The 144,179-nt window shown below is 38.7% G+C and overlaps 1 protein-coding gene across 1 annotated transcript; it reads right to left on the reverse strand.

Annotated features, from left to right (window-relative positions):
- Positions 1 to 60,781: 60,781 nt before the first annotated feature.
- Positions 60,782 to 102,873, reverse strand: LRIG3 (leucine rich repeats and immunoglobulin like domains 3; the record flags this gene model as incomplete). The annotated part of the gene is made up of 19 exons (XM_080635063.1): positions 60,782 to 61,026; positions 64,491 to 64,766; positions 64,855 to 64,998; positions 68,374 to 68,532; positions 68,746 to 69,198; positions 69,757 to 70,038; positions 70,608 to 70,928; positions 73,746 to 73,909; positions 74,853 to 74,924; positions 75,297 to 75,368; positions 76,035 to 76,115; positions 77,445 to 77,588; positions 78,026 to 78,169; positions 78,486 to 78,629; positions 80,957 to 81,100; positions 81,713 to 81,847; positions 94,922 to 94,996; positions 95,313 to 95,384; positions 102,698 to 102,873. 19 exons carry the CDS (start codon positions 102,871 to 102,873, stop codon positions 60,782 to 60,784), a joined length of 3,303 nt encoding a protein of 1,100 aa, XP_080491189.1.
- Between the last annotated feature and the right edge of the window lie 41,306 nt (positions 102,874 to 144,179).

The following is a 144,179-nucleotide window of genomic DNA, read 5'->3' on the forward strand; positions in this document are numbered from 1 at the left end:
AGCAGTGATAAAGGGGAAAAGGCAGGCAGAGTGACCTCTCTATTGTTTAACACCTACCAGCTCCAACTGTAGCAGCTTCAAACCAATACATTCCATTTTCCTCTGAGAAACTACCCAGGGTATATTACTACAGTGGCATTTCTTACATCAGTTTGGCTACTATGTGAAATGACAAATAGAAAGATACAAATCAGGTCACATCTCCAATCCAATGTTCAAATTGCAATAGTGTTGAAATGGTTGACCAGAATTTAGCTGATCAGAGCTTCTTGGAGGAGCTGCCTGCTGCCCTGGCCATCATGACTTCAGCCCTGTCCTAAATCCCTGTGTTACGAATGTAGCATATGTACATCTTCAAAAGCTTATAATTTCAGCAGAGAATAAAGATTTTAGAGCCTTGGCCAGAATGTCCCCCATGGAGGTCACTGCCCCCTTTGCTTTGCAACAAAAAAACCTTGAATATTCTGGTTGACTTAATGGAAGGTCAGATTTTTGAGAGGAGCTAGAAAGAGTGAGAATCTTGATACCTAGCACCACACACTAAGGGTCTCCTGCCTCCTTCTCTTTACTTTTTGATCACTCAGTTATTTCCAGTTTTGGGATGGCATCAGAGAGATGTTGACCCTTGGAGAGCCCAGTTCCAGACAGTGCAACATAGTGTGTGGTAAATTAAATGTGCATTCTCAATTTGTGTCCTTTCTGTGCTACAGTGTCCCAGCCTGCTGTGCTGTCCTTGAAATGCAATGTGAAATTAGCTCTCGATAGTGCAACATGGCAGAAATCAATAACAGAATTATGCCAGTGCGTAGGATGGGTTGCTAAACTCTGGCAGCCCCAGCAGGATCTCAATGCACACCATGACAAAGACTGAACTCTGGAAAAGAGAGGTGTCTCTTGTTAACTGCTGTGGTTATAGCTGATGTGTTCCCAGAATGGCTGAGATATTGGAAAAGTACTGAAATACATCATCTGGTGATGTCTAGCTTTTGTAAGTACATTTCCTGTCTATGTAAGCAGACTTTAACTCACTGAGAGTATAAGACTCTGCGTTATTACTACACTGAAAATGATCAGATAAAAGCTTCTTAAGATAAATATTTTGGAGTATGTTTGTGTGTACTTTCAAGGAAGCAGAATAATCTGTCACAGTAGATGAAACTTCAATTAGATTTGATGATTTTTACATCAATTTACTAAGTAATCTGATTAAAACCTCAAAGTGTTCTCACTGTGATGCTTACTGGCTTGCCCTGGGAAGAATGCAATACTGTCTAAAAAGATGTGATTAGGACTGCTGGTTCTTTCTGGCTTCAAAATCCTCAAGCTGCCTGAATAAATATGAATTTTAATGATATAGGTAGCAGAAAATAATGGTGAAATTATTTGATACTTTTGTTTTACTGTAGATACAGAGAGATACAAAACTTAGCAGAACAGGTTGTTTTCAGGGGAATGAACTCTATAAAAAAGAAATAAATGTTTTAATCATAATGCAGTGGGCTAAATTCTGTCCTGGCAGGATTATTTGAGCCTGACTCTTCTCCAGTAATTTTGTGCTATAAAAAAGGCACAAATCATTTTAACATGCCAAGGAGAATTTCAAGCTACTGCAGAGATTGCAAATTAGATTGCAATTTTTTAACAAAGTGTTCATTCACAGGAAAACACTAAGAAACTGAAGTCTAAACTGTTGGAGGGTAACGGTTGTTTTGGACAATTTCAGTATATTGTGTTATGTGACTTTAGATGTCGCACAACTTCAATTTATTTCTTGAGCTGGTCTTGTTTTCAAGGAGATGAAGGCAGGCACTTGCATTTTCTCCATTTCTGGTTTCATAAAATATTCCAGTTTGATATTCAGGACATTTATTTGTGGGTGATTATGTGTTTGAGGACCACCTTCAGAATGTAGTAAAAATAAAACCTGGGGTTGACTGCAGGAGCCTGATTTGTTAAAATGTTAAACAGCCATAGTAGGAAGACGAAAGGGGAGGATTTTTTCTCCTGTTTCCCAGTCTCTTCTCTACCCATTGTTCCTACACACAGTTCCATATTACTCCTTTGGCTGATTTTGCCCTACATTGTGACTCAGCTCACAGAAGAAAACACAAGAAAAGAAAAATATGCACCAGCAAATGTTCCCAGGCAGGCTAGAGGCCACCTCATCAACCTCACTTCTGCAGCTGCAAGGTTTTGAGGACTTCCTTGACTGACATGTCCTGTAAAAAAGCAAAAGATATAAGTACCTTTGTTGGGGTCAGGCAACAGTCAGGAAAAGTATTAGGCTACCTTTACTCCTTATTACAACATCAATTTTTTGATTGCCTCCTCTGAATCATGTCAGACTGAACTGAGTCCTGTAGTGCTATGATCAACTTTTCCAGTTTTCCTTCTTTCTTCCTGACCTAGTTGCCATGAAGCACCCTGAAATAGCTACCTGATGGGTCTCTATTCCCTACTGACTCTCTCCTGCCAAGTCAGTCAGCAGGGAAGAAGGAGTGGAAAGGAAGTGACATTTCCATGCCAGTAGCCCTACAGCTCTGATGCCAGTTATGGCAAGAGCTCTGCTAGCCTCTGAGACCTGCATTTCTGAACACACCTTCCCACAGAGCTGCCAGAATCCTTCAGGGCAGAGCCAACATCCCAGGGAGAAGGCAGGGATGCTCTAATTTATTTCCCCCAGAAAATATCCAAGAAGTTTAACTGAAGCAAATCTATTCTGACTACCACCAGTTAGATTTCAGATGGAAATTTGCTCAGCTTTCTGCCAGGCTATCCACCCAAGGCAACCCTGCCAGAAATTCCCATATCCTGGGAAGCCTACCAGGCACATGGCCAAAGAAGTCCCTTTGACCTGGCTTCCAGATTCTCCTGCTCTCCAATTCCCCAGACATTAAGGTTTCTGTGCTGCCCACCAGGAAAGCTTTTAGTGACACAAGAGATTCACAGCCCTGCTGGTGGGCTGCCGGGGAGATGAAGTTACTAAATTGCAATTTACACTGTTGCAAATTCCTTTTTTTTTTTTTTTCTTCTTCTTGGTTGAATTAAAATAAAATCGGAAATGCAAATTTCCCAGGGCTTGGAGATTCCATTTTTCAAAGATTAGGTTAAAAGTTTAGTTTATGGATGGCCCTTCAAGGTAGGCATTAGATTAGCTGCAGATTTGTTTGGCAGATGGAATAGTGCAAAATCCCCAACACTGAGATTTTCCAGGGGAAGGAAATGCTGTGGAAAGACTAGAGTGAGCCAAGAAAAACAGAGGACTAGAGACAGAAGGATGAGGAGTTAGAAGATAGATTTAAAATACAAGATAAGAGCAGGGCATAGTTTTTGAACAGTATTATGAACTATGAAAATTTTGCTTTTGGTTTTGTTGCTTGTTTATTTTCCTACTATTAAACTTGTTATTTTCTGAGAAAAAAAATCTGAAAAATAATCATAAATAGCTTTAAGACAAGTTTGAAAATTTTTTACTATATTGAAGCACTTTAATTGTTATCCCAGGATGAGTTTGAAGGAGTCAATAAAGTCTGAATAATAAAAATAAAAAAGCTAGAAGGTCGGCTGGTATTCAGAGACAATACAGGCCTCCTTTTGCTATCACTGGGAGAGATACGGTGGTAGATTCGTTTTATTCTAGCATGTTGGGTTTATATCCTGCCTCCTGCGTAATAATTGAGGAAAGAATCCTGCTTTTTTATAAAGTAATTCTGACTTTGCTTACATAAATGAATCAAAGGAAAGAAAAGGCTTTTAAACAGAGACTTTATTTGTGCTTGAAAATGAAGGTGTGAAAAATGAGGTTGTGCTTTAAAAACCAGTGTTTGTTCAGTCTTGAGGCCAAATTGCAAATTGATTTACATTCTCTCTTAACTTTGAGTCAGGAAATCACTTATAACTTGTGCAAGTCTTTTTTTCTCTCTGAACAGTTCCAAGTGCTGTCTCTGACGATGTCACCCCAATCCCAGATCTCCAACTGCAGAGTTACAGGCAGAAGGAAGGAGATTCAAAATAAATACAGAAAATAAAGTGCTTGGGCTTTCTTCATTCACTAAAAATCAAGCTAAAAAAGGCTGGAGGGGCCAGCGGATACAAGCATAAACTACCTCTTCTGTTTCTGAATGTCTTTTAAAGGTTTTATTAAATGTTTTCTGGTATATTCTGTCCAAACATTTTTTAAATGCGTAGTTCTCAGTACATAGCTAAGCGTTTAATTCCAAGTAGTGCTAAATAGGAAATTAATCCGTTCATTTTAAAGTACTTGCAGCATTTGGAAATGTGAAAGTTGGCCAAATCACGAGTTCAACTATTTAAAGGAGATTTCATTGATTTCAGCAGAACTGCACACATTTACACCAAATGAAGATTTGACCTATACTCCCTAATATGTTTTCTGAATAGCTCTGAAAAAAAATTTGGATTTTTCTAAGTAACTGTTCCCCCTTCTTGGCTTAATGTTGCACACATGTTTTCTCTCTTAAACTTTGCCTCATTTGGCTTTCGTTTTTTATGTAGCCTTTGAAACCATTTCTAATGGAAAAATGCAGCTGTTAGCAAGATTTCCTAAAATGTACATGGAACTAATTTTCCAGGCATTTTTCTCAAGGACTCTGGTGTATCTACAGAAGACATTTTGCCAAAAGGATTTTTGATGTAACTAAATAATGAAAAAAAAAAATAAAAAAAGAAAAAAAAGGAGTTGAGAGAAAACATCCACTTCTAAGGCTAACAAGAAGAAAAAACTTACTTTTAGTAGTTCACGTATACATACTTCATTTAAAGTAAATCTTGAAACTCTCTAACCAGAGAGGTTATGTTGCAAAAAAAATCAGTGAATTTTTAGAATTTTTAGTGTGACTTAAAACAGCAATAATGTGACATAATCTGGAATTGGATAGATATTATCACCATGGAATCTGATTTATATGCCGGCCCTTTGCACCATGTTTTTAAAGGCACAAATGACCAAGACTCAGCACATGGCTCACTAAGAGTAAGCGAGCACATCATAATGCGTCATCTTCTCAACAGTACAATGCAAGGGAAGTCAGGGAAGTCAGAGAAGTCAGTCCTGGGAGGAATAGGATTTTGAGAGAAGAGGAAGCAAGATTCAGCTCATGTGTCTTTCCTGTCATAGTCTCTTCTCTGAGACACCAGTGATGCAAACTTATCCATGTCCACCACTACACAAATCACAATATGAATGTCAAGTTATCACAGATGAAGTTAAATGACAAAATTTTTGGGGTAAAGAGACGTATTTTTAAACAATCCGATTGGAAAGAGACAGCCATGCAGTTAAATTACAAAACATCAATCTAGTCTTAACTCTGAACTAGCTCACTGCCACTTGGGCATGTGTCTTAAATTCTGAGAGACTGATTCTTTGTTGTCCTTATTCTTCATTGCAATTTATAGCTGTTAAAATCTCAAGCAACTAAACACGAGAGCTCATCTTTAGATAGTTAGAAGTTGTCCCATGAAGTACAAAATTATAGAGAATCATAACTTCATTTCTTTATTATTCCCAGCAGTAAAATATATTTAAGATACTGTCTGGCCCTGTAACTGATATATATAAAAACATAATTGATTTTAATATGCTTATCCTCATAACAACAAACAAAGAAAAGTGTTATTATTCCCGTTTTATTGATAAGTAATTAAAGACAGTTTCCTGTTAAATGAAAAATTTGACGCTAAGTTGCTGCCAAAAGGTGTGGTCATACTTTTCTTCCTGCACGAGCTCACCATTTTTGCTTTTTCTCTTATGCAAGTCTAAGACCCTTATGCATCTAAAGCTGCAGGAAGCTTAACAAGCAAGATAAGAAAACTGAAGAAATTCTCCTTTCAGCTTCATCTAGTCAGTAGATCGATCTAGTACCACCCTAAATGCACCTCACACAATGGTCAGAAACTATTTCAAAGTTAATGAACCTATTCCAGCTTGCCTCAAAATGAGTGGGACTTTCGTGACAGAGCAAAAAATTAAACCTGAGCTTTTCTAATGACTTGGTCCCTTGCTTTTGTTGTATCTACTTTTAGGGATGATGTGATGAGTTTAAGAAGAAGACAAAACATGACAATGAAAATCAGAGTTATGAAGGTTAATGCTTTTTGTTAGATGCAGGAACAATTCCACTTATCTCAGGAGCTAGATTGATATCATAGTTTCATGATACTGGCACTCAAATAAATGAGATCAGTTTATGGATTTCATGCCTCCTTCTTGCCTCTGATGGCCTCTATTCAATAGCTCTTTACTATTCTATTTGACTACTTCAACTGTTTGAGGGGTCAAGCAGCAAATGGAATCAATGAAATGATCCAGGTTAAAGAAAGACCTTTTTCTATTTTGGATGTCAGGAAAAGGTTACTTTTGAATTACCACATTTACTGCGTAGTCCACAGTCATCTGTGTCAAAATAACCTGGAGGCAGGAAGAATAGCAACACTGATCAGGTTAGGAGCTGAAAGGCAGTGGGATAGAAAATGTTTAAGTCATACTTCCATTAAAACCAGAATATTGTCAAATGGTGGCTTTATACTCTCAGAGGCAGAGGCGGCCAGAAGCATTTTCTTGGACTGTTTTGGATGACTGAAAACCTAAATATCAATGCAAATGTTCAATGCATGTTATGTGTGAGTGCATACAGTAATAAATCACAATTATTAGCAGTAATATTGGTTATTTTCAGAATATAAAAATAAAATGTAGGGAACAATTAAAAATTACATAATTAGCCAACCATGTAGACAGAGAAAAAAAATGTTTGCTGTTAGGTCGTGACTACATACTAATAGTGGCTTCTCAGTCACAACCTTACCATTCTCCATACAGTGTTTCTAAATTATAATATCTGGATGGTTCCCTAAATACAACAGAGAACAAGTCATATCATGCCACTTTCTTTGAAACATATATATAGTTCAGGTAGCTAAAGTATCAATTACTATTACATATGTTTAAAAAAAGTCTATACTAATTGCTTGTATGAATTAAAGATAACAGTTATTACAAAATACTGATCCAAGGTTATGGAAATACACCAAAATCAATTAAAATGTATTACAGCACAAACAATCATATTCATTGATAATTGATATGATTCTGACTGATCAGTACAAGATTTAAGAAATTCTTTATATTGACTGTTTGGCATATGCATTTATTACACTTAGCACAAACTTAAGCAGAAGAAAGCATTTGTTCAAGGACTCCTTCATTCCAGGAGGAATTAGAACAATGGGGATTAGAAACATTTCATGCCTGTATCAGCTCTATGAACATAGACTACCTCATGTTACCTCAAAAAGCAATATAGACTGTATGGCATAGCTGAGAACAAGTACTGGGTGTGGGAAGTAACATAAAACTTGTTATTGCCAGAAAGCAAATACTTCACTGATACTCACCCTGAAGTTCATTCCTTTACATTGAGAAAGCAGTAATAAAATGTCTCAGCATTTTGCCTCCATGAAATTTCTCATCCTGTTTTCAAATTCTCGTTAGTATCCTTGCCTATAAAAAACATATTTATTTTGAGGGTAAAGATTTAGCTTGTATTCACCAAGCAAAGAACTGCAGTTTTAAGATGTTATCACTGTCCAGTTGTTCATTACTGCTTCACTGGCTGATACTGAGCCACTGTTTTCTAAACAGTGAGAGGGAGAGTGTACCTCTGCTGCTGAAGTTAACGATCAGACACAAGGCTCATTTTTCTGTTCCTCTTCTACTTAAAACTTTATCCCGCCTCTTTGCATTATTATAAATGTTCTATTCACCAAACAGTAGAGCAGAGGGACATTTTAATGTTGAAAATGAAAACAAGAACATCTTGATTCTGAAATAAATTACTTGGAAACAAAAATTTTGCTTTGGTTACACTAAACAAAGGATCATTTATAAGATGGGCTTAGTCTATTTATGGCAGTTTTGAGAGGAGGCAGGCATTCAGATTAGGAAAGTATGTCATTTGGAAAAAGATCATTTTTTTTGTATATGTGTTCTCCTTGCTAGTGTGACTGTAGAGACAGAATTGCAGGACTCATGAACTGTTTAAAACTCACAGTTATGAGTGCTTTGTCCAATGGGAAATAAACCTTATGCTCTCTGATTATTTTTCACAAGGACTTTGAAACAGAGCTGGTTTCTAATTGCACAGTTTTCAACTGCTTACAGTGATGTAAAAGTAGATTAGTGAATGCTTTGCAAGAAAGCAAAGGCCTTTTTAGGGAGACAGAACAAACTAAAGAATTAGTTATTGACATGGGATCACTAAGTCAAGAATTAGTTATTGGCAAGACTTTGGTGATGTTGACAGGAGTGGGTATGGATCCTGCAAGCCTCCCTTATGTTTCAGGTAGTTTATCTGGCAAATATTTCCTCATGTCTATATAATCTCCAATTTTGTTATTTACTTTCCCCACGTCTTCTTTAGTTCTTAGGGGTTTTTTACCAGTGGTATAGTTCAGATAGTTGCATTATAAATGGCACGGATTTAGTCATTTGTGTTCTTTTTATAATGAGGGGAGATTAAATAGACTTTTTACATCAGATGAGTCATCTGACATGTATTTCAGCTATCCACTTTGAAATTAAATGCATCCCATGAGATGCAGGTGTCTGCCTTTGGGCAGATCAATCCTACTCACTGCCTCCAGGTGTTGACTTCAGCTTTCCTTATACATATAGCAAAGTAGTTTCTGAATTCAATTCAACATAAAGGGAAAGAAACAGAAGAAAACAATATAATGAGCAGATAAAAAAGTGAGTGAAAACATTAGTAAAGCTTTTAGGGAAAGACAGATACTAATGGAATTATATGCATTTTGAAACACAATAAAACACAAAATGCACAACATGAAATCCCAGCAGTTTGTGACCTCAAAAATTCAGAGCTAGCTGCAATAAAGAAATTTTTGCAGCTAGATGCCATAATGCTTACCTTGTAGGTTCCTATTCCCTAGATTTGAACTGAAGATATAGAGTAAGGTGATTAAAATCTAATACCTCTAGGCACTTATGCTCACTGTCATCCTGCATTGAATGGGAAGGATGCAGACAGTTTGAAAAAAGACCCTACAGTTGAACAAGAAAGTAGAAAATGCTGAACCGAGGAATGTACCTAAAACACCACATTTTCTTAAAAGCCCATATACATGGATAAGGTTGCAAGAAAGTTTCTTCATCCATTTTGAATCCAGACTTTTAGTCTTCTCCTCCTAGAAGGTGTCTGATTATTCTCACCTTATTAAGTCCTGTCTAATGATTTTAGAAAGTGCCTGAAGGAGAAAAAAAATATTCCTGGCATCCACAAAATGCACAAGGGCTTGATCTATCTTATTATGATTATTTCAGGTTTTTAACCAATGACTGTTGTATGTACAATGACAGAACATTGCTGGGAGCAGAGGCAAGAGCACAAGCCTCCTACTTCTTAGATTAAAGCCTCAATATATTGAACAACATACTAAGACTTCCTTCTTCAAACTCGCCTTTTCCATGTCTAAGTATAAAATCTCCTTCTATGCAGCGCAATAAAAGGAAGCGGACTGAACCTTCTGAGGAATTTACAAATCCTAGATGTCATTTTCTGGGTCAATGCTCCAACCACTAGATTATTAGCAAAAAGAAAAAACAAACCACCAACCAACCAACCAACCAAAAGGACAACCAAACAAAAGGACTCTATATTTGGAAGAAGTGTAACTATGTCTACATTTTACTTCATCCTTCATTCAGTTACTGAGTGTAATGAGCACATAAAAAAATCTAAACTCCAAAATTTTGTAGGATCCAAGAATGAGAGATTTGAAGATGGTAAAAATATGTGAACCTACATACAAAGGTATGGTTTCATCTTTTTAATTTACATTTAACTAAGTGACACAAGTTCTGACCCCAGTCTTACAGGCTCCTTTCCCTAGGCAGTTGAAAAAGACACAAGCTTTTTTTCACTAGATTGGAGTATTTATCTTTACAGATTAATGCTGCTAAATTTGGTGTCTTAGACACCAAATGCCTAAGTAAGGAAGATGAAGATTGGCCCACCCATATCTTAGCTTAGATGCCAAAATCCGTATTTTTAGATCACATTATTTTTTTTGGATCCAGCCCTGACATCTCAAAAGAAAACAAAAAAAGGTAGAAAGAATTAATTAAGAAGAACATCAGCCAACAAGGATTTCATCAGTTTACACATAGCAGCTCAGGTTCTCTACCAGCATATCCTGAAAACACATATTTATGTGTTATTGTCAGTTGTATCAGTAGAATCTGCTTCCCACAAAGCACATAAAATGGAAAATCTGGCCTAATGAAACACCATGTATACACTTCACAGAATCACAGAATCCCAAGGGTTGGAAGGGACCTCAAAAGATCATCTAGTCCAAGCCCCCTGCCAGAGCAGGGTAACCTAGAGTACATCACACAGGAACTTGTCCAGCTGGGCCTTGAATATCTCCAACGTAAGAGACTCCACAACCCCCCTGGGCAACCTGTTCCAGTTCTCTGTCACTCTCTTTTCCTGATGTTCACATGGAACCTCTGATGCTCCAGTTTGCACCCATTACCCCTTGTCCTATCACTGGACATCACTGAGAAAACCTAGCTCCATCATCCTGACACTCACCCTTTACATATTTGTAAACATTGATGAGGTCACCCCTCAGTCTCCTCTTCTCCAAGCTAAAGAGACCCAACTCCCTCAGCCTCTCCTCATAAGGGAGATGTTCCACTCCCTTCATCATCTTTGTGGCTCTGCGCTGGACTCTTTCAAGCAATTCCCTGTCCTTCTTGAACTGAGGGGCCCAGAACTGGACACAATATTCCAGATGCGGCCTCACCAAGGCAGAGTAGAGGGGGAGGAGAACCTCTCTTGACCTATTAACCATACCCTTCCTAATGCACCCTAGGATGCCAGTGGCCTACTTGGTTAAAGGATGAGTTTCACAGAAAAACAGTAGCTCCTTTATCAGGCATGATCTGAGATTAGAGGCATGACTGATTATGAAGATCAGTATGCCCAAATGCACCTTTTCTCCATAAACACTCCTTTGGACTATATCAATCACTGCTCCCAACCTCCATGGAAATTCTGTACAGATAGGTTTGCAGAGGGTTTTTTTCCCCTTGGTTTTGAAAGAAAGTCATTCTGTGAAATAAAGGTAGACCATGAAAAATAAGTTGTTCATAATTTCCAAACACTATTAAAATGTTACCTGAAAATCACTTTAAAACTTCGAGCACAGAAAGCTTGGAACTGGATGACAGCTCTGTTAGCTTTAAAATTAGCTTAATTCATACCATATCATCTCTGTGAATGACACACTTTTGCATATGTTTTAAGATGCCATCTACATTTTTCACTCAAATCTTCATTTTTCAATAATTTTCTGTCTTTATTTTTTTAAATGGCCTCCTGCTTTTTCCCACCATATCTCTCAGAATTGTCAGATTCTCCACCAATGCTTTAAATATATGTGTACTATAACCTTCCTGGTAGATAAGATCAGAAAGAACTTAACTTGGCGATTCAGAAAATTATGAAGGGCTGGGAAAACTAGACAACCTCCTGAATCCATCACAGACTTAGGTTTTTAGAACAGCAGCCTGTAGCCAAATATAAATCCATGACAGAATGGCATACCAGGCTTGAGCCTGACTGAATTTACACCCTCTGAATGAAAGATCTAGCCTTATGCAGAATGTCTCATTTGGCAATGTGAGGACTGGCTGCTGGTCTTTTGTTGATTAGGTCTCAGAGTTCTCTATTGGTTTGCATATATATACTGTAGTAATCCAGGGAACAAAGTCTGGAAGGAAATTTTATTTGGGCTTAGAGCTGACACATTCCAATTCAGTATACATAACAAATAATATATATTACACTCTTGTATCCTTTCTCCCCCCCCAAAAAAGGCACAGTGGAGACTTTACTTCAGGAAAGCTTCCGATGCACTTTTCTATACCTTCTTTATTTCTCCAAGGTATGATAGAGTGCTACCCATCCTCCTCAGGAATTGATAGCATATATTTATCTTTTCTTCTGTCCTTAAGACTTGCTATTTGCTACCCACACACAGTCTTTTAGGCAGGAGAGGGAATAGCAATTTGCTGTCAACACTTTTCTGTCCTCTCTGATGATATGACAAGTCCATATAGCGGAAGAAAACATTACCTTAATCTCCTTACAGATCTCTGCATATGACACTAATCTGAGCATAGTGTAGCCTATTACTGTTTGCAGGCACAAAAAGCCATGATCATTTAGGTCTTTGTATTTCATTTGTGCTTGCTTTATAAAGCTTACTACAAGGCTGTTCTCAGCTCTCCATCCGTGCACTGGAATCTCTTGAAGGAGACCTGTAAGGATCTCTCCCCCCTTTTTTTTTTATGCCTGTCTAGAATTAAAGCAAGTTGGTGAAAGTTTACTGTTTTATTTACATTTTAAATTTAAACTGAGTCATGGGTTAACCACATTTCCACACCTGGGATTTGTTTTTCTTGGATTTAGTTTATACCTTTAATAAGTGTTTGAGCAAATGTGCTAAGGAAATACTTTCCAGTTTCACTATTATTATGTTGTTACACTGAACTTAGTTTCAATTTTTGTTTTGAAGTCATTTTATTTTCTTAAGTTTCTTCGAAAGAAAAACTTTGATTTCAACGTTGGGTTCTTCTCCCCTTCCAGTTACCTCCTGCACCCACTTCTTTTAAGTCTGGTGTTAATGAATGAATTCGCACGCAGATGGGCACAAAAAGTTAGCAGGTCCCGTGGTTTATTTTTAATGTGGTTGGATTGGTGCTCCTTACACTCTCATCTTGCCAAGCTAAGAGTGAAAGTGTTGGGGTGATCTCATCCACAGAAAGGTGTGTCTACATGTCCCTTTCACAGGTGCAGCAATAGAAATCCTACCCACTTAGTAACTGAAAACTCATCGTGTTTGCTCAGTATATTGCAGTCCTGCTTCTGCTCTTTGGGCAAGTGTTGGAATTGGCTCAAAACCAATGTCAATTTATTATTGTTGTTTTTTAAGTTCAGATACAAACCCCAAATTTTGGGAACTTGATTCAAAGTTGCATTTAATATCTCCAGGAGGTTCCATGAGGATGACAAAATCTTTCTCTTCCCAGGGACAATCTAATTTCCAGTTTATTTTTATGCAATTTAATGCCATGTAGTCCATGTCTATGCCATTTCAGGCTTATTCATGACTGTATAGTCAAGAAACTGTATAATGTCCAGTGCAATATACATGCACCAAATACTTCCTCTGAGAGGTCCTTACAATTTACAGATGCTATTCAGATGAAAATTATATCTTCCTTACATTAATCTTATCACTTCTAGTTACAACTCTGCTAGTGATATTACACATAATTCTTGTTCACCATTGGTGTTTACACTTAGCAAATGCATATAGCCTTTTATCCAACCTATTAAGGTGTTACAGATGAAACAAATTAGCTCCCAGCTGTTAGGACTGGGTAAGTAACAGGGGAAATTTTTGAAATAATTATTTATAGGTCTGTTTGCATCCCATTTGCATAGCATATTTTGCAAGCATTAAGGCAAGCAAAGTTATATCTGCATAAATGTGAATGGCAATGGAAATTGCTTGGTTGCTTAGAGGTAAAAGCCATTTCAAGTGGTTTCAGAATTCAGGTAGTGACCATACTTACGGCTGGCCCAGCAAAGCAAGTGCAGAAGGAGAAGCAGAGAAGTCATAGACAGTGAATAGCAAATTGCATGCAGCATATAGTCTTCGAGAGAACCATATCTGTTTAAGTACGACTGGAAACAGTGAGAAGACACCAGCAGTGGAGCTCAAGTTAGTTACATTTAATATACATGGTGGTATAGCTTTGAGATTCAAAGTGAACCCATCCAGTTGATGGTCCACAGAACAATTGCATTGACTGTCATTCTCCCTGTGCTGTCGGGTCACTCAGCTGCCTCATCCGGTAGTGAGTAGTAGTCAAAGCGTGCCTGCTAATTGAGACCTGTCCCTGCAAGCAGTATGGACAGAATTGTCACAAGGCACCCATCCCATTGTGGGCTTGGGCATCAGCTATCAAAAGCAGCTAGGATTCACCACCCACTTTCACAAAAAGAATGTACATGTTAAAGCCCTCATCAGTATTGAACTTTGCCCAAATTGTTTTGACGATGCACATGGGCACACATGTAGCATTGGAATGGTTTACTTTCTAATTCATGTAGGCAGGATCCAGTATACATACTCTTCCTGTTCATCTAGGGAAAGCTGGTTGGAAAAAATTCTTTCCAGTTTTGCCTTCAGTCAAGCACAAATCTCCCCCCAGTATTTTTGGACAGGAGCCAGAAGCACAGTTAGAAAGAGCCAAGTGGAGTAGTCAGAATCAATACTCAGGAGAGGCACAAATCTCACAATCCAGAAAGTCAGATTTATATCTTTATAATAATGGCTTTGCTATGCTTGCTAGTGCCTTCTCTTTCTCTAATCTCCAGCAAAAGTTTTGCCATTGGACTCGCATTGGATGCCAAATCACTGTACCACCATAGAACTGTATCTGTGAGACACAGTACAGCACTTAACTAATACCACAGAGCCAAAAAGGTCAAAAGAAATTTGATATTAGCTTAATCTCAATTTTTATGCTTTTGCTTAAGGACAAAGGTAATATGATTTTGGCAGAGAGTCATTATCTTAAATCTACTAGCAAGCTGGAGGGGAATAAAACCCTCAATAAATACTGCATTTTAAAATGTGAAATAAATTTCTGTGCTCCCTGTTTACAGGAACAGGTAGGAGGGAATTAATCAAAGGATATTGTGATCAACTGCACTACAGTAAAACATCTACCATGTGAATGTATTGGCTGACCTGCCCACCCACCTCTTAACTGAAAGTTTGTATGCAGTGAAAGGAGGGAGAGGAGGAGTAGGGGGAGGAAATGGAAGCAGAAATTGCATGATGGAAAATTGTTTCTGCATGAAATGTGCAGACCAAAACACCTGCATGATGAGCAGATCATCACCCCAGCCCTACAGGGAGATTTATAAGACTTTTAAATACAACTTTGCTCCAGGCCCTTAATTAACACACAGATCAGTCTGAAAGTAGAACTAAAATCTAATTAAACTTCGCATTTAAAGTGAGTTTACATTAAAAGCACTGAGAACTGCAAGACCAATTTTATGTATTGCCTTTACAGCAAACACAAGTACACCCTAAAGTAAGGAATGCAGACTGTTTTCTTTGTGTAATGCTCACACATACAGAAGACCCATGTAGGTCCCTCAGTATGGTTGTATTCTTGAAATGGGGGAAGAACAGATTCATCTGATCTCTACGTTTCAAAAGTGCCCACCTACTGTTTTATAACACTTCTCTGCCACAATTTATTTTACTTAATTTGTCTAAAAGCTCACTGCGTAGCTTAGTTTTGTTTGTGTTCTCTTCGTAGCCAATGAAAAGAGGCACCTCCGTATGGCAATTCATCCCATGTACATCAGATACCTCTTTCGGGACAGCAGAAACCTTTGTGTGGATGTGCCAGTCTTCTATTCGGTGCACAGTATGTTTAACACAACCAGCTTAGATTAGATGGTGCCTTTGAGATGATTAGTTAGTTGAGTTGAATCCCCAGGCATGAATTAAGCACATTCATATTTCTATCTGTATGTTGGGATAATTTGAGAAGATACACTATAATGAACAGGTTTGGACATTTTTAAGGCTAGACATTTTAATCCAGAGGACATTACTCTGGAGATAGCTTGCTCCATACTCCAGAGTTTTTCACTTGAATCCAGAAAAATCTGTGCCAGTTATCACTAGGAGGAGGTGCTTGAATTGTGAAGATCTGACAAATAGCAGATCTGGGTAGCAGGGTGGATACAAACAAAGGGCTGCAGTTTGAGGTGCTGGAACAAAAGCTTCAAGTGGCAACAGTCTAGGAGGGAAGGAGTTGGAAAAACAAGTATTTCTGTATACAAATATATACCTGTGATTTTTGGTAGCACATAGGTTTGCATTACGTAGGATGATTCACGAGGGCAGGGAACAGCTTGATTTCTGCTGCCCAAAGATATCGAAGTCATAGCAATGTGGTGCAGCTTACTTTGGGATAATGAAAATGCACAGGGCACAGCAGAAGAGACAAGATGCAGCTGTTCACTTGGGCCTCCTGGACAGTTTTTTAAGTGACCTAAATATTCTCTGTTACCTGATTCTAACTTCTGTAAGTACTGGTCTGCATTTGCATCATAAAAAGGCTGCATACATATCATCTGCATAAGAGAAAACCAGATGTGTTTTGTCCTTATTTTATCCTTAGATGGCAAAATGAGAAAGGGCTAAGGGGAAGGCAAGCTCTCAACCGGTGTTGTTTTCATTTAAAGCAGCGATGAAGGAAGGGGAGATTTTTGGTCCTTGATGATACTTGTAAGAGCTGTTAGATCAGTTGTGTGTTTAAGAAGAGGTAAAAAGGAAATTTCAAAAGGAGATAACAATGGCCGTACTATTCTAATGATTGTAATATGAAATAATAATCCTCTAAAAACCTAGAATATATTTTTCAGAGTAAAACTGTACCCGGACCAATTTTAAAGCTCCTGTGGAATCATATAGAGGCATTAGCAAAGAAAATTATACATCCAAGGATAGTTTTACTTGTAATTGAGAAGTACTTCTCAGGATTAGCTATTTGCTTGCAGTAATGCACTTCCTGTAATAAAAAAAAAAAAAAAAAAAAAAAAACAAACCAAAAAAACCCCACCACAATTTCCAGCCAAGAAAAATACACTAAGTGTATGCAGTGATCACTGGGATGAGACTCATATTAGGACATATGAATTAATTTTGCCTGCATTTAGACACCTATAACATAAATGTCCAATTTAAGCTAGTTATTTAATCTCTCCCATTAATCCACTGGAGTTCTCTTACTCATCCTTTCTCCTTCTCTGTCCCTCTCTGTTGATTGTGGAAATACCTAATTAAAACAAGATATTTAAGTTATAGGCAGCTAAGGTACATGTAATATGTTTCTGGGTCTGTGTATTTCTCTAGCCAACTGCAGAAAAATTCACAGCCTTAGAAATATCATCAATAAATAATGCTAAGAACAAACACATTAGTGAATAATTGTTGTACTCCCTTCCTGACTTTGCAGCTTTCTTTTTCTTTGCATTTTTAAGTCCTCCTAAATTCTCTACAGAGAACACAGAGGTCAGTGTTTTATTATTTTTAATAATATCATTATTTAGAAGTGCCCATAAAAAAAAAGAACCTTGGGGTTTTTTTTATACATTTTAGGGTATCCCCTCACATTACATTGTACTTTAAAACAGAATCAAGAAACTTCAAGCACTTTCACAAAATATAACTGTCAAAATTGGTATTTTGTTTCTTTTTAAAAGCAGATGTTTCTCTTTGTTGTTTTCTAACTCTCTGGTGAAAAATTATTAGATAATTCTGCACTTCCAAAACTTAGAATGACAAGTTTCATTGAGAAACATACATCTCCCAAAATGTTTATGCTTTGTTAAAACAGCCATCCTTCATCAAGAGCACATTTCTATTCCAACCAGATCTTCCTATAAACAATTGGGCAGGAAATGTGCTTTATCTGAATAGAATTTGACAAGAAAAAGAGGGGGCTGTGGTTGAAGGCAAAAAATGAAGATATAGATGATTTTAATTAAGTTGCCAAAACTATCAGAGACTTGTAGATCCTTAGATGAGTCCCTAATTTAGATCCATAACTGTATAGTTGGTATTCTATGGAATAGCACAAAGTTCAAAATTTTTATTTAAAGTATCTTTAGTGATTTAAGTGCTTTTGTAAATGTTTGTAAAACAACAGGAAGGTGGGATGCTGTCACGTGCTAGCATCCTTTCCATTAGTTTAGACAGGCTAGCACTGGTTGCATTAACAGAGCACAGGCTTCAGCACACGGAAACCAGCAAGATACCTGCTCTGGCCCTGGATACTGTGTGCCCTGATTATGAGCTCATTTAAAAACCATATTATCCCAGCTTAACTCCTGTTGCTCTCTGACCTAATTAAATGAAGCTTTCACTAAATAGCAACACATCTTCCAGGTAAACATATCCCACACCTTCAGCCTTGGGGAAGCATTTCTTATCAATGCAGCTGTAAGCCTGGGTCCGTGGTGTGATGCAGTGAGCCTGGAAGTGCTGACAACTGGAGTTGAGGCTTTCAGCAAGGGCATGATAAGGGAAAATGTCTGGGATCTATAAACTGGAGGACATCATAGATAATACCTGACATTTCTCTTTCTCTCTCTCCCTTTTGGTTTAATGTTAATTCAGATTGCATTTTTCCATACTAATGCAAAAGCACAGGGCATGGTTTTAGTGAGATAGATAATATCTGTCTTCCTTCCTTTTCCTTCCCCAGTACACTATGCCTTCCTTCAGGCAGCACACGTCCTTTATTCACGGAAGGAAAAAATGATCATTAACAGCCTGGGTCCCAGTTCTCTGGCCAAGGGCCTAAAACCCATCTGGCCAGTGGCTTCACTCTGCAAGACAATGTTGTATGATTCCAATGGGTCTGGTTCTCTCCGGAGCATGGTAGCTGGGGCAGAAAGACTCCCAAGATGAGATCATGCATAGCAGGGAGGTAGCCAGCCAAACACAAGCTGATACATGGGTCTCAGGAAGCAGACCATATAATATTCTCTTTAGGGGGTGCTCATGTAAATCAGGAAATGGTAGCACCAGCCCGAATTGAGTAAAGTGTAAGAAACAGCTTTTATGATTTTGAGTAAATGTCTCTGTGCATTAGCTCATTTCCGAATATCAAGAATGTCTTTCATAGCCATTTACCTTTGGCTTACCACAGGGTCCGAATATTCACACAGGCAGTTACAGGGGCCATTTGATACCCGAACTTATCACACATGGTTACCTGTTCATTTGCCCTGTCTTTAGCATTACACCACTATGAAAATTTTTCTTGTTTCACATGTTTAATATTTATGTTGGATAGCTGCAAGATATAATGAAAATTCATTTTCACAGCTGGTTTGAACCTGCTTATTTCTGCTCTTCTGAAAGGCAAGAAGATAGAAAGATGGGATGTCTCACACAGGGAGGTAAAAAAGGAAAGAAACAGAGAGAAAATAATGGAAGTGTTCTGCAGATGAAAACAATATGAGAGAAAAGATTGATTTATTTTTTTTTTCTGAAATAAAACCTCCCAAAATACTTTCATTTATTTATGTAATAGTAGGGTAGGTCTTTGATACTTCTCCTTTATATGTCACCAGTGCACGTCCACAAGGATCTGTTAGCTTGATTAGAACCCATCAATTAGTTTCTACAGGCTTTGAATCAACCCCTGCACTGCTTACTGGCTCTATTTCTAGACCAGATCTGTGTAAAGAAGCCTCCTGCCAGCAGGGGGTGGGTCTGGTCTGGAAACAAGAACAAAAATGCATCTTAATGCACCAGACACCACCCTGTTTTAATCGTTATATTTATTTATAACAGTATAATAGGGAAAGCGCCAAGACATTATCTAATACACGGATGGTGCCTCAGCAGCTTTTCATCTTAGTCTGGGAACCATTAGGACTTCTTGCTTCATAAATAACACAGTGAATTAAGTCTTCTCATAGTATCAGCACCATATGTTAATAACAAACATATTTATAATGTTTATTTGAATAGCTTCAAAAGGAGATATTTTACAGATCAATTGAACTATAAACACTATTAAAACACTTTGTAAACTTTGTCACTAATCCCTCTTAGAGAAAAATACTGATGAGAAATTTCAGAAGTACTGGGGAAAACACAACATTTCTATATATGAACTTTTAATTTCTAACTATGTTTATTAGCTACATGAATTCACTGGTCTCGGTAACCTATGTGCTTACTATTCTCTCTTAGATGCATAACACCAAATGCTGGGCTGTGTTACTAGTATGTGGTCTTCCATCAGTATAAACTTCTTCTGTTACAGAGAGCTGCAGTGCTGACATTTCTAAGTTTCTGGGTGACGTATTAGAGTTACCATAAATACAGCTGATAGTAGCAGCTGCTGTGGCCACAAATTAGGCTAGTAAATCAAACCTAAGTACTCATATGTCTATTTTTGAGAGAAAGCCTCCAATTAGCCGATTATTCTATGCAAGTTCACATATCAGAAGAAAATACGACTTCTCCCCAAATGATACTCTAGTTTTTTCCATTCTCCTTGTTTGTTAATAGTACTGCCGTCAGCATTTTTTTCTCTTTTTCAAAGAGACTCACCATTTATTTCCAAAGGCAGTATCAAACAGCAGGTTTGCTGAATTTTTTCATGCACTGCTTCCTTTAAATGCATTCTTGAGTGAACCCTGTTAGCTGTTAAGACAGTGATGGGACTAGTCAGTGGGAAAGAATATTTAGCCTTCTGCAATACAGGGAGATGCTGATTTTTTGTATCAGTATCCAGCCAGGTTAGTGAGCAGAAAATATGGCTGCATAATGAAAACATTTTCAAAGGTTTCCACAATGGATTAAAAATTAATGCCAGAGGTTCATGCACCCTGAAAGCAACCCTTTTAAAATAAAAAACTAGTGATGCCAAAGTTTTGATCTAATACAAGAAAGCAAGTAAAATATTACATTGGCTGGGATTCATTTGCCTAAACACAGGCATCTAGTATCATATCATTTAAAATGTGCTAAGATCTGTGAGACAGTTGTGCATGGCTGGCATATGTGATATAGGATCTGTAAAGGACTCTTCTACAAAATCAGTTGGAGGTCTGGCAGGATACCACAGAGCATCTGCAATGGTATTACAATCCTATGCATTGGCAAATGGATCTCAGCCACACTGACAAAACCCCTAGTTACCACTATGTACAGTTAAATGTTTAGGTAGGTTCAACAGTTCCTTTCTGCTTATGTTCCAGAGACATGCCTCCCTCCTTGGCTATTTCCTACAATTTCAGTCATTCTGAGAAATTGGGTTCTTTGAGGATAGTGAAAATCTCCCCGCATATCTGACTGGTCTAATTATCTGTCCCAGATGTGAGGGGCTGTTTCTGGCTACAGGTCTGCTAAAGTCAACTTTGTAAAGGAGTTCAGGAATGGGTTTATGGGCTAAGCACGCTCTTGCTTGTAGAAATGAATTCAGTAATTTTATTGTTTCACATGCCTCACACAAGTTGTATATTTGAAGCTCTTTAAAGCAGTTAAGCCTTTCTGCAGTTTCAGTCTTCTGCAGTGAATCTTGTGTACCAAAATCGAAAGACAGCAGTAAAATAATTCAGCTGGACTTGGCAATTTTGAATGTAGTTGCACAAGTATGGTATTTTCCATTCAAATGCTTGAAATTTCATGACCTAGACATTGATGCTCACTGGCTATTTCAGCATGTGTGGATGGATCTAGGGCACTGTGTTGTATGGACCTGACTCCTAGTACCAATAATATGACTTAGAAGCCAAACTTTTGAAATCATTGCAAACTGAGAGTAACAGAAAAGACATTTTGATGTAGGAATCTTAAAAGCAAGCTGTCTGAAGAGCATTGAAAGAATATAATCCAAGGACTCCAGAAGTTAGAAAATACCAGAAATGGTTTGGTACTGGCCACCTTTTTCTTCAGGTATATGCATTACAGTGTGTTGTGTAATTACATTCAAACCTGTCACAGAGCACGAGCTATATCAGTTCACAGGACAACACAGGTTCTGGATAAAAATAAAAACACCAGACAGCTACTCGTGCAATAAGCACTATCTCTCAGAGACTGAAAAAAAAAAAGAAAAAGAGCAGTGTAAGGCTTTGTTTCAGTCTATTGGTTTGCTATGTTCCCAGGCCATAGATTTTATTATGTTATGTGAGCTATAAAGGTGTGATGGAAATGAAGGTAATCACCAGGTATAAATTGGATAAGGGATCCCTAATCAATCCTTGCCCTTTGTCTCCTAACAACACCATTATTGTACTGTATGTACACTCCCTTTTAATACCCATAAAATGTCAGTTATGTGCTCTTTGTCAAAGATGGCTTAAAATTTTTAAGTACTTTTCTTGGTACCATAGTTTCAGAATGCGGCAAGAAAAGCTAATGCAAAATATTGTGATTACTGTTGCATTTCATATAGGCTTTAATCCATATTTTTCTTGTTGCAAATAGTTTGCCGCTTTAAGGATGGTCATGTATTCTGTCTCTATACCAACAGAACAATACTTCTGAATATGTAGATGACACCAAGCTGTGTGGGGTGGTTGATTCACTTGAGGGAAGGGATGCCACCCAGAATGACCTGGACAGATTTGAGCAGTGGACCCATATGAACCTCATTAAGTTCAACATAGCCAAAAGAAAGGTCCTGAACCTGGGTCAGAGCAATCCTCCATATCAGTACAGACTAGGGGATGAATTGATCGAGAGCACCCCAGTGGAGGAGGACTTGCAGATGTGAATGCTCCATCTGTAGAAGTGTTCAAGGCCAGGGTGGACAGGGCTTTGAGCTACCTGATCTAGGGGAGGATGTCCCTGCTGTTGTCACAGGGATTGGACTACATAATTTTTAAAGGTCCCTTCCAACTCAAATCATTCTGTGATTCTATGAACAGAGCAATGTCTAAACTAGCCGCTGATTTCTGCCACTCCTTTCCACTTCTTAGAACAGCAGGAATACATCTTCAAATAGTATCCTTGCTTCAGGGGCATGCAAGATGTAGGTGCTTCAACCAAATTACAGTAAAAGAAACATCCATATTGGTTTGCAATCCGTGAGTCCGCAGACTGAGACCTGAGCTTCTGAGCTGTGTTACTTACTTGTGAACACCTAGCTGTGAATTCTGTAGTCCTGCTGGACTCCTGGATCATTGAAAAGTTCTGTTAAAGCTGAGGAGTGTCCAAGGGGAGAGAGGGGTGTCAGTTCCTGAATTTGCCTCTTCCAATGTTGGGAAGGAAAAACTCTTGGACCGGAAAGAACATATGTTGTGACTACAATGGGATTATTCACTTTGCATGGCAGGATCAAATTGCTGTTTTGAAATAACCTTTTCTGTATTAGACATGCTAACATGCTGGAAGAAAGAAATAGTTCACATGAGTACTCAGATCATCCTCCAAGATGCAGGAATGGCACCAGTTTTGACTTTTGTTATTTTATCCAGTCTTACAGCCTCTCATGCACTCTTGGTCTGATTACCAGAATCAAATCTGAAAGCTTTAGGGAAGTCTACAGGGTACACGGCCAATCTCTACAATGTCAGAGTTTATGCTAAATACAGCTCTTAATACGATATTATTTTAGGTTTTTTTTCATTATATTGTTTGAAGCGGAGCCACTCAGTCTGCCTTGTGCAGTCTGCCAATTTTTAATCATGAACTGAAATTTGAAATGCTTATTTTATTAAGGCAAAAAATGCCAACTTTGAAAATATTATTATTAATTTTAAAATGATGGTTTAGTTATTCTGCCTCCAAAAATGCAGTCAAATCTTCTGTCTGTAAATTTAGAAATACATGTAACATACTCATTTTGATGTTTCTCTAAGAATGTAAGAAGTGGGGTTTTACAATAAAATCTTTATGTGATTAGAGTATTCTGTAAACATCTTATACCCACAAACAAGATCGATTTATGTGCTATTTAACCCGTATTAACTCATTATGTCAAAATATTTAACAGCTGCCTACTCTTCACTTTTGTTCTTCCCTTTAGTGGAAATTCCTCCTGCTAAATTCTCTGCTATGCAGACATTTTCTGTTACACACTTTTTTGCCATTGGTCTTTAAAAGGATTTTTTACCCATGCTTATTGATATTTAATGATGGGCAAGCCACCAGAAGTTCAAGTCTCAAGATGGCCTCATTACTCAATTTTGGTTTCATTCTACTTCGACATGTGAAGTTGAAACAAAAGGCAAGTGAGTAAAGAACTTGGCTCTCTACAATATGGATTGCGGTGACCTTGAAAAGTAGATTCTTTATAGAATCATAAAATAGTTAGTGTTGGAAAGGACCTTAAGATCATCTAGTTCCAATCCTCTTGCCATGGGCAGGGACACCTCACACTAGACCACATTGCTTAAGGCTGTGTCCGACACTTCATGTCCACCATCCATGCAATTCATGCAAATAGACTGCTTTACTGACTTTGCTTGTTATTTACTCAGTAAGACACTTGACTAGGTCTATCTTTTTGTCTCATTTTCTGCCACATTTACATCTACTGATGTGACTCTACAAATTGCATTTCTTCACTAAATCTTTAACGATCCTGGTAATTATATGGTAGGTTATGACACTGGCAAGGCATATTCATTTGAACAACATGGGTATTTTAAGGGGTCTCATAGAACTTTGCTACTGCCTGAAAACCATTGCTTATCTAATGATATAGAGCATATCTCTGTATTATAAACACTTTCAGTTTTGGCTTACCGTGATAATTTTTCACTCAGGGTTAAGTGAAACCTATTATCTCAGCTTATTGCTATTCTTAACTCTGGGTATATCTAATGAAAGTCACAGAAGCAATACATTTATACATTTTGTTATGCAGTATCTTCTCAGTCATTGCAGACTTTAACAAAGAAAACCCAAACATGCCAAAAAGAAAAGCCAGGTGCACAGGTAATATTTTGCAATTGATACAGAAGAGAGAGAAAGATTAATTTATAAGAAGCAACATCCACTTCCATGTGAAAGTTACATCTTTACAAAAAAGTGTGATATTTTCAGCTGGATTCAACAGCATTTACCTCATAAGTATACCTGAGCTGGTTCTTAAAGGACTAAGGTTTACACCATACAGAATAACTATATCAGGGCATCCTTCCATTCAGGTTTTGTGAGGGGAGAAAAAGAGGCATCTCAGAGTGCAGTTGATGGCAGCAAGAGTCAGAGGAAGCATCCACCAGGAGGAAAACCTTAAGTAAAGCTGTGCATAAATCTGTGCCATCATGTGTGTATGCGAGTATTTCTCTTGGACTTGGCTACACAGGAAGCACCTTGGAACTCACAGTTCAGCATCCCATCTTGAGGTAAGTCTTTATGTATTTCATCCCAAGAAATTAAACAGAGAGAACTCTTCTCTTTTTAATAATTTTATGAAATAACTGAATGAATATTAACATGGGATATCAGAAAAGATTTTGTGAAAATCCTAACCACCTTGAGGAGATTCTGACTTACAATTCCCACTGCATCAGATGTGCCTTTACTTTCCTCATAAGTTGTGCTCTTCCTCCAGTTAAAAGCCTTGTGCCATGCACTGAAGAACTTGAGAGCTATTGAGTTAAAAAAAGGAATGAGGAGCAGGATGCCCCTAGCTTTCCAAAAGGAAAGGTGCTAGTTCTTCCCCAGGACAGGATAAAACCAGAAATAATACTGATTCCATAGATGAGAGGCCAGATTTTTCACATGCCAACTCAATACTCTTAAGCAGCAGACTGGGAGAAGCAGTCATATTCCACTGTGTTTAGTTTCTTTATTCATGCTGGCCCAGGACCATAGTTATTGGCTCTGCCACAACCATATTTCACTGACAGCAATGAATTGCTTCCCTGTCTGGACTACCTTACAGCTTGGTAAGGGGGCATTACCTGGGAATAAGGGGAAGAAAATTTATTTGACAAGGGAGCTGGATCCAGATGTCCAGAGTGGGTTAACTATAGCATTCAGCATGACAGGTGCGTGGCTTCTTGTCTTTTAGGACAGACCTTCAGTTTCTGTTCCATAAAAGATCTTTCAGAAAATATAATCCCACATCAACTGATTGTCACTGACAAAAAAAGCTTCTACGTTCTGAATCATGATTGGAGAACAGAGACGTGTGAGTGCTTGATATTTCTTACTGGTGAAGTTAAAAAAGCCTTTATTCTGGGTGGAGGCTTGATGGCTCTTTGAAGTGTCTGATTTCCTCCTATCAGCTATGCAAGGTATACAAGGTACTTAGATTGTTTAAATTGCCTGGCAGCCTCCTACATTTTAGGCTTTGCAACCTTTTTACACACAGAACAAAACCTCAGGGTAAGATACCAACATTAGTGAAAAATTTACAAGAACTAGAAGTCTTTAGAAATCTAACCTGCTGAAAGGACCTAAGGATCATCTAGTTCCAACCCCCCTGCCATGGGCAGGGACACCTCACACTAAACCATGTCACCTAAGGCTCTCTCCAACCTGGCCTTGAACACCGCCAAGGATGGAGCATTCACAGCTTCACTGTGCAACTCCTTCCTGGTGCCTTGCCACCCTTACAGTAAAGAACTTCCTCCTTATATCTAATCTAAACTTCCCCTGTGTAAGTTTGAACCTGTTACCCCTTGTCCTATCAGTACAGTCCCTAATGAAGAGTCCCTCCCCAGTATCCCTATAGCCCCCCTTCAGATACTGGAAGGCTGCTATGAGGTCTCCACACAGCCTTCTCTTCTCCAGGCAAAACAGCCCCAACTTTCTCAGCCTGTATTCATACAGCAGATGCTCCAGTCCCCTGATCATCCTCGTGGCCCTCCTCTGGACTTGTTCCAACAGTTCCATGTCCTTTTTATGTTGAGGACACCAGAACTGCACACAATACTCCAAGTGAGGTCTCACAAGAGCAGAGTAGAGGGGCAGGATCACCTCCTTCCACCTGCTGGTCACGCTACTTTTGATGCAGCCCAGGATACGGTTGGCTTTCTGGGCTGCGAGTGCACACTGCTGGCACATGTTCATTTTCTCATCGACTTAGGCATTTTGTATGTGTAATGGGAAACAGCGGGCCTGCAATTTTAGCTCCTATCACGTGGGCAAAGTCCAAAATTCATGACTAATGATCTCAAGTATAAAGTACATGGATATCACCCAAACTTGTTACTAGTTAGGCATGATTATGCACTGACACAAATAACCCAGATGGTTCATTGTTGTTTGCATAATTATGAACAGACATTGTTGTCAGACATTGAAAATCTTTCAAAGTGTTCTTTTTTTATCCAAACAATAAATCAAAATCAGGAAAATAGACAATACTAATGTGAGAGAAGATAATCTATGAAAAAACAACAGATGACAAGATACTTGTAAAGGCAATCTCTAGTTGCTGAAGAAGCTCCTAAATTGATGTCTGCATAGTGATTTAAGTTTGTTATTGATAGAATTTTTTAAAGTAATTTTCTCAACTTCAGTCTTTTGAAATAGGTTGGGCAATTTTCACAGACATTCCAGATACAAGGATTGTGACATATCAGCACCCCACCAGAAGGAAATTTTCCCCAGGCTGCAGAAGTCCCTACACACAAGTACAGCATTTTAATCACATAGTAGAGAAATTTCATCCAAAAATAAAGTACTTGACAATGAGTAAAGGAGCAAAGCTGGAGTCCATGCCAGACTGGAAAGACAGTGAAGTAAACTCTGCAACTTAAATCTATCTAGACTAAGGGAAGGCCTTAGGTACCAACTGAGAAATAAGTGTCACCTGAGAGAACCATATGTTTCTCCAACTGAAGTTCTTGTCAAGTGAGAAGAACTTCAAAATGCTTGTAGCTTCCCTTTTCCATATTTGAATGATTCAGACAGCTGTTCCAGTTGGTAAGATAATGTGAAGCTTTAGCTTGGTCTAAGTTCTGAAAAGCTTGTATATTCCTTTAAATTCTATTCCTTGAAATTTAAATGTATATTTAAAAGTTTTGAAACAAATAAATTATCAATATTTAAAATGTGAACTCTTTTGCTTCAAGATGAAATTTTTTAATTCAGTTTCTTCAGAAAATCAGCTTGCTCCTGCATTGTGGAACTACTGCTGTATTCAGCCTTTCAAGAAATTATGAAGTCCCCTAGAGGTTAACTTGTCTGTGATAACATCGTACTGGATGTGCAGATCTGGTCTTACCTATCAGTAATGATAGTAATGATCAGTAATGATGTTCACCCATCAGTTCATCTGCACAGGAGTTAAAGTTTGCACTTCTAATGTCAGCATTCACAAACCCAGACACTCTAGTAAATATATCACCACAGGACTGTCACTTTCCAGCAGCCAGGACAATAAAAACACAGCCAGAATCTTAAGGTAAAAGCACATTAAATTTTTACCGTCACACACATACCAACACATAATTTTGAAGAAAGGGAAATCTAGGAACATCACCAGAATACTTCCTGACATTGCACTGGGGACACCGAGTAGTTCTTTTGAAAGGAAGAACACACTGAGACCTTTCAGATTTAAAATGAAATATTTTAGTTATAAGGGATTATTTTTTTTATTCATTTCTTGAATATATTTGGTCTTTAAAAATGTCATCTTTTGAGCCATTTAGTAACTGCTCAAGTTTCTGAAAAAAAAAAAACCCAAACATTTGATAAGGGAACATTTCTATTGCTAGAGAAGAATAATTTATATGCGGGACTAGGACAACTCCTACAGCTCCTGTGTAACAGTAGTCCCTCTTCTTCAAACGAAAAGAACAATGGACCAAGGCTCAAATCTCACCAGGTGTACACCTTTGATTTACCCTAAAATAATTGTGAGGCCTTAAGCTGATTATCTTGCAACACCAGGATCACACGGGAAGCCAGTTTCACAGTCTACTGCACATGACTTGGGGGTGTTGGTTGATGAAAAAACGAACATGAGCTGGCAGTGTGCGCTCACAGCCCAGAAAGCCAACCGTATCCTGGGCTGCATCAAAAGGAGCATGACCAGCAGGTTGAAGGAGGTGATCCTGCCCCTCTACTCTGCTCTTGTGAGACCTCACTTGGCGTATTGTGTGCAGTTCTGGTGTCCTCAACATAAAAAGGACATGGAACTGTTGGAACAAGTCCAGAGGAGGGCCACGAGGATGATCAGGGGACTGGAGCATCTGCTGTATGAATACAGGCTGAGAAAGTTGGGGCTGTTGAGCCTGGAGAAGAGAAGGCTGTGTGGAGACCTCATAGCAGCCTTCCAGTATCTGAAGGGGGGCTATAGGGATGCTGGGGATGGACTATTAATCAGGGACTGTAGTGACAGGACAAGGGGTAATATAAACAGGGGAAGTTTAGATTGGATATAAGGAGGAAATTCTTTACTGAAAGGGTGGTGAGGCACTGGAATGGGTTGCCCAGGGAGGTTGTGAATGCTCCATCCTTGGCGGTGTTCAAGGCCAGGTTGGAGAGAGCCTTAGGTGACATGGTTTAGTGTGAGGTGTCCCTGCCCATGGCAGGGGGGTTGGAACTAGATGATCTCAAGGTCCTTTCCAACCCTAACTATTCTATGATTTTATGATTCTATGTCCACACATTACCATAGGTATCACTGGAATAACTATATTTCATTTCCTTGGTCATTTTTCTGCGACTGTACTTGTTGAATACTACCAAGGCACCATAAGACCAGTGGCTCCTGTGAGCTGGATCTCTCCATGGAGGTCCATCAAGGCAGGGCTTTGCAGCTTAGGCCTGTCCCATGACCCCAGCCAGGAGCAGGGCAGTGGTGGGCCACTGGACCAAGCCACAGGCATCAGGCATCTCCCTGGGGATGAGCAGAGGCCAGTCTGGGACATGGGTTCACAGATGGGGCCAGCTCAGCAGAGCCCATGGCAATGCAGGGCAGGTCCTGGGCTACGAGTATGGATCACGTGCAGGTAGACCCCAGGGGATGGGTTCAGGGACAGTCAGAGCTGGCTGTACATAATACTTATGAAGTTAAATGTCACGGCTAATAAGTGGGCTCACCAGTAATGCCCCAGACACACTGACACTTCTACAGTGCTAAAAAACCCAAGTCAGGATGCGTAAAAGCACACTCAGTGCTCATCAAAGGCTCCCACAATAGCATCACTATCCCTAGACTCCCAAAAAACATTTGCAGTGCTGCAGCCACTACACTAGCAAACTGGGCTCAGGAGAGCAGGTCCTTCGTGCTGACAGGGCATGTTACAAAATCAGCATGTCATGCTCATCACGGACCTGTGGTAACAAAGATCTCTTCCTCTGGTGCTGCTTCTGCACATGCAGTAAATCATTTTCCCTGGCTACTGTTTGTGACAATGAAGCCAAGGGGAAACTTAAAGCTGTTATGGGGTGACAATTCCTGGCAAAGATGAGTTATAGTACAGTAAAAAGAGCCAAGGAGCTGGTTTATGCACCACTCTGAACAGTGATACATATTCTGCACTAAGTTGCATTCAGGAGCTGAAGGGAAAGAAAGCATTTGCCATTTTTTCCTCTTAATCTTCCTTTGTCTGAAAGTCTCTCTAAACGAAAATTCATGTATAACATGCATGAGCTAAGTACCCTGCTATACTATGCTTTACTGTATAGGAACTCTTACTCTATATGCATTTTTCTCCCATTACAATTAGTTGAATATTTCCTTTTTTCTACAGTAATTTTTTTTTTTCCAGACTGATTTTAAGCTCCAGAAATGCTCATGCGAGTAGCAGAAGAGGACTTACACATCTTATCAATATATTAAGTTTGCATTAGTAGAGGGGCTCTGGAGACAGAAAACAACAACGTAACCTGTCTTTACCAGACAGCTAAGAGTGGGGCTAAAGGTCTCTTTTTGGTAGATCTGGCTGTTATGATACACCTTTGTAAGCCTGTAACATACTTTACCCATGCTAATCACAGCAAACTGTACTCCCTTAGACATACAAGTATCCTTCCCTGTTCTTTAAAACTGTCAGTATAATTAAAGTCAGACAGTAAGAATAGCACCTAAACACACTTAGGTATGAATGGGCAAGAGGAGTGAAAATACTAAAAACTACAAACTTATTTCTTTCACTCAGCAGGTTAGAAAGAAAAATTGCAGGGATTCAGTGGCTCTATTTTCAACCATATTTTCTACCAGGCACCTGCTGTATTGAGCACCATCCAAATCAAGTATTTTAATAACCAGTATAAGTTTATTCTTGTATAGCAGGGCACCTTCCCCTATTCTGATTTACTGTAGAATTGTAAAATGCAGTTTAATCTTGGCTACTTGAAATTCAGTGAGGCAAAATCATTCCTGATTTAAAGCAGATTTCCCTTTCCTGAGTACAGCAGTCAACTGCTAAATCCTTGTTTACCTGAAGTTATGAAAATACCTAAGGTTACTGATAATTCTAAGTCTAACCTAAAAAACACCTAGAAAAATTTAGAATATTAGTAATAAAAACATCCAGCACAATTTTTCCCTCTGAAGAGATCATACGACTTTGTTACATCTAAAGCCACACTTTGGCAGCCACTTTGTGATGTCAGGTAAAAACTTAATGGCTCATATTTAAAAACCTCTTTCTGGCTGGTTATTTTTCGGTGCCACCCATCCACCTCACTTTGCACTTAACATCAAAAAGAGTGAGTGGACTTTAAAATTAATGCAGCAGGGAGTGAAAAATGTGAGGAAAAATCTTTTAGAGATTTCAACTTCTTAAAGTAATTTGCCTGTCCTTGAGCAAACTGGCTAAACCCTCACTTGGAGATTACATTACACAGATAAATTACCTTACATCACATGCACCCAGCGTTTTTGTATGGTATATGTTTGTATATTGGTTTTTCTTTTTTAATAAAATCAATCACTTCTATCTGATTTCAGAAAATTGTAGCAACCCACCTGTGCTGTGAAACAGCTGTAGAGTCACAGAGAGGGAGAAAAATGATCAGACAATGTTTCAAGCTACATGCTGGTTCACTTAATTACTATTGATATAAAAAAGGGGAAAAAAGCATGTTATTTTTGTCACAAAAACCCATAACTTTTTCAAGAAAGGTACTCAATGTTCTTTCATGACCCTTAAAGAAAAGAAGGTGTGAAAAAAAAATGAAAATAAGCTCATAGTAACAAATATTTCCACAAACAGCTGTCAGAATTTGGGAAGCAAACGTGAATTTCAATTTTGCAGCATAAGGCTATTTCCAGTTTTAAAGATTATTTCCTTTTAGGGCTGCTTTAAATTTTCCTCCTCATCTTCTATACTATGCAATTTGTACACTACTTGCATAGAACTTGTTTAGCATTAGTAACTAAATTTGCTGAAGTCTCAGGCCACAAGCTGTGAACTTTCATTTAGATACATTGAACTTTTACCTAGTCAAGTAAAAGAAGGCCCCAGAGCTGGTTCAAGTCAGAAGATAAGGAAGCTACATGCATTAACAGAACCTGCAGCCTTAGAGATAAGAAAATAAATGGCCAGCCTAGAGACAATGAAAGGACCCAATGAAGAATGGGAAGACAGCAGGCCTTAATATTACTACTAGTCAGAACTGTCGCATGATAGATGGGGAATTTAGATTTCAATGGTACAAATGCCCAGTGATTTCTTTGCTCGAGGACCATCTTCAGAGGCACCCAGTTCAAGCTGTAGAGCTACTAATAAAAAGGACTTCATAGAAGAATCTCTTTTTGGCTTATTGGTTCTGCAGAAATCTAGGGTCAAACCTTCTTATTGTGGCTGGCATTTTTTACTTTTTATCCAAAGATAAATTGTGCTTTCTATTTCTTTCTCAGCCTGTGTTGAGTATACTTTCACCAGTTGGGTAAAGAACCCCTATAGATGATTAATTCCCTAACCTCTAACAAAATATCTTTACATGGCTTTATATTTGCATCATCAGTAAGATTATTTTGTGAATATGAAATGACCAGTATGACAAGAACACATGGTTCAGAGCATTTTTTGAAATCAAAAGTGCCTGAAACTTGCTCACTCACCATTAGAAACAATGAGAACAGTATCAGTTTCAACTAATATTTTGATATTTAGGTATTCTCTTTAAATTAGTCATCTATACTAATAAGATAAATAAACTAGTCAAGGACGAGAAGCAGGCACTCCCAGAATTTGATTCATTGAATTTGTTTCAAATGTATTTATTTTAGTTTAATGAATCATGCTTTAGAGGTATTTACAAGAGAGAAATGCAGACTTTCACACAAGTCTAGACAAGCAGACCCCTCATTTTCAGAGGATTAAGTGCAGATGACATAGACTCTACCTTGCTGATCAGGGCAACTCCCTGAATTTTTTCTCATGCATCTAGAATCATCACAGGACAAATCATGTAAAGGCAGATGATCAGGGTGGGTTTTTTTCTCAGAGCAACTAACATTTTCAGCTCTCTTTACCTGCTGAATTTTCTTTCTCTCACAGCAGTGACCTAGAACAGTTTACATCGTCAGTCCCGCTTGCTGGCTTGTTTTTATTTGTTATGACGTTTCTAAGTATGTACAAATGCAGGGACCTGGCCATGATGGCATAAATAGTCATTTCAAATATAAAATTTTTATATTTACGCCATTTTTGGAGTGACTGAGAATTATAAAAAGGAAAATGTTGCAAATCAAGTCCTGAGGAACCAAAGAAGTGGTCAACCAAATTATGACATACACAAAAAATATCAGCGTAAGCCTGCTGGTTTTGATAGCATTCTCTTATCAAAACTGTGTTTTCATAGATTATTTGTTGAGTTGTTTTGGGTTTTTTTTTTTTTTCTACTGGGAAAGAAAGAAAGAAAGGAGATGAAAAACACAAAATAAGGAAGAGAAGATTGCAATAGTATAACACATGGCCACTGTAAGTGGTCATGGTGAAATAATAGAGACCAGAATCTTAGAGTGTCCTTAGGGTGAGAGGAAACCTTGAGAAAGAATCAAAGTAAAAGGAAAATAGTTGGAACTGACAAAAATATGACAATTAACATACAGTCACATGTGGGTTCTTTAGAAATGAGCTGATGGCTGTTATCAAGACCAGGAGTGAGCAAGCCGTAGCAATGGACTTGTGAAAAAAGCAGAAAACATTGAGCTTAGCCATTTTATGTGTGGTGAGTCAGAAGAATTTAGCAACACTCAGAATGTGGGAATGTCCGACTCCATTACTGGCTTGAATAAACCTAGTACAATTGCTGGGGATTGCAGGATTGCACCCATAATCATAGGTTTCACCATCAGGATTACAGTCTAGAAACTGCTTCTCCAAATTAGTCTTGTATTTATGTGGTCATGTTTGTTTTGGCACTGCAATATGCATACGGTGTACTACATATCACTGCCTTTAAGTCTTTTTAACAAATACATTATTTTTGGCTTTTCTGAAACATTATTCTAATTTACTCCAATTCTTTGTTAAGCTGCACACTTCTTCATTGCAACCATATCTAGCTCTGTGATTTATCCATGCTATAATTGTGTTGATGAGTTGTAAAGGACAACAAAATTCTCATTTTGAAGTATTAAATTTATTCCTTTTATTTCTCTAGGCCTTTCAGTCAGACAATATGACATTTGTTGTCTATTTTTGTAGCTTCTACAATTCATATTGATGCTCTGAGATGTGTAAAATTGTTGCATTTTAGAGTTCTTACAAAATTAAATCATATTTCTTGTTGTTTTATTGTAAGTGACAATGAGAAGAATATTGGCCATTCTACTTACAGCTAATGACCAAAAAAGTAAAAAAGTAAAAACCATGTATCTAGTACACAGCATCTTTAGTCTAAGTCTAATCTGTAGTTAATAAATGATAGTACAGATGTTATTAGAGAAGTAAAATCTGTATTCAGAACCTGATAGTGTGTTCGTATTTTGTTTTTCCTCAACTATTCTGTTACAAAATATGATGTCATGGTTTGGGTTGCTGGGGTTTTTTTATGTCTTAACTGCATAGAACAGCTCATTCCCAAGTACAATAGTTCTCATTTGTTCTGCTTAGCTATATCTTCACCTTTTCTCCTGGCTTCTCCTTCTCTGACTTTGCTCATCAAGTTAGAATCTTGTTCTGGTCAATGTTATTCCATTTCTTTTAGCTGCATTAACCTCCAGTGAAACCAGGCGAGAAGTACAAATAGCTCACTGAAGCAGCAGATGAAATCAAACAAGAGAGAGCAAGAGTAAGTGATACCAACAGAAATGGGACGTGACCTTTTTACTCAAAGTTTGACCAATTTTTCTCCAGCCATGGTGTAAAATCATGGCCAGATTGCCTTTGCCACCTTCTTCTTCCTGGTTTCATAGTACATTTTCTTTTAGGATCTTTTGCACCATTAAGTAAACATTTAGAAAACTGTGATACATATGGGCAAGGAATGATCTGGACAGGGGAGATCTGGTAAAAGATGTCATTATCTATGCAAGCATTTACACTGACAGACCACTAGCTGAAATATAAATAATGCTGGAATAGGAAACTTAGGAGACTTAGTTACAAGTCTCTTCTTTTGTACCCAAGCCAAGTGCCTTAGCCACAGATATCTTTCTTTTTAAAGATGTCAGAATATTGCAGATTTGTCCTATTAGGGAAAGAGAATGGAATAAAAAGAAAGATTTAGTGAAAAAGAAGAAATATACCCTGTTTTTTCTCTATTAATGCCTACACTACTCATAGTTCATATCTTGACATCTTAAGTCTTGTTGGTAAAGAGCACTCATTCATTCATGAACTATGACTTAAGCATTATAAAAAATATAAACTTGTAGAGCTAACTGAACATCATTGAGCTATTACTGATATTTTCAGTAACTCTAGAAAGACTGCAGTAATTTCAGAAACTGGAAGAAATTTAATGTTGCACCAGAATGTAAAAGGGATAAACAAGATGACCTACCTAAAGATATTCTTTCAGCATGATCTTGACCCTAAACAAAATAGTAGAACAGATGATGAAAGATTACATTGATAAATCGCAAAATACTATTAGTGCCACTCAAACTAATCTTCTGGAAAATAGATTCTGTCAAGTTAATTCTGGTGGGATTACAATATCACCAAAGGCAGTGATATTAGTGCATACAACTAACGTTCAGTCAAACCTTTGTGTATCTGAGGACAATTTGATTAGAACTATAGAATGCTACAAATTTAACACAGTGAACGGTACATATATTATCCATTAACTGACAGATGTCTGAGAAATTATCAAGCAGGTGTGCTTTTAGTGTAATCCCATAGGTAATGCATTGGTAATATATTTTAATGAGGTTTTATCAAGGACCTGGAAGATAACTTAAGAATATCATGAACAAAGTTTGCCACTATCAAGAAGACTTAGAGCTTGGCAACTAATAAAGAAAAGGTGTCAGTGACAAAGGGCCATTTTGATTGCTTGATAATCTAGAAGCTTGCAAACATAAATTTTGATTTGAGCAAGAAAAAAAGAGAGAGCGAGAGAGGCTAAAGAATAAAGGACATAAATGATAGTAACAGGTAAGGAGATGCTAACGCAACAAAAAGTACTGGAAAGATCCGTGTTGATGGTCAAGCTCTGAACTGATTTGAGCCTCACATGAGATTCTCTGTCTCAAAAAGGTAACAAGACCCTTGAATTAAATAAGAAGGGAATACAGAGCAAGTAAAGAGTCAAGAACACTTATGTTTCGCCCCAAAGTAAACATTACTGGAATACTCAAGTAAATTCCTATGCCTGCAGTTCAAGAAGGGTTGATATTCAGAGAAGATTTGTGAAAATAATTAGATTATAAGAAAACATGACTCATAGCAAAAAAAAAAAAAAAAAAAAAAGGAAAAAATCCGGGCAAACTAATCACTTTATCAAAAGTAAAATGAAGGTATGAGGTGATCTTAGTCTACTTATAACTATGTGAGAAAATAAGAAAGTAACAAAGAGTTATTCTAAAGGTCATGGTCTAGCTACAGCAATACCTAATTCAGTATAGCCCAATGTCCTGTGTCACAGGTCAGGGTAGTTAACCACACTTGGCTTTTTGGACATGTGATCTATGACTCAGGCACAACTATTTGTTTCAAAGCAAGCAGAATTACAATACAGATTTGAAGAATTTGAAGGAAGGTTATATATGATTATACTGTGGAAACAGACTTCTGTAAGAGATTGTATCTTAAAAGATTTGTCTTGATTGAGATAGGACCTACCAAACAGGAATGAAAACTGAAAGATTTGTTAGGCTGTAGGAATAATGAGGCTTAGTTATGGATGACATACCTTAAATATGTAGTGCAAAAGACTAACATTTTTTGGGGGAGAGGGAAAGCAGAAGAATATCTATGTAAGACACAGAGTGTTCTTTTCTGGTTTTCAATCAAACGCTTCTTTCAGTTAAGGTCCCATACTTAATTCTTTAAGATAATTAGGACTGAGAAAAGCAGCTCAATTACAAAATCAGTTGAACAACCTCTGTCCCAGATTTCAGACAAACATGGATAACCATGTGAAGAATGAGATCAGGGTAAATGCTCCCTTAGTTTAAAAATAACAAGTAATTCATATTCTTAGCTCTGCTCTAAAAAAAAAAAAAAAAAATAGAGTAAAAATAACAGTCACAGCTGCTGCTTGAACCACAATTGCAGATGCATGCAGATATATAGAGGCAGCTTCAGAAAGAAATGCTGCATCACTTGTGCAAACAAATGGCTAGTCATAATACTCAATAATCTGCAATTGCTGTGCCAAAGAGGATACATATTGATGCTCAGAATGTTGCAGTGAAAAAAAAGGAACAACAAGAGGAAGGACAATATCACCATCAACTCTTGCACAGTTATAAGATGTTGCTTAACAACTGCCTTCGTTTGCTTTGCTTTATGGTTAGAAAAGCTAAGTTCAGTTCCTTCAACTGCCTGACTTGTACTGATGGAGAAACAGAGATGTCTGCAGAGGGAAGTGCCACATCCATGAAGAGTTGATGATGAGTCTAAGCTCTCATTTAAGTAGAGAGAGGCAAAAAGAAACAGCAGTTGATAAGCATTCAAACTTCTGAATGCTTTATCCAAGCCTCCCTGGTCTGGAAGCAAGACTGGAAATAAACAGGATTTCTTGAAAGATTTCCAGAAACACTTGGTTTTGGCTGGGTCAATAGTACTGCAAGAATAGCCTTTCTGGGACGTTTGGGCATTGCTGTTTCCTGTCAGACACAAACAGAACATTTGGTCTTTTTCACCCTTCCCTTCCCTTCCTTTTTCTCTTCCCTCCTTTCTTTCTTACTTTCCTGCTGCCTTCTCCTCTCTCACTATCTCACTCCCCCTCTCACTACTTTCAGCATTTCGAAACACTTCAGGCTGTGGTTCAGCTAAAGGTTAGGACAAAAACTTGGATCAATCTCACTGTTTTGGTTGAAATGGAGTCACCACAATACCTACACGCTCCCTAAAGAAGACTGCTACACACCAAAGTCCAGGCATCTACAGAGAAATAAGAACATTTGGTACAGAAAGGAAAATGGAAAACTGATTAATATTATCATTCAGGAAAATACAGTTCTCTTTCTCCTTACAACTACTGTATATAGAGAGGCGCATACGTATACATATGTGTGTACATACTCAGCCAGATTCTATCCTCAGCTATGAACGCACTGTTCCCATTGAAGCACAAAAGCCACACACATGCATGAGGGCAAAATGTGGACCAAACAGCTGGAAGTTTTAATGTAGCCACATCAATTACAGAGCTCAATGACCACAGCATACAACTGAAATTCTGACCACACTGAGCAGAGGATCAGCCTTGTAGTGCTGCTCGCAGCTCCTGGAAGGCAGACAGCAGGGTCTGAGAGAAGAGAAGCAACACAGCTTTGAAAATATCACCAATTCATTCTGTCCTTCCACACCATTGTTACCCATCCTTTCTTCTCCAAGGCCTGATTGCTATGTACATGGCCACACACAAAGCCTGCCTGGTAGCCAAAGAGCTCATAAACCAAGCACTGTAATCTACATTGCTGGCAGTACGTGGATGCAACTGGGATAGTGGTGTAGCTAACTTGGCGAGAGTTTCTTTAGCTGCTTTTGTCAACATTTCAATGTTTGGCTGCCTCAAGGCCTTCCCAGCTGCCTTCTTTCACTGGCTTGGTTCAAAGGCCCAAGTGAATTGAGCCCATATAGGCTGGCTTTACTTTGTTCTGGTACATGCATACACACTCACGTAGCTGCATTTATTGATCTGAAAGTGGCTTGTCCATGCATATCCTTATTGACAGCTAAGCAAATGAAAATCAATTTCCAATTTATTGTAATAAAAATTAAAATATATTAAAATAATAAAAATTGTGTAATACTAATAGTTACTGGATGAAAAAGGATATAATGTAAAATCTGTGACATAAATGCATAAGTGTTCTGCATTTCTGGGTGTTGTACAAGCCTTAGGACATGCTCACTTGAAAAAAGGCGATCTATTTTTTTGTCATAGAAAAGAATCTGACATTGTACATTGGGTTCTAGCCCCACCTTTGGTGTCTTTGACAAAAAACATGCATCTTGGCCTGAATTTCTAATGGAATTACAGCAGGTTGAATTTTGCTGTCTGTGATTCATTAGCTTCTTGATTACCTCTTCCTTTGTTTTAATGCACAACAGTAAAAAAAAAGGTTCATTCTTTGGCTGCATCTCCTTCTTAATAATTAAATAAATGCAAATTACACTTCCCCAAGAGCCTGTGCCACTGCTCAGCAGCTGAAGAGTTACTTTCTTACAGCGCCTCGTTAATTCTGCTCTATTTGTCGAAAGCTGAATGCACCTTTAGAATGTGGGAAAGTAGGAGAAAGTGCCTTTAGAATACAAATAACTAGCTTGGCTGATTTCTTTACAGAGACAATTCAGAGTCAGAAAGACTGACTATTTTATCAGCTGGAGATCCTACCTACAAGGCCAGAAAGGAGTAATGCTGCTAACACCAAGAAGAATGAGACAGCAAGGCACCACAAAAGTACACCACATCAGGGGACATCTGGAGCTCACAATGGGTTCTGGGAGTAGTTAATTCACTTCTGCACTAGTTGATTTTATTTTATATATCTATATTTTAATTTTTTTTCCTCCTGCATCAGATGTTTGCAACACTTTTTTATTTAATGATCCTAAGAAATATCCAGTGGATGCACAGACTCCCCTACAGGAGATTCTGTGGCCCCAGGTTGAAAATCTTGCTCTGTTTTGTAAATTAAAAAGAAAGTCTCATAATGTGCTATGAAGTGAAATAAATAAAAATAAAACAAACAAACAAAAAAACAAAACAACAACAACAACAACAACAACAACAAAAAAAAAACAAAACACAACAAAAAAAAAACAAACCCAACACACTACAGAAACAGTGGTATTCCAGCAAGGAAAGAAGATGTGTTTTTCACAGTAAGGAGCAATGCTCAGTGCAATTAAAGTAACAAACTAAATAATAGAAGGATGGAGGATGGCTGCAAAGTACTTGCAGCAAATCTGCTGCATTTCCATTTGCTTGATATAGACTTTGTATTCCAGATATTCCTTAGCCCTCACTATCAGTCTCTGCTCTTTTATGGGTGAGATTCACTCATTCATCTCTGCTCTCTATACTGTTAATGGAAAATGTCATCCTTTGAACCCATCTTTGTGTAGCTATGATTCTCTATTTTCTTTTGCCCTCTTAATATAACACTCAGCCAGTGATGAGTACACCTAGATTCTTCATCTCTATGGGAGAGAATTTGAGCTTTCGTTCTGATAATAGCCAGATTATGGTTATGAAGAATTATGTGGTTCTATATGTGGTTATCTTCATGTACAAATTATACTATAGAAGTGCAAAATAATCTGGCAGATATATCTGGCTGCTTGAAAGGTAGTTTTAAAGGTGCTCAGGCATTGGAACAGGCTTCCGGGGGAAGTGGTGGAATCACCGTCCCTGGATGTGTTCAAAAACCGTGTAGATGAGGTCCTTGGTGACATGGTTTAATGGTGGACCTGGCAGTGCTGGGGTAAAGGTTGGACTTGATGATCTTAAAGGTCTTTTCCAACCTGGTTAATTCTATGATTCTATGATTCATACCTCCTTTACTGTTCTTTAGACAAAGTATTTATACCTGTTGATTTGAAAAGACAATGAAAAGAAAAAGAGAACAAAAGGAACAGAATTTGATGAGCAAATGGATTTTTCAAATCACATTGTTTTGCTGATTAAATATAATGTTAACTATAATAGGGATTTATTATATATAAGTATATAATTATAAATATAATGTATATTTTTAAATAATGCTACCTCTTAAATGCGTATTTTCTAAATGTTTTCTCAGGTGCATCACAGCACAGATTCATTAAATACACATTTCTCAAAATTCTAATTTCCAAGATATGAGTACCTGTATGAGGTTGTAATTTTAGCCTTAAAAACCTGATAATGAAGTAATGTCTGGTCCTTGATACCATCTTGGGGAAAAAAAAAAGAAAAAAAAGTTGCTGTTTAGGAATTGATTTTAAGAAATGTATAAATTTGCTTAAATAAATTTATATAAATAAACTTAGGAAAATAGCTTTTTGTAACAATGTATGCAGATGTACTGAATGTGTATAGAAATACCAAGAAAATTAAATTTTTAACTAACTCCATCAAAATTTGCAAAATATTTACAGTTAAATTCTTTTGCTCGCTTTTTTGTCTTACTTTTCTCAATGGAATAGGTTTCCATTGCAGTGATTTCACATGTATATAAACATCCTCTGGTGTAGTTTAGATAAGTCTGCTGAAGACATGGCTGTGTGACCAGGGCAAAGCTGTGTAGAAATACCAATATTAACTTCAGCAAACTACCTAAAGACTTCAGGGCAAGAGATTTTTCTTTAGTGGGATCAAACACTATGAGAAAAATCCCCACATCACTGCCTACCAGTACAAAAATTAGCTTATATAGGACTGGTTCTTATGGCTTAGTTTAGCACCGACTACTCTGAGTTTATATTTAGTAAGTTTCATGTTTCAATGGACAACCCTGGAAGGATAACATCTTATGGCTTGGTCAAGCCTGCTCTGTTTAATTTCAATTCAGAATGTGTGAAGTTTGGACTGCATCAAATACCTTGATGCAGAAGACAGCACATGTCACTTTTAATAGGACAAAAGGGAGGGTACTGCCTGCCTTGCAACCTGGTCAAAAAGATAAAGGAGCAGATGGCAAAGAGATTTGCTGCACTATCTGCTTTAATCTCACTCCCCAGAAGTGATGGGTTTTTACTATACTGCTTTATGATTTCACCATCTCAACTGCTTGTTTCATCTAGAAATTCTGCAGCCTTTCAGGATTTTCAGTTCTATGTTTTAAATATTGCTATTTAAATTAAGCAAATATTAATTCAGAAGTTGAGATGGGACAATGCAACCAACCCCCTGACATTTCTGAGCAATTACCAATGTTCTCACCACCTGCTGAGTCACAGATGCAAGTCTTTGTCCAAGATATACCCACAAGTGCATATTCGTAGATATGCTAACTATTAATGTTAACACCATAAGAAAAATATTCTTTTTTCTTTTAAATATTTTTGTGTGTAATTTACTACCTTTATTCATAATCTTTATTTATTCACTTACATAAATATTTGATGACTATACCCAAGCATATGATTAAATCTTGCATCTGTATTGAAGTCAATATTATATTCTCATTGACTGCAGAATTGTTAAAGATCCTGAATATACAGCATACGCACTATTTTCATCATGAGGCATGCCATGTTTTGGAACTCAATTCTATCACAATATCAAAAAAAGTCCAAGATTTCAACTTCGATACAATTTTAAGTGGGATTCAACTCAGTGAACTTTTAAGCACCGCTGCAGCAGGCAGGTACATCGGAGTTACTCAGCTAGGTTCCTTTTTGTTGTTGTTGGAAGAAAAAGGCATTACTAAGTCACGTTTTATCTGACATTTTAAATCTGTTAATAAGGATAAGATGAGGGGCTTTCTTGGAGTAGCTGATTCTCATAGCAATCTGCTAAAGGAGAATGGAACACTCTGTTGGGTATAGATTCCTACAGCACAGATATCTATGCTACAGACGTTTTGAAAGCTACCATTGTTGTCTCTGACTGTAAAGGTGTTTTTTGAAATACAGCCCTTCAGAGAGAGGTATACTGGGCTCTTAGGTTCAGACTTTATGTTGTTCAGTTTAATTACTGATTTTCCCTGTGATTTCCTTTAACTTGCCAGACCTACCTCTTGGCCATACTTTTTTCCCTATGAATAATGCAGATCACATCCCTCTTTCCTCATAAAAAAAAAAATGCAGTTATATCTCTACATACAAGGACTAACGGAGTGAAAACTAAATAAAATGAATTCTGTGTAGCAGATATGTTCTATTAATATATGTAGGATAAATAGCAAGATAGATAGATGAATGAACTTCTTGTATCCATTACCTTTCTTCAGTTACAATCTGTTACTAGCATAGCACTGACTTGTGATAAGAGTGTCTGCTGCCCAAGTAAGATAGGAGCTGAAAAAGAAAATAAATGAATTTGATTTATGTTCTCAAGGCCAATTGCCAGCCAAAAATGTATTATGCCAGTACCCAGTGGTATGTGAAATGGCTCATGTTAATTCAACAGAAACTTAGTCCAAAGACCTTTGCCTGTATCCTTTCCAAGCTGCACTACTAAACCATTCAGATCAAAGTAAATAGGAAAATAGATCATAAAGGAATTACAATCCCAAAGGTAGTTGACTGGGCCTCAGATGCTCTTGGCAGCACTACAAATGATGTGCATATGATCAGCAAAAAGCATGGAAAAGATGCAAAGGATAATGACATATTTTGCTACTGTGTTTGTTTTTCTTCTATTTTGTTCATTATGTACAAAATGAGAGGTGGAAGCCACAGCCAGAAAGTAACAGCTCAATACAAAGTAAAGCGTAAAGCCTATCCAAATAGCTGGCTGAAATAAACCGGGAACAATAAGAAGAGCAGCAACAACACAGAAGAGAGGCCTGAGTAGGGGCAAAAAACCCAGATCAACAAAGAAAACCCTTATTTTTCATGACTGCCATCAGTGATGAAAAGATTGAGAAAACAAGTTTAAGAAAAATAAAATAAAAATCAGTCATACTCAGTGTTTAATTCTTGCATCAGCTTCTAGACAAATACCTACCAGAAATAGCTAGAAAATATTGTAGCTTCTCCGGTTCTTCTCTGGTTCAGGGAAGTTCCTCCCTGGTTCACTTGGGTCCTGCTGGTTTCCACCTTCACTTGACTGCTCAGCTGCCCTTGTTGTATCCTTACTACCTGCCGGACACAATGAATTATTTGGAAAAAGTAATTTTCCTCCTTAAAAACAAACCCAACATGAATCCTATAAAATTGCTTTCTGTTTTTACAGATGTTGTCTTTATAAAGTGGAAAAAATACAAAAAGTCAGCATTTCTGACAAAAATAAAGTTTGTTCAAAGATATTCTATGACAATAAAATTGTAAAGGAAAATTTTCCACCAGTTCCAACTTACTGTTTACATGATCAAAAGAATGTTTTGTGCTCTTTAAATTTACCCAACTTTTTCTGTGGTCTGTGCAGGAGGATTTAGTGAGTACAGAAGCCTCATGCAGAAGCTTTTCTTCATGTCAGTAAGCTTTTGTGTTTTGACTCCAAGAAGATATGTTGGTAGCTGTGCTTGTGAGAAAGCATCCTTGAAAATGGCCTTTTGCACAAATGAATTAATAAAAAGCCAAGCACAAACAGTGTTTTGCCTTGTTCTTTTGAACCCCTCCAAAGTAGCAGTCTCAAAAGATCATCATTCAGATGAGCCTGGGAGATATACAGCGGGTAAACACCTCAAATACCTTTTACTATCCAACCTCCCATATTGTGTTCTAAGTTTGTCTCTTCTATTTCAAAACTTCCTTGTGAGCAACATATGGCAGAACAAATAAAGACTGAAAATAGAGCAATCATTATTTTTTTCTTCCTTTCGCATTTTAAAGGGTTGGAATTTATCCACCTTTGTGTTCTTCATACCCTCAGCTGAACTAGGTGCCTCTGAAATTTTGTGCTTCCCTCTAGATTCAAATCCAGCCTGACTCAGTGTAAAAAAGATTTGGGTTCTCTTGGGTTCTGACTTTCCACATGACCCTGGGCAACTCAGTATGGGCCTCTCTGATTTAGTTTCCCCAACATCTTAATTTTTAAAGACTATTTTCCTTTCTCTAAGCATTGATATCACATACTGAAATTACATTATTGCCAGAAAGCCTGTCCCAGGAGTTTGGTAAACTAACAGAAATGGATGAGAGACTGAATACCTATAAAAATCCCTTAAAATAGCATTGGGGGCTATTCTAGTTTAGGGAAGATTGCACTGCTAGTGCTCATGACATCCCTGTTATGCATGTAAGGAGCGAAAATTACTCTCTAGATCTGACAAAGTCACAAGCTATAAATTCACTACATAAACAGATAAAAAGTGTGATTCTCCTTTCTCAGTAGGAATTGCACTTGTAGCTTTCTTTTATCAGCTCATTATTCTTCACAAACACACGCACACACAATTAAGGTGATTGTTAAACACTTATAAGTAAAACCATAAATAAACTATAGTCAATCAATAGTTGTAACGTATCCCATCTTTTTCTTTTATCAGCCGAGTTCAAAACACAGGCACAGCCACTCAACATCAGTTTAATTGAATCACAGTTGCTTAAGTGCCCTCAAGAGGTGATAAATTAAAAAGTGGTTTATGCATGAAAGAAATAGGTTTTTGCAACTTGGAGAAGCAATATGGCATGAACCCAGTAATAAATTGTTGGTTGTCCACTAACAACAAATTGCTACCAATAAAAATTATCTGTGAGCATTTTAACAAGGAGGAAAGAGTAAACAGGAGGTTCTACCCCAGAAATAGTTTTGTTTTGCTTTTGTTGGTCAAATTAATTCCAAGTTAACTGGAGAGCTGGTCAAATTATTTCTTGGCTGTAATTATTTCAGTGAATCTAAGTTATTTTGTCTTGAAGAAATGTTCCCCAGAAGATTGCTCTTTAGATGATTTTATGGACTTTTTCCAAATTTTGAGGCCATGACTTTTTCTTTTCTACAGGTTTGTTTTTTTTTTTCCAAAAAAACCTTTGAAATCAATTTTGAAAAGCATTTGCTTTCCCAAATTGTATCATACCGGTTACATAAAGTCACTGAATATGGTAAAAGGTTAAAGGTTTACAGGTTACCTGTAAAAATATTTTCTATTTTTTAATATTATTAAAAAAAAAAAAGAAAAAATGAAAAAGAAAGTTCCTGGCTTAAATCCTGACCTCTCTAAAGCTGGTTGATTTCATTCAAGGGCAAGATGACATATTGCATGTCTTGTGAGTAACTTAGAAATGCAATGAAATAAAATAGGAAGGGCACTTAAAAATAAATGAAGATGGTGTCAGGTAAATTTAGCAATATTCCCCAATTATGACCTCATGCTGCTTTTTCCCCTTGTATTGGTTTTGGCTTCACAGTAGCTAGTATGGGGCTATGTTTTGTATTTGTGACCAAAACACTGTTGCTAACACAGGGATGTTTTAGCTATTGCAGAGCAGTGCTTACATATCCTCAAGGCCTTTTCTGCTCGTCATCCCACCAGCAAGCAGGCTGGGGATGCACAAGTTGTTTGGAAGGACACAGCCAGGGCAGCAGAGCCCAACTGACCAAAGGGAGATTTCATTTCATATGGTGTCTTGCTCAGTATATAAAGCTGGGGGAAAAAGGAAAAGGGGGACACATTCAGAGTGATGGTGTTTATCTTCCCAACCATTAGATATGACGAAGCCCTGCTGTCTTTGAGGTGGCTGAACACCTGCCTGCCAATGGGAAGTGGTGAATGAATTCCTTGTTTTGCTTTCCTTGTGTGAGCACCTTCTGCTTTACCTTTAAACTGTCTTTATCAACCCACAAGTTTTCTCACTGTTACCCTCCCAATTCTCTCCCCCACCCCACTGAGGATAGTGAGTGAGTGACAGGGTGTCACTGAGCTGCTGGCTGTGGTTAAACCATAACACCCACTAAAATGTGAAGCATTAAGGCTTCCAGCATATTTGGCTGATCTTTAGTGCTTATGGAACTCAATGGAAAACCATTCCATGAGCATAACTGTGCTACACTGGTATACTGCAGAAATATTGCACAGGGTAGAACAGGATCACAGTAGAAAACTTCCATCCCTTAAGTTGGAGATTGATTAACTCCTCAGATTCCAGCGCAAGCCAGTTCAGAGTACTTCAGCTGCAACATTACATAGACTTGTTCTTGGCAAGCCTTATAACTAGGGAAATAAAAACACTTTATTTTGTGTTTGCTGACATGTTGAGATGTATTTTTTCTCAGGTTTTTTTTTTTCATAGAGATTTTGCACAACTCTCTCCCACCTTTTTCTCATTTCACATGTAAATGGAAGTCTTTGTTACAGAAAAAAAAAATCATAGCCACATCTTTATTAAAAATACAGTGTAATAATATTTTTTTTTGCAGAGGCCTTGTTGAATAAGTGAGTGCAAAAAAACAGGTACAAATACACCTCAAATAACTGCAAACTGACAGATGCTCAGAGCAATTCTTCCTTCTCCCCTGCATGCACATGGAGACTGATGCCATTAATGCAGATCAGACTGTTGAATTCATCCAGCCAAAGATTTAACTTGCACTTGTGAGATGCCAGTACTTGTTTTGTACCACACAGAGCCATCCACCCAAGGGATCAGTGCCTGGCTCCGAATTAAGTGACAGACACAGGGTGGTTTGTGAGCATGCTGCCCAGGACAAGCTCTGCTACAAACCCCTGGCAACAGCTCTACAGAATAGCTGTGAGCCCGGGTCGCCTCCAGGCTCCATTTGGCTGTTCTGTGGATTTGAGACACTATTTTTTGAGCTTTTCTTCATGTCTTTCTCCCCCCTCTCCTTTTCTTTCTTCCCCAGATATAATGTTCTGAAATTATTTAAGGACTGTGTTACAACCTATCAAGCCAAGGGTTGTACATCATGATACCAAGGACATATGTTGCAAGCCCTGGACCTTGATCTGAAGGTATGTGAGAAGGGTTTGCAGGGGTAACAGTACTACTCCTTCCTCAGCTGACCACTGAGAACAGCCTCAATCTGTTGTTCTGAGAAACACATCTGAATCTCATCACAGAAGGGACTGGTTGATTCACTCCAAAAAAGAGGTCAAGCTTAAACAGGGAAACTAAGGTTCAGCCTCCCAACCTTGAAATCTCATTTTGCTGTGCAAGTTTACTGATGCTAGGAGTCAATCCTTCTCATACATGAAACACAGGCTTTTGATGTGTCAGAACATCAGGTATTTCTGTTTCATCAGACAAATTGATTATGACATTTAGATATTTCTGAAAACTTGAGGACACTGTTTGGGAAACACCTTGAAATTTCACTAAGAGAAATGAAAATTGAAAGATTCAAACTTAAGAAAAAAATAAAGTAAAATAAAATTACCTTTTTTTTCATTCTTCAGCTATTTCAAAAGGTCAATGTTACAGAACAATATTTTCTGTGGGAAAAAATGTTAATCTCTCCATTCTGTATCTTAATAAACATCTTTTGTTTATTTATCTGGGTGGTAGTATACAGTTATAAGAGTTTTCCAGCAGCAAAACATAATTTTCTCATTCAGACTTACAGAATAAATGCCTGTGTAGTGGAACATTTTATAACAAAACACTAAATTAAATGCAATACTGCTTCATGTTCTTTGGGCTCACTTCTCAGGATTCATAATTAGAGTGAATATATTAGGTCTTTGGGGAGTGCATGATAAAAACTGTGCCTGTTTTCACATTTGTGCACTAAACAAAGAGTTTATAGTTCCATACAGTTTAATAACAAAATCCTAGCTGTTAGAACCTCATACATGAATACAACATTTCTGAATGCATATTAGAGATAAAGTAGCCTCCCCAGCATGTTTGAGAAAAGCAACACGAGGCTAAAGCCCGGGAGTGATTCCTGGGGAGCTGTCCCAAGATCCTTCCCTAGGTCTGTGCCCCAAGCATACTTCACTGTCCTTAGGGAAGGACAGGCATTTCCAAAGGACCACCTGGATCATGGGCTCAGCCAGCCTCTGCAAGGCAAGAGGGACAATGCTCCCCTTAAAGCAGTCTCGTCAAGTGTTTCAGGAATGATAGGATGAAAAGAAACCAATTAAGTGTTCTTTCTCAATTTTTATGATTTCTTGTATCTCTAGGTGGTTTTGTCCTCAGCTGATAAGGTTTTTGAACAGCCTTTTCGATTAAGAAAGTATTAATAGAAAACTAAGGATTCTGTTGTGAGAAAATTAATTCCCTTCAGATGATGCTGGCCGTATAAGATGGAAGGACAAAAGCCTTCACCAAATACAGAGAAAAGCAAAAATCAAACCAAAGCCAAAGCTAGAAGTAAGCACCTATTGAACTAATGCGGATTAATCCTGCAGCTGCAGTGCAAAGCCACTTGCCCTGGTTTTGGACTCATGAAGAGTGGGAGGAAGACAGAAAAAAGAAGCATCTGGTGCACAAAGCTGGACGTGAAAGGTGAAATAACCCGAAACTGGGGAATGCTTTACAGGCAGCTCTGAAGCTGCCTGTGCCTACTGAAGGAATGTTCCTTTCAAAGAACAACCTGCTTTTGCCTGCTCAGCCTTAGCTTCATGTCAGGACACTGAAAGAGACAGAGAGGCATTTAATAAAAACCTGAGCATGGCAACCATTTCCACCTGAGGTTTGCAATTCAAGTGATTATAGACTTGGAGAAAAGACCTTGTTTCTTTCATACGCCTCTCAGAAGCAAACGGGAGATGAACAACTAAAACAAGACCACCAAGAAGGTAACAGCAACAATGTAGGACATGTAGGTGGTCTGAATATGACTTTATTTGCTTCGTTAGTTACTTTGTCAGGAAAGTTGGAGGTTTTTTTTTTTCGTATCACTGCTTATTCTGTATATCATTTCAGGCTTAAGGCTAGAATGTTACATTGGTACAGTGTGATTAAAATTATTCACATGCTTTAAACAACCAACGCTCAGTGTGAGCAGAATGGAGATCACACAAGCTATAGTGTCAGAGTATGTTCTTGCTCTTCATTAAAAATCAGGTTCCTGAGAAATTACACATTTTGAATGTTAATCAAAGTGATTTATTTCCATTAGTTGTAAGTACCAATTAGTTGCTGGCTGAATTAATGAGAGGTTATATCATTTTAATAGAAAGATCTAAATCCAATATTCCATTGCACTGCTACCAGCCCCTCCAGTTTTCTTATACTTAACTGCTAGAACACCAATAAGATCTTAATGTAAACAGGAATGTTACCATTGATTTCAAACAAGGCCAACTTGCATCCAGTATAACCTGATCTGTCTCAGAACAAGGCAGTATATTTTTGTGATTCTGCACAAGAGAAATTAGTTTCTTCCTTCTTGTGACTACATCAGTTCTTGTAGGTGTCCAGGATTTGGTGGTGGTGGTGGTTTATGTATTATAGGCTTGTTGGACCCCACAAGAGGGGTTTTAGTTAAGCATAAAAGATACACCTAGGTGCACTTTTTTTGATCTTCTCCTTTAGGAGGGTTCAATATTTAACTCAAAGTTCAGAATAAAGTTAATTTTTAAAATTATTGCTATTGTTGACTTACAGTGATGTTTGGTTGGATTTATAAATTCAGAAGAAAGATACCAAAAATGGGTACTAAAACAGTTAAAGGAAAGACAAGCCATATTCAAAGGAAAGTACAGGATTTTGGCTTCTTTAGCCAAAAAGAAAGAGAAAGGGTGAGAAGGAATATGCTTGATCTTTGTAAAAACATTGCAGTCTAAATATCAAATTTGGTTCTGTCTGTTTTCAGCAATTGAAAAATGTTACTCCAAAGAGCAAATGTCTGTCCTGAGTAAACCTGGGCTAAAAATCAGAAAAAGACTCCTATCTTTGTGAGCCAGCAGGTTCTAGGAGACCTTCTTAAGTGGATTGGAGAAGGAAAACCCAGATGGCTTCTATGGAGGAACATTTTCTGCAATAATTTATTTGTCATAGTACTGGCAAAATGCACCAAACTCTGACTATCTCTATTCCTCCTGTTCTCCATTCCGGCATCTAAAGTCAGCAGATCTTGGCTTAATGATTAATGATCTTGACTTCAGCATCCGATGCACCACAGCTTACAATTAAGTATCTGTTTTCTTGTTTGTAGCTTTTATAAACCCACTCGGGGCTTTCTGAACTCAGAACTGTGCTCTTTTTTCTAATCCTGGTGAGAGACAAATATTGTTATCGTACAAGATTTACTCACCTACCTCTGCATGACAAAAGGGTAGTCTTTTTATTTAATGTGGTTGTTTAAGGCTGTCAGCAAAGGTGGGGACAGGCTTGATCAGCGGTGCAGCTCCTCCTTAGAGGGGTTTTCAAGATATGTGGGGAGAAGCATCTCCTGAGATGCCTGTCACTAATTCACTGAATCCAGAGGGAACCAAGAGAGTGACCAGAGGCTACGGGCCCAACCTTCCATCAGCTAAAATGAAGAAAAAAGAACCTCAGCCCTATCAGTAGTATCCACTCGTAAGAGTTAAAACCTCCACTGAAGTCCCCAGACTGCACAATATGGGCTCTTCATGGTGTCGTATGTTAGCCCTTGTCTTCTGTGTGCAAGGTGGAGGTCCAAGGCTGGTGCCTTGCCAAGTGGGAGCCAGTCTCATGTGGCTTCTTGGCACTGACACAAAAGAGGGACCAGAAACAGCAGCTATAACAGGGAGCTACCACTTTACCACTTAGGGGAAATTATACTATTTTTGTTCATCTTTTGAGCCAACTTGTTTTAAGTTACACAAGACCTAATTTTTAAATATGCCATTTTGCAACATGGAGGGTAACAATAATTTTTAAAAGTAGGCTGATTTTGAAGTCTGTTGAGAATAGAATTATGAATTTTCCTTTAAATCAAATACTTTGATGGATGAGAGGACCTAGGTTTAAGTGTGCTTTCTTTGGGAAATACTGTTAAAGTACTGATAACCATAAAATGGTAGCTAGCAGTAAAATTAAGTTAGCTGATTTATTCTGAAAAATTTAAATTCTAACAATCTTGTCAATTGATGATCCTGTTGCATATTAGTGGGTAGACTGTATTTGAAGTAAATATAAGAAATTAAAATACAATATACATATATTAACAGATTTATGAAATTGCCTGTTTCTAAGCAACTAAAGACAGAAACTGCATGAAGACAATATCTGATTTTAAAGTCTGTAATCATGAAAATAAACATTATTGTAATGCTAGTTTTGTGTGCAGCTCAATGTTAATCACTGTGTCTGTGGCCTACAAATATTATTGTATACCGTAACTTGGTATTTTGATCTAAATTATGTTTCTCTAGCAATGATTGAAACAGTAGCTAAAAAAGAGATTCTTAGGCTGAGCTTATTGTTTGGTTGTTAAGCAGTAATACCTCCTAGCATCGATTGTAAGAAGAGGTGATATTCATAAAAGCAGCGCTCCCAGAGCTCAGCTTTCCTCTCAGGTAGTTCAGCAGAATCAGCTCACAAAATTCTCTCTAAGGTACCTCCAAATATTTTGCCTTCAGCTATTCTGTAACAACCCCTAAGCAGTCCTACACTTATTTATTCGAAGGGAGCAGCCAGAAACTATTTATTTTTGGAGAAAGTATGGTCTAACTCCACGCCATGTTCAGGTGAAAACCCAGTTCCTGCAGGGGAGGCAGGAGGACTATCATGGCCAGGCGGGCTGGAGGGGGGCTGCTCCTCAGCATGAACCATTCAGACGGATTAGCTAGATTCCTAAACATGACCTTACCTTTAATGGCCTAAGAAAGTGTGGGATTGGAAACTGAATGACAAAAAGGAAATATTCAAATGTCTTGCCTCTCAGAATCAATCACAGAATGGTTTGGGTTGGAAGGGACCTTAAATATCATCAAGTTCCAACCACCCGCCATAGGCAGGGACACCTCGCACTAGACCAGGTTGCTCAAAGCCCCATTCAATTTGGTCTTGAACACTTCCAGGGATGGAGCACAGCCACAACTTCTCTGGGCAGTGTCAGTGTCATTGTCTCACCATGCTCATGGTGAAGAGTTTCTTACTAATATCTTATATAAATCTACCCTCTGTCAGGCTAAAGTCTGAAAGATCTTAAGAGGAAACAGGAAAGCAAGAATTGTTGGGACAAAACACGTTCCCGTCTCTGCCGAGTGCTACAAACCATCTGCACAGTGCTGGCTTCTCTTGAAGACAAGGGACAGCTCAGCTCAGCCCTCTGGGAAGCAGAAGCTCATGGTGGGTAACTGAAATGGCTCTTTTGTCATTATCTGGGGGGCTGCTGTGAAGCTTGGCATAGCTTACCAGGGCTGGCTCATACCCATTGTAGCAACAGCCTACTTGCTTCAATTTGCACACACACATTCTCTCTCTAAAAACTTTGTTAGCAAGATTATTTTGATTTTAATGAAGGGATTTCATTTTCTTAATTTGCTTCAAGTAGCTGAATGAAATCATGGAAGTGGTGAACCACCTAGGGAGCTCTTTAGGAAGAGCACGTACATACAACCTCTGCTCCTCACCCTCCATGCACACACGTGCACACGTGTGTATACACACACACACATATATTATTTATGACTTTGTTTCCACCTGTGCTGACATGGCTGGGAATTTACAACAGAACTGAAAAAGTTACAAGCAGTACCTCAGAAATTCCACATTTTACTGAGCTGCGTTATTATAGCACCTTTGTCAGGCAGCCAAATGCTATGTCAGCCCTGTAACTGATTTACAGCAACATCTGTAAGAATATTTGAGGAAGAGGAGGAAAACAACGTCCACTTTTGAATCCAGTGTTTCAAAGAATGGTGGTGGGAGATTCACAAATAGAAAACACAGAAATAAACAACAACTTTAAAGAGGTACATGCTAAATGTTACAAAGGTGGGGGGGAGTGCATTACTTTTCAGACAGCAGAATAACCATAGCCTTTGCAGGCATGTTTTAACTTAGCTGTATAAAACACCTGGCCCTAAAAAAGCAGACCTTTTTCTTTCTTTCCTTTTTTTTCCTGAGGAAAATATGAAGCTTAAGCAGGAAGCCCACAAGCCCACATAAGCTCAAAACTCCTTTGTGAAAGACCTCCTTAAAAAAAAAAAAGAAAAATCCCACCAAATTTATATAGTAGTTACTTTGTAATTGCTATGAACTATATGAACAAATCCCTACTTTTCCGTTTAAGAGTATTTTGTGAGGAGAAAAGAGGTCCAACACTATTGAAAAGATGGAAAGGTTTGGGTTGAGGAAAGCTGTAGGAACACCTTTCCCAGATCTGTTTCCTCAGCCTTTACTGAGGCTAGATTGGTACCTAAAATAACTTGCTTTTCTGTTTGCTTAATGAACATTTTCTCTACAAGACAGTGAGATGTTGAAGCAAGCAGGGAAGGTAGATGATGATATTTTGGAAACCTGAATATGATTTTCATCATCCTGCAACACAGCGCTGTTGAAGTTCGTGGGGTTTTTTAAAGTAAATGAAGTTGATTGAGTGTTACAGACTTTCAGAAGCTTCCTCAGCTGCCTTGTTTGAGAGATGACTGTGATTGTTATTTGCACTTCAGTTTAACATGGCTGATAGTTTGGGCAGTGCTCACACAGCTCCCAGACCTGAGGTGCTGTTTGAGATCCTCTGGAGCAAAGGCAACCCTAGGGTAAGAGCCACACAGACAGTGGGGCTGTGGCTGCAAATCCCCTCCCCGCAGCATGCACAGCAGCCACCCCAGAGAGCCCAACCAATGCTTGTTCTGAAGCAAACCACCTTGGGTTGCACAGAAAGTCCAGGGACCCGGTTTCAACAATTCCCAGTGTACAGAGATCAGAACATTTCTAATCACACAGAAAAACATAAGGCCCAACTCTTTATAACTATAGAAACTTGTTCAGTCAGAACTGCTAAGAAAAGAATCATGAAGAGAAACATGTTCTGGTAGCAATGAGGGACCTGCCAAACTCAGATCAAATGGATTTGGGAAGAGGGATGTGCAGTGGGGAGAGAACAAGTAACAGCTCTGCCCACGCCAGCCTCTGCACCTGGTCTGTGTTGCCCCGATAATCCAAAGAGGTCTGTATCCCTGCACTCTGTACCCCTGCTCTGAATGGAAACGAGAATTCAAAACCAAAAATTAAAATAATTTTGCAACAACAAGAAATTTCAAAGTCGAAATTTCAAAGTCAAAATTCAAAGCATTTCCATTTTCTTTTCAGATATTTTTTGATGTTCTGATTTAAGCAATTCAGTAAAACAAGTTCAGTGGCTCAGTGTCACATAGCAGCTTTGTGTTTTCATCTCTTTCTTTTAACTGCTTTTGAGTGAAAATGCTATTTCAGATGAAACTGCTAGAGTGTGCTGGTAGGTGAAATAATACAGTTGTTGTGAGCTACAGAGCAGTAAACAAACACATTTTTTAAATGAGGCACTTAAGAACCTCAGTTTACATTAAAGAATATTTTTATTCATTAAGTTAATACAGCTTTCTGATTAGACATATTTTCCATCATCGCCATCATTTTACTACCTTACCTACTGTGTGGTCAGTTACATGAAGTTTAATTCATTCTAAGTACTATTTTACACACAGGGCTTTGTCCCCTTGCCAAAATCTGAGAACAGATTAACTTTTCCCTACTGGCAGCACACACCTACAAGACTGCTGCAAGTGCCCCTAACACTTTCCATTCTTTAGCTTCCATGGCAGGCTGTGTAAGCTAATTACGATGGAGGCTGTTTCTACTTTCCTGAGGGAAGGTTAATAGAGAAAGAAGCTTATGCTAATAAAGAATATGGTCAGCGTGTGGCAGAAGCCAGGCTCTGGGCAGTTGGCTGCTGTAGCACTGTCACTTTCTTAATGCTGCTGGTGTACAGACCTGCAGCAGGTAGCAGAGCAAGTACAGTTTATTTTAAGCCAGGACTGTAGGTAGCTTCAGCTGTAAGAGCTGGCTTGCCTATCTACGTCTTCTAGCACTCACTCAATTAGTAGCTTCTTCATTGAAGTGCTGGTCAGCCACAGCTGTTAAAAAACTTTTGAACAAAAGCCTCACATGGAGATCTGTTACAGCTATGATGTGGTACCCGCGGATCAAATATTCTTTTGTATAAGATCTCTGGTTTTCAACTATTAGTCAGTATTCTGCAAAGTCTTTCTGCATGCAGTATGGCAGGTCATGAGGAACCTCCTGATACCCAACTCCCACCTGAACAGCTCTTTGTCAGCAACAATTCTGCCATACAAGGAGTAAGCCTCAGACAAATATTTTACCAAGAATCTCCAGCTCCAATGTACTCTGTGCCCTGCGGAAAATGGCACAGCTGCCCTATCCAACAACTGGTAGAGTGGCAGTTCTAACCCCTTGATAAGCTTTTTGAATGGTGTTACGATGTGTAAATGTTAAAAACTGCACAAATTATTCCCTTAGAACAAAGGGATTACTCAAAACCACTTTATGATATTACAGGAACTACAGCCTTCTTCCCCTGCATTCACCTTACAGTATCTCTATACACCTCTGACTACCTCCCTTACTCATGGAGCATCAGCATATTAGCAGCAAGACAGATTTGGCTGTCATGTGCTGTCACATCTAAGAAAATCAACATGAAACCCCACCATTTGCTGATGAATGGAGAGCAGAGCCCTGACTTTTTTATGTTACAGCAACAAAAAATGGAAGATAGCAGCATAAACAGAACCTAAGGACATCAATGGCAATTCTTCCGGTACAGGCATTTTCAGCAGACTTCTAAAATAAGTAGACTGGACACCAGGATTAGTACCAAAGATAGTTTCTTTAACTGGGCAGGAACTAATGTGGTTTTGTATTGTTCTGCCATAAATGAAGCTGAAGCCTCACTGTTGAAGATGTTATTTCAAACAGCTGTATAATGAATACCTGAATTTTGATTATCCAGTAGTGGACACAAATTGCAAATCACAGCTTCCCCTTGCACATCTACAAAGCAAATGCTGAAAATAAGTAGGATGCACACTGTTCCCCCACCCTCTCCCTCCTCTAGCACCCAACCACTTCTGACTTACTGCCTTCAACTACACTGTGCTCTGTAAACTGAATACATTTATCCTAGCTTGTAACCACAGTGACAGGGCAAGCAAAGAAACTGAGAACAGAATAGTGTGGGCTACCAAAAAGGGTCCCCGAAGGACATGGGAGGAGTATCGAGCTACGAGAGAAAAAGCAGCATGGGAAATGGGAGAAGCCTCCCGTGCCTTTCAGAAAGTGATAGGATGTGCACGTGTATTATTTCAGTAGAACTAGTGACCCCTAATACTTAGACACAACCGTGAGAAGCAGTTTTCGCCACACATAAGTGAGTAAAGACACTATGGCTTTTATTCCCTGCTGTAACACTTCCCTAAAATATAACAATAAAGGAAGTAATACCTTATGTATAAGAACTGCACCTTATCCTACACTGATTTCCTCCCTTCACTAAATAGGTTAAGGCTCCTCCTTGCCTTATTTTCTCAAAGTAATTTTTAACAGCTGCTAAACGAGTATCCAACAGACACATTCACTACAAAAAAGCAATACATAAAGTGAGGGGAAAAGGAGACTTCACTGAGAAAATACAGTTCTCTGACGTGTCACACCTGTAACAATAAGTCTTGCAAGTAGCAAGTGAGATTTCTACTTACATTTATACTTGAAAAGAAACACAATCCCCAGTTACAGTCCTGGCTTGTGAGGTTGGCAGAACACAAGTTTTGCAATATAAATCTTTGTGAATGTTTAATGGAACTTCAATCTTAACTCATAGCTTTAAGCTTCATTGAAGCAGTTCAATGAGTAGAGTCCTACACATTCAAGAGATCCTGAGACCAAAATCAGGACTGTTTGGTGACACTAACAAGTCCTCAGAGGGAAAAGTTAATATTCTTCAGCAGAAAGTTTGGGCTCAATTCTTTGCCCACTGCCTTGTGGCACTGCCAAGATCTGTTTAGTGTTATGTAAAGAATTCTAAATTAAAGCATTTAGCACTGAAATACTGTAGCGCTCCTTAAGGTTTTGTGTGTTTGAAATAATAATAGCCTTCTGTTCAAAAACCGTGCAGGTATCACCTAGTCTCATCTCAGACATACAGGTTACTTAGGAAATGCTTGTTCCAGAGAGATTCTGGTAAACAAGTAACTCCATTTATCTGCCAAAAATTATTAAAATTAATTGTGCAGCCTTTCAGAAACTATACATCAGCAATTGTTTGTATGAGTTCATTGGGCAAAACATTTTGTTGTATAAAGCATTAAGAGGATAATGCCTTTAAAGAACATTTTACAAGTTTTAAGTGAGTCCATGACAAGATTCCAGTCGCTGCTGGTCATAAAACTGCAAAAGGTCTGTTTTGTCATTCAGCAACACTTGTTTCTCACTCTAAGACTCCGAGACGCAGTGCAAACTTTACTTGGCATTGGCTGCAATTTATTTCCCCATCACATCAACTTATGATTTAGATTTCAGCTGTGTAAATATCAACCTACCAGCTCCCTAACATCTGGATCTTCAGAAGGGAGAAGGAGGGAGGAGGCAATAGAACTTGCAAGCCTTTAAAACAGATGTTTTGTTACATAAGTGGTCTTAAAAAGAACTATTATACTGAAATTATCTTGCAATTTATAGATTGCCACTGTATTTAAGCACAATCCATACTCGCTAAACATGAAAACTCACACTGGCAGAAAAGATTACTTAGGAGCATCCGTTTCCATTTCTGGGTATTTAAGCCATCAAATAAGATTTTAAGTCACTCTTATTTTTAGAATGCTAAAAAGAAACCTGATGGGAAGTATTTATAAGCCAGTCATTAACCCTGAACATTTATTTGAGTACAGAGATCCATGTGTTTGGAAGATTAGGATCTTTACACTCTCCAAGAGCAAGTCAAAATAAAAAGTATTTCAGGGAGAAAGTCGAGAAAGGAATAAAATGGCATTGTCACTGTTTTCAACCTTCCCCCACTACAGAATATAAAGTTTGTTTTTCATGATAGACACATGGAGTGAACATTAATTCTGGAATGAAAGATGTACTTACAGCTTTTAACTTTCTTTGGTTATTTCAGATATGCCAAAATGCAATGTCTGGTTGCAAACATGAGCTATCACAGCCCCCAGTTCCCCTCCCCCTGAAAAAGCTAGGGTCATTGGAAGGAAAGAAAATGAGAGCTATTGAGTGAATCAAATTTAAGTTTGTCTTATTGACTTATAGCTTTCTGCTTAACTCAGGAAAAATTAATCTCCTTCAAAATGCACTTCATTATAATCAAATACCCATATCAATGTCTGTCACCACATCAGCACATCTGGCAACAATGAAGACAAATTAACAATACTAGTCAGAAAATCTGGCAATATAATCAACTAAAGCACACAAAATCCATTCTCTACACTTAGACCACCAGTGCCTAAGGATGGATTAACTTCCTGTCTCTAATACTGGCGCCTAAATTAAAGGGAAATTGCATCTCAATCTGGGTTCCAGGTTTCTGGCTGCGAACAACAAAAAGCTCTTAGCTCAGCTACACCAGGCAGTGAAACCTTTGCTCTAGCTTTAAGCCATGATGTCTGTGATGGCCTACTCCGGCAGCTGCTTTTAATTTAGTTTAAAAGAAGCTATTTGGCAAGCATGTAAGTTTGCACCTTCAAAGTAGGCAGATTTAAATAGCCAATGTCCTATAATATTAACCATTTGTGAGTCTCTCTGTTTTAACGTGGTGATGACAGGATTCACAGCTTTTTAAAATAGCAGGCATTTGTACACAGAAAAACAAAACAAAGTTTTCACTTAGTTTTAATTACCTTTTTATAGTAAGCAATCCTCTCTTTGTATAGTTAAAGGCATTGGGCTCATTACTGCAAATTTAACCCAGCAAGAATTTAAAATTGCTCTACTTGACTTAGGAATTTAATAAAACAGAGATCTACAACCAGAAAAGGGCAGCTGAGTAAGGAAAAGAAATACGAGTTAAACCAAAGAAAACATTAACTTGTACTTGGATTACCTTCTCATGTTGGGCATGGAGTGGTTGCAGAAGCAAAAAAAGAGGGAGAAAGGGTATGGGAAAGCAAAGACTCGGGCATGCACTGCACAGTTGGCAAACAACGCTAAGCCAGCTGGGAAAGAGTGATGCTACCAGGCAGATATCCAGTCTTCTTAATTCTTTTACTGAACAGTTTGGTACAGATTTGTGCATCTACTGTGCATATCCTTCAGCAGATGCATGCACTCTCTCTGCATACAGGCATGGGCAGATTGTTGTTACTACAGTAGCCTTGAATGCATTAAAACTGAGAATGTGTGCACACATATCTGGTAGTGGGAATTCACAAAGCGGAAGATTTGCATACTTACTTTTGGCACAAATAGCTTCAACCCACCCTACTGGTAGCTGTGGCAGGACCACACCCACTCCTAGAAGCTGAACTTAACACAGTACATCTGAAGCCAGTTTGAGTCAATTAAAGGTGCAAACATGCAGTGGAGGGCACCTACATATGCAATGTTACCTACAAACGTAAGTCATGCTTTTCATTCTTCATACACTAATGTGGGTCAGAGACCACATGGCAGCATATTTTATTAAAAGTAATGTGCAAATAAGATGCATGATACCTGCAAACAGCATGGAGTTTCCATTTGTAAAAAGGTACAAGTAACAGTACAAAATTAGAATGCTTACTACTCATCTCTATAAAATGAAGTCTGACATAGAAATACATATGCTGTATTATTTACACCATTAATTTACAAAAGATATTATTTGCATAAAACAAAGCTATAAAATAATTAGAAATATAATATTTTTATATTGTCTTCCCTGTATAAAAAAGTAGAACATTTTGGCAATTTTGCTTTATTCGAATAAAAATGCATTTATTTTGTTCTGAATTCATAGCATCATGTGGTTTCTTTCTTCCCTTCTTCCTTTCCTTATACCCTTTTTAAATAAAATTCCACACTGAGGTAGTAGTATGTCGAAGGATGTCTTTGGTTCCCGAAATCAAAGGCAGGTCCAAAAGGAGCTACGTATCCAAATCACAGGATTGAAAAGTAGAAGTCCTAAAGTTTTCAAAGGACTGTTTGTAAGTGTAAATGCTATTTTCTCCTCTAGAAACTGTCCTTTCCTTTCCATCTTCATCTGCCTCTGCATCTAAGTCCAATGAGGCATGAGGATTATTACAAGAAGGTTTTGGTTGGCAATTTGCTGGCTGCCTACAACTTGAGAGAGAGTCCAGCTGAGGCCTCCATAAAGGCTTTCCAAACGTTCCTGAAAGACAGTAAATAGGTAAGTACAGAAATACCGATGCTAACAGCTCCCTGTCTCACTACGGGCTGCACGTCAGAATGCAATCCTTAATGCAAGCAGATCACCAAGGTGAGATTTTACTTAACTGATTTTACCCCTTAAAAGAAAAAATCAGTGGGATCACAAGTATATGGCAAGGTTCTGCCACCTGAGACATTAAAGACGTTTCCAAAGAAATGTATAGCCACTCATAACTTCATTACAGTTGTTTTCATGCCTATTCCATTCTCGTTTTTCTTTGGGAAGGGTGGTGAGGTAGAAGGGGGGCACACCAACCAAACTGCAAACATATATATCACAAGGCACTTTTTAATGCAAAATTCACAACAGTCTCCCTGTTTTCTTCTTCAGTGAATAAACAGCACATGAAATCTGCCATGCAGTTCAGCAAAAATAAGAAGATGTATTAAAAAAATATACCCTCAACATGTGTAGGATTATACAACATCCTCCCACTGTGCAACCCAAATGCTACAACCATCTTTTACTGGCTAGCATCTCCCATTAATAATAAAGGTCCCACCAGTCAAAATCTCCATTCACACCTGTTCATCATCTCTTTGCCCATTACTGGCTAGAACAGATGTAGCTCAAAGAAAAACTGGCATATCAGTTGAACCTTTATTAATAATTATATGGATTCACTAGTCAGAAAATAATTAAGAGTGCCTGTCACTCTTTACCACTGGGAAGGTGTGAGTGTCAACACCACTGCATGAAGGGCCTTCTCTTTTTTCAATGAAGAAAGATATGGCTGTCACAAGTCATAGTGTCTGTAAATGACTCTCAAAAGACTTATTTTCAGAAGACAATGTGCCACAGGCTGATTTTGAAGAGCTCTGGTTTTATTAATACCTTACCACTAGAGTTGTTAATAAATTTTACACCCAAAAAGCCGTAATTCTAGTTTTGCTTAGTTGCTAGAAGCAAAGATTTCAAGTAAAACTAATTTGAGAAGTTATAAAAATGGATTTGGACAGAATTTGGACAAAGTCCATATTTGCATGAAGGATTTACAGAGCAGCTTGGCTCCTGACACAATATGAAAGTATGTTCCTCACAGCACCAAAGCTACAAATGAATCCTGTCCTTAAAAAAAACAAACTCAAAACTGTGAACTTTCTGGGTCATGAATCAACAGTGATGTTAATGCCAACTGTAATTGTGATTTTAGAGGCAAAAGTGGGATGAATTTGAAGATAATGAGGCTGAAGAAGCAAATCTACAACTGAAGACAAGAAACCTATCACGACTTCTTCCAAAGCCACCACCTCCAAGATCTAACCATAGGCTATTTGAGTGATGAGTGCCAATGACTATGAAGCATCCACGGCAACGATGATATAAGTTGGGTGGAGCAGTACCTCAGAGAACTGACAATATAAAGTAGCTGTGCGTAGATTTTTAGAGGAGACGGAAACATGAACCCTTGAGGCTGCATTAACTCCTGGGTATACCCACATATAGTAGAACTGCTTTCTCCAGGAGACATGGTAAAGCCCCATCTGCACAGTCCCACCACAGCAATAGTGGCAGGCAGCCAGGAGGAGGCTGTGTGTAGTTTCAGGGCCTCTGCCAGATGTCATGGCATCTGTAATGTTTTAGAGTCCAATCATCTGGATTTCGAAGGGGGAAAACTTCAGAACTCATACCTCCCTCCCCACCTCCTGAGAACAAAGAGCCCAGTGATGCACATTCCCCCTGGCTCCCTCGCAGGATCAGCAGACCCAGGCCTTGATCAACCATGCTGACACACCAGACAGGAGACAATCCAGGGTACTAGGGCTGCACTTGGTGCACAGATATCACAGGGATGAAAGCAGTATGTGAGTTTATATGCATTTTAAACCAACCAACCATACCAAGATCCAAAATTTAGGGAATTTAAAAGGTAAAATAATGCTCTTCTTCCCCTTACCTCTCCCTGCAATCTGCGTTAAAATCATAAGCCCTGAATTAAGGTTCAGGAGCTATTTTGTCATACACACCATGAGAAAGACAACAAAGGAGGGGTAGAGAGGGCATCTTTCCACAGTGCCTGACTTTGAAGAGTAAACAGTTCTGGCTCATCATGTAATACAATATATCCTCACATACTGGAGTTCAAGTCTCCCAACCCACCCTGAACCCTTGCATACCTTCTGCCTAATGTGAAAGGTCCCAAGATGGACCTTCAGGCATACTAGATGTATTCTGGTATGCCTGAAGTTTGTTAAGGTGTATTTCAGTAAGTATGCTAACATTTATGGAAATCTGCCAGCTATATTAAGATAGAAGATGAGAATCACACCACTGATGAGATTTTTATGTAAATGTGAGCTATTAAGATCTCCTGATAATCTAAATACGCTCATTACGCAGTTTTACCATAATCACTTTTCTGTTGCTGTTCACTTCAAACATTTGGGATGTTGTATTTAACGGTTCTTATATGTCAGGTTTCCTGAGAAGTAGAACAGGGCTCATAGTTACACCCAGAGGCAAACCACCTCACTTGACTACCATGTTTGACCTGAATACTTTGACATGAGTCAGTTCTGCTTCTGATCTAGCCCCAAGCTGCTCCATTTACAACACAGGATAGGGCAAATCTCCTATCTTCTGGTAGGATCCAGAGAGGACCCTGATTTCTGGGGCATCCAATCAGGCTCATGCACTGTAGTGGAAAGACAGTGAGCCTACATGTACAGTTCAGCTGCGTGAGCCTTGAAAAAGAAATACTGCGGTATCACAAGTTACTCAGGGAGGAAGAGAGCAGGGAAGAAAACAAGAACACAAAAACATACGCAAAATGTTAAAGAGAACTCTCAAACTGCCTTTCCTCAGCTACTTCCTGTCTTTCCTCTCCTTCTTTCTAAAGTATTTCTTTTCCACACACTGTATTATCTTACTAAATTCACAGATACCCATGAAAAGCAGCTCAAGCAAAATTATAAAAAATCAGTTTTTTCACAATGCTAGCTATATGCGCATCTAAACACTACTACAAAATTACCTACTATAGGACTGGGAAAGAAAAAGCTGAGTAGGGGGCCTTCAAGGATGCTAGAGAGGGACTCTTCACTAGCAACTGTAGTGATAGGACAAGGGGTAATGGGTTCAAACTTAAACAGGGGAAGTTTAGATTGGATATAAGGAAGAAGTTCTTTACTGTGAGGGTGGTGAGGCACTGGAATGGGTTGCCCAGGGAGGTTGTGAATGCTCCATCCCTGACGGTGGTGTTCAAGGCCAGGTTGGATGAGGCCTTGGGTGGCATGGTTTAGCAGGAGGTGTCCCTGCCCACGGCAGGGGGGTTGGAACTAGATGATCTTAAGGTCCTTTCTAACTCTAACTATTCTATGATTCTAATCAGTTGTGCTTAATGTTGGAACTAGGAAACAAGACAGCAAGAATGCCAGCAACTTGAAAAAAAAGTTAAAACATACCCATGAAAGTGCTGTTACTGATAATAGATGAGGATTCCAAACGTCTGTTGAAATCAAATGTGTCTGAGTTCAGACTTCTGCCTTTTAGTCCAGTTCCTTCATTTTGAGTATAAATGGAGTTAATCAATCTGCTACTCGTAGCCTGCATTCCAATAATGCCAACGCACTGGTCAAAGGGATCTTCCAGTGGAGATGAGTATTGATGGCATTCCTTTTTCTTTAAATATCCAGACTCAAAAGGGTCCAGGCATGCTGTTCTTTGGTCAGGGCTGCAACCTAAAGAAAATGAAAAACTGCTTTGATATAGATTCATTATAGCACAAATTCGAATCAGGACTAAAACATCCACCTGCTACCAACTTACTTGCACTGTATGCTTCAAAGGCCTCAGAGCCATATGTGTTTCCTTTTAAATACAAGGTCCCTGAAGTCCCCAGATAGTGGCATAGGAATGGATCTGCAACACCATCCAAGTCTGTTTCACTGCCATTATCTAGGTGGCAAATGCCTTAAAAATAAAATTGACATGTCAGTGTATGGTCTTTCGTAGAATCATAGAATAGTTAGGGTTGGAAAGGACCTTGAGATCATCTAGTTCCAACCCCCCTGCCATGGGAAGGGACACCTGACACTAAACCATGTCACCCAAGGCTCTGTCCAACCTGGCCTTGAACACCACCAAGGATGGAGCATCCACAGCCGCCCTGGGCAACCCATTTCAGTGCCTCACCACCCTCACAGTAAAGAATTTCTTCCTTATATCCAATCTAAACTTCCCCTGTTTAAGTTTGAACCCGTTACCCCTTGTCCTGTCACTACAGTCCCTAATGATGAGTCGCTCCTCAGCATCCCTATAGCCCTCCTTCAGATACTGGAAGGCTGCTATGGGGTCTCCACGCAGCCTTCTCTTCTCCAGGCTCAACAGCCCCAACTTTCTCAGCCTATCTTCATACGGGAGGTGCTCCAGTCCCCTCATCATCCTCATGGCCCTCCTCTGGACTTGTTCCAACAGTTCCATGTCCTTTTTATGTTGAGGACACCAGAACTGCACGCAATACTCCAAGTGAGGTCTCACGAGAGCAGAGTAGAGGGGCAGGATCACCTCCCTCGACCTGCTGGTCATGCTCCTCTTGATGCAGCTCAGGATACGGTTGGCTTTCTGGGCTGCGAGTGCACACTGAAGCTGGCTTATGTTCATTTTTTCATCAACCAACACCCCCATGTCCTTCTCCACAGGGCTGCTCTGAATCTCTTCTCTGCCCAACCTGTAGCCGTGCCTGGGATTGCTCCCACCCAGGTGTAGGACCTTGCACTTGGCATGGTTAAACTTCATCAGGTTGGCATCAGCCCACCTCACGAGGTCCCTCTGGATGCCATTCCTTCCCTCCGGCGTATCAATCGAACCACACAGCTTGGTGTCATCGGCAAACTTGCTGAGGGCGCACTCAATCCCACTGTCCATGTCACTGACAAAGATGTTGAACAAGACCGGTCCCAACACCGATCCCTGAGAGACACCACTCGTTACCGGTCTCCAGCCGGACATCGAGCCATTGACCACAACTCTCTTCGTGCGGCCATCCAGCCAGTTCTTTATCCACCGAGTGGTCCACCTATCAAATTGATGTCTCTCCAATTTAGAGACAAGGATGTCATGTGGGACAGTGTCGAACACTTTGCACAAATCCAGGTAGATGATGTCAACTGCTCTGCCCCTGTCCATCAGTTCCTTAGCCCCATCATAGAAGGCCACCAAATTGGTCAGGCAGGATTTCCCCTTAGTGAAGCCATGCTGGCTGTCACCAACCACCTCCTTGTTTTTCATGTGCCTTAGCATGCCTTCCTGGAGAATCTGCTCCAAGATTTTGCCAGGCACAGAGGTGAGACTGACTGGTCTGTAATTCCCTGGGTCATCCATTTTCTCCTTCTTGAAAATGGGGGTTATATTTCCCTTTTCCCAGTCATCAGGAACTTCACCTGACTGCCATGATCTTTCAAATATGATGGTCAGTGGCTTAGCAACTTCATTCGCCAGCTCCTTCAGGACCTGTGGATGGATTTCATCACGTCCCATGGATTTGTGTACGTTCAGGTTCTTAGGTTGGTCTCGAACCAGATCCTCTCCTCCAGTGGGCCTAGGGTCTTCATTCTTACAGTCCCTGTGTCCGCCTTCCAAGACTTGGGTGGTGTGGTCAGAGACTTTGTCAGTGAAGACCGAGGCAAAGAAGTCATTAAGAATCTCAGCCTTCTCCAAATCCAGGGTAGCTAGTTCTCCCACTATCTTCCAGAGGGGGCCTACGTTGTCCCTAGTCTGTCTTTTATTCCCTACATACCTATAGAATCCCTTCCTGCTATCCTTAACATCCCTAGCCAAGTTCAATTCTAACTGGGCCTTAGCTTTCCTCACCTGACCCCTAGCTTCCCAGATAACATCCCTGTATCCTTCCCAGGCCACCTGTCCTTGCTTCCACCTTCTATAAGCCTCTTTTTTCCTTTGAATTTTCCTGAGCAGCTCCTTATCCATCCAAGGAGGTCTCCTGGCCCTCCTGCTGCACTTCCTTCTAGTTGGAATACAACACTCCTGAGCTTGGAGCAGGTGATCCTTGAACAACAACCAAGAGTCTTGGGTCCCCCTGCCCTCTAGGGCTGTATCCCATGGAACCTTACTAAGCAGGCTCCTGAAGAGGCCAAAGTCTGCTCTCTTGAAGTCCAGGGCAGTGAGCTTGCTGCACGCTCTTCTCACTGTCCTGAGGATCAAGAGCTCGACCATCTCAGGATCGCTACAAGCAAGGCTGCCCTGGAGCATCACATTTCCAACAAGCCCTTCCCTGTTGGTGAGCACGAGGTCAAGCATGGCAGCTCTCCTTGTTGGCTCCTCTATTACTTGCAGAAGGTCCTTCCTGAAGCTTCAGGTTATAGGTTCTTAAGTTTTGTTCTTTTGAGAACCCTATCTGTTTAACTAGATTTCATAGTGTATTTAGAGCTTGTTTAAGTTTAACCTAATCTTTCGGTAAGAATTCTAGTTCTAGCAAGTGTTAAGATGTGCTTTATTACACAGTTTCTGGATAACAGAACAAATGCAATCATGGGGATCAGAAGCAGAGACTGACTTCCTCCAAAGCACTGGAAGCCAGGTTCATGCTCTGCCACACAGCCACCCTTCAAAGCACAGAGTTCTAGTAAGAAAGTCTCAGATAGAAGAATCTGAGGGAGTCACTCACTGCACCAGCAGCTATATTGACTTTAAGATCAACAGTGCCTGAAGGCTGTGGACATTGGACACAGAGGCTACTCCTCTCACTATACTGCAAAACTATCTCATTACTGCTTCATTTCCTCTTGCCCCAACTCCTGAGTGTATCTTGACTCCAACCCCTTTCTAGCAAGGTGCCTTTTCCTCCCTAATCCAGGTATGTTCTGGATTCTCACGTGCTGGGCATACAAGTATTAGGTACTGCAGCTTTTAACTTGCAATCACCCTAAATTCTTTACTAACTTTGACCCTACTAACTTCTCTAACAGGAAAGTTTAATTATACTGATATTACCACAAATGCCTACACTTCATTAACAGTATCCTTTCCAAGCTACAAAAGAAGAAGACTTGCTGTTGTAATTCCTTTTGGACACTCTTGTTTTGGAAACAAGATTTAGATTTACTCTCAAGACTAGAGAATAACGTAATGACTTAAGCAAAGCCATAACATCATTTGGATGACCAGAATCTACTTACTGTTATGTCATTGAAGCAATCCCAAGCAATAAAATTCATATCCTTACTTAAGTTTCAGTGTTTCTTTAGTGTTATTTCTACTAGTTAGAAAGACAATAGCCAACCTGCAGCTACTCAAGCAACATAGAAAATCTTAGCATTTTACACCTACCATTACTGTCCCTCTGCTGCAAGAAATACCCTCCCACAGAAGATGTGAGGAATTGATGATGACTGCCATTTTCAGATGAACCATATCCATCCTGCCTTTCAGCCAGTGTTCCCTGGGATGACAGGTAACTTGGAATGTCAGCAGGCAAATTTGTTTCATCTGTGGAGAAGCAAAACACACACAAAAGGCATCAGCACACTTAAAGAGTTTGTAGAAGCACTTTTAGACTTGTCAGCAAAGCGTTGAAGGTAACAAGTAATTCACTCTTCAGACTCTGAGTCAAAGCACACAAATATTCCTACAATAAAGTCATTGCAAAGCAACCACAAGTATTTTCTTTTCCTTTCCAAGGGAAGCCTTCAGTTTACACACCTGTATTTGTGATGCTGCAATCTTCATTTCTCCGTCTGGTGTGGTAGATGATGACCACCCACACCAAGGAAGTGCCCACCACACAGCAAACCACAGCTATGATCACAATGCCCACTGTGGCCCATCCATCATCATCAAGTGATGGGGCAATGTTTTGAGGAGAATCGCAGGTGGGAGTAGGAATTACATTAAGACGGATGTTGCCTCGTTCTGTTCCAAGCGTATTAGACATTTCACAAGTATATTTTCCAGCATCTTCTGCATCTGTATCCACAATAATTAGTAACTGATTGCCCGCAGCAAAGAAATGTCTTTCTGTTACCACGAGAGGGCTGTCATCCTTAGTCCAGTTTAGTCGGGGTGGAGGGCTACCACCAGCAATACACTGCAAAACTGCAGTTTCACCTTTTGTTACAGTTCGATCCAGCAAAGGCCGCAAAAATGATGGCGTTTCTGAAAAGAAAGCATAAGCCTTATATTCTAAATGACCTTGCAAGAATGGGAATACATCCTTTTCCTTCACATCTCAGGAGGAAAAGCTAAACTAAATGCATCAGTAAGGTCTAATGAAGTTTACTGTCATTCTCAAAAAAAAAAAAAAATACACTCAAGGAATCTGATCTTAGAGCCCACAGTTTACTTGTCAATTGATCAGACCGAGACACTTGATTACCCTAGAAGGTAAAAAAAATAAATCATACATCCTCAAGATTGCAGAGAATGACATGAAAGATTTTTAACAAAACATAAGGAAATTAACAAGTTAAACAAAATCTCCCATCTCTAGCAGCCCCCACATATCAAACATTGTGTACACTCTAAGAAATAAAATTAACTTCCATTATTTTTCATCACAATAGTAATTGTGTGCTGGAGTGCATATTTCTCATCTATGTGTCAATACAAATTACAGTATTTTTATTTCTAAACTGCACTTCCATAAAATTGCTATTTTTAATCAACTGCTGTTTTTAAAACAGATTATGCCAGTAAGGATTGCTAATGTCTTACCTAGCACTGTTAACGTTGCATTAGCTGAAATGCTTCCAGCAGTGTTTTGAGCTGTGCAGCTATAAACACCTGTGTCCTCAATCTTGACATCAACAATAAAGAACACGTCATCTTCAGGCATGACATGCATGCGCCTCTTGCGCGCTGCAGGAAAATCTGTTCCACCATCTTTCTGCCACGCAATCTGTGGGACAGGATGCCCAACTGCAGCACATTCCAAACGTGCCATTGCCCCAGCACGAATGGTCAAGTCCATGGGGATCTTTGTAAATGAAGGCAGCACTACAGAGAAGTTATTGATACCAAAATGAATAAATCAAACATACTTTTCCTTTTTTGCAAGCATTTTCTTAAAACCCTTCTTGAGTCTAAAAATCCCAGAGAAGCATACAACCTCAATTTCTCAGTAGCCATCAAAGAGAAAGGGAAGGAGCTGTATGAGACTGCCTAGATGAAAAAATTGCGTTTCTGCTAACAGCCTCCTACTACATGATCTTTCCATCGTTTGCAACAACCATTGCAACAGCCAAATTTCCAACCATTGCAACAGAGTATAGACTTACCTCCTGCGAAGAAAAGATTAATATTTTTCCATCTTGTTACAAAGAATTTGTCAGATTTACTATGAGTTGGGTCTCTTATTTGCTTTTTCCTATACTACAGTTAAGCACAAAGGGATCAGATTTTAAAAATGAATTATGATCTTAGAACTAGATATATCTAAAAAAAATAACCTCATCTTATTAAGAGGTCTTCTAAAAGATGCAGTTGAGGACAGGAAAAACTATGTTTACATATCTTGATTAAAATCCTTCTGCTTTAAGTCCACAAGCAAAAAGTAACATACTTACTGTTTACTGTAAGTTTGGCTTTGACAGAGTAGGATGAACCAAAATGATTTGAAATAACGCACTGGTATTTCCCTTCATTACTGAATTCAACATTGCGCAGTCGAAGGATGGTAGTGTATTCCATCACTTCACCACCCTGTGCCCGGAGGTGCGCATAATTCTCCATTTCAGCATCTTGTAGTAATTCATTGTCTTTCTTCCATGCAAAAGTCATTGGGGAATCACTGCTGCTGGCTGCTGAACATACAAAACTCAAATTGGCGCCTTTGATTGCCGACTGGGTTTCTGGCTGGACAGTGATCTGTGGTTTAGGAAAGTCATCTGAACGGAAGGGAGAAAATGAAAAGGAACACAGAGGAAGAGGAAAAAAAATACATATGTGAGGCCTGAGGACTCTTAAGAAAGCATTTGTAAGCCTTGTTTTATAAGTTTGAGAGAAAAGTCAGGTAAATATTTATAAAATGGATACAGAATGCTTTCTTTTTAAATTTTGTTAGCCTTAGGGCATTTATACATGCCATGTTTATGAATTTATTGTGCCGAGAAATCTCTTATTGAAGAGAAAGCACATTTAAAAGCAGCCTGTGTGTACAGTTTGCTCAACAGCAGCACCGAAGAGGAAAGCACTACCCCCTGACATCCCTAAGAACTATTATGAATGTCAGTCATGAAGCCTACTCTTCATCTTTACAACACCTCAGGCTGCTGTTAGTTTTTCTTTATTGAAAGCATAGCTCTTCTGCCATCACAAACTGCAAGTTAAAGTCAACGGTTTTCCCCAAACCCACAAAAAACAATCATGTACAAAAGCCACTGTTCTAGTGATTTGTGGCTGTTTGGTTCACCTTACAAACACAGCAGTGCTGAATATCCCAGGGCAGCATAAAAGCATTTCAACAAATTTGGTTTTTGAGGTCCCTTTACTGTTGATGAGTTACCTTCAAAGTGCCATTTTGTGAGTTTACAGAGTTAGTTTCCTTATGAATTATTTGTTCTGTCAATTATGTGTACATTATATGTACAAAAGGAGGGGGCAATTAAATAACTGGTCTCACAAAAAGCCTTAGCATATTCTCCATTTTCAAGACGTCTCCAACCTCCCGACAGACATAAACCCAAACTTCAGAGACTGCAGGAAAAGCCCCAAGCTCCAAATGCTGCTTACCACAGACCACGCCTGCACTGCAGAGAGTCAGGTGTTACCTAGCCCCTTTACCTCCTTACATCTCACTTGTTTGGGAACATACCAGGGTCAAAGCATTATTTCCTCTGCCTTGTGTATTACAAAAGAAAATGAGATGTGTAGACAGCCTGAACTTGAGTTGCCTGCAGAACACTTGCATGTCTGGAGCTGTGCTCCAGCAACCTGGCAACATGTCTCCTGATCTGGGACACCAAGCATGGGCCTTAGAAATCTCCCAAGTCATTCAGTTTCCGTGCTTCTCATCTTAAGTATTTACGACGTTTTACTCTGTTATCCCTGTGCAAAGTCAGTGAAATTATCAACTCAGTTTGCAAATCGCATAGTTTGTCATGGGGGACTTAAATTACCCTTGTGAAAGGACAGAAGATACTTCATTCTGTTTTATCTGTACCATCAATGGAATAACAAAATATTTTAAAACCTTAATTATTTGGCAGGAAGGGGGAATGAAAAGGTCACTTAAATAAGCCCATGCTACAGAATACAGACAAACACTCTAGGAGGATAAGACTGGCAATGTTTTTTGTATTAAGAGATTCTACTTTCTTCTGCATGATAATTACTTTATCTATTCAATGTACATCCCTTTTTGCTAATATATCTTAAAGGGTTTGAAATTAATTCATTAAAACTGGCATTCAGCAGCTAAAAGAAAGATCACAATCCCCCATGGTTTAACAAATAAGAGATATATATTTAAATCCCCTAATTTAATTTCTTGCCAGAAAGAGTTTCTCATAAATAAGGATTTATACTTCATATGTACTCCATTAGCTATCCAGTAATCTGTAATTTCCTGTATCATGTCAACATTTCCTTTTCAGCAGTAGTTAGATTATACACAATCTATTCACTATTTAACATTAATATACTAAAAATTTCATTGCTAATAGGAAGAAAGAAAACAACATTTTTGTACCCTATTTTCTATTCTGTGCCTGCTTTGCCACTGAAAAAGGGTACAAGTAGCAACAGTAACAATTAAGCAGTCATATCTGCTAGCAGAGGAAAGTTAGTAAGACAATATGACTACTGTTTTGTCTCTAAAGAATATAAAGTTTGAATTTTCTTTAGTAACAAGAAAAAAATGTATACCACAAAAATACATGAAATCCAGTTAGATTTCTATTTCTTGATATTTTCAAAATTCCCACTTAATGTATCAAGAGTACTCACACATTTTTATTCTGAATGCTCAGCTTCACTTTGAAATAGAGAACGTAACATAGGTGATAGTGAATGTTACTAAATAGACAAATTTTGCTATCACCTCAAATTTTCAAGTCTTGAAGTAAAAATATTTCACTAGCATTTACTATCTGGCATACTGAAATACAAAATGTCAGTACTATGGTAATCAGATGTTTTAAAATACAGCTTACATACAGGCAATAGCTCACATGGTCCAAGTATTTTCTCAAAGTAGACAACAAGCACACATAAAAAAGGTCAGAGCAGAGGCTATTACAGCTATTTTACCTTCAGATTTTCTCAGCTCTGGAATAACTTTGAGACAGATGAAGTATGAAAATAATTTACAAACAATCAAAACCAAAAATTGTACCTCAAGTTTGCCAAAATATGTCTCACTTGAAAATGACAGTTAGCTAAACAATATCCATCTTTTAAATCTAGGGGCATATACACTTACTACCACAAACCATTGAGCTTTCCTTTGCGTGCTATGCTATATACTATATAAGCAAGCTGTACATGAAATAGAAGTCAGAAAACCATCAGTCCCCATCTCATACAAAGCCACAAGCTTTGAGCATCTACATCACAGTTTGGGAACAGAGAAGAAAATGTTAACAAATATTAAATCCTTTCCATTTTATTAGAGAAACTAAAATGTATCAAAGAAACCACAATAAAAATCAAGGCATTCAGCAATATTTGTTCTATGGAATGAATGAACATAAGACTATACTCACCACAGACAAACCCGTCCAGACTGACAGTAAAAATACTTCTCCCTTTTAGCAACTGAGGATGGGCACAACTGGCATTTACAAAGCTCTGAAAGTTGTTCTCTGACATCCACTGTGGTAGCCATTTTAACTGGCAGTCACACAAGAGACTTGAGGTGTTTAAATGCCTAAGAAAAAGTAATTATATTCATTCACAAAAGAGCAGATGACCTGAAGTCTGTTCCAACCTCAGCTGTTCTATGATTCCATGAAATACATAAGGCTCGTCAGTTTCTCTATGGCACCCAACATAGAGTAATACCATTAGATGAAGTAGGGAGCCAACTTCTAGGGTGATATTTCACAGGAGTCTGGAGAACACAAATTAAAAGTTCCAGACAAGCTTCAGTCAAGTTTCTACTCATAATGAGAGCAACATCTTTTAGCTATTCTTTATTTTTTTGTCAGATTATTTACAGAGCAGCTGCTCAGGACAAAAGATCTGACTAGAGAAGGCTGATATGAAAGAGAGGAGACATAAGATATATGCAAGAGGAAGAATTGGCTGTGCTCAAAACACAGGGAATGGTGACAGTGTTTTTTTGTGTTGATCAACTGAAAAAGAGGGTCAAAGAACAAAAAAAACCCCAAAACTCTTTAGAAGAATACATTCTTCCCAGTACCACTTCATGACTTATCTGAAGATCTGCCCCTTTGCTACTACAGGACAGAAGGACCCAATTACAAGCACTGACAACCAGGTCTTTGCAGAAGAATTACAGCACTGCATTTCACTGGTCCACTAAGCTTTAGCTCAGCAACAACACTGCTGAGCTTATAGCACATTGCATCAAAGTCGCCCTTGTCTATTACCTATTTGAGATCAGTCGATTTAAGGACTCCAAATGTAGCAGAAAATGAACACCTCCTATCCCACACTCACTTAGTCATCACATAAAACACAAAAAACCCAAAATGTTGACATTCCTACATTGACCCTTCCTACATGACTTCAAAGAGATTACACTGGGAATTCATCACTGTATCAGGCAACATCTCACAAGGCTTTTATTTACATATTATATGGATATATAAATTTTATAGAGGTGATATCTTTAGATATAAACTTACAATTCTTTGAGTTTCTTCATTTGTGAAAATGCATTTCCTTGAACTGACATAATTGCATTGTTACTTAGATCTCTAGGGAAAAAAAAAAAAAAGGAAAAGAATGTTAGAGAAAGAAAGAGTAATTTATTACACTGGGTATATTTAAGACTCAAGGAATAGTTTGCTATCTTAGTGATATACAAAGGATGCCCTGGCTCAAAAACTAGAGATAGGATTAAGGAGGTTTATAGCATACTTAATACATATCACTTTCTGCACTGATTCCAAAATTCATATTCAGCGTAACTCCAAAATAAAGAACCTTCTCATGATCACAGTAGGAAGCAGGGTAAGTGTATTTCATGCAAAGTCATAAGTAAAGCTTCTTAGTCCTACTTTTATTTCAATTAGTATCAAAAATAATTTTTTCCAATGTTGGGTTAAATGTGAATTTCTACTACTTACAGGTGTTCAAGCGCATCCAAACCAGAAAATGCTTTCTTTGTAATGGATCTAATCCTGTTTCCTTGGAGTACTCTGAAAAATGTAAGTACATGATGCAAAAAAGATGCAATAAAATGGAAGCATTTTTTGAGCTGAACAATTGCATTTTTAGTATTTATTTCTAAACTGAGAATAATAGTCACCATTCAACCTCCCTTCCTCAATGCAGCAAAATGTCTCACCTCTAAAAGACACTAATTCGTTCCTCTTGACTAAACGTCTAGATTTAGAAGCCATTTAGTGTGTACAGTTCAATGATATGGATTATTCTAAATGTATACACATAAGCATCTTTTTATTTTATTGATGTGCATCTGACAATTTCAATGCAATGAAATTGATGGAATTCCACCGGATGCTGCATTACTTTATTAAAGACTATCCCTGTCACTATGCTTTTGTTATACAATGCACTTATTTCTTCCCATTATGGGAAACCCTAATTCTTTGAGTAATGTTTCTATAAATAGTAGTAATATTTAAAATATTTCAGATCAGTTTGACTTGAAAATTCTAGAATTTATTTTATAGAAAAGGAAGACTTCATAGAGAACAAAATGGTACCGGGGGGGGGGAAACTAAACATCTCAGCTATAGAAAGTTTAACATCATTAAATGTTGGGCTTATCCCTTGAAACACACATAACTAGCTAACTTTTTAAAGGAATGATGAGATACAAATATTGTAGCAATACTCACAGCTTCCTAAGTTTATCTAGGCCAGAGAAGGCACCATTCATATCTTCAATAGTCCATGATATTTCATTGTTTTTCAGATCCCTGTTTAAGGCAGTAGGGGGAAAAAAAAAAAAACAAACCAAAAAAACATGAAAAATCAAACCACAAGAGCTATTTGAAAGAACAAAGTTTGTATTTCTTCAAGAGCATGTATTACTTTAAAAAAAAAAAAAAAAAAAAAAGGCAAAACTAAAATAGCTTTCTGGTGGGTTATATTTTGTTTGCTCAGGATGCTGTTTTGTTTGGTTTTTTAAGAGATGCTTTACCTGATCAGCCAGCAATCTTAGGAATCATTAGAATACAAACCCACATTCCTCTACAAGGGTATTCAAATACAGGAATATCTTAAGAGAATGAGCATCTTTGGATGGGAAAGGATGAACTGCTGCCCCTTTAAAACACAATACACTCATGCCTTTGTAAGTTCATAATAACAGAGAATACACTAGGCAAATCACTTTTGCAACCTTCACCATCTAGAACACTAGCTTAATTATCTGTGAAGTATAAGGAGATTAAAAATTTGTGAAGAGAATGGTGTGTCAGCAAAGAATCAACAGGGTAGGGCTAGAGGCGAAAAAAAAAAATCTAGGAGGAAAAGTCTGACATTTAACTCCTAGACACCTCCCAAGTCAGACTTCCTCTCTTTATGATCTGTATCTCTCTGTGTACTTAAAAACCACCGCATACACCCCTCTGAGCTGCATCTTTGCTACATGCCCAAAGAGTGAATATGTGAGCAAATCCCTGAAAGTAATGCGTGCCATTTTCGAAGCCTAGAACGAAAGACAACCATTTAATTTATCTGGCTAACAGATGGGTCTCTGGTATGTAACTGGAAGATTTTAATGTAGCAGAATATATTTCGATTAGTTCACTTCTTTCTTCCCCTTCAAGAAATGCTATTTCAAAAAATGCTCAAACGCTTAAAGCATTGCCCAGTCATGACAACCTTTCGCATTCACAGTAATACAGAGGTTTGAGCTTTGTCTTCTTATTTCTGCCATGAGAGAAAACGTTGATTCAATTAAGACACAATGATGATCCAGATCCCTAAAGCTGTGGGTAGCAGCGCTGCTTGCTGCCTTAAAATAGAGACGTGTCTTTCCCGTAATAATGCTACTGAAACTTTTTATCATAATTGCCACCACCACTGTGTACAGTCTTAATGAAAGAGGAAGTCCTCCCTCTCCCCACTATTCTGAAGAAAAAAATCCTACTGTAAGAAAAACACATGCTGAACTGGGAAAGTTAACAAAAGCTCCTGGTGTATTTCATAAGGACAGAAGCAGGAGAGAAAAAAATTAATCTATAAACACCAAGGGTTTTCCTTAAGGTTTCTGACCTTAAAAATTGAGTTTGTCAACTTACAAAGTCTGTAGACTTGAAAGTCCCCTGAAGGCACAATCAGCAATGTAATTTACTTTGTTGTTTCCAATGTATAGTCCAACCAGCACGCTTAAACCAACGAAGCTTGAATCATCTAACCTTGATAAGTGATTGAACGTCAAATCTCTGCAAATTCAAGGAAAAAAAAAAAAACAACACAAAAAACATTTTAATGTTTATGCTGCAGTGTTTATTACTCAGTTCAACCCAGGTGAATTTTCAGCAGGGGATAAAGTTTGTTTCCCTTATGAGCATCACAAAACCTACTACGCCATTTTTGACCACACACCTTGTGTATCATTTCCAACAATTCACAAATTATTGCAGAATGAATTTCTCCGATTTGAAAATGACTGTGTTACAGCTTTAGTACAACTGCTACAGTGAAATGAAGCAGTCACGGTTGGCTTCAACTCCTTTTAACAAAATATAACTGTCTCACATACAAAAAAGTTGTTGTCACCTTGGAAACTGTTATGAAAAATTCACAGATGACTGGTAAAAAGCTCATGCTTTGGCATGTACCTGGCTTTCAAAACTGCAATAGAATAAAAGCTACTCACAGCTCACTGAGTTTTTGGCAAAATTCCCAGGCATCAGGACTGATCCTGCTGATGGCATTTTGGCTGAGATGGAGTTGCTGCAGCATCAGCAAGCCATAAAGCCAGCCTTTTGTTATCTCTGTTAGGTTATTATGGTCCAGCTGCCTACAAACACACACAAACACATGCAAACAGGTAAAAGACAATGTTAAGAAACTCCGTGGCATGCGTGCTTTGCCACAGGTCCACGTATGACTTTATGATACTGGCTAGGTAGCTGCAGCCTCTATTTATATTTAGAGTTTTATGAAGTTCAGCGCTGTCCTACACATTCACCAATGACTGCTTTCTGCTTTTCAAAGCACACTAGAACAATTTAATTCAAATACATCATTAATTTTATCAAGCAATTCTATTAATTTTGTACAATTATACTTAATATGTTGTCAGCAGAACCTATCAACAAAAAGTTGATACTTACAAGACTTCCATGTTGGTCAATCCCCAGAAAGCACCATCCATGAGCCTAGTAACCCCATTTCTCTGCAGTTTTAATGATTTCAAAGCTGGAAGTCCTTGGAAAGTAAGCCCATCTATTTTTTTAATTTTGTTGCGATTCAGCTCCCTGCATCAATAAAATTTACAGTTACAGCAGAGTACGTTTACCTGCACACCAGCAACCTTTCTTCCCTCTCTGGAAACAAACCTTATTTAAATGCTTTTCTTGCGTATAAAACAACAGAGACAAGATATAATAGAAATCAGACATTTTATGGGAATGCATTATGTTTAAACATGCTAACACTCTTCTGCCTTTGTGATACTGAGGACAAGGACCTTGGTAGTTCCTTGATTTTCAGATTTAAAGAATCCCTGCAAACCTAGAATGTCATGGTCAATCCTGTTCACAAATTCAAAACTGAAAGCAACTTCCCGGCATTTATCCAGCAGTAGAGCTGCTAAGGTTATCTTAAAGTTGCAATAAGTAATCAGTCAGAAAGAAGTTAAACATTTTAAGTTGTGATAACTAGGCAAAATTTAGTATCTTGGGTGATCCTTCTCTTTTTTAATCTGGAGCCAAGCATTCATTACACATTCCTCCCTCATTCTCCACAATTAGTTACAGTTTCTTCCCTCTTTCTCAGGTGCTCTTTGCACTCACCCTTCGGCCAGTACACACAGCCCTTGTAGGCTACAAGTTGGGACCTATGCGTATCCTGGAAGGGAGTTATAAGGCATAAGTAGCTGAATGGCAAGCCACAGTCACAGTAATACTCAATATTTTCTATTTTCCTGCTCTTTACAACATCTTCTTGGCTTTGGTCCTTTTTAACTCCAAACCCTGCACCAACCCCAAGCAGCTTTCTGACTTCAAGCCACATGAAAAGGGAAGTCTCGCCTCACACAGGCACAAAGAACAATGTCAACTTTTTTATAACAGTGAATTTTAGACTAGCCATCATTAGCTAAAGTAACAGTTTATTTATTAGAAACAACTGTTATACAGTATAAAGAGAAAGGACTCGACAATACTAAGAAAAGGCCCTCATACAGCAGTGAGTGATCATCTGTCCCTTCAAGAAGGTCTTAGATCAATCTGCATCCTATCAAACTAAGAAGAATCCTCTCCTTCCAAAACTTACTTCCTGTGGGAAGTAAAGGCCTAAATAATTCTCTCTACATAGTTATACCACAATTATTTTTCAGAATCTAAGTCTTGTAAGAATTCATCTTTCCTCTCTGATGGCCTGATACAAACACCACCTAGTAACAGACACCCAATAGAGAACCCTACTTCACCTTCTGTGTTTGAATATGTAACAGCAGTGGAAAACATTCAGTAAAAATAGCCTTTAGATTTTCCCCACTCTTCCTCTGAATAATTCTTTCAGGAGATGATACAAACTTTTGGCCTTCACTGAAGATTAGCTACTCAACATAACTAGCTCAGCCTACTGATGGAATCCTGAATGAGTGCAACTTTTTTAGCCAAGAGTACCACTAACTTCCAAAATTTCAGTTGAATCTAAAGACCAGAAAGTCTACCAAGATTGCTAACAAACCCTGATATTTTCAGGACTGGTCTTACACTCTTCTCCTGAGGCTTGAGTCAAATTCTTCCTGCATTTGTATACAGAAAAGACACAGTCACTGTTTCTATGCATCCAGCATCCTAAAAGTTCACTGTTTCCATGTGTCCAGCATCGTAACAGTTCACTGTTTCCATGTGTCCAGCATCGTAACAGTTCACTGTTCTTAAGACCTTTCACTTCCAAGGTTAACATAAAAGAGTTCATCATCTTCAACTCTTCCTATCTAATATGGAAAATAACCATTCAGGATTTAATGAAGTGCAGTCCTAGCCCATCCTCTTGTCAACTACCTGTGCTCTTTAAGTTTTGGGGGTTTTTTTAAGAAAAAAAATACTTCCCCAGCCTTTCCATATTAACTAACTTTATTATTTGTTTGGTAAAACATTTATAGACAGTGTTGTATCAGTGAAGCTGATGGAGGTCTATTTACCCAAGCATATTGCTTCTCATCATACCTTCTGAAAGAAAATTAATTCATTTCACTGTGAAAGAATAAAATATCCCCTCATTTCACCATGAAAGCACAAAATAAATGAGACTGCTGTAGCAAACTAAGTTTACTTCACTTGGTATTTTTCCAATGCTTTCTTACAGGAATACTGCTATGACTCCATTTCCAGCCTTTCCCCCCCCTCCCCTTTTAATAGGCAAACACGATTTTAACACAAAGCCTATTCACATCTCACCAATATATAAGACTAGTTTTGTTCAGTACAAAGCTGCAGTTAGTAAGGGTTGCAGTAATATGTTTTCTATGTCTGTCTCACTCTGCCTCTGGTTAAATTAAAGGCTAAAGTTCAAGCACTGCCAGTGCTTTGGAAAACCTGAAAACAATTAGTCAATTGTAGGTTGCACTTACAGGTGCTGCAGATGGGAGAGTTTAAACATCTTTTGAGGGATTGCTGAAATTTTGTTCCTGTTCAGTTTCAATACTTGAAGTGTAGTAGACAAATTGTCAAAGGTACCAGGCTCCATGGAGGTTATTCGGTTACTGTTAATGTACCTGTTGAAACAATGTCTAGAAGGTTAAATTTACAGTTATTTAATAAATTCTCAATACCAAGTAGTGAAACACAAAGCTCTTGCACTGCCTACTCCTTCATAAATGGAATTTCACTTATCATATTAATTAGAGCTCTTGACAGCTCAGTCTATGGTCAAATGGTATTTCACCACCAACATTTTGTTCTATTCTGAAGGAGTGTGTTATTGGCAGAAGATATGATGTTGCAAGCCCATTACTTTATTCTCACTCAGTATAGCTTTGGCACTGCTATTGCCATTACTGAATGAGGATTAAAGGTAGATTCAAAAAAGTCCACCCACCTCCAAGCAACTCAAGACTAGCTCAACCATGAGGGACATAAGTTCATTTTGTTACATAATTATTTCTCTCAAGAGACACATCTATTTGTTTCATCAACTTGTTGCAACAACTCATGTATTCAAGGTCACAGCTTACGTGAAACAATAGGTGAAAGTAGAAATAAGTATTTGATGCACACCTAATTAGAAGGTTTAGTACCTTAACAAACTGCTACCAATCTAAGTTTTCCAGCAAGTTTTTTCTGAAAGTAACCTGAAAGAAAAAAAGGTAATAATAAGTTTTACTTACAGATACTTGAGCTGTAACGATGGAAATGATGATATTTTTAGGTCTGATATGTTATTGTTGCTTAAGTCCAAAGTTTCTAGACTCTGAAATGGCTTCAGATGTTCAGACAAGATGTTGGCAATCTTGTTGCTGGTCCTGAAATTTAGGGACAGTAGTCAAAAGAATGTCATTTCCAGAGTAAACACTTGTTAACTACACACAACTGACGAAAGTTAGTTCTGAATTCTCCCACTTGAAAATAGCTTCTAGTTAAAGAAAACTAATAAAGTATGTGCTCTAGACATAACATTCATTTCTAGCCATCACAAATTTGAATGCTCTAAATACATGTGTTCACCAACACTGCTTAAAACATAATCCCAGCAAACAAGATGAAAAGAATTGCATCACAATCCCAATTACTCCAATTCATGGCTTTTAAAGAAAGATGTAAAACTCTCTCTGATCATCTATTTCTGAACAGTATAAATACCCAGTATTTGCATTGAACAGTATGTCACAACATTGTAATTAAATGTTATTAGAGACATTTTCTATTTTAATCAAATTAACATCATACTAGCTACAGTGTTTTGTTTCTTTGAAAAATCCTACAGCATGAAAATCAGACTGAATTTCCAGAGAAAAACAGCTAGATTTGAGAAGATGGATGACAGTGCATTCCCTCAGAAAAGCATTCTATAGTTCTGCAATTAGTCCTAGTATTTCATCCTGTAGATTCTTCTAATGAGTTCAGAAAAAATTAAATTTCTGCTCATTATAGAGGTTCTGGTTTTCATGCCTGGTCAGATTTTAGTTATGCCTCACACCCAATTCCACAACAAAACCTCTGCAACTGTTTAAAGACATTGGTATCCTAGTCTACTCTAGCGAACACCCCTTTTCTAATTCCAACGAAAGGCACTTTTTCCAGCGATCCGATTTCATATTTGTACCCAGCAACCTACCAGTTTTTTCCATCCCAGTTGCATAATGTACAGAATCATACACACACATCACCAGCATTAATAAGGTTGGTTGTTGGGGCCTAATGGTACATAGGGGAAAACAGATCATGACCAGTTAAATGAATGAAACCTGAAATGATCCCCATTACCTTGAGAAGCTCAAGTCAATTCTGCCTGTGGTACATTTTGTGCCTACTATGATGAATTATCAAAATTTAGGAGTTCTCCCCAACTACTAAAGATTGCAGGGAAAGGCAGTTTCAGTAAAACTATCAACAAGGATGCAGATTCTAGAAGGTGTTTGCCTTCATTGGAAATACTTGCTCTGGATCAAACAGTAAGCCACACATTTAGAATAGCATGGACAACTCTCACATATTTTAGGGGTGTGGGAGGATTACTGCTCAAGACAAAGTCGTCCTGACTCAAAAACTGAGCCAGAAGTAAGATTAATGGGCCTTCTGACCACATGTGGGAACGGGTAAATGATCTTGCAGCCCCTCCAACGCTGCGCTTGTATCATGTTTCATTCCTCAGGCTGCCTGGTAGAGGTACACTGCATATTTTTAACTCTTAGCTGAAAGAATTTATAATAAATGGAAACAAATTACTTTAATAAGAAACAACAACAAACACCACCACCATGTGTCAATTCCACTGGCCAAATAAGACTGCAAGTTAGAAAACAGGTCACAGAGCCTTGCATTTATGCATTACTTTGTTTATAAGGTAATTACTAACAAGGTATTAAAACTGCCAATTACTTGAGTGACGAATAAAATTTTCCTTGCAGTAAAAGTGTGCTCCAGCAGAAGCCAGCAATTTCCTGAACTGCACGCCTCCTAAATTGCAGTGTGAAAGTGTTCAGTTATAGAGATGGCTTGCACAGTGCTGTCTTTGTGTCAGCACTCCTCCATAAAACAGAAATTCCTCACAACTGACAGGATAATAGCCCCTGTATTACAAAGTTTAGTTGGACCTAATGGAACTGAATAAAACTCTTATACAGCCTTCAGATTAGCACTTAAACTAACTGGCAAATTACCTGACACAGACCAGGTTAAAACAAAACCAAACAAACAGAAAAACCCACCTTGTTTATTTCAGGGAAGGTTTTACTTTTTTGGAGATGGCAAGGTCATATTGTGGGGAGAAAGCAACTTCTTTTGTTTACTGAAAACAGTGAACACATTAAAGCCCTAGTTTATCTCACAATGAAAAAATCAAACCAGCCTTCACTGCACCTGCCTGCTTACTCATATTTGTAGAAGCCACTCAAATGCAAAATATCCAAATGGCTCACTCCTTATTGCTCCAATCTCCCACTCCAGTTTTCTCAACAAAATATTTAAGTGCCATAATTCACACCTCAAAGGAGATTACCCAGCACTAAACATGCCTGAATAGTTCTAATTTTAAGACCCAACTTTAGTTAAAATGAGAAACTTCAATTCTAACTTGATTTTTTTTCCACAATCATCACTTAAGTATATCAAATAAAAACAATGTATCAGCTTCTTCACAACAGCCAAATTGCTGTCAAAATTAGTCAAGAAAAATGTATTTGAAAATGTAAGCCTATCTAACTGTCAAGGCAGAACCAGGGAAACTGCTGCACACACCACACTGGTTTCATTTCAGAGGCCCTCAAAGGGAGATCAGAGCCACAACAGAACCAGCACATCAGGTTCTCACAGAAGCAGACCTGAAGCAATTTGATAACAACTTTTTCACGCGCAAGGAACAGCAACATGCTGCAGCTTCCCAACAACTTCTCCTGTTACAGCTAAAGAAGCTGGAGCACTGAGGAACACAAAACCACCAAAAATACCTGCATGAATTTGAACATGCCTTCTGCAATTTGAGTGCCCACACCCTGACTTGCAGCAACAAAAAAACCACCCACCCAAGAGTGCATGCAAATTGATTTAATTATTTTTACATAATGCCTGTGTGACTACCAGTTCAAGACAGAGTATCAGTTTTTCATTATGGGTATGAGAAACCTTAGCTTTCTTTCTCAGCATTCCTGATTTTAACCACACCATTAGGCCAAAACATCTGCAACAGCCCTATCAATCGTGATCTGAAGATTCAGTCTACATAAACAGCTACAACATATCTGACATATTGACTTGTGCCTTCCTTGCCTCTGGAGAAGTACCAAGCAAGACAGCAACTTCTGTATCCATTTTGTTAAGGATCTGGTTAACACCATTTAGATGTAATAGTTCTTACGTGCTGCAGAAACAAAAAGTAAGTATCTGAGATAAGTATCTCTTGATTAAGATTGCCAATATGTTTTCTACCTAAGTATGCAAGCTTCATTAGTCTGATCCTGTAAGATGGAAACCCCTATGCAGAAATATTTAGACCTGAAGCTCTACCCTTTTGTTTCTACTCAAAATTTCAGGGGGAAAAAAAAAAAAAAAAAAAAAATTCTTGAAATTTCTTCTCCAGCATAACTCTTTCTTCCAGGTAGACCTTGATCTGCTGTGTTTTGAGAAGCTTTAGTTTTATCTTGCACAATGATCATGACACGGATCATGTGTAGAAGCCTAGAGGTGGAGCAACTCGATAAAAAACAAGCTGTCTAGAAAGACAATTTTGAAGAGCTGTCTGTGCAGCCTGTTCTCCGAAGTAGTTAGATGTAAAATAACTGTTTTAACATCCATCTGGTTCTAGACTAATACAGTATCTCAACCAAGGCCTGAGAAGAGGCATATATTTAATGTGCCTCACAAACAGGCAAATGAAATCATACTGGAAGCTCCTTCTAAAGACTAAAAAAGTATACATAAAGAGAAAAAAGCACTCTCCTAGGGCTAGATAAAATCTTTCTGAGCGGTGCTGAAGCCAAGAGACTGGGGTTCGTAGATGTTTAGTTTGATCGTCTTGTGTTTATGTGGCTTCCAGATTAGAGCTGGCTTGGAGGCAGCCATACCAGAGCACAGGCAAACCAGATGTGACTGTCCGCAGCAGAGCGCATAACTGGTGGTCTCCACTACAGCTCACAACCTCATTTCAATTTCCTCAGATCTCTGTGGTTGCCTCACCTGTTCTTCCCTCCTCTCATCCACTGACATCATAGAACTCCTCGCATATCATCTATTGTTTCTTGCACTCCTGCACAAACTCATTTGGACTTCTGGAGCTCTTATAAGAAACAATGATGTCAAGACACCAAGTTAAAAACAAATTAAGCAAAAAGAAAAAATAAAAGTGAAGGATCAAGACTTAATTAACTCCCTTAGAACTGTAATTAACTTCCTTACAAAGTGCTGGAAGACACATGCTTTGTGGCTTTTAGGATAAGGCTGGACAACTTTAAGAGCACAGATCAGAAGAAAGAATCTCAGTAAGTCCTACAAGAAGAAAGCGAGAAAAAATAAATTTTTTTCATCAATTTCTACACATTTGACTACTAAATTTAGCCAGACTGTAATGAACAACTGTATCATTTAAAATATTGTAATTATGGTTTCAAGCTGAACACTACTCTTACAAAATACCCCTATATGAAGTGGACTACACGCTCTTCTCACCAGACACCCAGCTGCATTGAATAACATCCAGTTTCCTAAATTTTTGCAACTGTTAATATACAGAAATATTTCAAGCAAAACTGGTTTTCTCCAACACAAAGATGCCAGAAATAAAGCCAGAATTCTGGCTTACTTCCAGTCCTACTGGTAGGTTTACAAGTTTCATGCCCCCTTCACGCACAGGCTTCTCTTTCCTTAGAGCAAGCAGGTTTTTTTTTTCTTTTGAAGGTCTCCCTCACTCCATGATCTATGCCTGTCATTGCACAGATGTCAGCAAGTCTCTGCTGTTATTTTTTTGTACTTTTTGTGGTATACAGGCATAAAGCAGAAAATGAAAACTCAGAACTCTGCAGGCTGCTGATATCCTGTCCAAAACTTGACACCAAAGCTTTATTGATTCCCAAACCAAACATAAACTGGGAAAAGGGGAAGAGAAAGATGCAGAATGAAACAACTCTGTGATCGGAAATGTTTTCATCATCAAAAAGAGGCAAACCCAAACTTTACAAGACATGATAAATACTTCCATAGCAATTCTCTCCTGATTTTATAGTATCAATATATGTAGTTAAACTTTCCATACAAACTCTCATCTTGATAATCGAGAGTCTGTTTCCCATTTCACTTTTTGCACTGAAATAATCACAAGTTACTTCTCATGTGATAACCAAGTGAACACGTAAACTCATCACTTTATTTTAAAGATGGTAAACAAAAACAGTTTCAGCATGAGCTGACAACAGAAATAATAACCCACTGCAGACTTGGTGCACCCTATGACAGTTAATGCTAAAATCTTGGACAATTCTAGACCTAGATTAAACCCAGTATAGTGCCCTCTAGGATCATAAATCACCTTTCTAATATGATGTAGAGACTTTTTGAGTAGTAACAACTATCCTTTACTGTTAGAGAGCCAACCCTTCCTTTTGAAGCGTGCAGACTAAAGTGGCTAAACACTAAAGTGTGGCACTTCAGACCACACCCTTCTAGATCTACTCCTAGTTTTGACTGTCTCCTACCCACTTCTACTTCACTCAAGGCACCAAGTCATTACATTTCACTGATCTATTGCAATAACCACCTACCACTTCTCCAAGATATAACCACAATACTTATACTTGACATCTTAACTTCATTCTGACTTCTCTCATTCTCTATACTATACACCCTACAACTCTGCACCTTCTCCTTGGCAAAATTTCCTACTAGTCTTCCATTTGGTCAAATAGGAACAGTGTTCTCCACTTTTCTGATCCATTATTCTTCTTTTTAATTCATCTTTTTCTTTAACATTGTTGATCAGAAAATTATGCCTGGTTTTTTCCACTGCAAATAGCTCAAAGTTTGCATTCTTTTCCATTCTCATTGCAAAAGCATTAATCCAGACTGCCACTACTTTATATTTTTTGCTACAATAAACTCTGGGTTTTCACATTCTTCTCCCCTTTCCCATCATTCAGCCTAAATTACTGCCATAAAAATCTAGTTTCCATGTCTGCAAGTCTGACTAAGACAGGTTCCTTTTCAAATTTTTTCATTTACTTCCTCTTAGTCTCCGCACCAAATGTCAAAGACTGCAAGATTTAATTCCAGTAAGTTTCTTCACTCTAGCTTTTTGCTCACAACTTCAGCCCAAGTCACACATGGTTTACCACCACTCCCATTTTTGGGACTTTCTCCAAGTAGCCTTATGCCTGAAGCTCAGTCTGACATTCCTCTATTCTTTCTTTCAATCCTTCTTCAAAACAAACTCTTTCAGGCAGTATCCAAATCTTAATCCTTCCCATAATAAAGTGGTAGCTGAAGAGATGACAAGGATGTAAAATATTTGACCAACATTTTCTTAATATTGGAAGCCAGACTTCAGTTTAGTATGCTAGCCTTATAAACACACAATATCACTTTCTCTGGCAAGCGTTGAGGGGAAAGGCATCCACTCCTACAGAATTTAAGTTTCCATTTTCAGGAGCTGCATCTAAACTTTTCTTGTGACTGTAGCTGTCTGAACACTGAGAAAGCATTCTCCTGGATTTTACACAAAACTTCCGCTCCCCAGCCTACCATGAGATAACAAAGACGCAGATTTCTCATACCTATCCCTATTCCAAATAAACTTGCAAATAAAGATTATTAAAAAAAACAAACCCTTCTATCTTTAGAGAAGGCCCTTTGCAAGAGTTTTCCTTATGAAGGTACTGCCACTGAGAGCAAACTATCACTTATTTAAATATACTTTTCCACATTTTAAGCAGAATTGGAAATGCAATCCTAAAATAAAATCCCTTCTAAATAGTATAAGGGATTAACCACCACTTTCCTTCAGTAACTAGGTTTGTGCATAAAATTAAGATAAGCATTTAAGCTGTATGTTAGTTAATCAAAGACACCAGGATGTAAGAGTCCACGCTTAAATTTTGGAAGGATCTCTCTTTAGCAATAAAGATTTTTTTTTTCTTTTTTAACCAAGAAGGAAAATCAGTGACCAGCCTACGTTCTATTATTCCACCCCCAGAGGAAGAAGGTAAGACTACTTTGTTCTTCTTAGTAAGGAGAACGAAGTGAGCATGAAGCTACCTAAAACGAAGGTTAATTTATAAATCTCTAGTCACGAGCTCATCATTTGTTTAGCAGAGGTTTACAATATGCCACTTCAATTTAAGAGTCAGTTTACTTAGTTTTAAGATTAATAAAGAAAAATACTTTTTCAGATTACATATTGTCAGGTACCATGAAAAATCCTGAAAGCCCTGTAAGTAGAGATACTGACACTGCAGTATGATAAACTCCACATACTAAAGATTTGTATCACATCAGAGATAGCTCTGTCTCCATTACCTGACAGCACAACGCTTTACCAGTCTCAACCAACAACCATGTTGTTAGTAGGTCTTTCATCAATGGGATTTTATTTAGATTAGAGCAAAGCATGCTGCCCACTGAAGAAATTTGATCACTGAAATCAGGATTAATGAGCAACTAAGCAAAGTAGCAGGCTAGAGCTAATAAAAGAATACACAAAGCTAAATCTGGGCTCTTCTGATAATTTTAAAATTTCAGAGCTTATTCATGAAGCCTAGTCTATACTAACACTTCAAGATGATCACCAATAAATTCCCTGCTGTAGATTAGATAAGCAACAAGTGTCTACTTCAGACCACAGACTACCACCTGGACCTGAAAACACTTCTTAGGCATTCCCTAGGTTTTCATTTGTTTCCAAGTGATCAAAATAATAATTTTTTAAACAAAACCTTGTTGATGGCTTAGGCAATTTTACTATTTTTTTTTTCCCCTTTGAAGAGAATGACTTTGTACTTTTTTGGCACAATTCCTTTCTAGCTTTTACGTCTGTGTTTTCAGAAGTGTTCACTGAACACCAAAGGCCTGAAATACCATGTAATCAGAATCATTTTGTAGTGGATAAGAAAGCTACATTTAAAGTTGGAACAATGTTGCTTATTATGGAAACCTGTGACACCTGCAGTCACCTAGGACAGGCTACAGTCCTTGCGTCCTGTTTTTATCTCCTGACTAATCTTTGTTAATACTTTTTGTTTATTTACCTTTTTAAACATCCAGGACACAAGACATCTTCAAACACAATGCATTTAAACTCACCATATACCAACAGAAAGACATTACAAATGGAAAACTGTAGACAGCCTTCAGAAAAGTGACTTGAGTAGCAGCCCAGCACGAACAAACAAGTGGGCCATTTCAAGAATCCTCCTCCATACTGGCAACATTCTTCTTCATCTCAGACCTCAAAAGTGAATGGCCATGTGATTCCTTGTTTTAATGGCCTTAATGGCTTCCTGTACACATGGGATTGGATGGGATTTTCCTCAGCACAGCAGAGGAAAATCTGTGCCATGCTGCACATTCTGTATGTCATTTATGAACCGGAGGTCTCACATTCTGAAAAAAGTGGGAACCTATTATAAACCATATATTACTGTAAAAATTGAAAAACATTACTGAATTGTGAATTATCCATGCTCCTTTTACTTCTGTACCATGAACTTTCTGTTCTCCACTCTGGCTTTATCAAGACCAAATATTTGTGTTCTAGACTAACATGATCAGTCTTCACAACGTAAACTATAACATTTTCATTTAAATCATCCGCACCACATGTACTAGTGCTTTTAAATAAAATAATTTCTAGTCAATAAAATGTAAAATCACAAGTTTATTTAAACCAGACCATTATTTAAAGCTAACCTAACACTAGAATTTCACTATATGCACCAGTGACTTTGGCATGTACAGCTTTTTTAGTCCCTGCAGACAGCAAGATGATGGCTATATAACATATCCTGAATGTGGGTAATACAAAACATGTTTTACATACACATTTTGATGAGAACAATAAAATTTAGTTGGGGAGGCAGGATACTTTAATACTCAAAGCTGTTCCGTCTCTTTCCATAGTATTCAAAGACACAGCATAGTGATGAGGTTGAATGGTGTCTACAATTATGTATTTTAAAAAATTCTGCAAGTAAAGTAGCATGGGTTTCTTATTTAAACTGTAAATCCTAAAAAACCCCAAAACCTTAATGTTGCAGCATTTGCAAATCAGTGTCCGTCTTCCTTACAAAGCACTCATCACATTAAAAGTAATTAACATTTTCTGAAGCATTTTCAAGTAAAACCCCTACGCAAACAGTTGTTGGTAAACACCATGCAGGACTTCAAGGCTATTGTACTTCTATTACTTGGTTTCGATCTACTTCTGGATCCAACCCAGGTACAAAACTTTACAGCAATGACAGACCTAGTAGGCAATACCAGTTTTCTTTTCATGTATCAACACCACAGATTCTAGTGGATTTTCAGGATAAGCAGGACTGGACTGGTATATCGTGGGCGAGGAATGCCATTAGAATGGGAACTAAATTCAGAACTTTGCTTGTTCTGCTGGAATGAGGACATGAGTATCCACTTCACTACCTGACACAAAAGCAATCCACCTATCTAGAAATAATGAAAAGGAACTTGTTTATTTTCCCAGAAATGCAGGATTTTCTACCACAACCATTTCAAACAATTATACATTAATTTAACTGTTTTTACAAGCACTCCAGGAATGCAACTTAGGAAACACCTAATATATTTTAGTCCTAAGGGTAGATAAATACACCTACATTACTGCGTGTGGCGTCTGTGTTATGTATTTGTGGTAATTGGTTATTAAACCCAGTATCTGCCCAGAAGATTATGTTGTCCAGCATTTAGGGGGATCTGGCCTCCTGGCTACCAACTGTGCTGTTTGTAGCCTCCTGACCAGATTTAGCCCAAAGTACAATCCATTTAGCTCACAGCAGCTTCCAGATTCCCAGGGGGCTCTGAAGCTCTCCTATGCCATGTGATAAGAATAGATACATCTATATTTTAATTCATATGATGAGTATCTCCAGCCATGTAATGAGAGTGCCTGCATGTACTTGTATGCTCCTTCACACAGACAAGGTCTTCCCACGATGGTGGTAGGGGGTGTGCCTGCCCAATACTTTTCTCACCCATGGTGTTCAACCCTTAGCTGGCATCCATAGAAACAAAACATTGGCATCATCGTTTCATGTTACAGACTGTGACCATGAGACTGAGAACATTTGCTGCTCTGGGTATGTTTACTCTGCATAACTCAACAGTATGCAAATATCTAAGCTAGATAAATATCAATTAAGATAGCTAGCAATGAGGTAGCTCCAGAAATGGAAACTACACTAACATGATAATCCACCCATGCTTGTTTATACTGCTCAAAGAATTTAGACACACAGTGCTGTATGGAAATACCTGCACTATTATTTACTGTAGGCATACCAGCAGCGTAAATTCCTTTGCAGAGCAAGAAAATTCTTGCAGAACAGGTAAAATTCTAAGGCTCCGCAGCTGAGTGACAAGTCCTGAGAAGTGGGGAAAGAAAGAAAAGAGAAGAAAAATCTTGAAAAAGTTTCTTCAACAATGAAGATTTTGGCAAGAAAGGAAGGCGCCACTTCCACAACATTCCTTGAAGACGCCTTGGAAAAAAAACTGGCTTTTCAACTGACAGTAATGAACCAGCGTATATGTATCTCATCAAAAATACAATCAAATCAACTTTCAGAAGACTAGCACTCTCTTTTCTGCTATTATTTGAAAGTCAGAACAAAGACTCAATAAGGAAAGAGCAGTTTGTTTTGGAAAGGCTCCACAAGCTCCTTTCATATAAAAGTTTAAAATCCTGAAGTCATCAGATGTTTTGAGTACAGTTATTCTTTGAAGAGTGGTTCTAAAAATTATATTCTAATTGTTCCATATGTGTTCTCTTCGCATGACTTACATGTATTAACTCAGTTTGATTGAACCCTCCGAAAAACATCCAACACAGAAAGAATAAGTGAACATATTTTTTACACTTCTCAAAAAAAAAAAAAGTATTATTAGATAGATTATATGTCCATCTATAATAACACTCTATTACATATATTTTTATGCCAGACAGCTGCTCTATAACTATTCACAGTTTTTTCTGTAAAAAGAGATTTAACATCTTCACATAAATAACTTGCAACCTGTAAGAACAGGAGGCTCAGGGAAGGCTTTATACTCTATAATTATCTGAAAGGAGGTTGTAGTGAGCTGGGTGTTGGTCTCTTCTCCCATGTAACAAGTGCTAAGACAAGGTGAAGAAATGGCCTGAAGTGGTGCTGGGGAAGTTTAAATTGGATATTGGGAAAAATTTCTCCACTGAAAGGGTTGTCAAGCTCTGGAACAGGCTGCCAGGGAAATGGCTGAGGTACCATTCCTGGAGGTATTTAAAAGAGTGTGGATGTGGCACTGATACGGTTTAGTAGTGGACTTGGCAGCACTAGGTTAATGGTTGGACTAGATGATCTTAAAGGTCTTCTCCAATCTAAACAATCCTGTAAGTCTATTTTGTGTTTGAAATAGAAACCTTTGCAAAAGAAACAAGATGCTTTATTTTTTATAACAATGCAATATCGGTCTTATTTAATGTTCTCTGTACATTTGTTTTGATACAAACAATTGTCTTAACTATTATATGCTCACTGACAGCACAGATCTCACAAATGGTTTTCCATGTCTGACCACCTGAGTAAATGAACCAAGCTAGTGACCCAAGGATATGGAACAACCAGTCCAGCAGTGACTGATTTTCATTTATACTCTCAAAGAAATACAAAAAATTTTGCACAGCTGCAGAAGGATGATTTTGGGTTCATCTAAACTAGTTCAGTTTCTATGAGAAGGACTAGAGAGATGCTAAGACAAATTCTCAACTTTGCATTCCTCAGAAGGCAGGAGGATATAAAACACTTTATTACGATATTTCCAACCTTGTGGCAAAATGAACCTTAGCAAAGAGGAAAAAAAAAATATATTCTTTAGATCAATTAGGTGCTTAAACTACAGAGTGCTATGTCAACGTGAAAATAGTGTCAATACTAATGTAAAATAGAAGATATGCTTAAATTCAACAGTTATTTGTCAGACACCATCTGCTTTTTCTTTCATTCTTTTCTGATTCTGATCTGTAAGAAACCACATCAGTATCAAATATCACTTAGTTCTTACTCAAACAGAGCAATCCAGACACAGCGGCTGCACCAGCTGACTTAGCTGACCTGGTCCCAGAGCAAAAACAAACCCCTATAAATCCCCATATGTAAGCAATTGAATAGTGATCAATTTAATTAACTGAACAGCTTTCCAAAGTTTACTGTATTGTTTTAACCCTTTGGGCTTCAAGAAAGGTAACTTGCAATTTGTTTTCAAGGGCAGGGTTTGGGCAGAAGGCTACATATTACTGGCTTTGGACACTTCAGATTCCCATTGAAAAAATACAAATCCCACGCACAAAAGAGATGTCTTTTCCCTTTTTCAATTAATAGCATTAAAGTAGCTATTTTTGTGACAGTTCCTTCAACAATTTAGAGAAACTACATCGGGGGGGGGGGCAGGGAATCAAACTGATTTTGAGTGGAAACCTCAGGAATAACATTGCCTTTAAAATCAACTGGTTTGGTTACTGGTCCTATATGCCTTTTACAACTTTATACTCATATTACAGATGCCATATCAAGTAACCTACTCATTTCTTTCAAACAAAACAATGAATGTACATATAATTGTGACACATGATTATATCCATTAACTGCAGATGTAAAAAAAAAAAAAAAATACGCCACACATTAAAATGGGCTCAAAAAGACATTTTAAAGATATTGCAAACATCATCTAACCTAGATGCTTGTCCTGAAACTGCATATCGAGGGGATTTCCTCATGTTGCCCACTGAAATTAATGGAACTCTGCCATGATTTAACATGAGTGGGATTCCAGCCAAGATGCATAATGATAGAGTATAACTCTTGTTTTAAAGTCTGCATTGTACAAGTTTGTATAACATTTACTAATGTTTGTACAGCGCCTAGCACAACAGGGCTGAGGCTTCTGGGCACTACCACAACATAAATTAATTCTAATGCAGTCTTTATATCTGAGGGAAGCATAAAAACTACGAGGATTAAGCTCAATTATACACATTTTAAACAACCTGCTAAATAATGTGGCATAATCAACTTCTAACCACAAGCTACTCTATTTCCAATTATTTCACTTTAATCTTTGTAATGCACATATTTCCACAAACCCTGTGGAGTTAGTTCTACTAACCAGGGACAATAGTAAGATCTACTTACAGAGACAAAACCGTTATATTTGCAGAGACTCGTCCCAGATCTGGAATGATCTCCAGTTCATTGTTGTTCAACTTCCTATTAATGTTAGAAAATGGAGAGTCAACTTTCATGCTAATCAGAAATATGTACATTGGACTTGCTAAATGGCTGAACAGTGTCATCCCAAAATTAAAAACTAATTTCAGTTCCACTTAATGCAAAGTATCAGAAAAGCAAGCATCTTTGTTGTTTAACCAATTATTATTAGAAACAGGGATACAATTAGCATACACAAACATTGGTTGGGGGTTTTGGTTGGTGTTTTTTTTGTTGTTGTTGCTGCCGCTGTTCTTTTTTTCAGGGGGTTGATTGTTTGTTTTGGCTTGTCTTTTATTAAGACAAATTAACTTACACTTCCTGAAGACTATGAAGGTGATCCAAGAGACTGGTCTTGATTGAAGATAATTTGTTGTGACTTAAGTCCCTAGGAGGTTACAAAAACAAACAGCCTGTCAGTTTTGCCATAAACATAAACTGTGTAAAGCAATACAATTTCAACCCAAATTACGTTATCATTTGTTTCCAAGTACATAAAAAGGGTTTGTTTTTTTTTATATTAGTAAATTAGAATACAAACTCATTTGAATATACAAGTATAACTAAGTGTAAATACTTTGATTGGTCATTGCCAGCAGTGTCAAAAAATTTCCTATACCTCTGAACAATTTAGAGCCATTCATTGGGATGTAGTAGACATCCAAGTGTCTAAGTGTGTAAGACCCATGAAAAACACCTTAAGATTTTGACTCATATACCATCAACAACCCCTTGCCTCATTTCTTCACAATAAAACATCTGGCTAACACAACCTCTTGATTACAAGGAAGACTCATAAACCAATACTCATTGCAGATTCATTCCTTGAGTCAGTTGTATCATTTACTCTTCTCACTTCTCTAAAGCAATGCATAATCTTAAGTACACAGTAAGGACTGTCCATAAATCTCAACACTACTTGCATGCTTTCTCTCAATTCAGGACTCCATTCCTATATAACCAGATTTAATGGCGATCTTAGCAATATCACAAAAACATAGGAAAGCCTAAATCTATTCTGAGTTTTAAGATTTCTGTATACTAGTCATATTAATATCACAATCACACTTGGAGAAGTAGCTTGAGTACTCAGCTTGTGCCAGTCTGCACTGAAGATCCCAAACATATATACTGATGCAGCTTATAAGAAATCTTGTTAGTGTCTTTGTAATGTTACTACAAAATAAGCCAGGGTACTAGGAATGCAACACATTTTCTTGACCACTGTCAAGTAATTCTTTTCCCTACAGACACCACACATCTTTACCACGTGTTTTAAATATTTTACAACACGGTAAAATAGAGTCCTAAGAAGCTTTTGTGTAGCGTGAGAAGTAGCAGAACCATCACAGAAATAAAAGAATGACCACACAACAGAAGGCAGAAAAGCAATTACAGAAACGCAAGTGTGCACAGCCATAGAGATCTGCACAAGTGGCACAGATTCATAATTGCTTTTCTAACCATGGCTAGCCCTCTTGAAGACCTCCCCCTTCTTAGTCACTCATCCACCAAAATATGCACCTTCCTGCTCATGCACTGCAACCTGGCACTAACTCACCTGCATGAATTCATCCATCTGCAAAGTGCTCACTGAACATATTAACACTGAGTTTATCCAAGCCAGCAAAAAAACTGCACTATTTTTAATGAGTTCTTAAACTCACACCTGTGAGAGTTTGCAATGCAGAATTGCACCAGCATGCTTCAGCACTGAGCTGCTATAGCGTCACAAAAAGGCACAAAAGTTTCTTACACTTCATGATACTTTTCCCTGTGCTAATTAAGCATTGAACAGTCATTCAACACGCAGCGGTCCCCATGAAGCCATGCAGGCATGAAGTGTATTTCAAGTTGAATCTATGAGGAAGCTCTCACTTTTTCTGAATAATATAATGCGGTACAGTCACCTATACTGAGCATGCCAAACACAGGCTTGACTGCCACGGATGCATCCACACTCCCCATCCACAGTTCTGGCTGTGAAGAAACCTGATGATCAGCATACCGTTGCTGCAGACAGCCCAGAACTGACTTAAACTGAGCCAGATCTAGGGTCTGTGCTAGGTCTTGTTCTCTGTGACTAAGTCCTGAATGACTGCAGATCCAGGGAACTCCAGTCTCTCTACACCCACCATCGCATAACCCTGAACACAGGTGTAATGCTGCAACCCTGCCAGGTACCTCTGTTTCTTCAACAGCACATGGGAACAATAAAAACTTGGTTTACACTCCCCCAACTGTCTGGTGCTTTATGCGGTACTTGTTCAATATTGCCAAGACAATTCCTGGCATTGTCACTTTTGTCCTCCCCTGGAGTCAGGGGTTAAAAATAATAATAAAACTCAAACATTAAAAATAATCCCAGGCACATATGGGCATTACAAGGGGTACCATCAGCACTCAGTTATGAGGTGTGCTCTGAGCCAGCAAACTGGATCAGGCCCAGCCAGCTGCAGAGCTGTGGCACCGGTGCCTGGCATACAGCTGCGCACAGGGAGGAGATATGCACCTACATCTTCCAAGCCAGGACTGCACAGGAGCATGCAAGAGCAGACCCGCAGCTGTGAAAGGCATTTTCCAGCACAAAAACAGGGTGTGAGGGCTGGGTGGAAGCCACCTAGAGAGGGGAACACTCTCCACCACCTTCAGGTGGCTTCGGAGGAGCTGTTTTCTAAGACTCCATTCTGGAGTCAAGCACCTAATTCATGCCTTCTCCCAGTGTCTAAACCCTGACAGATTTAGGTGTCTAAACCTCGACAGACTTTTCTCTTCAAGATGGAAAACCAATACAGTGTTAACATTTTCAAAAACCCACAAATGCTAGTTTCATCATTATGATTTTGAGGTCTCCTGTAAATGAGGTTAACCACACTTGAGTTAGAGGACTGCATCTTTCACTGCTTAAAAATCTAGTGCAAACATTTGTCTGGCGATAGACTACTGAAAAATCCCATTGTTTCAGCAGCTGAAGATATTAGCTGCATAGATCTGAATTCTGCATTCTTAAATATAAATACTGAAAATATATGCTCTTACAAATATCTAGATGGGACTCTAATTTGGTGCTTTACAGCAGACAGAGACGAGACAATTTTTACCCTTAAACTTAATTCTATATTTGGCTTTAGCCTGTAGGGATTATAAGAACTATGCAAATAAACAGCCAAAATTCAGTGAAGTTATGCCTGTTAGTGCCTAATATGTTACTGTTCCTCATGCTTCAGACAAACTTAGGAATCAGTAATTATTTCAACGAAGAGCTTTCAACATTAGTGCTAAAAACCAGCATTTCTTCATTTCATCCAAAAACCCTGCAAAACGTTTATTTAAAACATGCTTGCCTAAAGGACCTACCAGACAGCAACAGACGTGAGTAGATTTGTTCTGCTGGAGTTATAACATGTTAAAAAAAAAAAAAAAAAAAAAAAAAAAGGAAAAAAAAATCTGGCAGAGTCTTTAAACTATAAAAATCCTGCAATTACAACCACTGCTGTGCATGATCACCACACTGGAGCCAGCCACTTTCACTCATAGCTCAAGCTCACATCCATCTGGAGTCTATCAAGGCAATCGTGAGCATAACAACTTATACTAGGTTTCAAACTATTTATTTTTTTTGTGTTTGTTTTTTAACAGTAAAGACACCCTCAGACTTTCCAGGTAGCACCTACTTTAAAAAAAATACATACACACACACAAATTACTCATTCCTGGTTTACTTACAGCAGGTTGTCAAACACAAGTTGCAAAAAAACCCCAAAGCTAAACAACAAAAAACCCCTCCACACAATACTGAATTGCCTGTTTCGCACAGCTGTATATATACTTGCCTACAAGTTGTTGGATAAAAAACTGAATTATAAATATTTTATTAAACATTATTTCAGTACTACTGGCATGAGAAACTTTGGGGGGGAAGCCTTGCAAGTTAAATATTTAAATTTTTTAATCAGAGTAGTTAGAAGTGAACCAAGGGTTAAAATATTTGTCTTCTACTAATATTCTTAAGTGAAGCTTAAGCCTATAAAACTTTCTGAGCTTATAAGCACTGGATCTGAGGCATTTTTTAAATATAAAAATCTATCATCTCTGTTGCAAAGCTGCAAGTATATTTCAGTTCAGTGCATTTCTCAACAGATCTTAAAAAAAGTATGAAGAAAAGGTTTGAAAATGAATCAGTATTTTTCCTTTAAAGAAATTGAACTGACAACGTTAAAACACTCAGATTATTACTATGCATTTTCCATTTCTGAATTTTCCTTGTCTGTTAAAAACCACATTACAAGTGGGGAGAAAATCTCCTCTATGATTACTTTTGCTACTAGAATTTCAAAAGCTATGAAAGATATAACAGTGAGTGAACTCAGAAACTTCAGAAACCAGATTTATATTAAGAAATTCTTTATAACAATAAAAAGTATATATACCTGTTCTTCACCCCAGACTTCTACTTAAATGCTCAACCACTTTTATTAGAATTGCCTCCACTTGAAAAAGCATGCCATAGTTGTCAAGGCCCTTTAAGAGCCCGTTTTATGAAAGAAACTATTTTCTATATTCCATTACATTTGTATGGCCATCTTTTGTAACTCACAAGTCTCTGAATTAGAAAACTGAAAAGTATCACTGAACATCAATGTCTGCATGATAAAAAATTGAAAGGAAGGCCTAGTGTGTAAAGGGAGAGTGTTTCTTCACACATTTTATAAATACAACTTTTAGACTCTAACTTAATTTACAACACTTAGTCACAATTATCATCTTCTTCCTTAGAGAACTCAGAAACCTGAGCCCCAAGTCAAATTTTAAAATGCAAATCCAGCAACAGCTTCTTAATCAGTCCCACTGGGGCCTACAGAGCTGCTAATTCAGCAGAAATCAGGAGAGCTGAAAAACAAAAAGCCAGGCTGTAGCTGTTTTAAGACACTGATCCAAAATGACTCATAAATCAGCTTGCTATGTTCAAGTTTTAGTCTGGAAAACATTGAAAAACAGCTGTGAAAACCATACAGCCCTTTTTTCTGGCAATCCTGCTAGAGAACTAGAGGATTTATAAAATGTAAATACTAAAGATGTAATACAAACACAAGTGAAAACCATCTTTCAGACTTTCCCTCCTGCCCCACTGACAACTTCAGTATTCTTCAGTGAACCTGGAGAGCAGTATGGCAGTGCCACTGGGAGTTTGAACACACAGAGAGCACCAGCCAGTGCTCCACACTCTTCCTCTCTTCATTCCTCCACCTCTGGCTCCGCTACACCAGCTCTAACAAATCCACGTTCCTGCAATTTCAGCACACACATCCCGGAAGTAAATGGAAATCTAACTCCAAAACTATTTGTACACAAAGCCATTGCAAATGTTTATCAGTTTTCAGCACACTGTTACCTTCCATGAAGGCAGGGTTACAAAAGATGGTCTTTTTGGCCAAAATGACAGTGAAGCTGGGAATTTTAGCCTGTTTACACCCATTCAGTGAAGTTAGCTCTGCAAAGCAGTAGCCTCACACCTGCCACCAAAAGGAAGGGGATATAACTCAGCCCTCCGGCTCTTTGTTTTTTTTATTTCTCTCCTTAAGGTCGTGCAGCCTTTCCACGTTAGACACTCTCATTTTATTTCACTGGGGAAATCTGAACATAAAAGGCATGAAAAAGTGAAACAGAACTTCAAAAAAACAACTTCATCTGATCCACTCTCCATCTGGGGCAAGCAGAGAGATGGGCAGAGGAAGGTATAAAGCCTAACATGGGCCTAGACCTTCTCAGGCACAAGAGCTCTCACTCTCCTGCTTGGGAGACCTCGCTTACATATGTTGAGAACATGGTGTAATAGTTGTTTTCTAAAGAGGATTGGAAAGCCTGCAATTAAACTACTAGCCTTTGGCTATACCCGCTATGGCCTTCCATGGAAAACACAGTAAACATATGCCAATAAAATTCATACACAGTCTTTTATAATTCATAAGTGTACAGTCTGTTGCAACAATAATCCAGACTAGTCAAACCTTTTTTTTTTTCTTTTTTTTTCGCATATGTAAAACTGAAATGCATTATAATCTTCAGGATTGCGCAATCCCAGCTCTAAATTCTGGGGTAGCTGGAAGTAAGAGACAACCTTCCTTGTTCTCTTACTAAGAAGAGGGGAAGAAAGAGGAGGGCACTTCTAAGGCATTTGACACAAACGAAAGAAATATTTACACAAAAGTGGCCAGACCACATGGTTTGGTGACACCTACAAAGATGTACTCCTGTGAGTTTAAGAGCTAGTGACACAGCTGTCCAATGAGTAATCACAGCAGGGCTTCTTACAACAGACCAAAGCTTATTTATACAAGTGGAACTTATTTTCTCACACTTTTAAAGGAATGTGAACTTAACATAAGGACAATTTACACTACCAAGGGAATTCTAATTAGAAAAGCCTTCCTTGTGCTAGCAAAAAAGCCCTGCAATGTGTTCTATTGTCTTTCAGTAATGTAAGTGGAAAAGGCAAATTTGGATTACTGCTAATGCAAAATGCTTTTTAAAGTAACTCTTAAAATTAAAGTCCTGAGATTCCAGCCACCCCCTTTTTTTTTGTTTAGCATGCTGTCACACCTGAATTTTAACTAAACTATGAAGCTTAGCTTTAGTATCAAAAAAGCCTTAGGTTTGTCAGAAAACTTATGTTAGCATACTAAAATAGTTCAAAAGAGCAGGAGTAATGAAATTTAATAGGAAGCAAAGCCAGTAGTTGAACGTAAAGCAGATCCGGCACTTCGTTCATATGATTCAGTCACATAAGCCAAAAAAAAAAAAAAAAAAAAAAAAAAATTAAAAAAAAAAAAATTAAAGAAATTTATTTCCCCTCACACTTTCCTATACTACTCCTGGAAATATTCAACTCCCAGAGCCATTCCTGTGTTCAGTTCCATCTGGTGTCAATACAGCCATCCACATTTCATGAGTAAAGCAGCATGACCTCCAGACGAGGCAATTGAACAGAATTAGCCACAACTAATTGAAAGTCTTCCTGTTTACTTTAAAGGCCTTATCTCAATCTGCTTTGGAAATGTAATAGAAAATTAATACGGCTAATACAGAAAATCTCTCAGTGACAAAAGATTAAAAACAAATGGGAAAAGTTCTTCAGATATTTTCAAGCTTTTAGAAAGCTCTCATAACTCAAGCTTTGTCCATAAAAGTCTATCACCGAAAAGTAAGTTTTCTACAGACGGCATTTCAGTCCACGTTACTGCGGATTCAGCGAACCCGTGCCACCGGACCCAGCGGGGCAAGCTCCCCCCATAGAAAACCCATTGCAGACCAAACTATAGGCGAATCGAGGTGAAAAATCGCACAAATAAAACCGAGACCCAGTTCTCCCGGCACGCAAACCAATACTAACTTTGTGACTACTGCACGTTTTCCAACAAAGTCATCAGAACTTTCTTCCTCCCCCTCCCAAAACACCGAGAGGCGCTCCCGGGCCCGCTTTCATTCCCACCACACCGGGGCTGCAATCCCGCTGACAGCTTACCCGCCGGTTGCTGCCCCCCAGCCCCTGCACCTCGCTGCCCGCACCGCCACGAAACACGCGCTTCCCTCCCCAAAAGCCCGTCCGCGAACAGGACCACAGCCCCCGGGAGCAGAAGATGGCGGACGGGCGCGGGCCGGCACCCCCAGCCCCCCGCGGTGCCCGCCGCCCCGGGCACTCACAGTTGCACCGCCCCCCGCGGCAACCGCTCGGGCAGCCGGCTCAGCTCCAGGCGGCTGCAGGCGACGAGGTGCCCGGCGCAGCGGCAGGGCGCGGGGCAGCGGCCGGCGGCGTGGTCCCTCAGTAAAAGCAGCAGCAGGAGGAGAGTAGCGGACACCCCGCGAGGTCGGCGGGGCATGGCGGGCTCAGAGCCGCTGCCCGCGCTCCCGTCCCTGGCTTTCCCGCACTGACAGACCCGGGCACGACGCGACCTCCCGCCTCTCAGCGCGGGTGGCAGCTCCCGCTCATGCCCCAGAGCCGCCGCCAAAGGGGGAAGGCGGTGGGAGAGGGGGATGTAGGAGAAAAGTAAAGGGAGACAGCAGCAGGGGGCCACAGGACCGCCAGCCACTCCGCAAACTTTCCGCCGCCTTAGCCCGCCTCCGTGCGGTTGGGGGAGCCCCGAGCACGGCCCGCCCCGTCGTAGCCCCCTCCCCCTGCCATGTGACGGCCGCACCCCCCGACCGCCCCGGCGGGCTGGGGACGGGGCTGCGGGTGTGGGGCGGCGGGCAGGGGTCGGGGTGGGCTGCAGTCGCGCCCGCTGCCTGGCTCGGGCGACAGCCGGCGGGTGGCCTCGCAGCACAGCGGGCTCATGTGTGGGCCCTTGCTCCCTTCGCCGGCCTCACTAGGGGCGGGCAGCAGCACCCGGCTGCCGTGAGCATCTGGCACTTTGTGCCCTGAGCGTCACCCGCTGGGCGCGGGCCGAGGCACGGAGGCAAGGGCATCGAGGCCCTGCCCGTGCGGGATTCCCGTTCACCATCGCACTGGTTTAGCATGGGTTGGGGCAATCCAGAAGCTGTTCCGGAGGCCCCAACGGCTTCCCAGCCAAGCCTGGGGTCACTGGCATGTAAAAGGTGAGGTGAGGTTAACTCCTGCCTTCTGGGTCCTACTCGCCTAGTCCAGACACCGTAATTAAGCCCATTATATTCCCCACAGGATCCCAGCTCCCGAGGTTCAGGGAAGTGGGCAGGGCATACAGATTCCACATCTCTGAGGTAATCTATGTAATTTAAGTAAATACCTATTGTTCAAGTTCCATATGTAAGCCCGGGTCTTGCAATGGATTCAATTACTGTAGGCTTCACACACCCCTAATATCCAGCAGCAGACATCAGACTGCTCACAGGCACTGTGCTATCTCTCCCACCTCTGTATGTTTCACCTGAAAGATTGTAGACATCTTAGGCACTGGGAACCTGGAGACTCAAAAGCCTGACAGCTCTGATATGAAGATTTTTAGGGCTGAAGCTTTGTCCCTGTTTTTATTGATCCCATGTGTATCTCAGGATGCAGCTGAAATTAAAGAAATAAAACTACATTTTAGTCAGGAATCATGAACTTGCAAAGCCAACTGGCAAGCCCTGCGTGACTACAAACATTCACAAGCCACCGTCAACGTAACTGTTTCAGATGCATAGGGTGTGTAGAGTTGTGTGGTGTTCTGTCAGCTTTTGCTCCATTGACCACTGATGCTCCTTAAGGAAATTGCTGTGGGAAAACAAGCAAATACTACGGGGACACGCTTTTTTTCTACACTTCAAGCAAGCAAAGAAACAAAATACATGATAAAAAGTAATTAGTGTATGCTTACAAGTTACTATCACTTACTTCTTGTAAATGAGTACTGCTTCGGCATCATTGGTATGTCATAGTTGTTCAGTTTCTTTGCAGCTGCTGCCTTGCTTTCAAAAATGTTGACATGAGATGAACAAAGCCCGTGAAACACTGAGCTGTTCTAAACAGCCAATGGGGCAATGCTAGATTCTGATTTTCAAAGTTACCTGCCTGTACCTGTTACCACTGAAGTCAGTGGGAAAGCTTCCTTCTGTTTCCAAAGTGTCAGCATTTGTTCTAACTGTCCAGTTGTTTCACACCATTATACTAAGATACAGAGACCTCGAACATGTTCTGTTCATTTAGTTAAAATATGTTATACTTGCTACTTTTGCAAAGTAATCAAAAATTCAAGAGGAAGACCTTCGTGTTTATGTTGCTCAAGGGAATTATTGAGCACCTTACTAAAATTAAAATGGATTAAAATAACTAAGCCTTGTACTGTTCCCAGGATGCACAGCAAAGAGCTTCTTATTCGGGAAAAATTAGCTTGTCTTATCTTGAGTGCTGTCAAGGGCAGCAATTCAATAGTAAGTGGCAGCAGATTTGTTAAATTGTCAGTTTTAATATTTGAAGGAAACGAAAAATGGAAACAAAGCATTTTGAACTTATTTTATCATAGCAGTCAATAATATACACTGCATATTTGAACTATGGAACAAGGGAGAATCATATAAAAGAAAGCAGAAAAAAGATGAAAATGTTGAAAAGGGCAGGAACTCTTTTGTTTTGTTTCTGTAATTTTGAAAACCACTCATGCAGTCATGAGTGGTTTTAGTCATGCAGTCATGAAATACTGTGCCCTTTGTAAAAAACTAATGCATATTTAGTGCTAATATATGAAACTGTTTTAAGTTAAGCAAGGTAAATCAATTCAGAAAATTAATCCATTTGTCTTTGCAGCTTCTTTTCTCAAAATACTTAATAAAACATTTTAAAACTGATTGTATTACAAATTCAAAAAATGCTTATGTGGTGTACTTCAGAGCCCATGACAGAAAGTCTTTCTTCCCTCAAGGGGATTTGCTTTCTTCAGAAGTCTCAGGGACCAGTTCTGAACCTGATTCGAATGCTGCAAGTGCTGGCAGCCCCAAAGCCCAGAAGTCTCTTCATCATTATGAGAGACCACCATGACTGTATGTAAGCAAATGCAAATGTCTCCTTCACAGGTGTGGCTGGATTATATCTGCCTTAAGTAAGCTTGCATCAAAACGAGAAGCTTCACTGTCCTCTACCCTGTTATCTCCACATGTAGCAAAGGATTTCTGATGACCCTTGTTTGGCATCAGCATTAGTGTAAGTGCATATTCAACAGGATTAAGGAACTGATTTTACTGAAACCCCATCAAAATAACACACACACACACCTCTGCACCCTCCTCCCTTTAGTTCTGAGTGGAAATAAATTCCTTGTCCAGCTGTCCGTGTAGCTGCACAAGGAAGAGGACTTGGTGGTTACACAAAGACAAGCCTTTTCTATGGCAGCCTGAATATGGGTCAGCCTGAGGGGACTGAGGAGGGGGAAGCACTGCTGCAGAAAAAAATTCTTGTAAAACTAGACCCTAAAGCTCTGTCTTTGGGTAAAGAGATTAGTTTCCTCCACAAGCCTGCTGAGCATTGTAGTCTGAGTGAGTTGGGAGTGGAGGAAAGGAGGTTGCATAGTGGTCTGTAGAACCTTCATTGGGATGTTTTGGGTTGACTCTAATGGTGTCTTTTTCAGTTCCTGATTATTTTAAATCAGATAAACAGGGGTTTACAGATTCAAGTCCAAACACATGTTGTTTAAAATATGCATTCACTTCAGGCAAAAGACACACCCAGAAGCTGTCTAGGTATAATTTTTTTTTACATATCATTAACACATTGAAATCGGGCACTGCTTTCAAGTAACCTACCTCCAGAAAAGGTCAACTTTGAATCAGGCTGATTTTAACAGATTATTACAAGTAATTTACCTATTGCTAAGTCAAGCAAAACCAATTTAATATACTATGCATTTTCTGTTCTGGGTTAAAATTACATTAGTAACTTCAACTGTTTAATCTAAATTCAGTTCTTTTAATCAGTTTTCAAAGGAGTTTCAAGACACTGGAGACAATTACAGATAGTTGTATGCAGTTGTGTATAGTTAAACCTGCAGGATTTATGTCAGAAGATCTAAAGGAGTGAACATTTACATCTGCTAAATGTTTTTATTCTTTAAGGCCATCCCGGGAATTAAGAATCTCCCCATGTTCACCTGGATCACCAGGTAATCCAAATCTGTGTCTAGTATTTGTTTCAGATTTTCTACTTTTCATGTATAAATAGAGTGATTTAGGTAGCATTCAGCAGCAAAAAGCAGAAGCAAAGCAGAACAACAGTTCTTATGCTCTGACACATCTCAGTTCTGATGGAGTGAGATAGATATCCATCATGCATCTATCCACTTTCCTATCAGGAAACGCCCCTGTAGAAGTATCAGCAGAATTAATGTCCTGTCTATTCCTGAACTTTCCCAGTTCTATTTTATTTCTAGTCAAAGAAGATGTTTAGGACTATCTGGGAGAAGGAAATGAAGAGTTCATCCTCTCAAGATCATCACTCCCTATTGCAGGTTCCTCAGTTTAATCTGTTAAAAATAGTAATAAAAAAATAATCTTAAAGCTAACAAAACTTTTCCTAAAGCCATGGCGAGAGAGAGAGAGAGAGAGAGACAGATGAACCAGTAAGACCCATCCTGTTTAAAAAACAGAAGTGGAGTAGGACATGCTTTTTGTGAAGGCTGCTTGCATACACGAAATAGCTTGCAATAGGCAATAGAAGGTTTTGCCTCAGGCACTTGTCTGGAAGGTACTAGACAGTTACACAAAAACTCCCTACTGGATGCAGAAGACCCTTTTGACTTCTTCACTTTCTGTGAGTAAACAAGAATCTCATCCAATATAATGGAATATATTTCATGGAAATTAATCTATTCTAAACCTCTAAAGAGGTTTCCTACCCTCCTTTTCTTCTGCCCATTAGTTATAGCAATTGATATTACTTTTAATTTATAATAGCACTAGGACTTCATGACCATTTATTTCAATTCCTGTGATTAACCACTGCAATTTCACTTGCATTTGAGGAAAACAATAAAATGTTCTTAAATAATTTCTTAGTAACTGTGAATCTCCTGATAATGTGTCATAAGTCCATGGTGAATATCACAAGGTGCATACCAAAATTTATTTTTGGTAGTAATTATACGTGACTTTGTGTGATCCAACACTGACGCTATGAAAACCAAATTAGGCATAATTTGAATGCACTGATTACAACCAGAAAAACTATACGAACTCTTTCTGAAAACTTTGCCTAGGGCAGAAAATGTTCAGCTTTTATAGAATTCATCCAAACAATGAGTGTTTGTCTCCATTACAAATAAACTTAAACATCCTAAGGCAATCCACATTAGTGACATTGTTAATGTCTTCAAGTCATGTCCTGCATGGGGCTAAGTGGGAAATGAAGTGCATGATTGGAAAGACAATTAAACAATCAACATCTACAATGATGTAACTTCAAAGAGGAAAAAAGAAGAGTTAGTTTTAGGTCATTAAGGAACACTCGAGTTGAAATGTTGTCAATTTGAATAAAAATAAGTAGATGTAATTTCAGGATGGTGCTACTGTAATAAAACACCTGCCATGTCTGCTCTACTTGTTTTAGTTTGTTGGGTTTTTTTACATAATCTTTTAAAACGTTTTGTGATAAGAAAGATCAAGAAGTGGCCAAAAAGGGAATATGAAAGAGATGCCCTGTCTAACCTAGCGGTGGCTGTCCCAGAGAGTAATGTCCTCAGCTCTTCCCTCTTCCCCTTCCTTGGCATGGGAAGATTACTGCACCTGAAGCACGAACACGTGTTCTCTTCTGCAATGAGGATGGAAATTTCTGCCAGAGGAGAGGTGTGGGTGCTTGAAGGCTGTATCTGCTTAAATCATCACATGCAAATTTGGTAAGATTTTTGTCAGTGTTTTGCAGCCCCCAGTGTTAAGTATTCACCACATTTAGGTGTGTAACTCTCACTGAAGTCAACAGCTTAAGGAATCTCACAGGGAGAAATCAATGGGAGTTAGGGCCTAATTCTCTAAAGAATTTAGGTCTGATTGTCTGTTCCGGGGAGGGGTAGTGGGTAACAAGCTGCAGCTGGGACTCATCTTGTGTAATTTTAGCAATTTGGGAGTTTGGTATCTATTCTAAAGCAGTTGGCTCAGCTTCTTTTGTAGTCAGTGGAGAAAGACACATCTAGAGAGTGATTACTACCTTTCTAAAATAAGCAATCAAGGCATTTGGAATGAATCAGCCTCTGGAGGATTTTCTTCTTCTCTGCTGACTAGAAGGACCCTTATGACTGGTTTAGATAGACCCTGGATTTTTAGATTATTCCCACTCTGTGCCTTCAAACATACCTTTTAAATAGCTAAATAGACTAATATGTAAGCGTATTTCTCAAACTTCTTCTATAGTAAGTACTTTGAATGTTATAACAGTAATAAGCAAAACTTATCACAAATATGAATTGTTGTAGTTTTTAATTTTATTATACCCCTATAGTAGTTTGCTTTGTTGTCTGCTGATGTAAGAAGTTGTACTAAGCATTTATTAACAGATTAAATCTTATAAGATTTAGTGAAACAAAAGGGAAGTGAAGCATCATATATAAACAAATACAAAATGAGAACCCTGTGGAAAATGATCTAGTAGTGCACCACAAGCTAAATAAGTATGTGTCAACAATGTAACTGATGGGTTACATCAGTTGGAGTTTTCTATGTGAGAGAAAGAAAAAAATGTTCTATTGAGGGCTGAGATGAAATACTGTATCCTATTGGGGAGGGCAGATGTAAAAGAAGAGGAGTGGAGAGGGCTACAGAAAGCTGGCAGCAGGCTCAGGAGGACACAATTTACAGCTCTCACAAAATGAACACCTAGTGTCGCAGCACAGCACTTGAGATTTTGTACAGAACTATCCCATTGCTATCATTGGGGAACTAGTGAGTCATAGCAGACTGCAGTGTCCTCTGAACTTGCTCCCCCTTTTTGCAGTCTGCTGCTTGTTGCTTTCCCAATTATTATATAAAACAAAATAAGCAAACACTGGCCCAGTAAGAAGTTGGCCAAACACACATTGCACCACTTCCACAGCTGCTCAAGTGGTTACTTGCAAAAGCCATATTTGCCAATAAAGTCTGACTTTTCTGAGCCAGAGCATCAAAGAGCAGGCTGGATCAGAGGGCAGCAAACACAGCCTGCTGATCTGGATGGGCTAGGTGCCAGCTAGAGCCCAGCAGGAGATGCAGCAGCCACCAGCACTGTGTACCAGCTGGCCAGATTGGTGAGCAATGGTCTGCAGAATGCTGTTTGTATTGATCTTGTTAATATGGAATTGGGAGAAACTGCAAAGGATACTGCTATGAATCCTCTGACACTTTCTGGAATCTTATACAAGCAAAACTTTCTATGGCCTCTTTTACGTCCCTAATATGGTCTGGGGAGCCTCTGAAATGCAGATGTCACCTTCCAAATAGCCCTGTTAGTTGCCAGTTAACACTAGGAGACTGAAGTTTGTCCTTTTCCTAATAGCCATGGCACCTTTTTGGGCCCTCAGTGACTTTGTCAACTGGGTTTTCTGCTTAGAGTAAGCTAATAGAACCATCAGCACACATTTCCATGAATGCTGTCTGTAGTTTTCCTTTGTTGTTTTCCCTCCCAGTTTTGCAGCCTACTCATCTCTCTTATTCATTGCTCCCTTTCACTGGCCTCTCTACACTCTAAGATCTATCAAAGGAAATATTCAGCAGTGCAGAGAATTGCGCGTGTTGAATCTTGAAATACTTTCCTGGTTGTGTGCTGTCATCTCTGAACAAGAAACATCTGGGTCAGGGGTTCCTCTTGCATTTGTGTTCTTTAGTGCTGTGGCAACTTATGGAGAGGAAATAAATAGGATAAAAGGGTGTTATGCTTTAGCATTGCTACAAGGCAAATAGCTCCGTGTACAGTTCTCTTTGGATTCTACTGGGCTTAGCAGTAGAAAAAGCAACCTTCTAGAGAGATGCCAACAACAGTGTCAGCATCTTACCTCATCCTAGGTGGATAAGAAGACACAGTGCCACAATGAGGGTTATTAGGTGCCTTGGCCCACACATTCAGTGTCAAAATCAAAGCAGTACTACCACATACGTGATCAGGCTGGGCACAGGTCTGGCAGCAGTGATTAAGAAACCATAGCTTTCATTGAATTGCAGGCACTTGATAAATGAGTTATCCTTTAAATGATTTATAACCAGAAAAGTCTCCATAAGGTTGGCTAAGCTGCTTATGAATTTCACAATATTGTGAAAAAGAAAAAAAGAAGCTAGAAACTAAAGTAAACAGGAAGAAGTTTGCTGGTCATTTTAAACTCTGGGAAAATTACATCTTCTTTTAATCATAATGAAAAAAGACCCCATACGACTAATACACCACGTTATTCACATTAATATTTTAAATTCTGATTTTTTGTTAAAAAAAGCCCTGTCAATGATGAATACAAAGTTTTTTTTGCAGAATTTTGATAAAATCATACACACTCTTACCAAGTACCACATGTGAGTAATATTTCAGTTATCCCACTGATGTCACTGAGATGGAATTAAAAGTGCTGAAATTTTCAGTGATGGATATTTCACCGCAGCTGTGAGCAATGTGTTTCTCAGAGACTCTAATTCTTCTGGGGCAATGTTAAACCCTTGGACTTGCATCTTATTAGTAAAGGAATACAACTTTAAAATACTATCACAAGAGATCTAGCCAAGAAACTTAGCCTTGTGTATATTTCAGTTCATACATAAATTAATCTCTTACATTATAAATAAATGTGCTTTTTACACATATATATGCCTGCGTGTCATAAAAAATAAACCATAAAATATGTTAAAATAAAATCAACAAGGAGAGGGCATTCAGAGTTAAAGCTAAAACCATAATGTCTTACATGGCTTTTGAATGTACACCATTGTATAAAAAATGGCAACAGTTATATATGAAGTGGTAGCACTTTTGTTAATTAAGTATAGCTGCCTGACTTCTTTTGCATTTAAATTCTCTTAAGCTTAGTCTAATGCTTTTCAAATCCTTAATTCTCTAATATGTTTTCTTAAACAGATGTTTCTAGAGTAAGTACATATTGAATTATAAAATATGTTAGAGCAGCTCACACAAATTAATAATTCTACCAAAGAGGCTACTACTAACTACTTTGCAAATGCAAACAACCTTCTGGTGTTGTCATCATTATTTACATGGTATTACAGGCATACACTGATCTCCAGAGCTGTAATGGACTATTGTAAAAACCCTTCATTCAGAAGAGCACTTTAGCATGTATTCAAGAGGAACATTTGGACACAGAACAGACAGCCTGGTGGGGTTGATGGTGAGAACCCCTCCTGGCCAGGACCCCTTCTTGAACTGGGATCTCCAGAGGAGGGCCATGAGGATGATCAGGGGTCTGGGGCTGTTCAGCCTGGAAAAGAGAAGGCTGTGTGGAGACCTCATAGCAGCCTTCCAGTATCTGAAGGGGGCCTACAAGGATGCTGGGGAGGGACTCTTCATCAGGGACTGTAGTGACAGGACAAGGGGTAACGGGTTAAAACTTAAACAGGGGAAGTTTAGATTGGATCTAAGGAAGAAATTCTTTACTGAGAGGGTGGTGAGGCACTGGAATGGGTTGCCCAGGGAGGCTGTGAATGCTCCATCCTTGGCGGTGTTCAAGGCCAGGTTGAATGAGGCCTTGGGTGGCATGGAATTCATGTGAGGTGTCCCTGCCCATGGCAGGGGGGTTGGAACCAAATGATTTTAAGGTTCTTTCCAACCCTAACTATTCTATGATTCTATCTGAGTGTGCAGACTTCAGGCAAAGCAGACCTGACTAGTTGATGAGGAAGTCATTACAGCTGCAAATGCTCTGTAAGCATGGGTGGCCCAAAGCTTACATGTAAGCATGAGTGGCCCAAAGCTGTCTCTAGCACTACTTTTGAAAATTGAACGGCCCTGAGTAGCCCCTAGCCTGTGGCCTGAGAACCTTTCTATACCCATGGACTCCTTTTCAAGTGGGGAGGATGGAGTGCGGTGAAAACAGAGTATCCCTGTGAATACCGTATTCACAAGCGGCAGTGGCTTCAGATTTTCCCATCCAGTGCTCTGCCTGCTCAGACTTGCCCCTACCACCTTTTCCACAGTGTGAGCACAGCTGCTTGTGGTGCCTCTACAGGAAACCAGATCATGTTTTTTTTGTTGGAGTTATTTTTAACCTGGCTCTGTTCATTTGTCTGGTTTGCCATTTGGCCCCACAGGCAATGCCATAATATGAACCAGGGAACAAGTGGCAAGGTGTTAGGGGTCTTCAGTGCACCTTAAGCTGTTCTTACCACTGAAAACAACATACCACATAAATCATGGCCTGAAGAGTCTCATTTAATTGGTGGTAAATCCAGTTTTTGGGCACTGAGTCTGAGATTAGAAACATCACAGTCCCTTGAACTTAAAAAATCTCACTCTTCCTCTTCAAATGAATTCAATATTTTTTCCATAGTCATCTTCATCCTCGAAACTCTCATGGCACAAATTGATTGTCTCTCACAACTGTTTTAACTTTATGCTGTATTAGAATGGATCTATCTGTAGCTCAAACAAAGCTAGTTTAAGATCCTAAAGATAGCATTAAACATCATATTGTCCAGTTTGTCAGAATGCAGTTGTGTATTCATGCCTGATCTGGCTCCAATTTGCACTTGCATTTACTCCAGTAATGCACAGTTCTGATGTTAAAGATCATGGAACTTGCAGTACAAGAAAAACATAGGCCTGACAAACATCCATATTCCCAGCAAAAAATGTATAGGGGCTCAAAAACTGAAAAATAGTTGAAAGCAAACCAGACAGCATGCATCAGTTCTTGTATTTTTAAGTTCTTCTTCCATTTCTAGTGCTGTAGAAGCTTGTCTATAGCCACAAAGTTTGCATGTATGCTACACTTCTTTAATGAACTCTTTTTTTTATTCTGGTTTCTTGATTTGAATTATGTGCAGTTAATTCTCAAGCCCCATTTTTATATTGTATATGTAAATTCATATATACACACATATATACATATAGATACAAATATACTTTATATATACTTTATACACACATGATATTTAACTTCATGTACTGTAATGCATTTTGGTCAGGAGGAGTACAGGAGGTTCCAAGCACAGCTAGCACAGCTTTAAGCTGAGACTACATCAGCCTCAGGCTCAGCAGTCTGGCAGGAAAACCTGCAAATCCTGCTGCTCCCCACAGATTTCTGTGACTTGCAGTGCTGATAGAAACATCCTCTCTGCCGAGGCGTTAGAAGTTCCCAGATGAGGAACCTTTCCTTTGCGCTTTCAAACTCACCAAATTGTTATACAACTGCAATTTTGAGTCTCTTTGATGCTAAACTTGAATATGCGTTACTGCCACACATACCGTAAATAAACATCAAGTAAGGGAGCTAGCACTGAAGCTACTGAGTGTTTTATTGCATGGCTTTAAAGAGGCTGGCATTTCTCTCCATGAAAGAAAAGGCTGGGCATTTCTCCCCATCAAAAAAGTGCTGTTCTCTTTCCCATGGTGGCCCTGCCTGTAGCAAGGTGGTTGGAACCAGATGATCTTTAAGGTCCCTTCCAGCCCAAACCATTCTATAAGTCTATGGTTAACAGTACAGTGCTGTCTCGTAGTGTCTAACAGCGACCTTAAACACAGTCCTACAGCTGCCCTGGATTTGGTGAATTATTCTGGGAGTGTATTTGGTCCATTCCAGGAAATTAATTAGAGCACTCAAAACACCACATCATGAAGTTTTATTTGGGATTTTTAAATTAATCTGCCATAGATCAGATTTTCAGATGGAAATTCACAAAATACCAATGAAGAGTCTAGAGAGACACTGGAGTAAAATATACAGTAGGATGTCAAGGCTCAAGGTATTCCTTGTTTTCATTTATGGTCTCAAAGAATGGGAAAAAAAGTGGTTTATGTATATTTATAATTGGTAAAGACTATAAACACAATGGAGGACAACAAATAATAAATGCAACATGGAGATACTAGAAATAGAGATGAGAGATAATTTAGGCTTCTGTTCCAGAAACGGTTATACACATGCTTATTTTAGGAGTGTGAGTGACCTTTTAATTCCAGCAGACTTCTGCCATATCTAAAGTCACACAAAGACATGAGAGCAGTATTTTCTGAAGGGCATTAATTGTAGAAAAAAAGTTAATATATATAGTAAACTGCACTCTGAATTAGATTGCAATGAAGGAAAATTCTTAGAGAGCAATAAAATTATGGCAAAAGTAGGTGTACAAGTGAAATATCAGGGGAGTACACTTCAGAGCAGCATAGACAAAAGACTCAATCCTCTTTTGCCCAATGGGACATCTGACATTTTCCTTTCATTAAATTCGTATAAAGAGGTGGGTGTAACAAGCCACTTCAAAGTTAAGAAGCCTTTGCAAATGATTATGTTTACTTGTAAGAAAGAGGCAGAGTATTCCTATGTTACACTGAATAATAATTATAACTGGGCTTTTAAAAGCTATTTATCTGGTATTTATTTGCTTTTTGAGGTTGCCTTCTACTGAGAGACCATAAGAAGCTTTCAGGAGCCATTTTCCATGCATAATGCTAATTAGAGCTCGAAACAGCAGGCCTATTAGCACTTACTTTCCCAAAGTGCAAGGCAATTTGAAATGCTGAATGCCCTTAGTAACTTGTCGTTCAGGAGCATTCTGGAACAAGCAGGGGGGTACGAGGATCCGAGCGCAAGTACAAACCGGCTCTCGGTGGATGTCGTTGGGGGGTGACAGGCTCCGGCTGCGCTCCCGGTGATGTCCATTGGGTGTCTGTTGCCTGCTCCTGGGAGAATAAGAAAACCCTTAAATAAAGTGTTCAGCCAGACAGTCTAGGTAGACAGTAAACGTGTTACAAAGCACTTTTTCCTTTCTGAAAATAAATGTACAGTTAAACACACTTCAGGTATTAATCACTTCGATTTTTCAGATTCCATCATTATATACCAGCAAGTAAAGACATTCCCTTCACTCAAGGATCTTCACTATTTAAAAGCTGATTAATCAGCATATTAAAGGACACTAATCCTTCTAGAAAGCCCTCTGGTAATTACTTTTTGGGACCATCATTGGCAGCTTCAAGTCTGTTTATTCCGCTGAGCTCGGCACTCCAGAAAGCTTTTAGTATGGAGAAAGGTTTGCACCTTTTCGAGTTAGCTGAAAGAGGTAATAAAGATGTGTTTTAACATCTTGAGGTCTCACGATGTTTATTGCCTAAGAAAGAAAAGGAATCTTTTAACACTTCAGATGTTATTTCAATTTTAAATTAATTTAGGATGACTACAAATACTAAAAGGAAATAGAATGAGGAAATTAGACACACAAAAAATTGTGAAGTCAATGGGGTGATTGTCACTGTTAGGACTTACCAAAAACTGTAAACTCATAAAATTTTTTTTTCTTCTTAAAGAATAAAGCAAAATGGAATAAAACCAACTGCATTTTCATACTGAAGGGAGCGTGATAAAACTGTTTGCACTTGAAGACTGCAAGGGCTTGACCATGGTAGATTTAAAGGGAACTTCTAATAAGAGTTATTGAGGGAAGAGATTATTATGAAAAGCAGTCCTGTCTCTGGTTGTGCTGGTGAAAAATTACCAAGGAACGTATTAATCAAATGTTTTAATTTTGCCATTTTACCACTGAAAGGGGAGAGCCTTGCTTAGGGGAACAAGGTTTTGCATTTAAATGATGAGAAAAAAGCACACAAACTTTTGGTACTAGAATCTTTTATGCAAAAAAACCCCTACCAATTGAAATGCAACAATGAGTACCACTAAGGGACAGTTCAAAGTAGTTTATTTCCTTGTTTCATGACCAAATCTCCTATTGATCAGACAGGAGGTGATGCATGGGAAACAAATGGAAAACAGATCATAAACCCCTGCGCTTGGGGGATGAACTGTGAATAGGAAGATGCCCATTTGCTTCACACAGGTTTTGTGAATTTTCAGACTTTTGAGAGAATGGAGCTCATGACAGGCCTAAGGCCCACATGCTTTAGACCCAGTGATTTCATACGAAACTTGCCTTCTTACTAAAATAAGTAAGAAAAGTAGCTTCTTTTGATGTTTCTGAGTTGAAATTCAGTAAGTGAAGCACTAGGACATATTTATTTTTTAAACTAAACAAGATCCATTCCCTCTTGCCTGCAGAATAAATGTGGTAATTTTCAAGCCAGGACAAGTCAAAGGTATAAAACAGCTTTAAAAGGGCTTTGTAATGGATGCAAACCTAATTACAAATAGTCTATTGCCCTCCAAAATAAACACATAATAAAATAATAAGTAATAAATATGTAGCAATTACCTCATACCTGCGTATAATAAATCAGGTATTTCACAGCAGTGACTGATGGTGCTCCCTTGGAATCACGTAGCCTGTGGAGGTGTAAGTTCATTTCTAGAATAATTTTGTCAAATTTCAATAACAATAGAAGGTTGTGCTTTGTTTCTTGTGCTTTGTTTCTGTTTATACACAAGTAGGTATTTTGTGATTCTTTGGTTCACAGGAATAAGGAAAGCTAGAGTTCATCTTAGAGCCTGTTCCTCTCTGTGCCCTGGGTAGCCCCTGCAGCAGGGCCATGGAAGCTGGCTGCCACATGCAGAGACCCCCAGCAGCTGTGGGTTGCAGCCAGGTAGAGTGGAAGTGAAGTTATATGTGCCTCAGGCCTTGAAGCAGGCATTAACTCTTCCTTGGATTTCCAAGTGGAAATATGCAGGTTCTGCAGGGGAAGCTAGCTCCTGTGGCTAGCAGATGAGCTCCCTCTCCTGCTTTCTGTCTCTAAAACTTTGTGTTATTCAAAGGCTGAAGCTTTCATGGAATGAAGAGACAAAGTTGTGAAAAAACTATAGATATCTGTAGGCAGATTCAGTAGGTCTCTTACATTAGCAGAAAAGACTGTCTTAGCCTCAGGCAACATAGAGGTTACAAGTTGATAAAAATTTTATGTACAAAAAAGTAAAATCTGTATTTGCAAAAGAATTTTGAGAGGGAACTCCTGATCTCCTCCTCCTTGCGTTCCCCAAAAGGTAAACCAAAACATTTCTTAAAACATGCACAAACTTAAAAGCCACGTATAGAATGAAGTCACTCTCAGAAGAAAAAGGCAAAGAAAATTTATCTCTGCTTTAACATAAGCAAGGATACTGTACTACATATATTTTCTTCATTAGGAACCTGGTAAGTTCAGTCACAGGAGAATGGCCTCAGAATCGAGTTCTAGCGTATAGGTCAAAACTCAGTTTCCAGCTCTGCCATTGACTTCGAATACACCTTTGAATAACTGACTTAAGCCAACAGAAGGAGCCAGGTACCATAAATTAAAATCAAGCTCCTAGTCCCAAGAGAACTGTTATAAAAATCCTGTGCAGGTTTTGATTGCTGGAATTCCCTAGTGCACACTGCACACTGCCTAGAGCAGCATGCTAAGAACAGTAACTTATTCTGCAAGCAGTTAATTCATCAAGCAAATATTCAGAGTTTCTCAAAGAATATAGGCACTTGTAGACAAACGTCTGCAGCCAGCATTTGATAAAATTCTGGTGACTTTCTCAAACATTGCACTCTATCTCTGTCAGCACTCCCTTCATTGATTTCCTCATTTGATTGCTGTAAACCTGCTTCAATATAATGTAAATCATATATATATATAAATATAACTATTACCCAAATGTTTTAACAAGGGATGCTCTCACGCTATTTGTTTTCACCTCTGGATGAAGAAGGAAAAGTGCTAGCTTCCTCCAGCATGACTATCAGAACTCTCTTGAGAATTCAATGAACAGGCCCAGAGAAAATCACTAATACAGAATATGAAGTCCACATTGGAGGTGTTTCTCAGGTGCTGTTTTTGGAGAATGCACATCTTAATACTGATTCTTTTCCAGAGACATAAAAACAGTTCTCATTGCATACTGTTTATAACTTATTCCCAGTTAGTATGAGCTCAGCATATACTTATTGAACAGTTTTGCCAGAAGGAAACCTTTCTCCACAGCTTAAGAAATAATGAACACTTCCAGGCCATACCCCTCTGAGTTGTACATACAAGTTCCTTTAGTAACTGTTCTGTGTTCTCTGTTAAAGCCTTTCTTGACTTGCTGTGGCCAGATATTGTTGGCGTGCAGATGTTCTAGGAAGCCAGCCTTTCTTTTCATGCCATCATGTTTTTTCTAGTTTTCTTTATGTGCTTATTTGGGTTCTATTTAATGTAGCCTCCAGCTTGTCCCTGATGTTGTTTGCTATAATCTGATGTTGTCTGCAAGTCTTGCAGAAAAATTGGGAGCACTGGCTGGCACTGATCATTGAGATGCTTGTTAAGTTCAGATCCTGGCCTTGGCCTAACTACATATGAGAAGACCTATCACTGATAACTCTTTATTGCTGACCTTGCTACTGCAAGGCAAGCTACCATGTGTCTCCCATGTTCTCTGTTTTAGTGTAGATCCAGCTTTTGCATTCTCACATTCCTTGAGGGCTATACCCAGATCTGCTGACAGATTACAGGTACATTGGCATGACAGGTACATTGACCTTGGATCTTTGGATCATTATAGTCCCCTATTATTTTACTGCTTTTGTTCTGTCCTTCATTCTCCTGCTGGACTGTGAACCAAAACATTGTTCTTTGATGAATCCTTTTCTGAGGTCCCTCCTTGTATGGTTGATAACTACCCTGACACTCTAGGATGTCTTGCAGCTCTGTCTTCATTTGCTTTCAAAGCACCTATTAGATGATAATTTGTGCTTAAGTTCCAAATTGACACTGTTTTCTACCGCGGGGCATGGAGGCCTGTTGTCTTAACAAGTCAGGTCTGCTACACATCTATCAAAGATCAAAAAGACAGCCTCTGCCTAATTTGTGTGTAAGCTGAGAATCAGTGCACACAAGTAGAAATGATGATAGGGAAGTGCAACAACACAATAAGAAACTCTTGGTCAGCGTGGTGTTAGTGATCTCAACACAATCAGATCAACCAGTTGACAGGCTTTCATGAGAAACAAAGACATTTTGGCCTGTGACCTTAGTTTTGCCCTCCATTCAGCCTACTTCCTCAGAAACAGAGTACTAATCTGTTGCTATCTTGTAATTTCTATAACTTTTAATAATGAAAAGATCTATTACAGATCTCCTGGTTCTGTTGATTGCTGCACTACTGATATTTTTTCACAGATCTGCATATATGTCTGCTTTAGTATTTCTGCTTGTGAAGCAGCTGTTCCCCTGGCTTATCTCAGACATATGTTCTCAGCTTATCTCAGTGCTTTCTCCACATGTGATGAATGCGTTTGTGCCAACTTCCAAATCCTCTGGAACTACTGCTTTATCCCTTCCTTTTTAAATAAAACTCCATCTTATAGCTTTGTCTATAACAGGGACTAACTCCATGAGATCTTTGCTCTTTGAGACATGGCTAGCTCTGAGTTTGAATTTTTCTGTCTGCTATTCTCAACATTCTCAAAAGAGAAACAAAGGTATTGCATTTTGCATATATTTTCTGTTTAATGGAGCTAGATGAATACTTGTCTCCAGAAGGCATGCTTTGATGTGGATCTCTGTGATTAGTAATACTGTTAGTGTGTTGCTCTTTATCCTTGCAGCAGTCTCTCTAACATGAATTGTGCTTAGTCTTGCAGCATGTGCTGTTTTCTTTATGATGGTTACTGATGATGAGACTATGCATTCCATTAACTCGTCCCTTGAACATGACCTTGAACATGAGAACATGACCTTGGCAGTGCAGTTCTATCTGTCCTGTAAGGATTTTGTACATTGGTAAGTTTTCATTTAAACTTCACTTTCTGCCTCAAGAAAGGGTCTGAAACTGTGATATTTTCTGAAAATCATCTAAAAACCCAAAAGATCTAAAAATCCTGGATTAAGTTTATCAGCTCCCTCATCACTGGATGCATTGCCACTTTCTAAATTCTTAATATGACCTTAAGATATAATGGGATTCTTCTTATACTTTCAGTATAGTTTTTTGTTGCTGCTGTTGTTGGTTTTTTTGGGGGTAGGGTTGGTATCTCTGTTTTGCTTTCTCCAATATGGAATTGTACTATCCTAGCCAAGACATTTGTAGTCACTTTGTCTCTGTCTTGTATTCCTTTATCCTTGCTTTTTCTCTAGAAATAACTTCAAATTGAAAATTGAGAAAAGAAAGTTTGCTCCTTGACTGAAACAATTTGTGTTATTTTCACAGATAGATCAAGAAAACATTTGATAACAGTAGTATTTGTTAATGTCATCACTACGAGACTGATGCATGATTCTTTATTCTTACAGAAATTATGTATTTATAACAGATACATTCTTTATCATCTTCTAGAATACAAATTGCTGCTGACAGAAGCTAAGGAACACCAAATACAGTAAAAATTTTCAATCATGCATTAAAATATTTTCTAATTCCAGAGGAAAGAGACAGAAATGCCTTACTGTGGTATGTGAGACAGTAACATACAGCAGTAGCAATTCCATTTTCCACACAGTGTATGCTTCCACGACTTTCCTCTCTCTCAGAGAGAGGCTAACTTCAGCTCTCAGATGGAACTGGAAATCAATAAATTAATTAATTTTTAATATTTTTCTGTTTTTGTTGTTTCATTCACTGTGAAATGACTTAATCCAGAAAAGAAAATGTTGTCTCTTTTTCTCTGTGGAAAACATAGCACTTCATAGTTTCTTTAAATTGGGAAACACTGAGCTGTTATTTGAACTTGTTTAATAAAGGGGAATTTCTGATACTGGCAGAGAATAACTGTGTGGAACTATTTGTCTCTCTGAAGTAATCTTTAAGGATTTAAATTGCCCAGATACTCAATGGCTTGGATTACCATTAGCATTTTCACTTTTCAGATTTCCATTTCTGCGAATATGAGAAAAATGAAGGAATGCCTTTTTCTGGTTTGTTGTTTGCAGGATTTCAGTGCCTTTTTGCTTCAGTTTGTTCCTTCAGCTCTATTTGTCATGTAACTTAGAACCAAAATGGAAGTGAATGGTTTGAGAGAGATTTGCTTCACAGCTAGTGGCTCCAACTAAAAAATTTTAGTGTCCCGTTGCCCTCACACACTGGGTGAGGCAGCCTGGGTTTGACTGCAAAGCTTATAATGTATTGGGTATTTAAAGAAGATACCTTTTTGAGTCTTCTACTGTGATTTTGGTAATGTTTTTGGTGCTTTAGCCTATGTTTTCCTAAAGAAATGAAGTTTAGAGGATTGAGCAGTCCTCCTGTATTTTTGTCTGTCAGATCATCCCATTTTATTTTTGAACCTACTATAAGATTAACCGAGACAGAGGGCTAGCAGGTTATATGCCAGTCTGTTTTGGGAAATCAGAAGAAGAGGAGAAGGACCATTCTGAGTGGAACAAAGAGAATGTTGAGGGAGTAGTTTACGTTTAGTAGATACAGGAGAACTCACGCAGGGCAATGCTGTGTTAGCACCCTCTGAGACTGAGAATGTGGCATTTGCCTTCCTCAGTTTAGAAAGTTGCAATGTGTTCATCATGTCAAACTTTCGCTACAGTCAACATGGAGAAATAAGCATTAAAGGAGCTAGATTCCATTGATTTTGTTAACTAGATCTCCACTAATCATAAGGAGTGCACTTTTTTGTCCCCACTTTCCCTGCTTTAGTTCACATTGCAGGAATGTGCTCAGGAGGCTCCAATTGTTTAATGAGCAATCAGTCCACAAGACTAGACTAGAAGTAGTCCACAATACACACCTCTGAAATACATACAGCACCAGTATACATATACTAGTCCACGCTACTTGCTCTTGTAGTGTGAGTGTAAAACACAGGTTTTTCCTTAATAAATGATTGCAAAGCTATTCTTTTTGTGCTCTGTGCCTAGATCATGAGTCCATGAGAAATGTAGCTGCAATTGCTATAGCAACAGAAGGTATGTTAAAGTAATCCAATTAAAAAGATTTTAACCACTTTCTTTTGCCTAAATGAGTTTTATGGTAACAAATTTGCCATCCATACATTATAAGTCTTCCAGTATTGTACTGTAACAGCATAACCCCAAATTATTATAGTGTCAACAGTCTTTGGTTTTGGTGTGAAAGAGACTCTTCCACCATAAAAAGTCTAAGATTTGTTATCTTTTTCATTATGAAAGAGATCCTGGGGGATTTGCAGAGCTGATTTTTGACTGGAAGTATCTAGCTTGGGTGTGATTCAAAGCTACACACTGAAAGTGGAAGCCTAAATTCGTTATAGTTAATGTAACATCTTAAAAGAGTTGTTATTCAAATCACTTAAATTAGCCTCCATTCTCATACAAGGAACAAAAGATGGAGAAGGACTGCCTGATTCATAAATTTCATTCCCTTGACTGCAGCTGAACATAGATAAACTCAGTACCTATTTTTTGAGTCCTCAAGTGAATTATTATAGAGTTGAATGTTTAGGCTTTTGAGAAACTGGTGACCTGAACTTTTTTTCTTTCTATGAAGGAGATACAGATGCACAGCTGTCTATGTGTATATCCACAAGTCTGGTATGATCCAGGCATGGGTCACCAAAGTCCTTCTTGCTAGTTCCTGCCACTGGCAGCATGATGTCAGGGTATATCACATGTAGCAGTGGCAGCTCTGTGTGCTGTGACGTGCATGTATGCTAACTTCAACATGTGTGACATCGCATTCATACTACAGCTTGATTTATGATGTACAGTGGGGAAAAAAAAGTACTTTCAGATTCTCTGGTGCAAATTTATAATGACACCACACATTTCAAAAGAGGAAAAATTGTTGCCAGTACAATTTAGAGCAAAATCTGGTTCTTTCCCCTTGGAGTAATAACAGAATGGCTCATGTTTATAAACTGTTGTTTGAAAAAGTCTGTTGCATACATTAAATTACATACAGTGTGAGTAATGTTCTGCGTATACAAATGCACCCATGGCCCAGTTAAGGAAAACTAGTCACCAATTCAAGTAACACATTATTTTGACGTATAGAAGATCCACTGGTAAGAATGACAAAGGAGTAATAGGTACCCAATTAATTTTTTTTATCAAAGAGTTTTTATGTTTCTCCTGATTAAAATGGGGAGAGTTAAATCACTGTCGTTGGAAAGTAAACAGAATGCAGAAAGAAAAAGAATTTAGGGAGAAAATTATAAAGAGAAATTATTTCTGTTATCTGTTCTGAAATCATATAGTTCTCTATTATTTTCCAGGTTTTGTTACTACTTTTTCCTGGAGTATACTCATTTGATTGTATACTTCTGATGAGCCTATATTGCTCTCACTGATACAATAAAAGGTCAGAAATATCAAAGGCGTGCATCAAATACATCATTTAGACTGTTTGCTTCACTTGACCAGTCCATTTATGTGGTAATCTCACCACATGCAAAATGTGTGGTTACAGGTAAACAAACAAGCTCCTCTCTAGGTCAAAACATGTTCAGTTAAGCTTGCATTTCAAAATAAATGATGTGTTAATCCTTTATAGCTTTTTAATTGGATGTGGTTTTAGTCAATTAATAGCTTCAATAGAGAAAAAGAGATAAATATACATGGCAAAACTGGTTAACATGAAGTCATGAATGCTCTTGGAAACATGGGAGTATATTGTAATTGAAAATGTTCTTGTGTCACTCACATTACTGTCTCTGAAAATGAAAGCCTTAAAAAAAGCCCAAATATAGTAGCTCCTCCTGACTGAATAAAATAGATTTAATCTTCATCTCTGAATATTCTGTTTGGTAGAACCCTAAGAAATGGTTTGTGAAGCTAGTTCAGTATTCTCCATCTCAGGAGGCAGTACGGTTGTGGTGAGATAGAGTTAGCTCTGTCACTAAAACTGTTTCTGGACTCTCTGAATTCTGAACTGGAGTAAAGAACTTAAACTATTGAAAAAAATGTTGAAAAGGTGAAATAAAAAACTTCCTCTTATTCTGTATTGTTCTTTCTTCTTATTTTCTAATCTGCAATCTACCATATTTCTCCTGCTCTTGTCTCTCCTAAAATCCACCTCCCCATGTCAGCATGATCCTGTCTCCCTGCATGTCATTACCATGTTTTTTTACTTATATCTTCTCTCAAGAAAATAACATTGTGATTAGCTTCTGAAGAGTAGAACCTCTTAAGACATCCTTCCAATGCATTTCATACTGGATGCTGCTTGTTGACTGTCCTGCATTCCTTTTAGTTTCAGCTACTGCACTGTTTTCTTTCAGACTATTGAAAGATAATGTCTGATTCCAGCCCTCTTCACCTGAGGAAAACAATTAGTAAGTTGAGTTTCCTTGTTACTCTGGATCCGATGTCAGAGAAGCACTGACTTGTTAAATTGTGGCAAGACCCAAATGTCCAGTTTGCTGGCAGTTAATGGAATGCCAAGTAAGAGTAGAATCATAGAATCATAGAATAGTTAGGGTTGGAAAGGACCTTGAGATCATCTAGTTCCAACACCCCTGCCATGGGCAGGGACACCTCACACTAAACCATGTCACCCAAGGCCTCATCCAACCTGGCCTTGAACACTGCCAAGGATGGAGCATTCACAACGTCCCTGGGCAACCCATTCCAGTGCCTCACCACCCTCTCAGTAAAGAATTAAAATGAGCTGGATTTATCCTTTTGATTAGTGTGCACTGAGATAAGAAACTGTATTGAAAGATCATTCACTTTATCAATCAGATGGATTTTCACAACATCTAGCACTTCTCATTTCAATGTGCACAGAAGTACCTGGATTTTTAAAGATTTACCACATGTCAAACACCTTACTGAAAATAATGACTGTGGGTAAGCATTGACATATCTTGATACATTTTTCTCTTCCTTTCCTAGCCTTAAGATATTGAAAATCTGAATTCAGATCTTCCTGTGATGCTTATATGTCCATATGGATATTGGCTTATATCCTTGTAAACTGGCAGGAATATTTTGAAGGGAAATAGTATGTGTGAAGCAACACTTCAATGTTTTTGATGTTTGGAATAATTTCCAGGGCCAAAAAGGCACACTTAGAGGTGCAGCCTCAAATTCATATCAGAGCCTAGATTCCATGTCAAATACTCTGAGTACCTGGAGAATATTGAAAAGATTTTCTTGTTCTTTATATAAATATAGTTTTATGTTTCCTGCAATTTCATGCAATGCATCAATGATATTTTAAAGGACGAGCAACCAGGGATTCACTAATATTCAAAATGAACATGAAATACGAACTGACAAATTCTGTTAAACAGATGAGACAGCAACCATATATTTTACTTAAATACTGTCACTGTATGTACTACACTCCTGTGTTTAATTCATGGAAACATTAATTACAGTGCTAAACTTCTACTGACAGGCAAAGCATAACAAGTCTCCAAATAATAAAACACACCTAATTTCATCTCAACCCTTATCCTATAAACAAATGCATGAGTGTGTCTCCAGAAGTACAGAGTCTCATCCACATGGAAACCTAAATATTTAAAATTAGAATATCTATTGACTGGGAGGGTTTCTGTGGAGGGACTTGACCTACAGCTGCTGTTTAATACTAGCCAACTTAAATCTCCTGCCAAAAATGTCTAGTGTTTGTTTTCTTTTGTGAAGAAGCAGATGATTGTCCAGATGATATCCAGATGATTAAAAGGAAGCTGAATCTGTATCCTATCAAAACCCTCTGAAGCTCATCCACAACTTCTTCTTTCTCTCTGGTATATATATATATTTCTTTCCTGTGCAAAAAGTCACAAAAGTTTCAGACAATCCATAGACTATTCATTAAACAAAAAGAATAGACTAGTGTACCAAAGCTTAATTTCTACAGTACATTGCTAGGTGATCATTATCCTATAAATGATCTTCCTTGAAATGACAATTATACTCTGTTCTATCCTACTTGATAAACAGCCCCAGAAACAGGGGCAGATATAAATATCTTTATGGTCTAGGCCAACATTTGTAATATTTTACCATTAACCAAATAATAGTGTATTTATAGCAAATTTATTTGGCAGAGAAATCTTTTTAATGAGGCCTGTTTTCAAAGACCAAAACCTTCAGATTTTGTTATGCCAAAGACATGAGATTTCTGCAGCTGAAAGTAGAATTTTTAAACAATTGCTTCAAAGTTATTTTTAGGGACCGCAACACTAATTCAGCACATTAGAATACCCCCTACATGACTTCTGTGCAGAATGATCATCTCAGTTGTATTTTTATTTTATAAGTTTTAACTTTAGAATTTTATGTAACTTACAGGAGACACTAATTTTGTTCAGGTTTAGTATCCTTTAGTGTAAATAACTACAGTATGCTTCCATTATTGAAATAGGCAATATTAGAGAATGATTCATCTTACCTGTTTTATATAGTTACTTAAGGATGGGATGAATCACTCTTTAGACTCTATAGATTCTATAAGAAAGATTTCAAATTATTATAAGGGGAGCGTATGCATACAAATGTCCCATAGACATCACAGTATGATCAAATAATAGATTTTAATGCATACTACTTCGTGTCTTCTATCACCTGACCTCACAGGAGAAGGAATATAAAGAATTACAAAGAATTTTATGAGCATCTCTCACATGGGTACAGGCTGAGACAGCTGGACTGTTCAGCCTGAAGAAGAGAAGGCTCTCATCAATGTGTGCAAATATCTGAAGGGAGGGTATGAAGAAAACGGAGCCTGCCTGTTTTCAGTGGTGCCTAGTGACAGGACAAGAGGTGGTGGACAGAAACTGAAAAATAGGAGGTTCCCTCTGAATATCAGAGAACACTTTTTTATGTACGAATGACTGAGCACAGACAGAAGTCGCTAAGAGAGATTGTGGAGTCTCCTTCCTTGGAGACATGGTCCTGTGGAACAGCTCTAAGCAACCCTGCTTGAGCAGGGTCTGCTTGAGCTTGTTGGACCAGATGACCTTCAGAGGTCCTTTCCAAGCTCAACCATTGTGCCATTCTCTGATACTACATCTGTATTCTGATAATTATTTTTAAATGAGTATGTTACTGATTGCAGACTATTTAAATAAAATGTAGGATTTCTGAAGGTGCAGTTTTGCTTTACAGAAAGTCCTGTTATCTTTCAACTTATGCTGCTTCTGCATAATAATGCTGTTTTGTCTAAGCTGAGTTGTTTGCCTCTTAAATGGACTGGTTCAGCTTTCTGGGTCAGCCTCTTGTTTTAGCTTCTTGAACCAGCCCATGTGCATCACTTTAGTGTCAGCTGTGTAAGAGAATCATAGCCAATATCAGAAAGTAGTTTTCTCTTCCTTTTGCTCTTGTCTGCAATGTCAAATTTCATCCTAAGAAAAGGAACAGCTGAAGGAGCAACAGTGTAATTTTTCTGTGTACCCAACTAGATTCTGTGTGGTCAATAGTACTACTGGCAGCATATGGAACTAGCAAATGGGTATCAGCAATTTACCATACCCACTGGTAAAAGACCTTGAGGTCCTTGTGATCAGTACTGTCTTGGCTTAGTATCTTGGTCTGCACTCAGGTACTCCAAATCTCAGCCCAGGGTAGTTGGTACTTTAAAAACCTCATTTGGGTAACTTCATTCATTACCTTCTCCAAATATAAAGTGCCTGGTTTTGCACGATTTCAGCATGAAACCAAGTGAAACTCGATGCCTGCGATATTGTTTTGCTTAGACCTTCTGGGTGCATGTGGGTTTGAAAGCAGGAGCAGGGGCCAGTGGTGCAGCGAGCCGCACAAAGCGGAGCAGGACTGAGCAGAGCAAGCAAATGAACCAAATAGGCAGCTCCAGTCTTGCAAAGAGAAACTGCAACTTCACAGGCAATTTAGCAAGTACAATTTATTCTAATTTATTACAGTAAACTACATATTAGCAAACATTAACAAATCAGGGGCAGATTTATGACAGGGAAGGCTACTGTGCTAATGAGTAGCCCCTTCATTAGCATTGCCTGGAGCAGCATATGCTCTCTCTCAGCCTTTCCTTACCACATTTTCGCCTTACAATCACAGCAGAAACAAACCTTTCATATCCTGTAATCTCTGACTGGGAGTAACCTTGTTTAGAAGCTAAAGAAGGGAACTGGCTGACAGCTTTTTATATGAACTACAACTCCAGTTGTTTTTGTTTGGGCATTTAACTGAAGGAGCACAGGAGTTAGTGGGTACTGGGCACCTCTCAAAATACATGTCCCAGTTGTGGTTACTGTTAGAGTGGTTGTAGCTTTTGTGTATTGCATTGCTGCTTGCTGGCAATGACTGTCGACTTCTCTGCTGTTTTATTCATCTGAATGCAAAATAGAATTCCTAACACTTGCCTATCACAGCAAAAGTTTTTTATCTTGTAAGATTTTTTCATTAGTATTTATTTTTTCATTAGTATTATCAAGTATTTGCATTTTCAGCATTGTTATATCTGGCATAAAGAAGGAGAAGGGTGTGTGGATTTCACTGGTTACTGTGAAGCATTTGAAATCTTGGATGGGCAGATGCTGTCAAAGCATAAAATATGATCAACATACCTTTAAATCAATGAAAGACCCAGAGCATCACAATTCAGAGAGCAAACAAACCTAATTGTTTACTCTCCACTCTGCTGCAGTCTGTAAGAGCAGACTTAAAATTAATATAGTGTACTTTGGCCACCCAGCTAAAAACCACAAAAATCCATATAAAACACCTTCCAAATTCCTCAATGCCAGATTGTACTAGTTTAAGAAAACTTTCTATGATACCTTCTCTCCATTTAAATGCTTGGCCTTTTATTAAATACATAGCAATTTTAAAGGATTGGAGTGATTTTTCTGCCAAAGATTCATAATTTAGTTGATAACACTACTCCCAAATGTCTGTAATGGTAGGCTCTGCATCCCCCCTACCCTCTTCCCAGGAATAACTCTAAAGAAAACTTTTTATACTGAATATCAGCAAGCTGTCTAATGACAACACTGTGATTTTTTTGTAACCCCTGAGAACATGATTAAGACCTGGTTTGTAACGATCATTTAATTAATTGTTGGACCTTTCACTAGGCAGTCTAGATTTCACTCTACAGATGTGTGCAGGGTTCCTATATTTTTTTTTCCCCTGTTCAAGACGATTTACATTTGCCATGTAACACTTCATTGAAGACAGGGAAAAGGAGAGCAGTGCAAATGAACAGATTTTCCAAACTGCTCTGGCCACTTCAAATCACCCCATAAAACTTCCAGATCCCTATTCCTTGGGGAAGAGTGCAGGTGGGGGTGGGTTGCAGGAGTTGCTCCTAAGCTAAGCTCTGCTGGCCACCAGCAGAGAGGGTGCAGAGGGGAGGGAGAAGGTGTTGCTGGGGCTGTGGGTACCTGACTGCTGCCCGCCTGCCATTACCCTGTGTGGGTCTTGGCAGCTGGTGAGAGATGGAGCTGCTCGGAGCAGTGCTTGGGGGAAACAGCCATGGCCTGCCAGAGGGGAGACTTTCAGTCTTCCTTGAATTACTCTGTAAGGCTTTCAAACCTGAGGAATTTCAGGGAATAACAGAGAGAAGGGTGAGGGGGCGATGACTACAAATGGAGTGAAACCCTCAAGCATCATTCTTTCATTGGTGAAGGGGAGGGGAAAAGGGAAAACATGGGAATTAAAAATTTTGAACAATTTACATTTTGAAATTTTTGGTTTGGAAAACCTTGAATTATCGGAAAAATTGTTGAGATTTGTTTGCAATTTCCTTGTTAAAATTATAACTAGAAACTTAATTACTATTCTTTGTATGCGCCACTAATCAACTTGGGATGCATAAAGCTTCAAGTAAGGGTAATTTTTTCCCCCATACATAAATTAATATATTTTAAGACCAGAAGGGATTGTTCATCTGACCTCATACATAACAAAGGCAACTGATTTGCTGTATATTAATTCCTTCTTCAAGTCTGATAGCTCTGATTCAACTGCAGCATTCCACAGAGAAGTCTTCCGTCTTTCAAACTATTACCCCCTTATTTATACATCAGTGACCTCCATTATCCTTTTTGGAACCACCACCACCACTTTGGGAAGTCTAATCCACCAGGGATGCCGAGGTCCAGCCGATGTACCCTCCTCTTGGTTCCTCTTGCTCTGTCCTGGGAGAACAGTCGTTAGTCTTTCTGATTAAGTACATGACTTTACTTTTGATCATGACGAAAGTCATATCATTACCTAAGTAACTAAAATAAAACAATGTCAGGAAAACTGCCATTGTGGGGTTTTTCTCCACCACTCCTTTAGCATTTGTGCCAACGGCAAACTGTGGTGGTTTCGGTTTTATTCTTTTTCTCCTTTAATTCATTAATTGAAATATAAATTAAAATTAGGGTTAAAGATTGTCCCTGTGGGACTTTACTCAACAATTGTTCCATGTTTATAGCTGCATTTCAAGACCTGCTGATTTCTAATCTATTTATTGTGTGCCCTGTTGACTTTACAGCATTGTAGTTTATTGTTCATAATATTGTGTGGTGTCCTGCCAAAAGATATTTGGTTTACTTACATCGTTACCTCTATCTAATCCAAAATTTCACCTGCTATTAAATAATTAATTGCTGTTGCAGACAAATTGCCTCTGCTCATTTTTTCTGTAGAGAGGAGGGAAAGCAGAGGTGACAGCTGGGAACTGTGGCAAGGCAAGAACCCGGGAAGGAAACAAAGGAAAGGATCTCACTGAGGGCAGTATGGGTAATGAAAGGCTTTAACAGGAACACTTTAAACAGGGGCCCAAGTTAACAGCATGGCCCCCTGGGAAGCACAAGAGAGGAAGCACAAGAGAGGAAGCATAAGAGGGGAAGCACTGTGGTGCTGATAGGAGTGTGGAGGTAGCAACTCCACCTAACAGGCAGGGATGATGGACAACTCAGACATCAGTATCTGCCAGTAATTCTTATGAATCTGAAAGAGATGTCTGCATAGCTCCTCACCATTCTCTCCTGTGTTCAGTCTGGCCTCCTGTAATGACTCCATAATAAATGTATTACAGCAGAACCATAAGATTTCTCCAGTTTCATATTTCCTGTAAGTTATCACATCTACCATGTGATGGAATTGTATACTTGCTTATTTTCTACATGTACAGCATATTCAGGTCATAAACTCAATTTGTGCACTTGGAACAGCAGAGGTATCAGTTTTTCCAGTAATGCATTCCTCTTCTACCACAGAAAAACACAAGAAATCAAGAATGCTACTTATGTTGTATAGCAATCAACACCCCCTTATTTCATGACTTCTGATAATAGTCTTAATAAGATAGCCTGCTGCTTTATTGAAAATTACATTTTGCAAAATCCCTACTAACAGTAACTAAACAGAGATCATCCACACAAATTCTTTCATTAAGTGGAAACTCTGATATAAATCTGTATTTAACCACTAACCTCAAATGAATACAGCACACTGGAAAAAAAACCTAACTATTTTTTTTGAGCGGGTTACTTTTATTGGCTTCGCTAATGCTCTTCAATGTATATTCTCTGCTCAGTTTACCCACAAGCAACCTCTGGCAGTTTAATTTTTTCTCTGTGAATACAGGAGAGATCAGAAGCCACAGTGGCAAGGCACTGAAGTTTGCCTCACTTCGATTTGCTTCATCTAAAAAGGAACAGATCCAGTAGTGTGCCAGCCTAAGGTACTTTCCAAGTTGTGAACATTAGAAACTGCATCAGAGCTCTGGAGTAATTCATTGGCTTCCCTAATAAGAAGGAAGATCCTAAGATGTGTTTATGTAGAGATAAGAAGAAAAAGATGAAGGAGATGAGATACTATCCTACCACTGTGAGAACCCAGACGAGAAAATAAAAAGAGATTTACTGAACAAATGGACCAAGACTCCAAAGCATTTTTAAAAAGCCAGCTATGTAGAAAAAGGAAAAACATGTTCATTCTGCCAGTGCACAGTCCGTATTAAAAGTTTTATAACCATGAGAATGGGTTAGGTTTTGGTTTTTGTTGGGTTTCTTTTCCACTCAATTTATCCTTTTTTTTTTTTTTTTTTTTTTTTAAAGGAGGAAGAAGGTACTGTTCTTCGAAGCTAGTATTAGTGAAATAGCACATCTTTCCCCACAGATACACACACGTGAAGGGCAAATCATGCAGGCATTTAACACGGTGCTCTACAAGTAATTACTCTTGGGGGAAAAGGCTTGGGCTTCTATTCTGAGCTGATGTTTAGATTCAGCATGTGGTCAGTCCCGTGCCAGACATTTTATGTCAGGAAGTCATGGCATCCATGCATGGCAAGACTGACTTTTTGGACCTTCTCTGCCTATAGGTAGTGTCATTGAGTATGTATATAAATGTATATTAAGTGCAATCTCATTGAGCACACATATTCATAAAGGTGTCTCAGCATCCCTAGGCTCCTGTTGGTATTTAAATTAATTTCTGTTTTGTTTACACTCTGTTGTAGTTCTTTTCCATTCCTTTGCTAGGCAAATAGAATTTTGCTTTCATGATAACTCTTATAGAGTCTTTACCACGTGACCCAGCAGTGCAAATAGGATACAGGTTAGGTATGGGCAAATGATCACATCTATGCTGAATTACCCAGAGCACACAACAAACAAACGATGTTGACTTTTTGCTTCTGTGCTGGCTTTCTGGCAGCTGCAGGTGCTGCAAGATCCTACCTGATTTGGCACAAAGTTAGAGGGGGTGACAGACAATACCTGATTTTGCATAAAGATTGACAGCATAAAAAACCCACTGAGATTTAATTTAATTTTTATTTTATTTTATTTTACTTTACTTTACTTTTTTTTTTTTTTTTTTTTTTTTTTTTTTTTTTTTTTTAATTTGCAGTGGATTAAGTTAGGGCTATATTAGAGGGGTGTTTTTTTTATCCTGTGGCCAAGACATTTTTAGCACAAGGCACACAAAACCCTAGTCTGTATCATCAAACCACAGCCTGAATTTAACGGGAAAATAGGTTGCTGATACAATGCATTCCAAGTCAATAGTGCAAAGTTATTTGTAAAACATGATTCTCCTATCAGTTTTTTTTGTTGTGATTAGTGGCTCTCAGAGTCAGCTGGAAGAGCAGAAAATTGTTGTTTGTGGCTTCCTGATTCAAAAATCAGCTCACTATTTATTCAGTGTTATTTAAAGTTACCTGCTTTTAAAATATGCTGTTCACAAACAACGTCCAAGCATGACTTTATACTTACAAGTCCACTGTGGCACATCCTGCTTCCTTGAGCTGGCCTCTGTATTGGAAGCCATTAAATGGAATATGGCACTGCCAGTTTATGTCATCTGGCTTTATCTTCCCCCTCCCTATCTTTCACAAAGTGAAAATATGGCAAACTTCATCACGTTAATTGCCATGAATTATATTCTTATGTCTGCCCTGATTCTCTAAAATAGCAGTGTTTCAAACACTGAGTTTGATATCCACAACAAGATGACAGTTGAAGAAAGTGGGTAGTTATTTATAAATGAGGCACCACAGCACTTAACTGTTATGAGTCCAAAGCTTAGAGTGAAATCCAAACGTCTCAGTTCACTTCTTGTTCTTCCTGTACAGCCCTGGGGAAACCAATAATTCACATAGAACCCCAAATCCTGTAGGCTGTACAGAGACCTGCTCAGCATCATTAGAGAAGTGAGGTGTATATATATTAAGCTGACCTACTCTGAGGTGCTTGATACATGTCTGCCAAAATGTGGTTTTGTCTATTTGAGATCCACTGCTTGCTCCCCTTCCCCTTACAGCGGAAAATTGAAACCATTCCCTTAAGTGATGGAGTGGGTTCACCTTTTCTTCTGAAAGTTGTTGACTGGACAAGGACCTTGTTACATAAGAGCTTGGGTATTATAGTAGTTGCAAAGGAAACACTCAATTAATTTTCTTCTCAGCCTGAAAGAGTTCACATGCTTATCTGCCACCTCCCAGAGAAATGTGAGCCCCTCTGTGCTGGTTTTGGCTGGGATAGAGTTAATTTTATTCACAGTAGCTAGTATGGCGCTATGTTTTGGATTTGTGCTGAAAACACAGAGACGTTTTCATTACTTCTGAACAGTGCTTACACAGAGCCAAGGCCTTTTCTGCTTTTCATCCTACCCCACTAGCAAGGGGGCTGCGAGTGCACAAGAAGCTGGGAGGGGACACAGCTGGGACAGCTGACCCCAACTCACAAAAGGGATATTCCATACCATATGGTGTCACACTGGGTATACAAAGCTGGAAGAAGAAAGGGTGGGATGTTTGGAGTAATGACGTTTGTCTTCCAAGTAACCTCTACATGTGATGGAGCCCAGCTGTCCCTGAGATGGACGAACACCTGCCTGCTGGTGAGAAGCAGTGAATGTGATGAAAACAAGGAATCCTTGTTTTGCTGAGCTTGTGTGCACAAATTCTGCTTTACCTATTAAACTGTCTTTATCTCAGCCCACGAGTTGAGATAATTCTGTCAGCCATCCCACTGTGAAAGAGTGAGTGGATGTGTGGTTGCTCACTGGGATTAAACCACAACACACCCCCAGCCAAACACTGTCAGAGGATGATGGGGAGCAGCAAGAAGGCACACAATGTATTCACCAGCCTTTCTGTTGGAGCTGGACCATGCAATTTCACAAATCAGTGAGCCACAAAGACCTGGCTTTATGGTCCAGTGGTTAGACACTTACATGGAAGAGAGGCATCCTAGGATTTGACTCCTCTATTTTATACTAAATATCAAGATTTAGACTGTCTGTATGAGGATTTGTGCATCCACCTCTGTCTCTCCACTTTCCTGTCACAGTGCTGGTGGCTGAGATGTTCATAGGTCAGTGCCAGCACCAGTGTTGCGGCTTCATTTCCACTGCAGGTATGTGCTTGCTGCATGGAGTCCTGCATCCATACAGGAGCCATGACTCTGCAGCTAAACTTGTGCTTTCCTGGACCTTCGTGGACCTTCAAAGGTACTTGGCTGCACTCTTGTGAGTGTTCCTCCCTCAGGTACATCAGTTGCCTGACTTCTGTAGCAGATGCTGCTGCCGCAGGTTCTGTGATCCAGAGCTTTGGATTTAGAAGCCCTCTTCTTCCCTGATATTGCTTTAGGTGCATAAGTTCTTTCTGTGTTTAGATCCAGGTCTGAAAAATACTCTCTGTGAAATGCAGTGTTAATAAGGAGCATAGGATTGTCCATATTTATATTAAATATAAAAATTAAACATAAAAGCAGATATGAAGATTCCATCTACTTTTTTGTCATGTACGTAGCATAGAATGTGCCTATGACACAGTAAAAAAAAAAAAAATCAAGGTTATGATGCTCCTTGTCTGAGGAGAAATCTAAAGTGGTCAGTGTAATATAGCCCTTACATTAGTCGGAGGAGATAGCTGCAGTCAGACATGATAGGCAAAACAAAAAGAAATGTGATTCTGATGCCACTGGAGTTTCAGGATTAATTGAACCTTTGGAATTTTGCAAAACATCCTGCCCACATTTCAAGCTGTGGTCCCTACAGAATTCCGGCATATTTCTATTGGAAACTTTAGAAATATGGCTGGAATGGTCCCGGTTGTTCTGTGTCATTTTAATTGATCAAAGTTTTAAGTAAGCAGAGTTATGTCCTAGAAGCATGATTGGTTTGTCTGTGTGTAAATCCTGCCACCAGTTCCTCGTTTCTAATCTCACTTTTGCCATGAACTTATGTTGGGGGTCTGAGTTCATCAAGTTTAATTGCTGATCTCACTGAAATTGGAGCTCTTCCACTAAATTCAATGGGGATAACATAGGCCATTTTGTCTCCTTGCTTCCATATTACAGGAACAAATGAAAAAATATTTGCTGGATGCTAAAACAATGGTCAGGGCAGAATTGGTATTATGCAGCTGTATCTTGAAATGTGTAGGTGTTTTATGTTGAATTGTCTTGCCTAGTGAACAGAAACAGCGCTGGAAGCTGGGGCTAGAAGCCCATCCCTGCCTCTCTATACTGAGGGTGTGAACACAGGCTCCAGCAGGAACACCTCTGATCTACACTTACTCTAGCCCAGTGGCTTAACTTCTCCAGGGGATGTATCTTTTCCAAGATATGCTTTGCTAGGTATCTAGCCACTGGTGTGCTGGAGACACATGTTTACTCCCTTGGGCTAATTAAGAACTAAATTTCTCTTCCTGGGTGAATATTCTAGCAACTAAACAATTATTCACCCAGAGTTACCATAACATCAGATGTGGTTAGCTGTAGTCCTGGCCACAATTAACATTTCAGTCTTCTCCAGAGACTTTTAACTGAGTTCAAGTACCAATCCAACTAACCCATTAAATGAGAGGTGTAGGTAGGAGATAAGCATCCGTTTTTGCACTTCTGAGTATATGTGGGAGACTAAAGGCAAGGAAGTTTTCAAGCTAAGAAGGGAGGCACCTAATGAATCTATGTAGCTGTACATGAGACAATCCTGGAAACTAGGACAGAATGTATTTCTTTCAGGCTGCGACGAAGTTTGGAAAACCATTTCACATTTTAGACAGAACTTGTTCAGTTTGAGTCTGACTAAGATAATCAGTGTGAAAATTAGCAATATTATATTTCCCCCCAAAGATTTACGAATGTATGCTAGCTGTAATAATATGACCTCTTTTAATGTTGTTTCTTCAGATTTCTGCTATGCATTAGGTCTTCATATGTGTCTGGCTTTAGTCTACTTGCTGCATCAAGTTTTTACATTGTTTCCTCACCAGAGAGCAGATACTAGTAAGTAGTGAGAGAGGAACTCTCATCCAGTTCTCCTGAGCCTTTAAGTGTTTCTATACTATCTACATTAAATAGTAGTGTAACTTGTGTCAGATGGGAGGCCTTGGAAGGCTGGAAACTTCAAAAACAATTATACTGAGGTATCTTAGATACAATATCTTAGAGAACAACAGCAAATGCTAAAACCAAAAAAAGGAGGGGGGGAGGGCGGGTAAGTTATCTTTCCAAAGCTGTACTATGCATTATATTCCCAGTTCATTGGAGGGAAAGTTTAATGCAAATTCCCCAGACAGGTAAACAAGTCTGGGAAAGCACCACCCTCTGGGAAAGTTGCCCTAGTTCACAAAGCCAGATAAACACAGCATTTTTTTAAAGAGACAGGCTGGAGACAAGACCCCAGCCTCGGCAGCAATGAAGAGGACAGACAAAGAGACAGACTACAACAGTTTAATGAATTTGTGTTTATAGCTACTGAGATGCCTCACACTAAGCTAAAGATGTGTGCAAACTGAAGACTTACAGCCTGTTTTCTTTGTATCTTTTCATCCTAAAATAAGATACTGTCCAGCCTGAAAGCTGCATGGTGGCCAATTCACTATGTCAAAGTCCACAGGAGAGAGCAGGACTAATTCTGCTCTCACAAAGGGTGAGAATCTGGCCTGAACAGAAACAGCCATTTTAACATGCAGCAAAGGAGTGAAGACTGCCAGGAACCACAGTTTAACCAGCCGCAGTAAGAACTGCTAGAAGCTGTTGATCAGCCCCCTAATACAAGCCCACCTTCTCTCTGTTTGCCTTTCTGCAATTCATATGGCTTTTGGATATCTGCTAGCTTATATAATATACAGTACTCACAGTCTAGCCTGTCTGCGGGAACAATATCTGATAAATCCTAATCTGAATTCCCCATTACTTTTGCCAAATGAGAATTGTCTTAGCTGAACATTCCTCAATGCCTTCTAAATCACCATGCCTTTGGATAATATGTATGATTGAGTACTTTGTAAATAGCTTTATGTTTAATACGATTCTACAAGAATGACTTCTGATGAATTAGATGTCTTTCCTGGAGTGATAAAGTTTTTTCCTACCTAGTTTGGAATGTATTTTGTTCCTTCCGATGCCTTCAGTTGAAGTTATGACGCATTTTTCTCTAAAGAAATATTGTGAGGTTGTATACGGTATTGGCTACATTCACTATACAGTAATAGTAGCAGCTCACATCCAATTCACATGTCCTTTACAATTTTGCATAGGATAATTCTCTCTCTTATGTGAAAAACCTGCATAGTCTATTGAATTTAAAACTACTGATCAGTTTAGTACTGTTACTAAATCTTCTTTATCATGAGAACATAAATAAAGTCACAGGGAGTATTATTTTCAGCCAGTCATCCTTTTCTTAATGGGACATAGATGAATTTACAAGATAACAAATCTTTTCCAACATCCTTGCAAAGGTTTTTCTGTGAACTCAAAAGTATCAGCTCCTTCAACAACACCCATCAAGTCCTTACAGCAATACCTTGATGAACAGACACAATACCTTGATGAACAGACACCAGCTAACCTTAACTGATTTCAGCATATTCAGATGTTGCTATGTGCAGAGATTTACCAGTTCAGCATGAGATTCCATTGTTCATGAAGAAGTCTTGCATTGTGGTGGTGGGCTTGTGTTAAGAAGTTATGAAATGTTCAGCCCAAAATGAGCAATAAGTCTTAGGGCTTGGATTCAAGATGGAGTTGAGGTTTCTCTGTACAGCTGTCGGCAATAAAGGCATTAGCCTGCCCCAGAAAATAAGTAGTTGTCATTCAAATGATAGCAAAGGAGGTTTTACTTAGTGTGCTTATTCTTTGCTATTAAGTTTTGGTTAGGTAGGCAGTAGAATAGAGGTTATTTAGTATAACCTTTTCAAGTCTGATTCTTGTAACAGAAAGGTAACATTGAAATACTGTAGTCTCCTCATCTATACAGAACTGATGAGAATGCATCCATATGAGGTGGCCTCTTCACAGATCTGATAAATCTGGTGGTATGGCTGAAGCAATGATTCTAGTAAACCACCTAGCTTAAATGTTACTCCTTGGTTAAAAAGAGCAGAGTACAGAATGTGCTCAGTGGAGTCATCAGCTCAGTAACCAGTGGCAAAGCTCCCAGATAAGAAAAAAGAGTGATGCTAATTTTTTGTGGAAAAGCATTGTACTGTTTGAGGAACACTGTAGTTCTGCCCACACTTAATTATAAAAAAGCAATGTAGTAAAATGTTATGGTAATAGTTGTTCAGAACTAGAAATGAGGTATAAACACCTGCATATTCCAGTTCCCTATCTATAAATGAATGGACAAAAAGCACATCCCTTCCTAATGCATTAACAATGTTTGGTCCCAAAGTAATCACTGAAAATTTTATCTCTGACTTGTAAAGGGCTCCAGAGAGCCTTCCCAGGCATGTCCAGCCTTTCAGAAGTGCTTCTCCATCCCAAGAAATCTGATGAACACCAAAAGATTCTGAGGAGAGTGTTTAAAAGGTTTAAGAGACCTTATTACACCTATTATTTCCTATAGCTCAGTTTATCTTTTCTTCTTACACTGTTATGGATGACCATGCATATTTGACCACGCAGTTCAAAGCTCAGTCTCTTGTAAAAAACTATTTCAGTATTTGTATGTAATTAAAAGCAATTCCCATCTTCTTTTTGGTGTGACATAGCTACAATTTTCATTATTGTCATGCTGTCTGCAAACAGTTTTATGATGCTTCACATCTTCAAAACGTTCAGTATGATTTAAAGCATCGTGGACATATGTGAGATAGAAATACTAGAGGGAGAATTACATTTGCATTGGAATCACTAGAAGTATTCCAGCTGCCTTCAGTGGAAATAAATTTATCTGAATGTGGCATGAATTAGAAGTTAAAGAAAACATGTTCAACTTGAAGCATTTCTTGTGATATCAAATTTTGGTTTTATTGGCAGCTGGAAATAATTTTTTTATGGGATTCCAACAGAAGCTCAGATATTTGGCATGATACAATTAAGCACATAATGTTAGAACAACCAGTAGCAGGCCAGAGTGAAGCACCTTGTCTCCCCTCAGGGAGAGCAATGGTTGCCTCAGGAAAAGGCATCATGCTGTGACACTTTCTGACTTTTCTTCCAGCCTTCTGTAGTCCATAGATGTTCAGAACTATCAGTTGTAGCTTTGTAATTTAAGACCATGGATTGTTTTCCTATATTTTTTTCTATTGCTTTTTACCGTTTCAGATTTTGGCTTCTATACCAGTCTTCATAGTGAATTCTATGACTTGAATAGTTACACACAGGGAATACACACCTCTTTCTTTTTGCTTCCAAACTAGTGTCTGATAACTTAATTTGTTGCCCTTTAGTTTTGTCTATAAAATTCTGAATAATTACATGCTGTTCTTCTTCTTCCATTTATGATTATCACTAGTGACTTCAAGTGTATTCCTCTGAGCTTTTTCTCTTCCAAACTCTTCCAAAGCTCTAGTCTACTTAACCTCTGCTGATAAGGAAGGAAATTTGCACTTTTGATTATAATTGTTGCCTCTGTGCCTGCTCTTATGCCACTGTATTCTTTTGTCATCAGAACAGCAAATCATAATCAAATTTATGACCTATCACACATTTAGAATAATAGCATAATGATGATTTCACTTTTGTTCTCTAAGACATTTTCTCTTTTACCTTTTTAACCAGCACTGGACATTGAGATTTTTACAGACTTATTCACTAACTCCAAGATCGTTTTTTATAGTTGTAATATTTAGTTTACAGCCACTGCTATATAGATTAATTAGAACTAGTCAGTTAGGAATAGTTCTGGTTTTGGTCCTGCATTTATTTATATTACATTTCCCCTGACAGTTCATTACCCAGATAGTAACATGAATATTCATTTTTAAAACCTTGAATTGCCAACAAATGTCATTGCTTTACAATCTTCTCCCTTTTTTATATCAATAATTACTATATCAAACAACACAAGCCTCTGCACAGATCCTGCTGATCTGCTTTTCCTGTAAAATCAGCTGGTTATTTCTACTCTTTGCTTCTGTCTGTGATCAGATCTCAAGTTTTGAAGGCATATTGCATGCTATGATGCCAACTTAGTTCTTGGAGACAAATGCTGTAAAATTGTTTGAAAATCTACACTCCCTACATAACCTGTATCTCCCAAATCTGGCTGCTCTTGAGCACCTTACAAAACATTTGGTAAATTTGTGAGGTATAAAATCCTTGTGCAAAAGTAATGTCTGCTCTTCCCAATTGTAAAATGTTTCTTTTTTGATTGATGATGAGATATTCTTTTTCTGCTAGTTTTCCTAATATGAACGTGAGATTTCCTGTTCTGCAGTTCCTCACATCCCTTTTGCAAGGTTTTTCAAACTTTGTGTCACACTGATCATTTCTCATTACTCTGTTGTTGAGACAATCTGAAATGTTTGCTCTCCCTATTTGATAAGGGAATTCCAGCTCTCTTTGCAGAAACACAGATACGTCTTTAAGTGTTCTGTGTAATTCAGAGCACGATGCAGATTTCTAGATCTCCTCTGTGTAGTGAAAAGAACCATGAAATTCTGCTTTGTTTATAACAGTTAGCTTGTCTTAGTGAACAGCAGCAGAGCAGTTTTTCTTTCATGAGTTAAACAATCAAGTATTAGTAAAGCAGTTAGTCATTACAGTAACATCATTGCAATCTGGAGACCGACGCAAGCTAAGAACCCAGCTGAAATCAATGTCTTTACCTCTGTTTGCTTCGGTGGACAGAAATTAAGGACTCACTTAATTGTACTGGGAGTTGGATACCTGCCTGCTCATACAATATGATGAAAAGGATTGAAGTTTTCCAAAGTAAATCTCAGGTCTTCAGCCAGGCAAGATTTATATTTGCTATATTTATTGCCACTCATTCCTGTTTTATCTCTAGTAAGACCTGAAGAGGTTTGGTTCACTGATTCTCATGAAAAGCAAACTAATTTCAGGATCACAGTGTTAGGATTAGGATTTATAGGACTGGAAGCTTTGGGCATCTCTGAACAAAATTATATATATGTTTACAGGTTTGTTTTGGTTTTTTTTTTCTTAATGTGGCTGTGTTTTTACATTTGGGAGTTCCCTCCCTGCCTCCCTCCCCCCACTGTTTTGATTTTAGAAAGCACCAGCCCCACTGGCTACTATAATCTTCTGCCTTATTAAAGTCTGTATGCTCCCCTCAGCTTCTTAGGAAAATTTAACTGCATAAACAAATTTCTCTGGCCAAGACAGCTCAGAAAGACTACAGCATAGAGCGCTGCCATCGGGAAAACAGGGTTTGGAACTGAGAAAGTTTTTGCTGGGCTGATGGAAACTTGGCACACTGCATGATAACTTAATGAATGCTGGTGGAAAACAGGCTCCAAACTCTTGGCAACAGAAAATAAGCTGGGACTGGAGGTTTAGTAAACAAGCTGCTCACACACAACCCCCATTCTGAAGGGTGGGATTAGAATTGGTCACTGCAACTTTAAGTGCTGGCTGTGAAAAGGGGAAGGATCAAGGCAGACGGAAGCTGTGCCATCAGTGTTCCTGTGGGATGGACTGCATCAGTGAGGTCTCCCAGATCTTTCCTTACTCCTGACCTCCCTGAAACCATGTGCTAAAAGGTAGCTGTCATACAACCACTGTCCTCTGAGGTGGTGAAACCCTGCCTTAGGCTTTGGATTTTATGCTTGATATGCAAAGTAGATTCATGTATCTGGGTGCCTTTTGAGTTTATATATAAAACCTTTAAATGCCTGCTTGGCTGACACTTAACTGCAGAGGTTGATTATTATAAATACTGAAGATTCTATCATTTAAATTTCTTCCACATCTAAGTGTTTGCAACTGTTCATTCCCTGGAGTTGCCAAAATATTATCACGTGAGCATCTTTAGCTTAGGTTTCAAACATATTTGAGATATGTAAATTAAACATTGTTCTGGATGTCTGGCCTAATCCAGTCAGCAGACTCAGATCAAATCTTAATTTCTGCCCTTCATTTAAAGTGAGACCAGACAGTATAATACCCGTTTTACTTTTGTGGTTACAGCATTATCCTGTGATTAATTTCCTTCTCTGCTTGAGTGCTTATTTCAGCAAGCGGATGATGTTCATTCTGACAGAGAGCTGTGTCAAACAGCCACTGTCTGGGGGCATATTTTGAGATAGTCAGGAGGAAGAGACATGTTTTTCAGTTAAAGACTGAGTGCTCGCTGGAGAGGTGCAGAAGACCTGGGTTCTTGATCTTTCCCATCCTGGGTGAATATGCCAAGCTCTACATGATAAAAATTTCACTAGTTGGTAACGATTTCCATATTCTGCTTTAGATTTCATTGCAGAAGGAAGGACAAATCATCCTGCTCTGAAATGACCAGTAATCTGAAAAAATGACATCCAAAGCATGTGAACACACGTTCCCCTATGCAGGAAGTGTATGAAAACTCTCGCTCCCCAGTCTGAGATGAGGGATTTAATCATTAGTCTTTAGAGTAAGAGAAGGGTAATACATCCCTTCTACTGTGTTTTGTGAGAAGGGGGTTGTTTTAGGGGCCTGTGATCAAGGACAGGTGCCTTCTGCTGGGTCCAGGGGTGCCAGTTCTGGTTCACAGCAGCTGCTCATCCCTACCTCTCTTCAGGCTGTTAACACACGCACACACTAATTCTTCTCAGGCACAACAAAGGAGATCAGTTCAAATAGTGCAGATTGTTGTCATGAACTTGGCTGTAGTTCCTTGGGTGAGGTAGGGAGTTGCCTCACAAACTGAGTCAGTCACAGGTGGGCTGGGGCAGGAATCTCCAGCTGGAGAAAAGAGAAAACATCTGCTCCTGCCCTAACGTCAAGAGGGAGTTCAAAGCTAAAAATACCTCAGGTGGAAGGCTCTTCTTTTTATTCCAGAATTCCATGCTGAAATCTCTGGCAAAATGGTTTAAAAGCTCTAGATGCACTTAAATCCTTATTTGGCACAGTCCACTACCTGGTC

Source organism: Psittacula echo (genome assembly GCF_963264785.1).
Source record: "Psittacula echo genome assembly, chromosome: 1".
In the NCBI taxonomy this organism is placed as follows: Eukaryota; Metazoa; Chordata; class Aves; order Psittaciformes; family Psittacidae; genus Psittacula; species Psittacula echo.